This window comes from Cricetulus griseus (genome assembly GCF_003668045.3).
Source record: "Cricetulus griseus strain 17A/GY chromosome 1 unlocalized genomic scaffold, alternate assembly CriGri-PICRH-1.0 chr1_1, whole genome shotgun sequence".
In the NCBI taxonomy this organism is placed as follows: Eukaryota; Metazoa; Chordata; class Mammalia; order Rodentia; family Cricetidae; genus Cricetulus; species Cricetulus griseus.
In genome coordinates, this window is record NW_023276807.1 from 100,294,976 (window position 1) to 100,433,588 (window position 138,613).

Sequence of the window (138,613 nt, forward strand, 5' to 3'; positions counted from 1 at the left end):
TATATGGCATCTCCCTGATCTGCCTTTTTTCTCTCCGTATCTTTGTTTGGATTTCCCACCTGTCTCTATTCTAGCCTGGCCACTGGCCAAATCAACTTTATTCATAAAATAAAATAAAATAAAAGCAACATATTCAAAGCATACAGAAGGACATCCCACGTCACATCACTGTCCAGAGAGTTGTTGGGACAGGGCTATTCCTAGAGGTGCTGATGAAGCATTTGTCATAGTGAAAGAATGTAACTGTATGGAACCCAGCCTGCACTTTATGACTGATACCGCATTAAATCATAGGATTTCAGCATCATTCTCTTAGGACCATAGTAAGTCTCTTAAATAAGCCAATACCTGTTTCAATTCATTGCTTCAATGGCTCAATAGATAGATCAGCCATCTTTTTTTTTGCCTCTGGATCTTTGTGCTGTGTCCATTTTCTCTCCCCTCAAGTTTTATCCAGTGTACATCTGTTTTGTTTGCTTGTTTTTGTTCCTTTTGAGACAGGATCTCAGGTAGTCCAGAATGTTCTCAGACTTGTTATGTAGCAGGATGGCCTTGAGCTCCTGAATCTCCTGCCTTGACTTTCTCAATGCTGGTATCACAGATGTGAGCCACCATTCCTCCCTGCTCAGTGTATGTCTAGTTACCCTTTTAGTCTCTACATTGAGGTCATCTGGGCCTTTTCGAATCTAGGGTGGCTTCTTCCACATTTTCACTCTCTGTCTAAGCACTAATCTGGGCTGCTTTTTTGCTTTCTTGACTAGACTGTGAGTCTCAGTAGAGCAGGAGCCTCCCACCTGGCACCTTAGTTCAATCTAAGCACTGTGAAACAACCTGCCTAGCAAACTCCAGAGAGGCATATCTGGGCTGGAAATGGAATTAAGATTCCATTTGTAAAGTTGTAAAATTGTTTCATACCTCTGAAACATTTCTTAAATAGCTTAATTCCTGCCCAGCAGAACTCCCCTAGCCTCCTTCTCTCCTCTCTTGTCATCACTGCCGAGGTTAAAACTGTTTAGAGAATTATTTTATAACAGATGGGATCCTGGGGTAGAGAAAAACATATCTAGCTCTCAGGAGTAGGATAGATGTGTGCAGTTGGACCTTGGATTTAAATGAGCCAGCAAATTCTCTCCCCTTGCTGGACCGTCTGTTTCACATTCAGTAAAGGAGAAAGGCAGCCTGTGTTACCCATGATTTATGTCCTGCTGTTTGCTCTCTTCCCCTAGAACATTAAACACCCTGAGCAGAGCCGGAAGAAGAGGTGATCTCAGGATGCCTGGCTGCCAGACTTAGTGTCTGGAGCCCACAGACGTGGGTAGGCACTCTGAACTCTTTGCTCTGTTGAGGCCTAAAAGTTAAAAAACAAAACAAAACAAACAAAAAAAAAAACAAAAAACAAACAAACAAACAAAAAAAACAGACTCACGGGGTTTCCACATACAGGGGACAAGGAAGATTCTGTTTGCCTCAGCTCTGCAAAAACAACTGGCTTCTGAACCAAGAGACCTGTTTTTTATTTACTCACTAAGTGGCTGCTTTGAGAAGAGTCCTCTCTTTCTGTGTGCCTCAGTTTCTCTAGCTGTCAAAGATTGGCCAGATGATCTGAGCTCCCTTTGTAACTGTCATGTCTGCAAGAAATGGAGACTTTCTTAAACTGGTGCTGTATCTGACATTCTGGATAATTGAAACAAGACACCCCAAGGGATTGAAATCCCCACTCTCCCAGGACTTCTGGGAGAAGGAAGATGCTGAGTCTAGTGTCAATCAAAAGGGTGACTTAGAATGCTGACAACTCCAGACCACCTTTCTTGTAGGAGACTTGGAGCCTAAGACAATGAAGGGGTGGGGCCACCCCTTGACCAGCACTACTTAAATATTCATTTTTGTTTTGTTTTTTGAGTCAGGGTTCTCTGGGTAGCCTGTCATGGAACTTAATCTGTAGACCATACTGGCCTTGAACTCACAGAAATCTGCCTGCTTCTGCCTGGGTGTGCTGGGATTAAAGACATGAGCCACCCCACCCCCCACCCCTGGCAAATATCTGTATCTTTTGCCCTCTATTTAACCTGCCCTCATGCCAGAACCCTGAAGATGGACTTGGAGGTCATGGAATCTCTTTGTCTCTTTCCAATGAGATCACAGTAAATACATCTTTTTCATTATTAATTTCATATTTTAAATTTGCTTATTAAAGATGAGTGGTCTAGCCAGGCATGGGCCCTGACACTAATAATGCTAACATTTTCAGCCTCAAGGATCTGGAGCTAGCTGGCCTCGAAAGGAGATGAATGTACTACAGTGGTTCATCTAATCAAGGAGAGGATTCAGACTCCATCTCTACCTCCCCATTGGCTGTGTGACTTTGGGGAAAACTCCTCACCTCTGTGAGCTTCAAGTGCACTGTTGAGTCAAATCAATAGCCTGGACTTTCTTCTTTTCTTTTCTTTCCTTTTCTTCTCTTCTCTTTTCTTTTGTTTGTCAAGATAAGGTTTCTCTGTGTCACCCTGGCTATACTGGAACTCACTTTGTAGGACAGGCTGGCCATGAACTTACAGAGATCTGCCTGCTTCTGCCTTCAAAGTGAGGGAATTAAAGGCGTGCACCACTGCCCAGCTAGGGACCTTCTTTCTTGGCTTCTTGAGAACTATAGCCAGGAGGAGAATATAATGCTGTCTCTGAGCCAGCACTAAAGAGTCAGCTATTACTGGGGCTCCTGCTCCCAGGATGGTGGTCTATAACCCTGGGGGACTTGGTGCCCCTCTATCTGAGTTCCTGGCTTGTGGACTGCACAGTGGGGCAGGATGTCCTAATGAGCACTTGGAAGTCCTGGGCAGGAGCTATTTTCAGTGGGTTCTATTTGTAGCTGGTGAGTTGGCCCAGGGTACAGGGAAGCTTGCCGCAGAGTAAACTGGACGTCGAGAGGGGTGTGTTTTGTTACTTGAGTGAGAGGAGAAAAGGGAGAAACCGGCCCTATCAGCACCCCCAGCCCCAACTTCTTGCCAATTTCATTTCCTCGGCCTTTCCTGGAAGAATTTAGAGGAGACACCTGACCTTTTAAAGGTGGATTTAGTTAGTAACATGAAGCATCCATCAAGCTTGTTAACCTAGTGGAGGCCTTCCAGTATTGATTTTCTCAGGCTCAAGTGAGATTTGTATCCTCCCTGGAACTGCAAAGTGTTTGTGAAAGCGTGTGGGGCTAAATTGTCAAACCTGAGTCATTTCTCAAAGAATAGGCGATGCCCTCTCATTTCTTCACTGGGTCCTAGTAAGGACCTGGCATTTCCTCCCCACTCCTGGCAATGTGACTAAACAAACTGCTTAACTTCTCTCTGCCTCAGTTTATTAATTTGTGAAGTGGGTTGTGGGTGCCAGGGAGACATCTTGCTCCTGAGTCTTTTCCAGGCACAAATCTGTGATTCTCCGATGTAGTCATCAAACAAAGTAAGATCCTTTAATGAAGATGGTGGAAGGCCTGACAGGTTCCACAGGCCATGACATCCTACCCTGTCATTTTCTGGATGGGAAAACTGAGGCTCAACTGGTAAGGTTGAATTAGTCAGTGAGTCAGTGGCTCAGCTGAGTCAGTGACCCAGGCCTTCTACCTCCTGTGGTTGTCCGTCTACTCTGATGCTAGACTGCAGGTAGCTCTCCCAGAGTACATACACTAACTCATATAGACCACGTTTTCTTTATCAGCTGTTGAAATCTGCATTTGGATTTCTGCCATTGCTTGGCTATTGTGAATGATGCTGCAATGAACACAAGATGGTAGATATTTGTTGTACATATGACATCATTTCCTTTGGATATGTACCCAGTAGTCCGACTGCTGGATCTTATTCTGCCTCTGCTTTTAGTTTTTTTGGACATGGTCTTGTGTTGACCAGGTTGGTTTCAAACTCACTATGTAGCCAAGGACAATCTTGACCTTCTGATTTTGCTGTCTCCATGTTCCAAGTGTTGTAATTACAGACTTGTGCCACTGCTCCAGGTTTATGTAGTTGTGGGGGGTGCAGTCAAACCTAGGGTTTCATGTATGCCAGGTAGCAGTCTGCTAACTGGGCTACATCACAGCCCTACTTTTTTTTTTTTTTAAGTACTTTCATTTGTTTTCCCTAATGACTTTACTGATTGACATTCCAGCCAGCATTTATTTGCCTGTCTTATTGATAATAGTCATTCTAAAAGGCATTGTATTCTTTCTTTCTCTCCTTTTTGTTTTTTTTGAGACAGGTTTCTCTGTGGCTTTGGAGCCTATCCTGGCACTGGCTCTGGAGACCAGGCTGGTCTTGAACTCACAGAGATCCTCTTGCCTCTGCCTCCTGAGTGCCGGGATTAAAGGTGTGTGCCAGCACCGCCCCGCTTGTAGTCTTTCTTACTGTGTATTTATATTGGGCATCTGATGGGGCTGGGATTAGAGGTGAGCACCTTAAGTCTGGCCACATATTCAGTCTGTTTCTCAGTTGGGTTGTTTACTTTTTTGTTGTTGTTGTTCGTTTGTTTTTCAAAACAGGGGTTCTCTGTGTAGCCCTGGCTGTCCTAGAGACCAAGCTGCCCTTGAACCTGGAGATCTGCCTACCTTTGCCTCCCAAGTGTGGGGAATCAAAGGTGTGCACCAACATAGCCTATCTAAGGGGCCATATTTTTAAAAGTCAGGCTGGCTGTGTTGATGCACTTGGGAGGCAGAGGCAGGAGGATCTCTGTGAGTTCTAGCCTAGTCTGGTCTACATAGTGAGTTCCAGGACAGCCAGGGCTCTATAGATAGAAATAAAGTAAAATACAATAAAAAATACAATGCCTAGATCAATGTTACATAGGTTTTGTTACTCTGGTAGTGTTTGTTGTTGTTACTTCTTGTTTTATTTTACACTTATTTCTTTGTTTTCCTTTTTTATTATTTGAAAATTCATACTTGTATGCAATGGAACATGATCACTATCCATTTCTATTCCCCCTCCAACTTCTCCTAAGTCCCACTACACATCCTTCTCCCAACTTCCTTTCTTCTTCCTTTAAAAAATTAAGATTTATTTTTGTGTATGTGTATAAGTGTGTACCTGCTTGTCTGTATGAGAAACCTGCACTTTTGCATTTGCTTTTGCATTAGATTTTTGGCAATTTTCTATGGTGAAAGTAATGAAGAAAATCTTGTCTCATACAAATAAGATACTTGTGATTTTTCTTTTTCTTTTTTCTTTTTTTCTTGCTATACTAAAACTTGCCAGAGTCTGAAGTTTGGTTAGGTAATTTATACCAATGAACCTTTAGGACTTTCCTGCACTAGAATTCATGGGTCTATCTATTTGGAATGTGTACAATTTGTAACAAACTGAGTTGATCCTACAGAAAATGTTAGTTCACTGGGTTATGTGGTGTTTTTGGCTCATTTTCTGTTATCAAACATCCACCTTTGCTGGTATTACCACTCATCTCAGTAGAAAAGGTTTCTTTGCTTTGTTTTGAGACAGGGTTTCCCTTATTCTCCTGCTCTGTAGACCAGGCTGACCTTGAATTTAGAGATCCTCCTGCCTCTGCCTCCCAAGTTCTGCGATTAAAGGCCTTTTCTACCACTCCGACTTTCAGTAGAAAAGACTATGTATTGAGAAAAGTCAAACTTATGGTAGGAGATTCAAGTTTCCTAAAATCATAATTAGGCTTTAATTTTATCATTTATGGTTTTATTTTTGTAACAAAGCTCCAGCAATTAAATTTATTATTAAGGCAAATACAATAAGCTGTTTTATATGAAACCACAAACTCCACAGATGTTTTGAGACAATTAAGCCAAATAACCAACTATGACAAACTGTAGGTTGCATGATGTTAACCATTCTTTTTTTCCTTTTTTTAAAAAAAATTAAATTAGAAACAAGCTTCTTTTACATGTCAATCTCAGTTCCCTCTCCCTCCTCTCCTTCCCTGCCCCCCCACCACCGACCCCCATCCCATCCCCTGCTTCCCAGGGAGGGTGAGGCCTTCCATGGGGATCTTCAAAGTCTGTCATATCATTAAGAGCAGCACCTAGACCCTCCCCCATGTGCCTAGGCTGAGAGAGTTTCCCTTTATGTGGATTGGGCCCAAAGCCCATCCATGTACTAGGGATAAATACTGATCCACTGCTAGAGGCCCCATAGATTAACCAGACCTCCAAACTGACATTCTCGTTCAGGGAGGTCTGGAACAGTTCTATGCTGGTTTCCCAGCTATCAGTCTGGGGTCCATGAGCAACCCCTTTATCAGGTCAGCTGTTTCTGTGGGTTTCTCCAGCCTGATCTTGATCTCTTTGCTCATCACTCCTCCCTCTCTGCAACTGGGTTCCAGAGTTCAGCTCAGGGTTTAGCTGTGGGTGTCTGTCTCTGCTACCATAAGCTACTGGATGAAGATTTTAGGATGGCATAAAGGGTAGTCATCTATCTCATTATCGGGGAAGGGCATTTAAGGTTGCCTCTCCACAATTGCTTAGGTTGTTAGTTTGGGTCAACCTTGTAGATTTTTGGACATTTCCCTAGTGCCAGATTTCTCTTTTAATCTGTAATGGCTCCCTCTATTATGGTATCTCTTTTCTTGCTCTTCTCTATTCTTCCCTGACTTGATTTTCCTGCTCTCTCTTGTCCCCCTCTCCCCTCCTTTTCTCCCCTTCTCTTTTTTCTAACTCCCTCTCTCCTCCCCCCATGCTCCCAATTAGCTCAGGAGATTTTATCCCTTTCCCCTTCTCCTGGGGTCCATGTATGTCTCTCTTAGGGTCCTCCTTATTTCCTTGCTTCTCTGATGGTGTGGATTGTAGGCTGCTACTCCTTTGCTCTAGGTCTAAAATCCATATATGAGTGAGTACATACTATTTTTGTCTTTTTATGACTGGGTTACCTCACTCAGGATGGTTTCATCTAGTTCCATCCATTTGCCTTCGAATTTCAAGATTCCATTTTTTTTCCCCAAGGAGTAGTACTCCATTGTGTAAATGTACCACATTTTCTCCATCCATTCTTCAGTTGAGGGGCATCTAGGTTGCTTCTAGGTTCTGGCTGTTACAAATAATGCTGCTATGAACATTGTTGAACAGATGTCCTTGTTGTATGAATGTGCATCCTTTAGATATATGCCTAAGAGTGGAATTGCTGGGTCTTATGGTAGCCTGATTCCCATTTACCAGAGGAACCTAAACATTCTTTTATGTAAAATAGTGTTTCTTAAAATAAGAGACCAGTTCACCCATGACTCAGACAATCACAGAAGGATTTTCCTTGAGATAATGTAGGGAACAACTGCTTATAGTACACAGGATTTTATTTGAAGTGATGGAATGCACTGGGATGGGATAAAGGCAGTGGTTTCATTACACTGATGGTATTAAATGCTACTGATTTGTTTGCTTTAACTTGATTAACTGTTCTATGAATTCAGCTCAGTAAACTTTGAAAAAAGTGCTTTATACAGAGTTTCAATTTCATCACATGGAAAAGCAAAAGGCTTGTCATCAAAGACCTAGAGCCAATGAAATTCACTTTTTTTTTTTTTAAAAACTGCTTCATAAAGAACATTCTTAAGTGAAATGACATATTGTTTAGTACCAGCCGTTTTGTGATTAACACAATGGTTATTAGAACATAGTGTACCATTGCTTTGTGACAAAGCACCAGCAATTATACTGGAGCCCTTTTGTGCCATTGGTATAAGTATAAACATGTTAAAAAGGCAAGTAATTAAGGGGGGTCTGGAGAGATGGCTCAGCAGTTAAGAGCACTAGCTGCGCTTCCAGAGGACCTGGGTTCAATTCCCAGCACCCACATGGCAGCTTACAGTTGTCTGTAACTCTGGTTCCAGGGGATCTGACGCCTTTAAACCAATACACATAAAACTAAGCACTGATCGGAGCTCCAGTTGCATAGAGGGAGGAGTGTTGAACAAGATCACGCTGGAGAAACCCACAGAAACAAGTGACCTGATCAAGTGGGAGCTCATGGACCTCAATCTGACAGCTGGGGAACCAGCATAGAACGGAACCAGGCTCCCCCACTCCCCCTGCACGTGGGTGTAAGCTAGGAGGTTTGGGCAGTCTATAGGGCCTCTGGCAGTGGAATCAGTATTTATTTATTTATTTATTTATTTTGTAAAGATTTTATTTATTATGTATACAACATTCTGCTTCCATGTATATTTGCACACCATAAGAGGGCATCAGATCTCATAACGGATGGTTGTGAGCCACCATGTGGTTGCTGGGAATTGAACTCAGGGCCTCTGGAAGAGCAGTCAGTGCTCTTAACCTCTGAGCCATCTCTCCAGCCCCCGGAATCAGTATTTATTCCTATCGCACTTCGGGAGCCCATTCCCCATGGAGGAATGAATATTCTCTTAGTCTAGATACATGGGGGAGGGCCTAGACTCTGCCCCAAATGACTTGAAAGACTTTGATGATCCCTCAAAGGCCTCACCCTCTCTGGGGAGTGGATGGAGAATGAGATGGGGAGTATCGGTGGGGGGCATGGGAAGATGGGAGGGAGAGGGAACTGGGATTGATGTGTAAAATAAGATTGTTTCTAATTTAAATAAAATTTATTAAAAAAGAGACAAGTAATTAATTAGTATTATTATGAAAAGAGTTTTAACCCATATAGACCCTTGAGAATTTCAAGTTACCTAAATAACTTGTGGACCACATTTTGAAATACATTGTTCCACACTGAATTAGTACTGAAATTGAGCTGATCTACTTCAATCAGTAGGGGTATCATGTGCTGTCTGAAAAATTCTGGGAAATATTTTATGCTTACTGGAAATTTTAATTTAAGCATACATGCAGTGCTATCCTTGTCTTGTTTTAGAATCACGCTACTGGATTCAGAATAAAAGGAGAATTTCTAATAATGGCATATACTTTATATTATTTTTAAAAATTACCACTTTCATGATTTTGGATACAGTAATTATATTCTCATTAATATCATTAATGTCACTGTGATCTTTTCTTGAATGTAGAAAGCTTCCTTTCTTGCTTGTTAAAAATAGGCCCTGAAGCCGGGCGTTGGTGGTGCACACCTTTAATCCAGCACTCGGGAGGCAGAGGCAGGCAGATTTCTGAGTTCGAGGCCAGCCTGGTCTCCAGAGAGAGTGCCAGGATAGGCTCCAAAGCTACACAGAGAAACCCTGTCTTGAAAAACCAAAAAAAAAAAAAAAGTCCTGATATATATATATATATATATATATATATATATATATATATATTCATAACAATTAAAGAAAAAGAAACCATGAATTTGAAAGGGAGAATGGTGGTACATGGGAGGGTTTGGAGGGAGAAAAGGGAAGAGGAAATCATATAAATCATATATACTATGATAAGAGTGACTTATCATGTTACTTGGACTGGGAGCTATCTAAAATTAGTTGGATATGATGGGAAGCCCCAAAACTTTGCTGTCTGTCCTGAGTTCACATTAGGAAACATGACTTCATTTCAATTTCTGCCCCTGCTTTGGACAAGTTTTTTTTTTTTTTTGAGCAGCTAGAAACTTAATTGCTGGGTTGGTGAGCTGGATTGGCAGGTAGAGAGGATGCTACTGAGGTTTGTAAGGATCAGAGGCTATGTCACACAAAGCTTCACAGAAATGAATAGCTTTATCAGTAAGCAAATGGACCTAGTGTTGGGATGTCCACATTTTTAGGGGTTGATGGACTCCCAGGGACACCCAGGGACTCTTCCAGACTGTGGGAAGCCTCCACTCTCCTTCAGTCAGCCTTTCTATTTGGGCTAATTCAAAGAGTCTTCAAAAGGGCTAGGAGAGACTGAAGTGAAGAAAGCAGGAAGGGGGAGAGGAAGGTCAGGTGGGGAGAAGCCCCTTATTGAAAAATAGGGCTGTGAAAAGAGCTGACTTGCTTTTCCTCTCACCTGTGACTCTCCTTTGGGTTTTGTCTTCTGTTTGCAAGGATGTTATCTACTGGTTTAGTTTCTTTGTAAGATATAAAATGTCCTCAAATCTCGGGGTTGGAGAGATGGCTCAGCGGTTAAAAGCACTGGCTGCTCTTGCAGAGGACTGGGTTTGGTTCCCAGTATCTACATAGTGTCTCACAATCATTTGTCACTCCATTTCTAGGGGATCTGATGCACTCATCTGGTGCCTCCATGGGCACCAAACACACAGATGGTGCACAGACATACATGCAGGCAAAAATCCATGCACATAAAATAAACAAATCTAAAACTCCTTCAGATCCATTACATCAGAGAACTTTTACACACCTCTGTGTGATAAGCACAGTAGTGACAATGACCACATGGGTGACCAGCAAACTGGAACGCAGGAAAAGGAAATGAGAAACAAGCCTGTGGTAGTACCAGGATTCAAATTGAAATCATTACATTTAGCCTAGCTCTCTTTGTTTTGTCTTCTTAGGCCCTTGCCCTTGAAATTTGTTTTGAGGTAAGGGCCTGGTGCATGCTAAGCACACACTCTATATCCCTAGCCCCCTTGAAGTGAGTTTTCAAGGCCATGCAGCAGTTTGCCTTTTGTGTTTAGAGACAATTTACTAACATCTACCTTATAGGTTAGTAGTAGTGGAGATGAAGTGTAGTATGATGTTTACAGATGTTCCTCCAAGTCAGAATGCTTGAGTTTAAACTCCAGCCTTCGCATCTCTGGTACATCATAAGCTTGAGGTGAATTTGACATTAGATTTACGCAGAAAATGCTCACAATAGCTTAATACACATGGAAAGATTCAACGCATACTGTGAATTCATGGGTACAGGAAAATTCCTTCAAATGTTTCAAATACTGGTTGAGGATCCAGTCAAAGATTCCCTTCCTTACTCCAGATCAAAAAGCAAATTGTTATTCTTGATAAAAAGAGATGAAAATGACATGCCAACCTGTTTGCTCTTTCCATGTGGATTGTGGGGACTGTGAGACTGGTGGAGTGGTTGAGCTGTCTATCCAGAGCCACTTCATTAGCAGCTAGCTATCCAACAGGGCATTGTCCTGGCAGTTAAGTGCTAGTTCCAATTCAATCAGTGGCCACCCATTGGTGGCAGTCCATTTATTACTCTATATATCATGCCATTCATCTATTTTATGCCCTATTTCCTTTCCTGTCCCACAAAGGCCATGGTAATATACGGAAGAGGAAATCAGGACAATGGCATATAAATGAAAGTGTAGAGTTTATTCCTATCACTACCTTTTGTTAATTTTTAGGTTCAAGAGATACAATCATTGTGCTTCAAATTAGTCTTGTGCTTTTCTAGTGAAGGTGAAAACTGAGACACAACCAGCTGCATGGAAGAGGAAAAAGACATCAGTTTCTCAGAGAGTAGTGGGAAGTCTTTTCTAACTTTGAACTGAGATGTAATGCCTTCCTTGAGATTTTGTGATGTAGTTGGTATCACAACCTAGTGAGTGATAGTGTAGTTTTGTTGATGGGCTGGGTCTGGGTTTGAATTTTTAGTTAAGTTCAGTTTATTCTAGGTTTTATTTATTCATTTGTAAAAGTTGTGGCGATTCATCTAGTTAATTAGGAGATTTGTCTGGCTATTGTGTAGTGCAATTCTAGTTCCTGGAGACCCACTGACAAATAAGACAGCATCCTTTTTTCCCTAATTGTTCTTAAATTCCAGTGGGACAGAAGGCAATGATGTTGAATACAAAGAAACAAAGAATTGCAGAGTGCTGTGGAAAAAAACAATAACAGTGTAGCAAACACAGGGATAAATTTCATTTGTTTTCTGGAAAAGTCAAGGACTCATCTGAGAGAATGAGAGATTAGGACCTAAGGCGGTGGTTCTTAACTCTTAATGCTGCCATTTTTAAATACAATTCCACTTGTTGTGGTGACCCCCCCAGCCATAAAATTATCTTCCTTACTACTTCATAACTGTAATTTTGCTACTGTTATGAATCGTAATGTAAATATCTAATGTGCAGAATATCTGATATACGGCCCCTGTGAAAGGGTCGTTGGATCCCCAAGGGGTCGTTAGTACATTGTTGGACTATGGGATTCTTCTGCAGGCCAGTTTGAGCAGTTTTGTTGTTGTTGCTTTTTTTTTGGCTTTGTTTGAGCACTGAGATTTTTTTTTTTTTTTTTTTTTTTTTTTTTTTTTTTTGAGACAGGGTTTCTCTGTGAAATAGTCCTGGCTGTCCTGGAACTCACTCTGTAGACCAAGTTGACCTCGAACTTACGTATATCCATCTACCTGCCTCTGCTTCCCGAGTGCTGGGATTAAAGGGTGTGCCACCACCGCCCAGCAGCACTGATTTTTTTTTAAAGATTTTGTTTGTTTATTTATTTATTTATTTATTATGTATACAGTCTTATGCTTGCATGCAGGCAGACGGCATCAGATCTCATTCAAGGAGGTTGTGAGCCACCATGTGTTTGCTGGGAATTGAACTCAGGACCTCTGGAAGAACAGCCAGTGCTCTTAACCGCTGAGCCATCTCTCCAGCCCTGCACTGATATTTTTATTATGAGCTGAGGTTGAGGCAGTTTGAACTTGTATTCTGAGCATAACCTGAAGCACAGTATATTTACACGCACCGCATTAAGTTTGTTTTATATTGACTATGCTTGCTGGGGAAAGTAAAGTAAGCCAAAGTACTGTCTTGAGCTACTAAGCTAGCAATAGAAGCCTCCTGAAAAGTCTTTCCAGTCCTTAGTTTTCTTTTTCTTAATTTGCAACGGCTCATGTATTCATTTCCCATGTTTCTATTCTCTTTTCGCCTGACTCCTCCGGGTGCTTCTCGGCAGCCACTTTCTGCCACCCTGAAGCCCCGCCCACATCCTGGGGCGTGGCCAACTCGCCAGGTCCCGCCCTCGTCCATCCCGTGACAACCAGCCCACTTCTACCCACCCCCGACCGCCGACGGCGCGCCGGAGCGTGCGCGCGCGCCCCCGCTAGCAGCTCCGATCGGTCTCGGGGGCGCGCTCTGTGTGGCCGCTGCCGCCATGTTGTTGTGGTTGTGAGGAGGCGGCGGCGGCAGCGGAGTAGCCGGCGGAGACGCTCCAGCGGCTCAGGCGCTGCCCCACGCCGGCCCTGGCTGGCAGCCTCGTGGGGTGGCGGAGGAGGCCGTGCTGTGACGGGCCTCGCCATGTCCTGCCACCTGGTAAGAAGCCCACCCCCCGGCTCCGGTGGCGAGGAGGTGCTGGAGGAGGGGCGGGCCTCGGCCGGGCGCGGCGGCTGTCACCGGCGGAGGAGGTGGCGGCGGGCGGGGGGCCGTGGTGGCCGTGGTGGCCCGGGTGGCCCGGGTGGCCCGGGTGGCCGGGTGGCCGCTGTGGCCGGGGTGGGGGCAAGCTCGTGGAGTGGAGCTCAGAGGCCCCACCGGGAGACGCGGGGGAGGCGGGGTCGCCGAGCTGGGCGGCCATCCTGAACCTGGCTGCCGGTAGCACTCAGAATGTGGGACGCTACCCCTGGAGCGCCCTGGAAAATGCTTCCGGGCCCCCGGGAGGTGAGTGTGTGGCCTGAGGCCCTGGCCGAGTCTGTGGGAGAGGCTGGAAGTCGTGCTGTTGGGACCCACGGGCGAGCCGTGCGGGCCTCAGCCTGACTGCCCAGGGCATCCTCCTGACCTGGTAGTACTTGAAGGGGAATGAAGGTTCAGGGGTGGTTGAAAGAGCTCAGGGAGCATTGGCGAAATAGCTCTGCAAAAGATTAGTGTTATTTTTTGAGTTGAAATTGTGCTGCATATATTGCATTTCAGGACCTAAGATGATATTGTTGGTTGGGGGTCAGAAAACTTATTTCAAAAATTTGGAGTAGAGTTTGCGCACAGTAATAGGCACTATGGAGTCTGTTTATTTCACTTGTGAGTTTTATACAAGGGCTTCTGTTAGATCTTGATGTTCAGTCGTCTTCGGACTGAAGTTTACATTCTTACTTTTCTTACTATCTTGACATCTACTTGTTTTTTTTGACATTTAGTTTTTTGTATTAAACAGTGCATATACTCTTGTAGTGGAGGTTCAACTTCGTTTCTCATAATGAGAACAGTGAACCGTCAGAGGTTATTGAATTATACAAGGTGATTCTTATCAAATATTTGATTTTGTTTGTGGGGACGTGAAGGATTCCTTTCCCTTTGAGATTCTGCCATGTTTCAGTGTAGCAAAAGAAACATGTTTTTGTGTTTTTACTTGGAGACCAAATAACATGAGTTGGTGGCCAAAGACAGACTTCTTTTCAATGACTTCAGTGAGTACAAGAGTTTACAGAATGACACTGTTTTGGGTAAACGCTGTGCACTGTATTATTAGACTAAATTTGGAAGCTTCTAGAAGGTTAGTTTGATTGCCTATGAAAACATCTTTCAGCTCTACAATTTTAGATACATTTAGATAACTCTGAGCAGTTGTGAGCAGCATAGTGAATTTGTTTACAAGGTGATAGAACACATTTTATCAAATAAATTAGATGCTGTCTAACTCGAGGTATGTTCAGAGATACACGGAAGAACCTGGAAGAAAGTAGAGGAAGTGAGGCATGAAGTCAGCTTCCTGCCCACTGCAGGGTCCTGAAGGTGCTTTCTAACATACCGACATTGTAGTTACTCCTAAACCATCTGACTCGGGTTTCTAGTAAAGTGGAGGGTGGGAGGGTGCCTTACAGTCATTTGAGACCAGGGTTGCAAACCTGGAAGGTGTACCGTGGATTGTGAAAAGTTCTTGAAATTTGCCCCAGGCTTTGAGGTGTGGTAAAGTCAGTTTAAAACCCTGCTTACAGTCCTGGCTAATACTTTGTGTGGTAAAGTGGAATTCTGAGTTGTCAAGGGATGTATTCATACTTCAGAGGGGATGTGTTGAGGATTGTTACAATTTGGAAGAGGTGAAAGAAGGTGTTGTTATAGTTGCGTAGGGTCTCATCCTGTCATATCATAGAGAAATATTTTTAGAGAGGTACACGTAATTCAGTAAATACCAGAAGCCTTTTGTTTCCTGATATCCCTACTGCTTAGCACAGTTCTCAGCAGAATTTTCTTTACAGATTTTTTTTTAAGCCAGTGAACAGTATTGGTATGAGAAAAAAGCAGCATTAGTTATTAAAAGTTACTTGGTGTTTTACATTGAAGAGGGCGTTTTCATTCTTTGCAACTTTTGACTTTTCTGTTTTCTGTAGATTGTGAACCCTGTTTTTGAGTCTTTTTTAATTTTTTTTTTTTTTTTTCTGAGACAGGGTTTCTCTGTAGTTTTAGGAGCCTGTCCTGGAACTCGCTCTGTAGACCAGGTTGGTCTTGAACTCAGAGATCAGTCTGTCTCTGCCTCCCAAACACTGGGACTAAAGGCATGTGCAGCCACCACCCAGCTTTGTTTTTGAGTCTTAATGTATTTAAAACTTGAGGAGTTAATACATTTTGTTGAATTTATAGGTAGTATAGACTGATGGAAAATTCTTCACTGGCAGACAGATCATGGATCATGATTTCATTGTGTCATTAATTGCTGTTGGGATATTATTTCTCTGGACTTGAGTTTGCTTATCTAGATAATTTAGAGCTCATATTTAGACTAATTTTACACATTAAATTTTTTTAAATATAGGAAAGTGCATCTTTTATTTAAAAGAAATAATAATTTGGGCTAAAATTGCCAGGAGTTTGAGATCATTGCGGGCTACATAAGCAAGTGACACATCAGCCAGGGCTTCATAGTAAGACCTCGTCTTGAAAAATGAAAACAGAAGCAGGAGAGATGGGTCACTGGGTAAAGACACCTACTGCCAGGCCTAAGTTTGATCTCCTGGACCCATGTGGTGGAAGGAGAAAACAACTCCAAGTTGTCTTCAGACCACATGTGTGCAATGGCACACATATGAATAGACACACACAAAAAAATTTAAAAAATGTTAACAAAACCTTTGTCCTAAAATTCCAGAGATAAAAAAAAGCCTTTGCCCTAAAATTCCAGAAATAATAATCCGTCTTGGGTTTTGCTTTTAGCTTATGGATTTTATACATTTCCCAAAATTGCTCTGGAAATTGAATGCATGTTGCAAATATGCAGAAATAGCATACTTATGCTTTTGTAATTTCCTTAATGTTGAAATCAAGTTGGGTTTCAGAGGGAACATTATAATTTTGTGTGAAGACATAATACTAAGAATGTTTTGGGGAGAAGTTTGCAGTCTATATATATGGCTGGTTGTTTCTTTCTGTAATTTTAAATGGTGACTTTGTTTTTAAGTTTTAGGAATTACACTTATTTATTTGTGTGTATGAATGTGGGTGCATGCATGCCATGGTACACATGTGTAGGTCAGAGGACAGCTTGTAGGAGTTGATTTCTCTCCATCATGTGGGTTCTGGGAATGGAATTTAGGTTGTCAGTTTTGGCTGCAAGTGCTTCTATTTCCCGAGCTGTCTCCTTAGACCATCTATGGTGAATTTCTATGTAATTTCAAAATCAGTGAAACATCAATTTAGAATTAAGTATGATGTTACATCCATATTGGATTGAACTAGGGTTCCCAGTAATTCAAGGCAACTACTGTAGCTATTAACATGTCATTGCTATTTTTTTAATCTTAATTTTGTGATTTTGGTACTGATATGCTTTCATTTTAATTTTTGTACTGTAATTGTATTTTTAAGTTCATAATACACTAAAAATGCAAATTGTTTTTATCGTGATAGTCGATAGACCAGTTAAGTTTTGAATCTGCCTAGTGCTGCTTATTAGCTTTGTTTTGGGCAAGCTATATAAAATTCCCTCATATTAAAGGAAGAACAGTGTCTACTTACTTCACATGTTGTGAGGAAGATCAAGTGGAATGGTGCACATGAAAAACAACCTAAAAATGTAATGATGTTAGAATCCTATTGCATTAGAATTCTTTTTTAAAAATAATTTGCTCTAAGATGGGCGTTGGTGGCGCACACCTTTAATCCCAGCACACGGGAGGCAGAGGTAGTTGGATCTCTGAGTTCAAGGCCAGCCTGGTCACCAGAGCAAGTGCCAGGATAGGCTCCAAAGCTACACAGAGAAACCCTGTCTCGAAAAACAAAACAAAACAAAATAATAATAATTTGCTCACTTTTATTTTAGTATTTTGCCTGCATGTATGTCTGTGTAAGGGTATTCGGAGTTGGAGTTACACAGATAGTTGTGAGCCATTATGTGGGTGCTGGGAACTGAACCTGGGTCCTCTGGAAGAACAGCCAGTGCTCTTAACTTTTGAGCCATCTCTTCAGCCCCTACATTTTTTTTTTTTCTTTTTTCAAGATAGGGTTTCTCTGTTTTTTGGAGCCTGTCCTGGAACAAGCTCTTTAGACCAAGCTGTCTTCAAACCCACAGAGATCCGCCTGCCTCTGCCTCCCGAGTGCTGGGATTAAAGGTGTGCAGCACTACCACCTATCTAGATGAGCTAACTCTTTCGTGAAAACCTTTTTAAATAGAATTCTAGGGCGCCTGGGCAGTGTTGGTGCACACCTTTAATCCCAGCACCCAGGAGGCAGAGGCAGGTGGATTTCTGTGGTTTTGAGGACAGCCTGGTCTACAGTGTGAGTTACAGGACAGCCAGGGCTGCACAGAGAAACCTTGCCTCCTTATCCCCCAAATAAACAGAGTTGACTTGTGAACAGTGCTAAAACAGATGCATGTGGTTCAAATGTAGAATTTCCTAATGCCACTGATAAGGCAACAGAAGTGGAGAAACCATTCAATACTTGCATCTGTTAATAGTGTTGCAGGGGCTCCAGGAGAGAAGATCTCATCTTGCAGTGTGAGCCCTGGTTGGGCCTTGCTACTCAATCTGGAGTAAAGACCATCAATTCAAATGCCTATAATGATCATGAAGAATAGACTATATTTGATCCTCTCCCCTCCCCTCTCCTCCCCCCCCTTTCCCTCCCTTCTCTTCCCCTCCCCTCCCCTCACCTCCTTTTTTTGAGATAGGGTTTCTTTGTATAACAGTCCTGGCTATCCTGGAACTTTGTAGATCAGGTTTTGTAGACCAGGGTGGCTTTGAACTCACTGAGATCTGCCTGCCTCTGCCTCCCAAATGCTGGGATTATAGGCCTGAGCCATCATTGTCAGGCTTGATTTGTTTTCTTATTTTGGAGCTGTGGTAGAAAGTGGTTGGAGCAAAGAGCTTCACATATTCTGTGTAAAGTTTTAGAACTGTGTTTTAGTTCATTTTTAATTTTTTTTTAAACTTTTTGTGTATGTGTGTATACCATGTGTGTGCAGGAGCCTTTGGAGGTCATGGAGTTGTCAGAGCCCCTGGAGCTGGAGAGTTACTGGTGATTATGAGCTTCCATGTGGTTTCTAGGAACCAAACCAGGTCCTCTGCAATTTCTCCAGCCCCAGAACTGTGCTTTCTAAATGTTGAGTGGCATATTATAGGGTAATGCAATCAGTGCTGTTATTTTTAAAAAGCCTTAAAAAGATAAGTTAGTATATTGCTAATGGTAAAAATGTTGTTTTGAGAACTGCGTTTATTATCTAAATTTGTATAGGGTGTGGCATACACCTTTAATCCTAGCACTCTAGAAGCAGAGGCATGAGGATCTCTGAGTTTGAGGGCAGCCTGGGCTGCATAGTTATGTGCAGGTATGTATGTGTGTGCATGTGCATTTGAGCAGAGGCTAGATCTTAACTTTGGGTGCCAGTTTTTGAGAACTGCCTGTCTTGTATTTTGAGACAGTCTCTCATTGGTCCCTGGTGGTTTGTATTTGGATTTGTCTAAGCTGACCAGCTGGCTGACCTTCTGGCTCCAAAGATCTGCCTGTTTATGTTTGCTTCGTCTTCAGTGCTGGAATTACAAGCGTGTGTCACTAACACACAGTTTTAGGTGCTTTCTGGGGATTGAACTCAGGTCTTCATGACTATGTGGCAAGCACTTTACCTATTGTGTTGTCTCCCTAGCCTTGTAACTTTCTTTTTAGGTTTAAATTTTTTTACTTTATTTTTATTTTGTGTGTGTGTGTGTGTGTGTGTGTGTGTGTGTGTGTGTGTGTGTGTGTTCATGTTGTGGATGTAGGTGGGCACTTGAGATGTGTGCACAACATGTATGCAGAGTTCAGAGGTCAACTTGTGGGAGTCAGTTCTCTTCACTTTGCTTGTCCAAAGGATTCAAACTAAGGTTGTTACTTGGCAGCAGTAGGTGTCTTTATCTGCTGAACCATCTTGCTGGCTAATTTCTTTAAAAAGTTTGTCTTCTTAGTGTAAAAATAATTTCATTCATGTATAACATTGTACTTTGCATGTAAATTCTTTTGCCCTTTGCTCCTCGATTCCTGTGGCGGCCTTCTTTCTTCCACTTCATCTGATTTCATGTCATTCATATATATGTATGTGTATTGTTAAATTTAATTCCACATAGGATGGAAGACATATTATTTACTTTTCCTTCTACCTTTTATCTTTTCTTTTTCCCTCTACCCCTTCTTAGCTCTTTTCTTCTCATATAGTTCCCTTTTAAAATGAAATTACTTCTGATTATAAATGTTATAGTACATGTTCATTAAACAAACAAACAAAAAAACACAAGATGCTTGCTGTGGTGGTACACATATGTAATCTTAGCACTTGGGAGGGAGGTAAATGCAAGAGGATTGGTTTAAGGCTAACCTTATCCACATAGTGAGTTTGAAGCCAGTTTGAGCTACAGGAGATTCTGTCCAAAAAAGTCAATAAACAAAACACATTCCCAAACCCAGACAGCCATCCCAGTACCAAACCAGTCAAACCATCCCAGAAGAATACATAAAAATTGAGATGGTCTGTCCAACATGATTATAACTCTTAGATTATACAGTATCAATTGGAATACTTATAAGAAAAGCTTTGCATGTGAAATTTATATTCTCATAATGGATATTTAGTATTCTGTAATCTTTTTTTTAATTTTTATTTTATGAGTGCATTGGTATGAAGGTGTCAGATGTTGAGTTACAGACAGTTATGACCTACAATGTGGGTGCTGGGAATTGAACCTGGGTCCTCTGGAAGAGCAGCTAGTGTTCTTAACCACTGAGCCATCTCTCCAGCCCAGTATTCTGTAATCTTAGTTTACAACATTTTTTTTTTGTTGTTGTTGTTAATTTACAAAGTCTTTTTTTTTTTAAAATGTTTTTTCAAGACAGGGTTTCTCTATGTAACAGTCCTAGCTGTCCTGGAACTCACTTTGTAGACCAGACTGGCTTTGAATTCACTGAGATTTGCCTGCCTCTGCCTCCCAAGTGCTGGGATTAAAGGTGAAGGTGTGCATAGGATGAATGTCTTAATTTTTCATCAACTTGTTGGAACCTATTTTCAATAGTCATACTAGTAACTTTTTTTTTTTTTTTTTTTGGAGATGTTGTAACTTAGAGGGTTTGACATTAGGCTTAGAAATAGATGGAAATCTGCAGTAAGAACTGGCAGCTGTTTGTACCTGCACTCCCTACATTTCTTGGTGCAGAATAAATTTCAGTATTCATGGGCTGTTTAAACTCTCAACTTTATTTTGGAGACAGCATCTCATGGAGCCCAGGCTAGCCTTGAAGTAGTTCTGTAGCCAAGGCTGAAATTGAACAGTCTGATCCTGCCTCAACTTCCCAGGTATTGGGGATTATAGCCATATGTCATCATTGCTGACCAGCACATATTTACTTACTCATATGTAAGTAAATTAGATTGTTCTTTTAAAAGCATTTATGATTTTATTTATTGTCATGTATTTGTATGTGAGTATGCCATAGCATACATGTGAAGGTCAGAGGACAGCTTTAGGTAGTTGAGCCCTGGGTTCTTGGGATCAAGCTCAGGTAGCGTCAGGCTTGCATGGGAAGCACTTTTACCTGCTGAGTCATTTTGCCAGTTGAGATTATTCTTTTATGTAATGTTCAGAGAAACTTGGGATCTTTTGAAACTGGAGTTATGGAAGTTGTGAGCCACTTGTGAGTTTTGAGAATTGAACTCTGGTCCTGAGGAAGAGCAATATGTGCTTCTAACCTCTGAGCCATTTCTCCAGACCAGTGTTATTAATTTTAAACAGTCATATGTGGTTAATGGCAGCCATGTTGGGCAATTTTGATTATACATTTTTGTTTTGTTTGTGACATGGTCTCTCTACATAGTCCTGGCTGTCACTACAACCCTTACTACAAAGATCAGACTGGCCTCAAATTTATAGAGATTCACTTGTACTCTGCCTTCCCAGTGCTGGAATTAAAGGTGTGTGCCACCACACTGGGCTAACGATTATAGATTCTTAATGTGAAGCAGTTATATAGATAAACAGTTGGAATATATTATAGTATAAAGTAGAACCATTTGGCTATTTATAGTTTTTTGTTGTTGTTGTACAGCAGTGGTCGTCAACCTCCCTAATGCTGTGACCCTTTAATATAGTTCCTCATGTTGTGGTGACCTCAACCATAAAATTATTTCATCGCTACCGTATAACTGTAATTTTGCTATTGTTGTGAATTGTAATGTAAATATCTGATATGCAGAATATCTGATATGTGACCCCTGTGGAGGTCTTTACCCGTAAGTTGAAAACCACTATTGTAGAGACTGTGAGAAGGCTCAGCAGATAAAACTGCTTCCTATGCAAGTCTGATGACCTGAGTTTGATACTTGGAACCCAGAATAGAAAGAGAACTGACTCCTAAAAATTGTCCTCTGGCCTCCACATGTACACTATGGCATGCATGAATCTGCATTCACACATGCCATATACACATAATATTAAGTAAAATAAATTCGGAGCTAGTGAGATGACTCAGTGGATGGGGATGTTTACTACCAAGCCTGACAACCAGAGTTCAGTTTCTAGCATATCTTTGCATGAAAGATTTATTTACTTGTTTTTAACGTGTGAGTATGAGTGTTTTCTTTATATGTATGTCTATGCACCACATGTGTACCTGGTTCCTTTAGAGGTCAGGAGAGGGTGTTGGATTCCTAACACCTGGAGTTACAGACTCTTGTGAAATGCCTTGTGAGTGCTGGGAACCCAACCATTGATTCCTCTGGAAGAGCAGGAAAGGTTCTTAACCCCTGGACCATCTTTTTGGCCCTTGAATATCATTATTTTCTCCAACAGAGTTAAAAAAAAAATCTTAAGAGATCTGAGTGGAGAGGAGGAACAAATTGTCAAATTGTCTCCTCTGTGTGTGTGTGTGTGTGTGTGTGTGTGTGTGTGTGTGTGTGTCTGTCTGTCTGTCTGTCTGTCTGTCTGTCTGTCTGTCTGTGTCTATCAACTTACCTACCTACTTACCTGTTTTAACTGACTTTAAATGCTTATCAGGGTGCCACAGGAAAAAGCTGGGGTGAACTTGTTACATGTGTGTAGTTGGGGTATCCTGAGAGACAAAAAAGGTGACCCACATTACAAGGTCACTGGACTGCCCCACCCCTATCAAAAAACAGGGGAGTCTTAGAGGTATTTCTGGTAGCTAGGGTGACCTGAGACTGCTGCTCCTTTTTTTGGGGTTAGTGGCTGGGGCCTTCCAGGAATAGGGGTGCATTTCAGTACTGGCAAGTGATATTGCAACACCCTTAATGAGGGCCAACAGCATTCACTGAGTGCAGCCAGTACAGCCGACCGTGGTCAGTGTTCCTTTGGTGATGGAGTTCCTGGGGTCTTCTTTGACCCAAAGCTGCATCAGGTAGCAGTCGATGGTGGAAGACAGTCCCCTACACACTGTAAAGCTGTAAAGCTTACCTCCAATCAGAGGTGCTTGGATCCTCATAGCATTGATTTTACCTCTGAACTGGTATTGAATTCCATCAGAGGCATTTTGAAAGCCTCGAGATTCCACCAATGAAAACCATAGTAAAGGTTCCACCGAAATCATCAACTAGGGGCGTTTGGTCACACTGCCCTGTATTTATGTTTAAATATGCTGTTATTTTTGATTTTATTGCTTGAGATATAGTTTGCTTTGAGAATGATTTATGGTTTAAATCTGTGTCGTGTCCTCCCTGCCCCCACTCCCCCCATCACTGGCCTTGAACTCAGAGATCTGCCTGCCTCTGCCTCCTGGATGATTTGATGAATTATATTTATTATTATTATTATTATTATTATTTTATGGTTTTTCGAGACAGGGTTTCTCTGTGTAGCTTTGGAGCCTATCATAGCACTCCATCTGTAGACCAGGCTGACCTTGAACTCAGGGATCTGCCTGTCTCTGCCTCTTAAGTGCTAGGATTCAAGGCTTGTGACACCACACTGGGCTTTTGCTGTGTGCACTTTTGTGTGAACTGCTGTACTTGTTAAAAGCTTTACTCCTACTCTTTCTTTTTTAAAAATGTAATACAAGTTTAAAGCCATCTTATGGTTTGAAGGATTAGTTTTAAACTTTGAAGGATTAGTTTTAAACTTAAAAGTAATGCAAACTTGTGAATGGCTATTGACAATACTTTAACTCCATACTAGGATATACAGAAGAACCATGGGGCTACTTATCAGTTCATTGTTTTCTGTAAACTACTCTCCAATTCCTCAGCATGCTTGAGCACCTTTCTTCATATACATGCTGTCTTCAGCCCAAGACTGACTGACTAGAGTCCTTTTTCTTTCCTCATTTTTACACCATCAAAAAGTTTAAATGCCTGTTTTTCAGGATAAAGCTCTTCTTAAATGGTGGAGAGCACCCATCCATCCATCTGTCCGTCCATGCATCCATACATCCATGCATCCATCCATCTATCCATCCTTGAGATACTCTCATGTAACTCAGGCTTGGCCTAGAACTCTCTCCATGTGGCAGAGAATGATCTTCAGCTTCTGATTTTTTTTTTTTTAATTTCCAGACAGAATTTCTCTGTCTTGTTTTGGAGCCCGTCCTGGAACTGGTACTGTGGACCATGATGGCCTTGAACTTGTAGATCTGCTTGCCTCTGCCTCCCGAGTGCTGGAATTAAAGGTGTGCACCACCAACGCCTGGCCTAACTTCTGATTTTCTTGCCTCCACCTCCCTGGGATTAGAGGCATGCTCCAAGATAGGCTTTGAATTGATGGACTCAAGCAGTTTTGCTTCATCCTCATGAGTAGCTCGGAATGCAGAGCCTTATTCAGGGCCTTATTCATGCTGTGCACGCTTGCTATTTCAGGGTTAGACAATGCTACTAGGCCGCATTGCCAACCAAAAGAGCACATATTTCCCCTTTTATTTGTTGCTAGGGATTAAGCCAACTATATCTTTGGGCAAATCATATAATTTGTTAGGGTCTGTCTGATTTTTCTGCACAGTAGGGATAGTATTTAAACCTTCTTTTGTAAAGTGATTTAGGTAAAACGAGAGGATTTTGTTTTTTTGTGTTTTTGAGATAGTGTTTCTCTGTTGCCTTGGCTGTCCTGGAACTTGCTCTATAGACCAGGTTGGCCTTGAACTCACAGAGATTGGCCTGCTTCTGCCTCCTGAGTGCTAGAATTAAAGGCATGCTCCACACCTGCCACCTCTTAGGATTCTTTAATAGTATTTATAGATAGATTTTTGTTTGGGCCATTGAATATACTTAACAGAGCTGGATTGTAGTTTACAGTAAAATGCTTGTTCTAGGCCACACAACCAATAATTATTAATGTCACTCATTTACTTTAGTATAATACCTAGTGATGTTTATTTCAGCATACCAAGCACTGATGTAAACAATTAACATTTATTTACTCTTTTGATTATCTAGGATTGAAGTCCTAGGCTCCAGTAATCTTGCTTCATCCTCATAAGTAGTTGGGATTTCAGGATGTGTGCTTGTGAGCATGTGAGTGTGTGTGTAGAGGTGGTTACAATTATTCTAATTTTTTCTGAAGAAGAAATAGGGGAAAATGGGGTAATTGTCTTTGAGTTCTAGAGTCTGAGCTTTTAGCCATTTTCCTTTACCACCTAATTGAGTGAAAGTGCTTGAGGATTTTTAGGCAAATCAAAGGTCCTAAAATATCTTTATTTTGTTCTTAGTTTGTTTTAGATTTATTTTATTTTATGTATATCAGTGTTTTGCCCGAATATATGTGTGTGTACTATATGCATGTTTGGTGCCCATGGAGGTCAGGAGAAGGCATTGAATCCCCTAGAATTATAGGTGGTTGTGAGCCACTATGTAGGCACTGAGAACTTAGTCCTCTGTAAGAGCTGCCAGTCTCTTAACCACTGAGCCACCTCTCCAGCCTTTTGAAGATTTTTTAAAAATGCTTATTTATTTATGCTTTTCTTTTCAAGACAGGGTGTCTCTGGGTAGTGTGGCTGTCCTCGAACTCACTCTGTAGACCAGGCTGGCCTTGAATCCACAGAGATCTGCCTGCCTCCTGAGTGTGGGGATTAAAGGCATTCGACACCCCTTTAATATGAGTTGGGAGAGGAGCTTCATGATTTGGCCATCATGACTCTTGAAAATTAACATTAATATTTTATTCCTTTTTAGTTTTTAAAGAGTCTCACTGATATCCCTGGCTGGCCTGGAATTTATGTAGAACAGGCTGGCCTCAAACTCAGAGATTTGCCTGCCTCTGCCTGCTGAGTTTTGAGGATTAAAATTTTGAGCCACCATGCCCAGCTCTTACTCCATTTTTGACTAAACTAGTTTCCCTCTAAAACTACTAAGACTTGGATGTCTATGTAGTTTTAAGAAAATGTGTATTTATATTTAATCCTAAGGGAATTTCAAACATTCATTAGATATTTTTAGACAAAGTTTGGCATTGTTGGTGATACTCCCCTTCTCCCCCCAACATCTGGTTCTGGTGTCAGAAATAATTAAGATTCTGTTATATCTATGGTTTAAAGATTTACATACAGTAGTGTTGTATGTAAAAATCATTATGATCAAGAAAGAATAGCTTGTTTCATTATCTTAAAGAATTTTCTTATGGTCCTTTGAGCAGTTAGTCTGATCTGGCTATACTTGTTTTGTCTTTATGTTTTTTGTCTATTTTAGAACTCTATATAAATGAATCATGCAGGATGTAACCTCTTTTTATTTTTGATATGGTGTCTCACTATCTGTAGTCGTAGATGTCCTGAGCAGTATTTTGTTGTATGAATATGCCATAGTTTATTTATCCCTTGGCTTATTTGTTTTCAGGTTTAGATAATTACAGATAAAGGCACCAGAAAATGACTTACGTGTACATCTGCATGTATGCCATATATATATTGTTTTATGATTAAAAAAATAAAGTACCTGACACTGAGATGGGTCATTTGGCAGAGTACAAATAGAATGCAAGCCTGAGGATCTGAGCTTGGGTCCCTATCACCCACATAAATAGCCAGGTGTGGCACATGTCTGTAATCCCAGTGCTGGGTAAGGCAAGGGAGCTTACTGGCCAGCAAGCCTTGTGGAATCACTGGGTTCTGGAGTCAGTGAGAGAGTCTGTTTCAGGAAATAAAATGTTTTAGACACCTGATGTTGACCTCTGGCCTCCACATATATGGATGCAAATACAATACCTAGCCAATCCAACTTTTTGGTGTTCTGACATGACCTGATAGCTATAAATGTGTTGGAACACTCATAACTATTCTGGGACACATGTGTCAGCCTCAGGTTGGACACACCTGGATGCTAGACTTTATGTAATTTGACTGCAGAATCTGAAAAGACTGATAATTTTCATAGAATATTATCAGTTGTTTAGCAAACTTCACTCCTAGAAAAACCCAGTTAGAATAAGTGAGAATAAACTGTTTACATGAATATTCTTGTACTGTTAACTGTAAATCAAAATTTTTTATTTTACTTAAAAAGTTTATTGGAGCTGGAGAGATGGCTCAGTGGTTAACAGCACTTGCTGCTCTTCCCAAAGGACCCATGTTTGATTCCTAGCACCAACATGGTGGCACACAATCATCTGTAACTAGTTTCAGGGATCCAACACGCTTTTCTGGACTCCAAGAGACCAGGCATATGCGGTAGACAGATTTATGCAGGCATATACATATAAAATACTAGTTAAAAAAACAAAAATTTTTGTTTTGAGACAGGTTTTTTTTTTTTCTTGTTTGTTTGTTTGTCTTTTTGTATAACAGCCCTGGCTGTCCTGGAACTCACTCTTTAGACCAAGCTGGTCTTCAACTCAAAGAGATCCATCTGTCCTTTGTTTCTTGAATAATGGGATTAAAGGTGTGTGCTACCACACCTGACAACTAGTTTTTAAAATTTGTAGGAAACATTTGATGTCTTCTAAAGAGAACAGTACAATGTGCAAATATTTGTCTTCATTTTGTTTATTCTCAAAACATTAAAGATTCATTATAGTATTCAGAGTGAGGAGCTGTTTCAGTTTTTCTCTGTGGAACTAGAGTCTGCTTGTCTGTCTGTCCGTCCCTCTGTCCATCTGCCTGTCCATTGTTCACCTATCTGCCCATCTCAGTATTTTTATTTTATTTTTATTTTTTTGAGACAGGGTTTCTCTGTGTAACCTTGGCTGTCCTGGTCTTCATTTGTAGATCACACTGGCTGCTAACTCAGAGATCAAGTTGTGTACCACCATGTCTGGCTCAATATTTATTTTACTTGACTTTCTCTAAGAATTTGCCTCCCTCCCTCTTTAATAGTATTCTTTTATAAGGTACAGGGAAGTAGACTTTTCCTCCCTTCAGAGATATTCTTGTCTGATATGAAAAAGTTAATATGACCTTTTGGTCTTCAGGGTTATACAAAAAATTTTTTTCCTTTCAAAGATTTATGTATTTATTTATCATGTATACAGTGCGTGCCAGAAGAGGGCACCAGATTACATCACGGATGGCTGTGAGCCACCATGTGGTTGCTGAGAATTGAACTCAGAACCTCTGGAAGAACAGTCAGTGCTCTTAACCCCTGAGCCATCTCTCCAGCCCCAAGGGTTATACAAATTTAAATGTGCTTAATTGCATAAAATCTTCTCAAAGAAAATTATCAGGAAACTTTACAGGACAGTTTTGGACATTTGCATACAAGGAAATTTCCCACTCTCTGTATTACTTACTTGTCTTTTACCCCTCGAATCTTTTATTTGTGTATGTGGGGAGATTGTATGTTATTCAAACATTTGATATGTCTCTGATTCCCCTGCTTGGTAAGTACTTGAGGGAGTCTTGAAATGTGTTGTTTTAGTCACTGTTCTGTCTACAAAAATGTTCTCATATTAAATCCAGTAGAAAACATGTTGGCAATAGTCCAGAAGCTGACTCACTAAGGAGTAATGATAGACACTTTGAAGGGAATGACCTATCCCAAGATTCTGTTTCACAGCTGAGTGCTGTGATTACATCAGTAAAAGGCAGCCAAGAAATCAATGCAATCTTGTTTGTACCTCCTGGGAGTAATGCTCCACATAGGAAGGACCTTTCAGAGTAGTATACACTAGTATCCGGTTTAAAAAATGTATTTGTGTGTGTGTGTGTGTGTGTGTGTGTGTGTGTGTGTGTGTGTGTGTATTATTTTTTGCTATCAGTCATATTTTTGGGGTGAGCAGTAAATTGAGGATTCATTATGGTGGTAGTCATTGTGACACTGACATGCTTTTTTCCTTTTCTGGGCCTGGATGAGAATACCCGTATGGTGACTAAGGGTTAACCCAAGAAGCTTAATGCATATCAGCTTTCTAGAGCTAAAGGAATATACTTAGCTCAGTAGTAAGCACAAGTATCATGTTCATGCTAGACACTGTAACCACTGTCTCGTCTCTTAAATTAAACAAACTGGAAGAAACCAAAGCAAGACCAGTAACAGTTCAGTTATGAGGTACAGCCCCTTTGCTTATTTGCATTGCACATTTTAGGAGTAAAATGGTTAGAAAATGAGCTTGCTTAGTACTGGGAAATTGATACTAACTATGATGGTTTTGTGGATTGGAATGATTGCCGTTCCATTTCTAAATTCGATTTCATAGCTATAATTGGTTTTTGGTGGCCAACTCAACTTTTATAATTACTAGCAAAGTTGTTTTTATTGCTTGCTTGAATGGAAAGCACAGGAGTGTGCAGTTTTATGTTCAAAGGTGTCATAGAGATAAAACATTTAAATTACATCAAAGTATTTTTCAGAGATAAGCCTAAGTATACTTAGATTGACCCATTTGATTATGTAGAACTTTCTGCTTCTCAGTAAAATGTGCTAATCCTAATAAAAGTTTTAAACATGATAGTATTTTGCTGTAAGTAAGATGGAGGGTTGTGTTTAGCTGTTTGCTATATTTCAAGTGTATTTTTTAGGAGTAAAATGTTTTCAGCTGGGGCTGGAGAGATGGCTCAGAGGTTAAGAGCACTGGCTGCTCTTCCAGAGGTCCTAAATTCTATTCCCAGCAACCACATGGTGGCTCACAACCATCTGTAATGAGATCTGGTGCCCTCTTCTTGCCTACAGGTGGGTATTCATGCAGGCAGAATGCTGTATACATAGTAAATAAATATTTTTTTTAAAAAAGTTTTCAGCTGTTTTCTCAAGAGTGTGCTTTTTTTTTCCTTTTTCTTTTTTCTTTGGTTTTTCGAGACAGGGTTTCTCTGTATTGTTTTGGAGGCTGTCCTGGAACTCACTCTGTATACCAGGCTGGCCTCGAACTCACAGAGATCCACCTATCTCTGCCTCCCGAGTGCTGGGATTAAAGGGGTGAGCCACCAACTCTGAGCCACAGTGTGCTTCTTAAAAGTTACAAGTACTTTGCTTTACTTAAGAAATATGTTACTGTGGTTTTTTTTTGGGGGGGCATCTAATTTGCAAATAGATATTGTCATCTGTGATCTGGACCTGGCCATTGCATTGAAAGAAAATAAATTCTTAGTTTCTCTTCATCTGTGTTTTCTCAGCCTTTTCTATATGTATACTTTGTCAGTGGCCTTTAAAAAAAACTCTGTGGCTAGAGAGAAGGCTCAGTGGTTAAGAACACTTGTTCTTGTAGAGGACTTAGGTTTGGGTTCCTTGTGCCACATGGTGGCTCACAACCATCCGTGATTCCAGTTCCAGGGGAGCCAGTGCCTTCTGATTTCTGCAGGCATCAGGCTTACACAGGGTGCACATACATACACACAAGCAAAACATTTATATACATAAAATAAAATAAATCTAAAAAACAAAAAAAAAAACCCAAACCATCCATTCATTCATTCATTCATTCATTCACTCATTCAATTACAATAGTCAGGGGATTGAACCGTAGCACTATGTTACTGAACTTAGCCCTCAGCTGGTCTTTTGCTTTTGAATTGGCTCTTCATGTATTGGTCCCACTTAATTTCTTTTCTTTCTTCTTTCTTTTTTTCCTTTTTTTCCGAGACAGGATTTCTCTGTGTGGCCCTGGCTGTCCTGGAACTCCCTTTGTAGACCAGGCTAGCCTGAATTTCAGAGATCTGCCTGCCTCTTCCTCCTGAATGCTGGGATTAAAGATGTGCACCATCACCTCCTGCCCCCACTTAATTTCTTATATGGTTCACACCTGCATCTTTATTTATAGTTAAGTTTATGACTATAAACTTAAGTTTATAGAAAGTTATTTCTCTGTGCCTCATTTTTCCCTGTGTAAAAACAAGGGCAATTACCTGCCTGTAGAATCATGGTTAATAAATGAAGTACTTAGAAGAATGCTCTATATGTGTTGGCTGCTATAAGCTAAAAATCTTAACTTTATACAACACTTCATTTTTTGTTGATTCTGATTTTCAGAATTTAGCAGAACTTTGTGTTAAATAATAAACTTCACCTTGTATTTAATTCTTTTTTGTGTGTATTTAATTCTTTATCATAAATGACTACAATTTGCTGCTTATTAAAAATAGAATATTTTGTTGCCCTAGATTGGCCTTAAAGATAACATGTTAGTAGAAAGTTGTTCCTTTTTTGTAACTTATATACTTGCAAATGTATTGTTTGAATTTAATGTACATGTGAGTGTAGTACAGTTATGTAGAACAAACAGTCTGCATGGGACTGGAAGTACTGGAAAGGTACAAACTGTAGCAGGTAACTTCGTCAGTCGACCAGCAAAGAATTTGAGGTTGGCAGCTATTATTTAATACTCAATTTTTTGAAATGATTTATTTTGAAACAAAGTAATTTAAAACCTAGATAGATAAAACCTAGGGGTGACTTTAGATTTCTTTTTCCTTAAAAAATTTTTTTTAAAGGAAGAACCATTTCTCTTTAGATACTTAGATCCTTGAATGCTTTATGAATTTTAGTCACTGCCAGTGGTGATCACCAATAGTATGAATCTATACTATACTTTTAAATTTGGACCATTACTAAATATCTTGAAAGATGAGATTACTAAACTACCTTGTTGATTTTATGCATCTTTCCCTTGTTTCCCATGTAGTAGAACTTTTTCAGTGTTTTTTTTTTTTTTTTTGTAAAAGGGTTAGATATCCTTATTTTTGAAATTTAGTGGAGTTGTTAATTCCTAGATTTTATCCTTAAACCAGATTTTTTAAGCCCGTAGAAATTTTCTTACAATACTTAACTATAGTAAATAAAAGGAATATAGGATATTTGCTGGAGTTTTACATTTTTTGAGGTCTTTTCATTTAATTTATGTCATCAAAGTAAGAGGGTTCAACATTCAACATGGGGCTGAAGCGATGATTCAGTGGTTAAGAGTCCTTGCTGCTTTTACAGAGGACCTGGGTTTGATTTTAGCACCTCTGTTTTAGTTTCTATGTCCAGGTCCCTCACTTCATTTAGTGATGAATTTCATTTGGAACATATAAGCCAAATAAACCCTTCCCTCTGGTCATGGTGTTTTATCATATTAGTTTGCAATAGAAAACAAACTAATACAAATAGCAAAAAAGACAGAAGGTGGGAAATAGAGATTAAGTGCCATAGAGTTCTACTTTAACACAGCAAGTAATATAGTTTTATTTGAAGGCAGGTTGTGATAAGTTAAAAATGCCCACTAAAAACTACAGTAATCACAAAAAAAGCAATAAAAACAAGGCTAGAGATTTGCCTCAGGGGTGCAAGTGCTGGTTAGCATGCACAATACCCTGGGAATCATGATCTTTTTTTTTTCTTTTATTATTATTATTATTATTATTATTATTATTATTATTAATTCAAGTTAGGGAACAGGCTTGTTTCACATGTACTTCCCCTCTCCCTCCCCTCATCCCCATTCCTTCTCCCCCAGGGAATCATGATCTTAAAAACAAAAACAAAACTCAATGCCTTAGACACTGTTCTTATGCTGTGAAGAGACACCATGATCAAGGCAACTCTTATAAAAGAAAGCGTTTAGCTGGTAGCTTGCTTGTAGTTTTAGAGGCTAGTCCATTATGATCATGGCAGGGAACATGTAACCTTGAATGTCCTGGAGAAATAGAGAACATGTTATTAATATGCATGTCATTGGAGAAATAGTTAAGAGCTTTATATCCTGATCCACAGGGGGAGGAGAGAGAGAGAGAGACGGGCAGAGAGAGAGAGAGACGGGCAGAGAGAGAGAGACAGAGACAGAGACAGAGACAGACAGACAGACAGAGAGACAGACTGGGTTTGGCATGGACTTTTGAAACTTCAAAGCCCACCCCTAGTGGCTACACCTTTTAATCCTTTTAAATAGTGCCACTACTTGATGCCTAGCATAGAATAAAATATATCAGCCTATGAGGGATGTTCTTACTCAAACCACCACACTTGATTATAAGCTTATCACAAGATATGCAGTACAACCTGAATTCAATCCCTAGAACTCACATGGTGCGCGCACACGCACACGCACACACGAGAAGAGAAGGTATTCTCTTTATATGATCAGGAACTTCTTATATCTTTCTACAGGGACATTGTAATATAAAATAAAAAATCTGAAATTAATTGCTCAGTGTTTTTTTTTTTTGGGTTTTTCAAGACAGGGTTTCTCTGTGTAGCTTTGGAGCCTATCCTGACACTTGCTCTGGAGACCAGGCTGGCCTCGAACTCACAGAGATCCACCTGCCTCTGCCTCCCGAGTGCTGGGATTAAAGGCGTGCACCACCAACGCCCAGCTTGCTCACAGTGTTTTTGGGGACAGCTGTATAATGATGCAGTTTTGCTAGCAGTCATGAAGTCATTGTTATTTTATGTCATTGCTTCCTGTCATTTTACTGTTGATGGAGGTGTTTATAGGCCCTACTATATGCTTAATTTTTTTTTTTTTTTACTTTTTTTTGGTATGGCCACATTTTTTCTTTAAGTTTTTAATTTAAATTACATTTATTTATTTTTGTGTATGCATAGGCATGATATATCATGTGGAGGTCAGAGGACAACTGCTGGAATCAGTCATCTATTTCCTTTTACTGAGTGTGCATTCTGGGAATTCAAGTTGTCAGTCTTGGCAGTATTCTCCTTTACCCGATGAACAGTTTTTTTTTTTGTTTTTTTTTTTATCCAAAATGTGTTTATCAGGATGGTTCCTACTCATGTTTCATCAGGTGCTTTTCAGTGCTGCTTCCTCCTGCAGGAGCATCCTTCTGTCAGCCTTGCTTTTCCGCCTGTGAGTTGACAGAGAACAGTGGAGCAGCCAACACACAAAACTACCGTTTGTGTATAGCTAAAGATTGTGGTATTTTATAACATCCTGGGCATTTTACATCCATAAAGTAGGAACTGGGACTCTGCACGAGGTGTTTTTTTCTTGTGTTTCCTCTTTTCCTCTTCTGGAGAGGGATGAAGGAGATCCTTAGAGAGAGGCATGTTCTTGTAGAGAGATCATCACCACCGGGAAGGCCTGCTGAATAATCCTGCTGGTGCTCCCCCCCCCTTTTTTTTTTCTAGAGATAGAATCTTTCGGTGTAGCTTAGCCTGGTTTCTGAACTATTGATTGTTTTGCCTCTGCCTCCTGAATGCTGGGATTGCAGGTCTGAACCACCATGCTGGGCAGAATATTTTAATTAGTGCTTATATACTTAAGTTAAAAGTCATGTTTTGGAGCTGGACAGTGGTGGTGCATGCCTTAGAGGCTAGTACTTGGGAGGCAGAGGTAGAAGTTTGAGGACATCTAGGACTATATAGCCCTGTCTTGAAAAACAATCAAACAAATAACCCAAAACGAAAGAAGTGCTAATCTTGTATCCTGCCACTTTGCTAAAGGTGTTTATCAGCAGCTGTAGGAGTTCCCTGGTGGAGTTTTTTGGGTCACATATTTGGACTCTCGTATCATCTGCAAATAGTGAGAATTTGACTTCTTCGTTTCAGATTTGTATTCCCTTGATCTCCTTTTGTTGTCTTATTGCTCTAGCTAGAACTTCAAGGACAATATTGAAGAGGTATGGGGAGAGTGGACTGCCTTGTCCCTGATTTTAGAGGAATTGCATTGAGTTTCTCTCCATTTAATTTGATGTTGGCTGTTGGCTTGCTGTATATTGCTTTTATTATGTTGAGGTATGTTCCTGTTATCCCTGATTTCTCCAAGACCTTTATCATGAAGGGGTGTTGGATTTTGTCAAAGGCTTTTTCAGCATCTAGTGAGATGATCATGTGTTTTTTTTTTTTTTTTTTTTTTTTCCCTCAGCCTGCTTATATGGTGGATTACATTGATGGGTTTTCATATGTTGAACCATCCTTGCATCCCTGGGATGAAGCCTACTTGATCATGGTGGATGATTTCTCTGATATGTTCTTGGATTCAATTTCCCAGTATTTTATTGAGAATTTTTGCATCAATGTTCATGAGGGATGTTGGTCTGTAGTTCTCTTTCTTAGTTGTGTCTTTGTATGGCTTGGGTATCAAGGTTATTGAAGCCTCATAAAAAGAGTTTGGCAATGACCCTTCTGCTTCTGTTGTGTGGAATACTTTGAGGAGAATTGGTATTAGCTGTTCCTTGAATTTCTGGTAGAATTCTGCACTGAAGCCATTTGGTCCTGGACTTTTTTTGGTTGGGAGAATTCTGATGACTGCTTCTATTTAATTAGGGGTTATAGGTCTATTTAAGTTGCTTATCTGTTCTTGATTTAATTTTGGTAAGTAAAATCTGTCCAGAAAATTGTCCATTTCCTTTAGATTTTCGAATTTTGAGGAATATAGGTTTTCCAAATATGACCTGATGATTCTCTGGATTTCCTCTGTGTCTGTTGTTGTGTCCCCCTTTTCATTCCTGATTTTGTTAATTTGCATGTTCACTCTCTGCTGTTTGGTAAGTTTGGATAAAGGTTTGTCTATCTTGTTGATTTTCTCGAAGAACCAACTCTTCGTTATATTGATTTTTGTATTGTTCTCCTAGTTTCCATTTTATTGATTTCAGCCCTCAATTTGATTATTTCCTGGTGTCTGCTCCTCCGGGGTATATTGGCGTCTCTAAAGTTTTCAGTTGTGCTGTTAATTCTCTAGTGTGATTATTTTCCTGTTTCTTATGTGGGCACTTAGTGCTATGAACTTTCCTCTTAGCACTGCTTTCAAAGTGTCCCATAGGTTTGAGTATGTTGTGTCCACATTCTCATTGAATTCTAGGAAATCTTTAATTTCTTTTTTTATTTCTTCTTCAACCCAGGAATTGGGTGTTACTTAATTTCCATGGGTTTGTAGGTTTTCTGTAATTGTTGTTGTTGAATTCTAACTTTAAAGCATGGTGGTCTGATTAGATACAGGGGGTTATCTCAATTTTTTTTTACTTATTGAGGTTTGCTATGTTGCCAAGTATGTGTTTGATTTTAGAGAAGGTTCCATGTGGCACTGAGAAGAAGGTAAATTGTTTTGTATTTGGATGGAATGTTCTATAGATATCTGTTAAGTCCAATTGTGCCATAACTTCTATTAGTTCCTTCGGTTCTTTGTTAAGTTTCTGTCTGGTGTTCCTGTTTAGTGGTGAGAGTGGGGTGTTGAAGTTTCCCACTATAAGTGTGTGCGGTTTTATGTGTGATATGATTTTTAGTAATGTTTCTTTTACAAACGTGGATGCCTTTGTATTTGGGGCATAAATGTTCAGAATTGAGACTTCATCCTGATGGATTTCTCCTGTGATGAGTAGGAAGTGACCTTCTTCTCTTTTGATTGATTTTAGTTTAAAGTCCAATTTGTTGGATATTAGGATTGTTACCCCTGCTTGTTTCTTGGGTCCATTTGATTGGAAAATCTTTTCCCAATCTTTAATTCTTAGGCACCGTCTGTCTTTGAAGCTGAGGTGTGTTTCTTGTATGCAGCACAAGGATGGATTCTGTCTTATCCATTCTGCTAATCTGTGTCTTTTTATAGGTGAGTTAAGACCGTTAATATTGAGGAATATTAATGACCGTTGATTGCTCATTCTTGTTTGTTTTTGACTTGATGATGGCAAAATTATGTGTGGGATTCTAATCCTTTTTCCTTTTGGCTGTTGGTAAAGTGGGATTATCTATTGCCTGTATTTTTTCTCATTGTAGTTAACTTCTTTGGCTTCTGCCTTTTTTTTTTGAGATAGTCTTTTTGTTTTTATGCTGAATATAGCAGGCTAGCTGACCTATGGGCTTTAGGGGATTCTTCTGTTTCAGCCTCTTGTTTCTCCCATAGGAGCACTGGGATGTAATTGTAGACACTTGTACTGTATGTCTATTTTATGTGGGTTCTGGGGATCTGGACTCACGCCCTTATGATTGCCTGGTACAGCATATCCTCCCCCCCACCCCCAGACTGGATTTCTCTGTACTGGAACTCACTCTGTAGATCAGGCTGGCCTCTAGATCACCTGCCTCTGCCTCCTGAGTGCTGAGATTAAAGGTGTGTGGCACCACCTGCCAGCAACGGTACAGCATTTTTATCTATTGAGTCATGTTCCCAGTCTCAGATCAACTTTAAATTAAAAAAATTAGTATGTATGTATGCATGTTATGTGTGTGTGTACACTCAACTCATATGCTATAGCACATTTGTGGAGGTGGTTACAGTTTTGAAGTGTCATTTCTCTTCTGTCGTATGTGGGCTCTGGGGATCAAACTCAGATCATCAAACTTGTGTGGCAAACATATTAACCATTGAGCTGTCTCACTGACCCCCAGATCAACTGCAGAAACAAAAACAAAAACAAAAACAAAAAAAATGTGTTTTTAGATATGGTCTCCTGTGTAGACCAGGCTGGCCTCAAACCCAGAGAGTTTGAGTGATGGATTAAAGATGTGCTCCACTACCACCTGGACAGTTTTCTACTCTTAGAGAACCACAATGATTTAGTTATGTGAAAAGGCATTATTATCCTTTGACATATGAGCATCAAATTAATGTCTTTGTATTGTAGTGTATTAAAATGCTTGAATTTTTTTTCCCCACAGAGCAGGGTTTCCATTCTGTACCCCTGGCTGTCTTGGACCTCACTCCATGGACCAGGCTGGCCTCAAACTTACAGAAATATGCCTGCTTCTGCCTCCCAAGTGCTGGGATGAAAGCAATGTGCCATCACTGCGTGGCTTTTGTTTTGTTTTTTAAATCTCTATTTGAGACACTAACTTAAGCTATTCAATGAATTTTGGCTTCCCAACAGTTTCTGAAATGGTCCTAAATATCATTTAGCCATTTTTCACTGTGTATTTATGTAAACGTGTTCTCATATCAATCAACTCTAAAAAATGTTCAAGAGGCTCTATGTCTTGCTCTGGCAAATATTTGGCCAACATGTAATTCTTTATGTAAAAGTAATTAAGCACATCTCCCCATCTCATTTGTATGCAAATTGTTATATGTATTCCAGGTAAAGTTTTATGATAATGTTTCACTTATGCTTGCTGTCTATATGTAAATCCCTGGGCTCATATAACATTTCTTGGGTAAAAGGTAAAAAGGGTTGCAAGTAGAAAATCCTTAGGAAGCCCTGGTTTGGAAGACAAGGATGGCTCTCCACTTGTACATCCCATAGATAAGCAAGCATTTCTTTATCCTGTAGCCTGCAGGTGTGATGTGTACCAGGATTATTTAATATTTTTATAGTATTGACCATGACTTCATAATGAATTTTGGAGGAAAGTCAGGTTTTTGAATATGCTTGGGAACTTGTAGGAGGTTGTACATATACTGATCCTGTGGACCAAGCAGTCGCTGGTTAGCTCATCTCTTTCTTGCATTTTTTGTTTGCTCTGTGGCAGCTCACAGTGTTTCCTTCCTGCCCTGGAGCTGTTTCCTGAGTTGATGCCAGCTTTGAGGATGGTAAGCCTGGAAATTTAATGGAAAGCCAGATTTTCTGACTTTTCCCCCATTAGATTAGAGATTGTCTCAGTGTTGAGATAAGGGGTTGAGGGGAGCTCATGTTTGACTTTAGAATGAATGGGTTATTTGTTCTGTTAATTTCTGAAAATGCCATTAGGTTTTACACATCTAGAACAACATATAATGATGCCATTTTTTTTTTTTTTTTTTGAGACAGGGTTTCTCTGGCTTAGGGGATGTAGGTGTGTGAGGACCTGAGTTTAGTCCTTAGCATCTCTAGATAAGCATGTACCTGTATTCCAAATACTGGGGAGATGGAGACAAGAGTGTCCCAGGGGCTTTCTGGCCGGCCAGTATAGCTGAATTGACAAGCTCCAGGTTCAGTAAGAGACTCTTGTCTCAAAAGATAAGTTGAAGAGTGAGGAAGATACCCCAATGTCGACCTAACCTCTCATCTCCATGTGCACATGGGACCCCCCCCCATCCACCCACCCACCCACCCACCCACACACACACACACACACAGCCACAGGCACAGGCACAGGCACAGGCACAGGCACATACATACACACACTCACGCAGGATATGCTGTTTCTCCACTGAGCAAAATTGAAGATTGATTTCTGGAAGTAAAATGTTTTAATGAACTGTTTAGGGTTCGTAGGGCTAAAAATAAAATAAGAAATGTGCCTTAACTTTTCAAAATGGACATTACTATAAGGTAACTTTATATGTGTGATGATGTGACTAAGAACAGCAGTTAGCATGGACTTTCAGCTGTCAGCTGTAACTAAGAGTACTTCTGTATTTAACTTATAAGACATTTGATTGGAGATGAAACCTGAACAATTTTTCTTCTGACTAGGAAACTGGGAAGTAATCTGGCACCAAGCTTTCTTCTTTCTTTTCCCCTTTGGAAAGGTTGGTATTTGTTGCCAGAAGATGAGTAGTGTTTGCTTGACCAAAGGTGCTGGATGACCCAATTAATCCTAACAACCTAACCCCTAATCATCATCTTGTGTGGGAAGTTTGGTCCTTTTGAAGAGTTTGCTGGAAAACCGGTGGATTGCAGGGAATACTGGGAGTGTATAACCTTCTCTGAGACAGATTTGAAATAGATAGCCTGGTGACTTTTGGAGAAATGGTACACATGGTCTGGATATACAGCTTTTTGTAGTGATCATTATGGAGTATTGTCAACATTATGCTTTTGACTCATTTATTATTAGAATCAGTAGGATTTATTTGTTGTTGTTTTATAATGTTGGAGATAGAACTCAGGGTTTCACATGTGCCAGGTACCTTACCTCTTAGCTATATCCTCAAGTCCTTTTTTTATTTCTGAGTATGATAGTCCGCTGTAGAAATACACCACAGTTTATTCACCTAGTTTTCTGTTGTTGAATATTTTGGGTTTCTGGTTTAGGACAATTGTGAAAAAGTTACTGTGAACATTTGGGCTAAGGTATGTTTTTATTTTTTATTTTTATTTTTAAAATTGTAATTAGACCAATTTTAAATTATAAACAAGCTTCTTTTACATGTCAATCCCAGTTCCCTCTCCCTCCCCTAAAGTCTTTTTTGGCGTAAGTTTTCATATAATCATAATTATACTAAGCAGGTAATAAATAATGCTGCATTGAAAGTAAACATTTGTTTCAAGGGATAAACAAGTCAAAAAGTGGATGATACAGGAAAAATGCTTAAGGCTAACTATCTTCGGTATGGGCACATTCAGTGTGTATATTTGTGTGTGTGTGCACCCACATGTGAGTAATGTGGGAATGTGCATACCACAGTACACTTGGGGGTCAGAAAACAACTTTGGGTGTCAGTCTTTATCTTCCATCTTGTTTGAGACAAGGTCTCTTGTCATTGAGTCTGCCAGGCTAGCTGTCCTGACAGTTTCTGGGGATTCTTAGATCTTTTCATCCATCACCCCATAGACACACTGAGGTTACAGACTGAGGCTATAGTGTCCAGTTTGTACATGGGTCCTCAAGCTTGCATGGAAAGCACTTTTAGCTATTGAGTATCTCCCTAGCCTCCAACTTTGTTTGTTTGTTTTTTGGTGTGGACAAAGGATATGAACACACAGGGTGAAAATGAATGTGGATACACTAGATAAGGAAACAACAAGGGAAAGACTAACACAGAGTTGTGTTAGTCTTTAGAAAGTGTTAAGGAAGTGACATAGAACAGTTGATAGTTAAGGTTTTTTAGCTGGAGTGACTGAGAAGAATACTAGATAAGTAGAAAATTTCTGTCATACTTTTCACCCTGTTAAATTTTTATTTGCAGTAGATATGTAAAAACTCTTAGACTGTTTATATTCACATTTCCTTATTTTCTCTTTGTTCAGATAGTAACTGAGGGCCTTGTATATGTTGTTAGCATTCTGATCATTGAATCTCTTAATTTTATTTTCAATTGTTTTTTAAACAAGTGATAAATCATATATTTATAGAGTAAATAATACCAACAGTCAACATAAATCCAAAACCAAACGCTTATTCCTGGGACTGAAACATGTGGGTGACTTCCTTCAGGGTGTTTATCAGGAAGGGAATGGTGGCACATGTTCAGTATACATGGCAGTGGCCAGTGGCTTTATGGTATGTGCAGCAGGTAACAGGGACATGTGCTAGGTGGCCTGTGGGAAGAGGGAACCCAGTGGTTTTGGGGTAGGGACTCAGTCAGAAGGACTCTGATCTTCTGTGGCAGAATCACTGGCCTATTTTTTTAAATGTAGAATTATCTGAATGTTAGAAATGTTTATTGTTTATAATTATTAAACACATTTTTATTTCAATCATCAGTTACAAAGGGTGATCCATTACAATGAATGAACTATCTGTTGTATTTTGCTAGAATTGTCACTGTGTTATTTCTAAAACTGTAGTTCAATTATCCATATATTGAAGTAAAATGCAGTATCTATATTAATACATTTCTTGAGATGAATGTTTAAATAGTTAATAAACTATTTGATTGCTTCCTTAATATAAAACAATATAATTTTTTGTCCTTTAAAACTAATTTTTGAATATATTAAAATTCTGGATTGTTTAGAATATTTTTTATGTTCTTTTCTCCTCCTTCCTTACTCCATCTCTCCATAATCTTTTTCTTCTTTTGATGCTTGGAATCTAGTGCCTTGCATATGCTAGGTGGGTACCCTACTATTGAGCTATATTCTTAACTAATTTTTCATGTTAGCATGAATGAGAAGTTACAAAGAATGAACTCAAATGAGTACTTTTGTCAACAAACTATGATAAGACTTTAAAAACTAAGTTTTGCTAGATATTTAGTATCTCATGAGTATTATCTAACAGTTACTAGGAAAAGCATTTTGTGTTCAGTTGACAGGAAATAGTGAACAGAATGATTTCTTATTGAGGTTGCAGTAATTCTTTCTCTTTGTTAATTTTTAAACTTGATACAACTTACTTAAGTATGATTTGTTTTTCAGGACTCTTTGTTTCAGGACTCAGTGACACAGAAACTCATTTAAAGCTTAAATAAACAAGAGGAAGATATGGAGTCTTTGGCAGAATACTGAAGTGTCTTACATAATTGGAGGAAGAACTTAGCAGGCAAATTGGGGATCTTGAGGAGTAGAAGCTGGAGTGAAGTTCAGCAGGAAGGAAAACTCTAGTTTTAAAAGATCTCTGGGCATTGGTATAATTCTTGGGATTTCCCTGACTCTAGTCTCCATGATTTATACTCTTTTTTCCTCCTGATTCTCTCTAAATTACTTCCATAGCCCTTGCTAGGTCAAAAGAAGTAGCTAAGAATTCTGTTTAAGTAATGAGGTGGATCAAATATTTCTTTTCTAATAATTTGACTATTTGAACAATTAATGCAAGGGATTGGTTATTTTGACTACCAGCTCAGCAACAGCAAAGGGAAAAAACAAAAAGCAGCAGACCTGTTGAAGGCAACTTGAGTATATGTTTCTCCAAAAAACAGTATTACCAAGAAACATGAAAAGGCCTTGTGACATCACTGGTCATTAGGAAAATGCAAGTCAAAGGAAGAAGATGCTACATTACACTCACTAGGATGGCTATTAGCCAAAAAGTGAAGGAGAAGGCTGGAAAGATGGCTCATTATTATAAATGTACCCACATTAAGGCTCACAACTTGCAACTTCAGTTTTAGGGAATCCAGTGCCCTCTTCTAACCTCCTCAATCTGCCGCCTCCTCCTCCTCCTCCTCTTCTTCCCACCTCCCTCCCTCCCCCCCTCAACAAATAAATATTTTAAAAGGTGAAACTATTGATTAGGGCATAAAAAATTAGAGCGATGGTGCCTTGTTAAGCACCATGCAAGATTGGTCTGGTAGCCTCAGAGATTGGTTAAAATGCATGACCTTGACCCAGCAGTTCCACATCTGGCTATATACTACAAAGAGAAGTAGAAGGGCTCACCAAACTTTTTCTATAAATGAAGTTTCAGTATATATTTTCAGGTTGGCTTGGAACTCTGTGTGTAGTCCTGTCTGGCCTGGAATCCCATCCTTTTGCTTTAACTTTCCAAGCACTGGAATTACAGGAGTGAGCCTCTGTGCTTGACTCACAGTTTTATGTACCATTGTTCATAGTATTCAGTCTAAATGGCTGTTAGCAGATAAATTTATCAACAAAGAATATATAGACAGTGAAATGGTATTCAGCCTTAAAGAGAAATAATTCTTCATATGCTTCACATGAACAAACCTAGAAATACTGTGTTAACCAAACAAACCAGATACAAAATAATAAATACTTGATGAGTTCATTTATTTGAGCTATCTAGAGTAAGCAAATCCATAAAAAACAAAGTGATAGTGAATACAGGGACTGAAGGGAGGAAATAATGAATTACAGGAGCATCGAGAAAGGTGCAGTAGGATGAAAAAATTCTGGAATATCAGAGTGATTTTTCTAGATACTGATTGTACAGCAGTGTGAATGTCCATTAAACTGTACTTAAAATTAATATGTATTTAAAATTATAACATATTTTTCTTAATAAAGCACTGAAAAAGTACACTTTAAATGTATGTCAGTTATATGAACTTTTCTCTTTTTTAAATGGGTCTCCCTGGGCATTGGTGGTGCACGCCTTTAATCCCAGCACTTGGGAGGCAGAGGCAGGAGGATCTCTGTGAGTTCGAGGCCAGCATGGTCTACAGAGTGAGTTTCAGGACAGTATCCAAAGATACACAGAGAAACCCTGTCTTGAAAAAAACAAACAAAAAACCCAACCAAACCAAAAAAAATAAAAAGCAGCTTGGTAGGCATAAAACCTTACTGTTTGTGAATGACGTGTGTGTGTGTGTGTGTGTGTGTGTGTGTGTGTGTGTGTGTGTCTGTGTGTGTCTGTGTCTGTGTGTCTGTGTCTGTGTCTGTGTCTGTGTGTGTGTGTGTGTGTGTGTGTGTGTGTGTCTGTGTGTGTCTGTGTGTGTCTGTGTGTGTCTGTGTGTCTGTGTGTCTGTGTGTATCTTTCTAAGTTTTGGGGACTGCTGTCTACAGTTATTTCACACACTCTATGCCCATTGGACAGGTACTTGAAATGGTTTTCTTAATTGAATGGTTTATTTAATTATGTATTTTTCTTTTTTTTCAGAATTGAGTAGTAATTTATTTATTTAGAGGTGGAAGTCTTTATTGCCTAGGTTTGCCTCAACCTGAAATCTTCCTGCATTAGCCTCACCACCACATCTGGCTAGTCACTGTTTTTGATGTATAAGCATTATCTTTGGATTACTCTATAATGTATGTAGAATAAATTTCTGTTGGACTGTGTTTTCATCTTGAGACTATTTCACCAATATTTGTATGAATATAAGTGTATCTTTGAAAAAGCTACCTCTGATGTCCCAACTGAGTTAAGAGTAAAAGCTGAAGAAGTTCTGAATTTTGTCTTCTGTGTGAACTTAGGATTGTTTAAACTTTTTCTAAATTACTGATTTAAATGTAGTCATTTAAAGCACAAGGGAGAATTCCTTTTACTTAACTTTTATTTAACTTGATACTTTTTCCTTTTCCTAAATAAAATATAGTGATGAACTCTTTTGGTTCTAGTTGAAAAATTCTGTTTTATTTTCCCCTCTGTACATATTTGGGATTGCAGTCATAATACGTACCCCCTTCTGTTTACACGAGATAAATATTGCCAGTGTAAAGGGTGTTTTTTCTTTTTTTCTCCTGAGTATGTGTTGAAGATGCTGACTTCTGGTCTCTTGGCTTTAAATATCCTAAGGACTGCTTAGAAAGGCTATTTGAGTTTGCCACATAAACAGAGCTCTCATTGTGGTATGTGGTTATTGGAGGTTATTTGGGTTTTTATTGGCTTGCTTTCAGAAATATGAGTAGCCCCCTACCTAATTGCCAGAATATAAATTTTAACTAGACTAGTAGAAGAGTAGGCTCTTTTTATTTCACACAGCCTTTACCTTGTGAGTTTTATTTCTGAGCATACTCTTTCCTGAACGTACTTACAGGCAGGAGAGATGGACAGTTGTTTGTTTTGTATGTGCTAGGTAAGTAGAGCAGATTTGAGAATGCTTTTTTTTAGATTTATTTACTTTTATTTTATGTGTGTGCTGGTTTGCATACATTTCCGTCTGTGCACTATATGCATGCTTAGTGCCATCCAAAGTTAGAAGAGGGCATCCGATCCCCGGAACTGGAGTTACAGATGGTTGTGAGCTGCCACATGGGGGCTGACAGTTGAATTCAGGTCATCTGCAAGAGCAAGAAGTGCTTTTAACCATTGAACTGTCTTTTCTTCAGCCTTAAGCGTAACATTTTTAATTGTGAAGATGTCAGTTCAAGGTGAATTTTTATTTATTCATTTATTTATTTATTTATTTATTTATTTATTTTATTTTTTTGAGCAAGGTTTCTTTGTGTAGCCCTAGGTGTCATTGAACTAGCTCTGTAGACCAGGCTGGCCTTAAACTCAGAGATCTACCTGCCTCTGCCTCCTGAGTGCTGGGTTTAGAGGTATGTGCTACCACAAAGTTTGTTTTTAATTTTTATTGTTAAATTGTATGATAAAAGCATAGTTATACATTTTTATTCAGCTTTCTGGTTCTTACCCATTTACAGTTAATGCAGATAGAACCTATGGCTTCATGCATGAAAGGCAAGCACTCTACCAGCAAAGCTTACGTCCCCTTCTTGATCATTTTGATCAATTTATAGTACAGGAGAGACACTTTATCATTCATAATAAAATATTCATACATGATAAGCAGTATGCACATCAGCTTGGTTTGGGGTACTGGCATCTATTTTTGGGGATGTGGTTTACGTTCATACTTATCCTAGAATTGATGTTAATATGTGAAGTGTTTAGAGAAGATAAGAAAATAAGTCATGCTTGTTTATGGGTTCCTTTAGCAAGCTGACCTTTAGATTAGTCTGGGGTTTTTTGTTTGTTTGGTTTTGAAAAGAAATCTGTTAGGCAAATGCTTGATGAGAGGCTTAGAGTGTAGTGTTCAAGTGGGTCTGGAGATTCTGCTTTGTGGGAAGATTGAGAGGCAGACTGTATTGACACATGCAGTGTCAATTTGAGTTCAAAATTACACTGATATTTTTATAAATTTTCTCTAGGGCTTTGCTGCATAACTTACAGATTGATTTTCTTTTTCTGCTGAGTACATAAGAAAGAGTTCTTAGCTGGGTGTTGGTGGCACATGCCTTTAATTCTAGCACTAGAAAGGCAGAGGTAGTTTCATCTCTTGAGTTCAAGACCACCCTGCTCTAAAGAACGAATTTCAGGGCAGCCAGGGCTATAAGAGAAACCCTTTCTTGAAAAACTAAAATAAAATAAAAAAGAAATAGGAGTTTTTATTATGTAAATATAGTACTCATATATGAAATTCTCTTAAAAAATATGAAAAAAGAAATAGGAGTTACTAATTTAAACATTACTATAGAATCCTTTTGAGAACCTCTTTGTAAAATTACTCCATCTCTATAGGGACAGGTATTTTAAGTTTTTATTTATTTTTTATTTTTTTATTTTTTTGAGACAGGGTTTCTCTGTGGCTTTGGAGGCTGTCCTGGAACTAGCTCTTGTAGACCAGGCTGGTCTCGAACTCACAGAGATCCAACTGACTCTGCCTCCCAAGTGCCGGGATTAAAGGCGTGCGTGCCACCAACACCTGGCTTAAGTTTTTTCTCTAAGAAAATCCACCTGAACTTTTTCTGAATATTAGGAAGTAGAAGAGATAGGCTTTTGTGGTTTAGTGTTAAATAAATGTTAAGAAACCATTGTAAACTTATGATTATCAGAATTTAAATTTCTGGAATTTGAATCATCGTACTGTTTTAATAGAATATGTGATTGCAAGGTAGGGTGAAAAGAATATGGACAACTGCCCCAGTTCTTTCCATTTTACCAGAAGTTAACTGAGAGCAAGTGCAAGACGTTAACAGGTGTTTATAGGAAATTTGCCTTCCTATATATGTATAGAGGTACACCTTGGAGCTAGTCAAAGGAACAAAAGTCAGGAAACTTTTTTTCTGGTGATATAGCTAGTGTTTCCATGGTAATTATAAATAATAAGCTATCTCTGATACTTGGACAAATTGATCTTACTTGGCTTTTAATTAATTTTTAGTGATTTCATGCTGGATTTCCTATCATCGTTTCTTAATAATTGAGATTCAGATAGTCTTAAAAAAATAACTTTAGGGTTTCCAGAGATGACCCAGTAAGTGAAGAACACTTGCTCTTCCCAACAGCCATATGGCAGCTCAAAACCATCTGTAACTCCAGTCCCAAAGGATCTGAAGCCTCTTCTGGCCTCCATGGACTCTGTACATGAACATGAAATGAAAAAATTTAAAGGACTTTATTTACTTTGTGTGTGTATGTGCATGTGTGTCCACATGTGTGTGTGCCTGTCTTCAGATGCTGTAAGAGGGCTTGGGTCCTTTGGAGCTGGAATTTGTTAGCTGCCTTAAATGGGCACTGGGAGCTGAAGTTGGTCCTGCAATTGAGAAGCAGTGCTGTTAACTTCTGAGCTCTTTCTCAAGACCTTTTTATTCTCAGTAAATTATGCCTCTCCCCTCTTAGGAAATAGGGAACATTTCTTCCTTTTTAGATAGTAAGTCTACCTAAAGCCTGTCTTATAGTGTGTGTGGGTGTGTACACTTGCTAGTACAAAATGTATTGGGAAGCCTAAGTATGACATCAAGTGTCTTTATTTCCATAGTTACTGAACTTGGGCCTTGTTGCTACCTCCCCAGCACAGGTGTGTGCTGTCATGCTGGCTTGGTAGCTGGGGATCCAAATTGAGTTCTTTATTTAACCAGTTGAACTATCTTCCTGACTCCAAAATTAGATTATTAATTTTTTTTGGGGGGGGTTGGTTTTTCTAGACAGAGTTTCTCTGTGTAACAGCCCTGGCTGACCAGGCTGGCCTTGAATTCACAGAGATCCGCCTGCCTCTTATTTCCCAAGTGCTGGGATTAAAGGCGTGCGCCACCAATGCCTGGCTATTTTTGAAGTTTTAAATGTTAACTTTCAAAAAGTAAGTTATAGATGATCTTTGGTTTTAATCTCTTCTGATAATAGATATCATATATGACTGGCTCTCCATTCCCCTTTAAAAGGTTAAAATTAAAAAACCTTGTAAAATAAGTTGTTAAGGTTACCAGTTAATTTGCTGTTGGTTTGAATATAATTCATTTTTTTTCTGAATATGTGGTTTCCTTGTGCTTGGTTCCTTGAGACAGGGAAGTAGTGAGGTACTTGTGAAATGTAATCAATCTTAATGTCTAAAAGTGGGAAAGCACAGTTACTTTGGTGTAGACTTGTCACATTTTGAGGTCCACAGTTGGAAAAGTAGTTGCCAGCAATTCAGCTACTCATTGAAGACAAATAACCGTCAGCATTGATCACCAACTGAAATTCTATTGCAGAGCTCCCATGTTAGAACAAGCTATGTATAACTAATGAGCTATACACTCTATATCACTTGTCTAATTTCAGAATTGTACCACATTGGTCCTTCGGTTATTTTCTTTTGAAACTGAACAAATCTTTTGGCAGCGACATTTGAGTATTACTGTTTGAAGCAACTTGTTTCCAGAGTATGTTCTTTGATATGGAAGTGTAAAAATATGGAGTCTGTCTGTTTCTGACAATTTACAATTTTTTTCCTCTGGAGGAGGTTGGTTGTTTTTGTGTAGGGGATGATAATATTTTAGCTGCTTATCTGTGCCCCACAGCTGGCAGTGAAATTTATAAAACTAATCATGAAGTTGCATTCAGGGCTCTGACTATTAGTCTTTAGTGTTTCCAGAAAGGTAAAAGAGACATAGGTTCTAGTTTTGATTTTCAACATGTTGCTTGGTGGTCTCACTGCATCAGGGCACTGACCCCTTCTGTATGTACTATTGTTTGTCTTTACAAAGCATGCTCATAAATGAGAAAATATCAAAATTTGAGAAAGTCACACTTAGACCAGATGGCAGCTGCACAAGGGTGGGAACTTCATTCATTGCTGCATCACCCTTCCTACCCACAAGTACTGTTAGATGAGTGGCCCTCTATTACTTACCGTAGGGAGTGAATGCAGTCACTCTTTTTTAAAACTGCATCCTTGTTTCTGTTTTCATTTATTCTTGATTTCAGCAGCAAAGGCTTCAAAGAGAACTTTAGGTTCAGGGAATAAGCTTTAGTTATAGTCATTTCATTCAGCTGTTAAATGCTTGTCTTTAGGTTAGTTCTTGTGATTAAATCATTTCTCTACCACTGAATAATCCTACTAAACATGCTACAGAAGTCTAGTTTTGGATAGCAGAAACTATAATAGCTTAGAGGAAGCACTAAGATTCAGCGAGGAAAATCAATCAAAGTATACTTCTTAACATTTAACAACACCGAGGCTTTTTTTGTGTGTGTGTGTGGGAGGGGTGGCGGGTGTGGGGGGCAGGATCTCATGTAGCACAGGCCTTCTTTGAACCCTTCTGATCTTTCTGCTTCTACTTCTGAATGCTAGACTTATACATGAGCCACCATGCTGAGTTTTATGCATTCTGGTTGTTGAACTAAGGTCTTTGCTCATGCTAGGCAGGCACTCTATCAACTAAGCCACTCTGAAGCCCTGAATTTCTCCCCTCTCCCAGAAAATGTTTCTCTATGGCTTTGGAGGCTGTCTGGAACTAGCTGTTTTGTAGACTAGGCTGGTCTTGAACTCACAGAGATCCGCCTGCCTCTGCCTCCCAAGTGCTGGGATTAAAGGTGCACCACCACTGCCCGGCTGCAGCCCTGAATTTTTAAATGTTGCCTTTGTACTCAATTATGTCTGAACCTGTTTCTTTACTATTTATAAGCAAGAAAGTCCTTTTGTTTTCATTTCAGTGAAAAACAAGAGATTATTTTAAAATAAAGATTTAATATTGTCTTCTTAAAGTTTAGAACTCTTACTCTCCATTGGGAAAGTGAGACAGGATTACCTAAACAACACTCATTTTTTTTACCCCTGAATCATAGCAAAGCCAACAAGATCTACTTACCTTTTCCCCACCTCCAAATATTTTAGGAGGCCCAGCTTCTCTTTAGATTTTTCTTGTTTATTTGGCTTAACTTGATTTGTTTTCATATTAAGTTATAAAAATTGTAAATGTTATACAAATTGACGTGTCACTTTGCTTTTGTTGAAGCCAGTGTATCAGGTTGCATGCAGCTAATTACATAAACTAGTTTGTATAGGAATTGCGTGTGGGTTTTCCTTCTTGGTCTCAGAGCCTTCAAGTCCTTAAGTTGTTAACTTAAGCATCTTGCAGTGAAGCTACACAGTAATATACATTATCATGGTATTTAAAATCAGGTATATTGATTTTTACATTTGTTAGAATTCTCTCATGCCTAGGTGTGGGTGGAGGTGAGTGGACATGAAGGGGGCCAGAGGTTGTCCTTGGGTATTTCCTTGATTGCTTCTCCATTTTATTTTTTGAGACGGTATCTCACTAAACCTGGAGCTCAGTGATTGGGTAGACTGGCAGGCCAGCAAGCCCCAGGTATTCTCCTGTCTCCACCTTCTCAGTGCTGGGATTATAGGCATATGCTGCCACACCTGTCATTTTATATGGATGTTGGTGCTCTAGCTACAGGTCCTGAACTATATCATTAGCCTCCAGGGCTATTTCCAATAATAATAAAATACATCCACATGACATTATATATATATATATATCATATGATATGTATATATACATATATATATATATTGTATATATTGTAATAGAAATTTGTGCCTTGCTGAGATTCAGAAAGATTTAATATTTTGCTCCTCTAGCTCTTAGTGATAGAATTTAGGGTAACCCTAATGCTTAAGAATTAGCTTAAAAAAAAAAGGATTAGCTTAAACTTTATTCCTGTTCTATTCTCTGCTTTAATTTGTGCCTTATGTATTAAACAAACATCCATTATAGTTAGCTCTTTATTGTTTGGATTTAACATAGCCATATTACATATTATCTTAGTGAAGAGAAGGACATAACTCTTATTCTCTGCAGTAATTATGACCTCATGGTGCCAGAGAGCCTTTGAGACTTACCTTTACATAACCCTATCTGGCACATTGTCCTTAGAGGAATGGATTTGTTGGCACCATCACAGTGGTGATATATTTACTGACTAAGCACTAAGGAGTCATTGCTGGCACAGAGCTAATCTGCTTCAGTCTTTTTGTTGAGTTTCCTGTTGTCTGATTTATCTAGTGCTGTAAACTAGTTGCCCTTTTTTACTTTTGAGACAGAGTCTTGGTATGTAGCTTAGGTTAGACTTGAACCCACAGCAGTCCTGCTGCTTCAGTCTCTTAAATGCTAGGATTACAGGTATATATACTGCCTGGCTCATAAATTCATACTTATTCTTAGATTTGGTCTTGAGTTTAATTCTATACTTGCCTAGTTACCAGCTAGACCTAATCTACTTGAGAAGGCACCAGCATATCATTGTCTTGCTTCTTGAACTTTGCTCTTCATTTTCTAATTCTTTAGGATTTTGGTACTCTATATGGCCTTACTCATTTATGTTACTTCATATAATTTAAATAATAATCTTGTACTGGATATGGTATCTCATACCTGTAATCCCAGCTCTCAGGAGGCCGAGGTAGGTAGATTGTCATGAATACTAGGTTAGTCTGGGCTACATGGTAAATACCAGGTTAGCAAAATCTACAGAGTAAGATTTTGTTACAAAAACAAAAACAAAAACAAAACAAAAAAACCCAAACAAACAAAACAGGAATGCCCCCAAACAAATAAAAATGCAAAAATAAAACCAACCCCAAAACAAGTTGAAAATGATGTGTCTACAAATACTAAGAGAATTTGCCACAAAGAAATTGGGTATATAGCGCTCGCTCTCTCTCGCTCTCCTCTCTCGCTCGCTCTCGCTCGCTCTCTCTCGCTCTCTGTTTTTCGAGATAGGGTTTCTCTGTGTAGCTTTGGAGCCTATCCTGGCACTCGCTCTGGAGACCAGGCTGGCCTCGAACTCACAGAGATCCGCCTGCCTCTGCCTCCTGAGTGCTAGGATTAAAGGCATGCGCCACCAACGCCTGGCCTAGTTCTCTTATTTCTTTGAAGCTCAGATTGTTGCCTACTGGCAGGAATTCTTTATATTTGTAGGTATCTACCCATTACTTTATTTCTCTAAAAAAATGTTAGATCCTTTGGTAGAAGTCAGTTTTATGCACAAAAGACCTTGAACTAGTTGTCCAAGGTAGGGTAGAATGGGTGTGACAAGCAGCAAAGATTTCTCTGACTAGCTGTGGGAGGTGACATTTGTTCAACTGAGGGAAACTCAGATAGGAGCATCTTAGGTTTCTGATTCATGTAAAGAATGAATCTGAGCATCCACCAGCAGTCCATACAGCAATTAAAGATGTTAGTGTAGAGAGAAAAGACCAGGCTCTCAATTGGCATAATTTGATGGTAGGACATTTGTTTGTTTTGCAGATTTCCTTGTGAAACCTTGTAGAAGAGAAAGTTCTCAAGACAATCTTCATTTGGTAAGTTTGTTTTCCTCCTTTGAGCACTCTGCTGATTTGAAGCAGGGAAAATGTGCACACAAATTAGTTTTGTGACATTGTTTGTCCCTGTCCATTTTCATTGGGACCCATTCCAGGTTACTTATTCTGTATATATTTGTGAAATATTGCAGATTCTTTGTCTGAAAATCTGTTGAATAGTTAATAGTTATCATTCTGTAGCTTTTTAAAGTTGTGTGTGTGTGAGTGCACACGCACTCACATGTGTCTGCTGAGACCAGAAGAATGTGTTAGATCCTATGGAGCTGGAGTTACGGATGGTGTGGAGTTACGGGTGGTGTGTAAGGTGCCTCATGAGTTCTGGAGTAGTAGGCACTCTTAACCACTTAGCCATCTCTCCAGCCACCATTCTAGAGCTTTTAAAATTGAAACTGGGTTCACATTTTTGAATTTTCTTAAACAGATATTTATGTGAACATCAAGGTCTTATTACTAGAATTAGTAGTATAAATGTGAGATATATGTGTATGTGTTTATTTATTTTAAGGCAATCTGGCCTCAGGACCCCTGAAAGAACAGCCAGTGCTCTTAACGTCTGAGATGTCTCTCTAGCCCCAAATGAAACCTTTTATATAATAGTTGTTTTCAATCTCCTTTTAATAACTTTTTGTAGTTGGCATGGTGGTTTGTTTCTGTAATCCTAACACTTGGGAAGTTGATGCAAAAGGCTCTTTGCCTGTTCTGGGTTACAGTTTTGAGTTCCAGGCCAGCCTGGGCCATAGTATAAAGGGGGGCGGGGGAAGCAAAACCAAAAAGGCCAACAAACTTTATGTAGAAAAATCCATTTTCTAGCCTGATGTGGTAGTGTATACCTATAATTCCATCACTGGGGAAGTTGATGATCACAAGTTTAAGGCCAGTCTGGATTAATACAACAAGACTGTGTCTTAGAACCAACCAGACTAAACCAAACCAAAACCAAACCCATCTAATTAAAAATATAATGTAAGTATAGTTCACATACTGTCTAGTCACCTGTGCCTCATAATCTCAGAAAGACATTTTCCATCGTTAGCTATCATCACCCTTTACTTTTCATCTCCATGAGCACTAAACAACTACTAATTTATTTTCTGTCCCCTATCATCAATTTTACCACTGTTCTGGAACCCTGTCATGTCTTTTGTGACTATTCACTTAATGTAATTTGTGTTCAAGGTTATCCATTCCTTTAAATACAACTGTGTAGTCCACTGTTCTAGTATGAGGCATCCTGTTCATTCATTCATCCATAGTGGTCATTTGGATTGCTTTCCACCCTTTGGTTATTTTGAATAACTGACGTAAACACATAGATAGAAATTTTCATGTAGATGTATGTTTTGTTTTCTTTGTTAGATATGTAGGAGTGGACTTGTAGCACCACACAGTAATTGTTTTATCATTTGAGGGTGAACCTAACAGTTTTCAAGAGGCATTGCACTGTTGTACACTCCTGCTAACATTGTGAAAGAATAGTTGTCTAGTTTTCACATATGTTTTTTAACAATTTCTTACAAGGAACATGTAATACTAGTACAACTAAAACATGAAGATGTTTTAAGGTGTTTACCAGACTAACTGTAATGACTCAATTTCTTCCTTTTGTGCTGAGAGTATAACTACCATGCTGGGTTTCATGCCTTTTAGCTGAGGTGCTGCATTCACCACTGTTTTCTGAGGATTGGTCCTATTTTGTCTTTGTAGCTTTAAAGGGAACTGTTAGCAATTACTTAGTTCCTACTGGTTGATCTTGGCTTATGAATTTGGAATTCATTAAGTATCATCCTATAGCAACATAGTGTTTTCTTGATTGATTAAAACAGCACCTCTTATTTGGGGACCCATCTCCTAGTGGTAGAGATTGAACTGGTGCCTCATGCATGCTAGGCAAGTTATTCTACCACAGAGCTACATCCTGCCTCCTATTTTGAACTGTTTTATTATTTTCCCTCCTGAATTATAAATTCTCTAATCTTGCTTAACTATCATAGCCAGTTTTTTTTTTTCCCTTAAATTTTACGTGCATCCATGTTTTACCTGCATGTGTGTCTGTGTGAGGGTGTCAGATTACCTAAATCTGTAGTTGCAGACAGTTGTGAGCTCCATGTGGGTGCTGGGAATTGAACCTGGATCCTCTGGAAGAGCAACCAATGCTCGTACCCTCTGAGCCATCTCTCTAGCCATGTAGCCAAGCTCTTAATATAAACTCATGTTAACATTTCCAAATACTGTTCAGAAATTTTATGTTTTTCTTGTCTATACTGTCCTGCCTCTGTTCTAAATAGAAATAACATCCTTTTCCTGGAATTGTTTCCTGATTGTTTTTATTGCTTTCCTCCTCTAATTCATTTACCACACACCAATCAGAGTGATCTTAAAATCAGATCTTGTCAATCTACAGTTTGAAACCACTTAGTGGAGTGCTTGGAGTGGAGTTTTTACCCTATGGTTACATGATCTTTTCTCTGTGCAAGTCTCCACCTTCAAGTTTTATAACTTTCTGATCCAGTCAGCACATTTTAGCCTTAGTTTTTTTTAAAATATGTAAGGTCTTTGCTGGGTCAAGAACACATGATGTCCCTATGCCTTTTCAGATTGGTCACCTTTAATTAAAGTAGGCCTTTTGCAATCTTATAACTACTGTGTCTTATCCTGTTGGTTTCCTTCATTGTATAGATTACAATTTGTAATTACCATTTCTGTCTTTTGTGTTGGAATAAAAATTGCCTGGATGATGGAGCCAACACACTGGCATTCTGTTAGACGTGAAGGGGTGTGTGTGTGTGTGTGTGTGTGTGTGTGTTACTAGGGATTGAACCTGGGGCTTTATGTGTGCTAGGCAGGCACTCTGCTATTGAGCCGTGTTCCAAGCTAATTTTTATTGGCTGATTTTCTTTTTTTCCAGTGTGAGGGTCATTATTTGTTATAGTAGTAGAAGACATCATCTTGGAGTGAATACTTTAAATTGAGTACTACTTTCATAGGATTTCTGTATTTATTAAAAAGCTAGGCCAGGTATGATAGTGTACACCTTCAGTTCTAGCACTTGGGAGTCAGAGGCAGGAGATTTCTATGAGTTTGGAGCCAGCCTGGACTACATAGCAATTTCCAGAAGGACCCTGTCTTAAAATTTTTTTTTGTGTTGGGAAATTTAGCTTATGTGTGTATGACATGCTGACTCATCAAGAGTTTACTTTGTAGCTGAGTCTTGATTTATAGTTATTGATGTTGACTACTTTTTATTTGCTATATCTAGTTCTATGATACTTGTGTGCTTTCTTTAAATTTCTCTGGAAATTTGGAAAAATGTTAATCTGGCAACACTACTTGTATCACTGCTCCCTTGAGGGTCTAATGTATGTTGTTGGATTGTCACTTGCAGCAGCTCTCAACATCTCTTTTGCCCCTTGTCTCCAACAGCAGCTAGTCCCCTAGCCCCTTCCAAAGCACTCTGTTAAAGTAAGCCTCTTCTCACAGCCCAGCAGAGCCACAGGCACACAGCCTTGACTTTTGTTCTTTTGATGTTCTCTTTCACTACTTAATGCTCCCCTTACAGCTCTTATGTTGAGTATTGTGGTTTAGACTCCCCCAAATACTATCTATTTTTGTAATCAAATTTCAGCATACCAAAGTATTGCCTTTCTGTGATGGTAATCTATTTAGAGACAGGGACTCTTAGGGAAGGTGATAGCATTTTCATTAGCCCACCTTTGCATTTCTAGTTGGGTGTTCTTTTGTTCTTAGAAACAAAGGTGAAAGTATTATAAGTAGTACAAAATTTTTCATGTAAGCACAGAATGTCATGATAATAAGGCAATTGATTTATATTTTACCTACTAAGTCAGTTTGTTTCCTTAGATGAGGAGATCCATTTTTAGTAAGATAAGCTACACAAACATGTTGAAATATTAGTAGAATATTGTGTTTGCAGATTGATTTTAATTATTGCTTTTTTACCTTTCTGTAAGATTTATAACATTTGAAAATTACTGTTAACACAGGAATGTTAATGTCTTCCACTTTTCTTATAGAACTAGTTAAAGTTAAGAGTATTTTCACAAAGGTATTATTCAGTTTAGAACTAATGGTGAAGATTTAGCTGGCTGATATTCAACTTTTTCTGGGCTAACTCTGGTTGAATTTCAGGACTGTATATTCAGTCACTTTAATTAGGGTATGGCCAATTAGGGGAAAAACTATTGCCAATTTTGCCTCTCTTTTTTTCTTTCTAAAATAAAAGGTCTCAAGCAGAAGAGAAAGAAGAGCCGTGTTAGAGACTGGAGAAGGACAGGGTCTCTCCTGCCCTGGCAAGGTCATGGTAAGCACAGAAATAAGAAAATTAGGGTTGGAATCTTGTCTTGATGCTACACAAATACTGTTTCTGTTTCATAAGAAATAATTTTATTTTTTCCTATTTCCTAATTATCTCTATCTCCTTTGTCAGTTAATAGAAGAGCTACATTTATGGTAGCTGAATTCTGAGAGCCAGATATGTAGCACACCTTGTCAGTCAGTAAATGGAGGCAAGATTGAAATATATAATTCTTGGACTCTAGGATTTTCTTTCATTTCTTCCTTTACTAGGAAGCTGGCTTGGAGGTTGTAGCTGAGTACTAAACCACATGCTGTTACATACATGAGGCCCCAAGTTCACCTCTTCCCTCTCCCTAAAAAAATTCCAGGATACGACATGTGAAAATGATTTTTGTATGCTTGTTTGGTGTGTGTAGAGAATTTTGAGTTAGTCATTCACAATTTTTTTTTATTTGATTAACAGAATTGTGAAATATTGTGAAATGTGTTACAAAATAGGCATATATGTATGGAATGGTCAAATTGAGCTAATTAACATAGTACACATTCTATATGAGTTTGTTTTCAGGATGGAAGCAATTCCCTGTCTTTCCTCATGTATCTTTAAGACTCTTAACCCCATAGCAGATGGGCAGCTGTGCACACCCAGCCCATACCTTTCCCTGAAGAACACAACGAGCATTTCAGTGGCATGTGGGCCATTTAGGCAGAAAAGATGGAACACAGCCGGCTACATGTCATCAGTCCTAAGGATATGTAAGCAATGCAAGGATTGAGGACTAGAGGAATTATTCTTTATGACATTGTCTGATTTGTTTGTTTCTGTGGTTTACCATGTAGTAGTTCCTAGACCCAAAGCATTTAATTGGGGGCTTGCTAACAGTTCCAGAGGGTTAGTCCATAAGAGCATAGTGGCAAGTGGCACACATGGTGCTGGATTGGTAGCTGAGAGCTTTTGAAACCTCAAAGCCCACCCCTAGTGACTCATCTCCTCCAACAAGGCCATACTTCCTAATCCTTCCCAGACAGTTCCACCACTTGGAACTAAGCATTCAAATATATGAGCCAATTGGGGTCTTCTCATTCAGACTACATGATCATTATAGCAAATTAAAAAAAAATAGGATTTAGAATTTTGCCATTTGAACTCATGGTTATGTGTATTGTTTTCTGACTGGTACATGTCATTCTTTCACATGTATGTGCAAGTAATTAATCTTGTAACACAAGCTTCAATTTTGCTATTCCATAAAATGATTTAAACATTTTCTCATTTGTTTATTGGATCTCTTATAATCATTTTGTTAGCTGTGTAGTTTCTTGAAATTGAGTCATTGATTCGATTTACTATAAATAGTATTATTTTATCATTTAGATTTTTGTTCTTAATCCTTAGTTTTTATAGAAAATTCTGGAACACTGAATTTTGTTGTGTATTTTGTTTTTCGAGACAGGGTTTCTCTGTGTAGCTTTGGAGGCTATCCTGGAACTCGCCCTGTAGACCAAGCTGGCCTCAAACTCACTGAGATCCTCCTGCCTCTGCCTCCTGAGTGCTAGGATCATAACATAAGTGTGTGCCACCACTACCAGCGAATTTTGTTTTTTAAAAGATTGGTTTCATTTATTCTTTGACATTTTCATACACGTACATTGTTTTTGATGATATCCAATTCCACTTCACCCCTACCCCTCCCAACACTATCTGGACCCTCTCCAATACTCCCCCTTCCACCTTCATCATCTCCTCCTAGATACCTCTGTTTTTCAAAGGAATTTAAATGAGACTTGAGTGTGCTTTTGAGAGACTGGTGATTAGGCATATGTTTCCAGGGTGGCTGTTTGTCCCAATAGGACTTTAGCCTATGTAAGAAGAAAGACTTGCACACAGCTGTGAATTTGAGGAGTGTATACTGAATTCCAGGCCAGCCTAAGCTACAGTGTGAGACCCTGTCTATAAAGAGAATAGAGCCGGGTGGTGGTGGTGGTGGTGGTGGTGGTGGTGGTGTACACCTTTAATCTCAGCACTCGGGAGGCTGAGGCAGGCGGATCTCTGTGAGTTCAAGACCAGCCTGGTCTACAGATTGAGTTCCAGGATAGCCTCCAAAGCTACAGAGAAACCCTGTCTTGAAACCCCCCCCCCAAAAAAAAAGAGAGAATAGAAAACCAAAAAAACCTTTTTTGTGTAATATTGTCTAACATGTTTGGGGCCCTAGTTTGATCTCCAGTAAAGTGGAAATGAAGGGGTTATTTACTGTGTGAACAGTGTTATCATAATCTAGAGCTAGGCTTTCGCATAGACTGTATGTTTCTTGGGTCTCCCTGTACTGTCACAGCCAGAGTGTAAAGGATCTATTTTTGAGAGTGCTTAACTTCCTAATTTGAAATTGCCTTAACTGGAAGAGATCTGCTTGGTTAGTATAAGGCAGAATGAACTAGGGATAGTAGTTTACACTATTTTAAATTTTGGAAATTTAGTTCTTAGATGTGTGTGTGTGTGTGTGTGTGTGTGTGTGTGTGTGTGTGTGTGTGTGTGTGTGTGTTTTATTAAAGCACACCTTTTTTTTTTGTTTTTTGTTTTTAGAAACAGGGTTTCTCTGTGTAGCTTTGGAGCCTATCCTGGCACTCGCTCTGGAGACCAGACTGGCCTGGAACTCACAGAGATCCGCCTGCCTCTGCCTCCCGAGTGCTGGGATTAAAGACATTCGCCACCAATGCCTGGCAAAGCACACCATTTTTGAAGCTTTCTGTTGTGCAGATTTCACACAAAGAATAAACAATGTAGCAAACTTCCTTCAACACTTAACAGTTTCATGAATTATCAAGTCAAAAATACTCCTATTTCATTTATTCCTCACCCACTCCTTTCTTACACCCCTTAATTATGTTGAAGTGAATTCCAAATATCTTTTAAGTAATTAAGTATGTATTTCTCAAAAAGAAAGATATAAGATTATATAACATACAGAGCAAAATTACTGCTTCTTGGTTTTTTTATTTTGTTTTGTTTTGTTTTTTTTGTTTGTTTGTTTTTTCCAAAAGCCACAGAGCCTCTTGGTGCCCACAGAAACGGTAATGCCTGATACTTTTTGCATCAGTCTGTCCTCAGATTAGGGATACTTGTAATAGTCAGACTTCTGTTCCTATTACAAACTCCTGAGAGAATTCAAATAGCAAGGAGAAAAGATTTGTTGGGCTGACAGTCTTGATCAGTTGGCCTTGGTGTATATCAAGATGGGAACATGTGATGGAAGCCCACTTACCTAATGGAGCCCAAGAAACAGAGAAGGGGCTAGGTCTCCCTATTGGCCTACCCTCCTCCTACTGCCTCTTAGAATGTTTAACTCCCTGCTGACATTGCTATGTATTAGCACCAAAGCTTTTAACATGTGGGCCTTTGGGGAACCCTTATACAAACCATAGCAATGTCTAATATATCAGATGAAACACTTTGGGGGCTAGTTTTCTGAGTTTTTCTGCTTGTTTCAGAATGTTCATTGGATTATTATTGTGATTATGTAAATAAACATGGCAGAAAAATCAAATATGGGTGATAAGTAGAAGTTTTAAAATTATTTAAACGTTGTGGGGTTTTCTAGGATGAAGAGATGCGGCATAGCCTGGAGTGCATCCAAGCCAATCAGATCTTTCCCAGGAAGCAGCTGATTCGGGAGGATGAGAATCTTCAGGTAATTATAGGTCATTTTTGACTGTGTAATATGTGTTTAGCTGACTGTGTAATATGTGTTTAGCGTTATAGAAATGATGGAGCAAAGTTAGTAGATTGAAGTAATATATAATAGATACATTCCCTAAGCTGTATATATAGAAATGCAGTCTGGAAAACAATGTTCCTTCTTGCAAGAGTTGTTTCCTAAAAGTTCATTATTTGAGATGATCATTTATCTCATCATAAAAGTCCCTAATTTGGGTAAATATATTGGGATTAAGTGAGTATAAACCATCTTTCAGTTTCTTGCTTTAAATTTGTATGGCAGTGGGTTTATTGTCCATTTGTTCACCTGGCTGTCTATTCACCTGGCTTACTTTTGAAGACTTGACTTTTCTACTCTGGAAGTCTGAAAAGTTTCTTGTGTTTTTCAGGTTCCTTTCCTTGAACTTCATGGAGAGAGCACAGAGTATGTGGGCCGTGCTGAGGATGCCATCATTGCCCTTTCTAATTACAGACTTCACATCAAGTTTAAGGAGTCTCTTGTTAATGTAAGTGATTATCCCTGTAAGGTGGATAGGAAAAGGAAGAGATAAGAGTTGTAGAGGCTTGGGTGTGTGAAAGCATTGTGTGCTATGCTTTTCTCTAGGAATATTCTGTTAATAAGGTACACATAAGCTTTATTAAAACAATGCACCTTGTCTGCTGAGGTATCCATTATTAGTTAATACTAAACAGCTTGTACCAGGTACTGGTGTACTGTTAAGCTTTATAAAGGTACAAAGACCTTCTCTACCTCTCTTAGTCTTTAGTATTTTCCAGCTGCTTAGGTTGAGATCACTCCTTGGGTCTTTATGTCAAACAAGAAGTTGTTCTTTGACTTCACTTCAGACTGCCATATTAGGTAAAGTTACTCCAGTGGCTCCTACGAAGGAGAAGGAAGCTTGAAGTTGTTATGAGTACATTTCCTCTTTTTCTGTTATGAGGATCCACTCAGTAGAACTGGTTCCTCCAGTGCATTGCTGTCCTTAGTAGTCTTCAGTGAACCAACCCAGAAAGATCCACAAGTTCAATAATTTCTACCAGTTGAGAACATTCTTTCCCCTTTACTTGCCAGTGTTGTGGCTTTCTGCATTTGAGTGCCAGTGCAGAGAAGTGTGCTGTGATGTCTTTAAGAGCTCAGGCCTACATTCAGATTATGTGATTTGGTGAATTCTTTGAAATCTGTTGCTTGCATTCATTATATTTACCTTTCTAGAAGTTATCTAACTACTCAAGTTGTGATCCTTGATTTATGACAAGATCAGTGGCTGTCATTTTTGAGTTGGCATTTATTATTTATTTATTATAGTTAAATATTTATGTTATCCAGCCATTTTGACCTGAATTCTTCTGCCTGCCTTGTAGATTTGGGTTATTTCTGTATTCTGTCCAATAGCTAAAATTGCATACCAGAGTCATCAAGGAAGAAGAAAATGTACTGTGTTCATAGTGTTCGAGTGTGCTTTTGGTTGTTGTCATAAACACCATGACCAAAGACAACTTGGGGAAGAAAAGGTTTATTTCATCTTACAATTTACAGTCTACCATTGAGGAAAGTCAAGGCAGGAACTGAAGTGGAACCTAGGGGTGGTACTGTCCACCGTGGACTGTGCACTCCAAAATCATTAATCAAGAATATGCCCCACAGACATGCCCACAGGCGAATCTGATGGAAATAATTCCTCAGTTGAGGGGCCACCTTCCCAGGTGACTCTCGTTTGTGTCAAGTTAACACAACTAACCAGCACAAGGGTTCATTTGGGTTTGAAATTCATGATCAGTGGGTAAAGAGTAGAAGTGATAAGATAGCAGCATTTATAATTTCCTACCATGTTCTGTAGGAATGAGTAAAATTACTGCTCAACTTAAACTTAATTTTTTTTGTTCATTAAATGGTTGGAATCTATGAACTTGTAATTAAATTGCCTGTGAGAATGTTAAGATTTCATCCCATTGCATTTCCCATATCATCTCATTTATCAGTTTACTAGATTTGGCTAAGTATTTAAAAGTCTATTTTTAGATTTGCTTGGGAATAGGGTCCCAAACAAATTCTTAATCACATCGTCTACCATCTTAAAGCTGTTTTTCTTTATTTCTATGAAAGTCAAATTAGCCTGCATGACGTGAGGCTGTGGTCCTTGACCCTGCCAGCTTTTCTGTCTCCTTTCTACTAATAAAACTAGCTTCCCTGGACCATTCTGGCAGACCTCATACTTTTGCAGATTTTACCTTCTCTATGCCTGGGGACTTTCTCTTTATCTCTCAGAACTTGGTTCAGGTAATAACTTCCTCTCTGAAGCTTTGCTCAATCCTGTTCCTTTCCTGGCAGTAATTGCACTCAGTGGCCTGCTTTTGTATGTTAACATACTTCCATAGCATTTACTAGACATGTTGTAACTCTTTGTTCATCTGTCTTTGTGTCTTCAGGATCCAGTGTTTCCTGATGCCATGCAACTCAGTAAATAATGCAGTGATTTGAAATTAGTATGGATTTGAAGTGGATATTCCCCTTTTGGATTTTAAGTTCATTTTAAAAGAGTGTGTTTCTGTGAATAGGCCTGTATCATTCATCATATATCTCTGATAGTAGCTGTATGAGTGGGTTGTCGGTGACATTTTTTCTATAGTGTGATTTTAATCTTTAAGAAACTGACTACTAGCCGGGCGGTGGTGGCGTACGCCTTTAATCCCAGCACTCGGGAGGCAGAGGCAGGCGGATCGAGGATCTCTATGAGTTCGAGACCAACCTGGTCTACAAGAGCTAGTTCCAGGACAGCCTCCAAAGCCACAGAGAAACCCTGTCTCGAAAAAAAAAAAAAAAAAAAAAAAAAAAAAGAAACTGACTACTTCTCATACTTTTAATCCATTTCCTCAGATGAAACATTTCCTCTAGAATTATAACTCCCTAAGACTTAGAGCCTAGTGTCACCTACAAAACCCTAAATACTGTATTTGCACAGCAACGTGATTATGCAAAATTATCTTGTAGGGACTATGAACATTTCCTATTGAGAAACACCACAGTGCTAGGGTTCCTGAAGCCTGAGGTTACTCCAGGAATATGACGACTGGTTTCTCCTGGGGCAGATCCTAGATGGAGACCAAAGGATTAATAGTGGTTGCCTCTTTCCCTCTGTGTCCCTCTAATCTTTCCTTAGCAGATAAATATTACAGCAAAACACAGGAGGTCAAGAAACCCTATTAAAAGTTACTTTATCTAAATCATGTACATTTAAGACATTAGAACCCAAAAGTGCTATCTCTATTATGGCATGCCCAGCTTTGCATTATTTAGTACTTCAGAAAATGACTATTAAGTTTTAAATAACTACCCAATATCAACTTTTTTTGTTTTGTTTTGTTTTTCGAGATAGGGTTTCTCTGTGTAGCTTTGGAGCCTATCCTGGCACTCTTTCTGGAGACCAGGCTGGCCTCGAACTCACAGAGACCCACCTGCCTCTGCCTCCCGAGTGCTGGGATTAAAGGTGTGTGCCACCAATGTCCGGGATCAAATATTTTCTTAATTTCACAGCATGTTGAATGTTTATAAGCTTGGATACTATAAGCACTATTTCTTTAATCTACACACCCTCAGTAAACATCAAGCTTACAGTTCCTAGGGTGAAGTACCTCTGTGGTAGAGTCTATTCATAGCATTCCTGGTATGAGCAATCTTTTATTCTTTATTTTTTATAACTATATTTCTATAACTATATTGAAGTTTAGATAATTTATTAAACAACTAAGTGTTCCAAGTGGGATTTATGAAAGTTTAAAACAGTTTTTGTTGTGTAATTCAGTAGACTGATCTCAGTGTTTCACTGTTTCTAAAACCCCAGTAGGTGGCATGAGACTCTCAGGTATGGCTGCCTCACCGGTTAGAAAAAAAATTGGTCTTGAGTGTTGAATATTCATCTTGCAGTAATCAAAATGTGTCTCCTCTGCATGAGTCTGTTCTCTTTTGTCAGTGCTCTAGTTTGTGCTCTTATGAGAATATTCTGTGGGGTGAAAATAAAGCCCCAGTTTATGCATAAGCAATGTAATTATGACCTTTAGAAATGTAGACTAAGCTGTTGTAAGTTGGGGATCAGATCACTGGCTGCTTTCTGGTTCTGAGTTCAATTCCCAGCATCCACATGATAGCTCATAACCATCTGCAATGGGATCCAATTGCCTCTTCTGGTGTGCAGACATTTGTGTAGGCAAAGCACCCATATACATAAAATACATACATACATACATACATACATACATACATATATATATATATTTTTTTTTTAAATGTAGACCAAGGGTGGAAGGGATGGCTTAACAACTAAAGGCAATTGCTGGGCAAGCCTGAGTTCAATCTCTTGGAGCCACATAAAGGTGGAAGGAGAGAGCCAATTCCCTGTAGTTGGCTTCTGACCCTTGTGTGCTTACTGTGGTGTGTGTGTACAATTTAGAAAAAAAATTAAACAGAGTTTTAAGCAGAAATGATTTATAAAAGTTTGTTTCTTGGTCAGTCTGTCAGTTCCTAAGGTGGCAGTCTAATAGCTGGATACACCTTTCCTTGGCATTCTCATTTGTTTAATAGTCACGTTTGTTTACCATACACCAGAAAGATGTTTTTGTTATTTTGTTCATTTATTTTTTTTGAGACAGGGTCTTTATGTATAGCCATAGTAGACCTGGTGCTAACTATGGCGCCCAGGCAGGCCTTGAACTCTGTCAGTCCTCCTGCCTGAGCCTATATAGTGCAAGGATTATAGGAATGAGCTATTACACCAGGCTTCAAATATTAGTTTTGCTAATGCCTAATCCCTTTTGGCTTATGGTTCTACCATTAGGGGCCTCTGAAAGCAGAGATGGAGGGGTAAACTTGTTTATATCCAAAATGAACAGTAGACATTGTGGCTCTTAAATCAATGGCAGTCTCTTTTTCTGGTCAGTTTTTAAAAGAAACATTTTGGCTCCTTAAATATTCTCTTGTTTATTGCAGATTGTAGGCTTGATTCTTGCTGGCATTATTTTCACTGTGTTATGCCATTACTGCTTCTGATGTATATACAAAATTAGTCCTCCCACTGAGGTTATGAAAAGAATGATGGGGGGGGGATGGTGTTCAAGACAGGGTTTCTCTGTGTAGCCTTGGCTGTCCTGGAACCCGCTCTGTAACCCCAGCTGTCTTCTGCCTCCTGAGTGCTGGGGTTAAAGAATGCCCCACTCTGATTCTTAAATATAATGGACACACATGCAGATGGACACACATGCAGAATGAACTGAGGCAGTACAATAACAGAGGATGCTGCCATCAGAGCCTCTGAGAATGAAAGTCCTGTGTACTGTTACTGTTTTAAACTCGTGCTTTTTTGTTTCCTTGGACTGATGACCTTAGGGGTTTGGTGCCTCTGATACAACTTTTGGCCTTTTGAATGTTTAATTAACAGCAGTTAGTGTTCAATTAATTGCTTGAGTATGAATTTGGTTGAAAAGTACTGTTGAGAGAGAATTAACCTGGCAAATAGAAGATGGAAGAAAAAGAAGCAAGAGGAGGAGTGGCTGTAGAACCACTCATGGGTGATGGAAGATGGAAATTCTTCTAGATTTCCTAGCCTCCAAGGAATCTTGATTTCAGTTGTTTTTCCTGTCTTGAAAATCTCTGCAGAAAGGCCACCTATTTGTGAAAGAAAACTCTAGTAGAGCTCAGTAAGAAGTGAAGGGTAGTCTTAGAGGGAGGAAGGGAGGCAGACAAAAGTGTATGGTGAAAGAAGCCTCGGCTACAGAGCAGACATGGTTGTGTTCACAGTACAGCAGCAGTTTGACCTTCCTGAGCCTTTGAATTTTTCATTCTTTGTTTATAAGGTTGTATACTGGGTATGGGAAGTGTTAAGAAACTGTGAGGTTTTTTGGTGTTTTTTTTTTTTTTTTTTTTTTTTTTTTTTTGTGTGTGTGTGTGTGTGGGTGGGATGGTTCAGGGAAGTTGGGAAAGCTAGAGCAGTAGTGTAAGCCTTAAGAAAGGAGAGAAACTTTGATGCACGGGAGGAAGTGGTGGCCAAATCTCTCTCTTAAGGGAGGTGGAGGAGAGCCTGGAGAAGGGGTGGGGAAGGAGATGCCATTGATACAAAACTAGGTGTCTCTTGTATTCTTTTTTTTTTTTTTTTTTTTATTGCCCCTACTGTTACATTTGACAATCGGTGTATTAAAATTTTCTGCTTTGCAGAGTTGGGGAGGTAGCTTAGTGGTTAAAAGCATTTGTTGCACTAGCAGAGAACCTGGGTTTGGTTCCCAGTACCCACATAGGCCATCTGTAACTCTAGTTTCAGGGAATTGGATGCTTTTATGGCCCTTGTGTTACACAGACAAAACATGCAGGCAGAATACCCATACACACAAATAAATAAATCTTTAAAAAAGTCTGCATTTCTCCACATCTGTGACTCAAATTGAACATTTTTCCCCTTCTTCTTCCTTAAGAATAAAGATTAAGGGCTAGAAAGGTGGCCAAGTGGTTAAGATCACAAACTTGCCTTTGTAGATGACCTGAATTCATCTCCCAGGACACACTTTGGTTGGCTCACAGTCACATGTTACTCCAGCTCCAGAGGATCCAACACCTCTGGCCTCTGAGGGCAACCACATGTACACATACATGCCCCCATATAGACACACATGCATACACATAATTGCAAATGAAAATAAAGCTTTACAGGCTTCTCATTTGCCAAACTGGCAGATAACCCCACCATGTTTTGAGAGATTGAGGAAAGGTAGCTTGCAGGAACATATTTAAAATACTCCTTTAATCCCAGCACTTGGGAAGTAGAGGCAGGCAGATCTCTGTGAGTTTGAGGCCAGCCTGGTCTACAGAGTAAGTTCCAGGACAGCTAGGACTGTTACACAGCGAAAGCCTGTCTCAAAAACAAAACAAAACAAAAAAACAGCAACAACAAAAACAAAGGGAGAAAATACATTAAAAAACAAAGAAAATCTATTTACAGGGAACCTGTAGGACTGCTTGAGAACAAGTCAGTGGTATAGACTAATCTGTCTTTTTAAAAAAAGGTTTGTTTTTTTGTTTGTTTTTGGTTTTTTGTTGTTGTTGTTTGAAACAGAGTTTTCTGTGTAGCCCTGATTGTCCAGGAATTTGCTCTGTAGACCAGGCTGACCTCGAACTCACAGAGATCTCTACCCCCCAAGTGCTGGGATTAAAAGTGTGCGCCACCATTCCCTGGCATTAAAATATATTTCTTTATTGTGTGTGAAGCTTGAACTCAAGTTGGCAGAAAGCACTTTTACCTGCCGTAATCTTTTCCCTCTTGATCTCCATATTCTCTCTTGATAATTCTGTCCCTCCTCTCCCTGCTCCAGATTTACAGGCTCTTGAAAGAGTTTTTAGCTACATCAGCTGCAGTTTCTTATGTAGCACCTTGGGGTTAAGGGTTTAAAGAAGCAGAGAGCCAAAAACTTTCTTGGAATATAAGCAAGGATGCATAGTATTCCTCTTAAACTCGAAATCTATTACAATTGTAAGGGAATTTTTATAGATTATATATTTAGAAACAAGGCTTTCACCCCAAGGGAAAAACTCCCAGGCACTTTATCTGCATAATATTATTTGGTTTTCTGTTCTTTTTAAATCTGTGCCCCAGTTTCTGTTTCTGTGTTTCAGCCTTCTAGCAGTGGACTTCTTGTTAACCCACAGCTTTGTTCTGAGGGGTCTCTACTGATTCAGGAAGCCGAATGGTAGGTCAGAGTTTGTAGTAAACCAGCTGTGACACTAGCAGGGCTGACATGGGGCACTCCTTGGAGGCAGCATGATTGGTGAACAAACTAAACAAATTGTTGGGAGTGCTACTTGCAGTTCCTATAGCCACATTTGACTGGATTTGATACAGTGTTAGGTACAAGTAAACTACTTTTTTTCCCCCCAAGGCCTTAAGAGTGTGCACAGTCTGGGTGGTGGTGGTACATGCCATTAATCCCAGCATTTGAGAGGCAGAGAGGCAGGTTTATCTCTCTGAGTTAGAGGCCAGCCTGGTCTACAGAGTGGATGAGTTTCAGGATAGCCAGGACTACACAGAGAAACCCTGTTTCAAGGAGAGAGGGGGAAGAATGTACTCAGGGCTGGTTGAAACTCAGCTGGTAGAGTGCTTGCCTAGCATGTATCAAGCCCTGGACACCAAGCACCATATAAACAAGACATAGTGGTATAGGCCTGTAATCCTAGCACTTGGGAAGGCAAGAGAGTCAGAATTCAAGGTAGTCTTCAGTGACATAGGGAGTTTAAGGCCAGCCTGGGATGCATATGACCCTGTCTTTTTTTTTTTAAAAAAAAATGAATTTAGTATTTTATCACAAGTTATTTGTAAATTGCTTTTGTAGTTGGAGGTTAAGTCAGGGGGAATGTCCTTGGGTCAGCCTATGGGTCATTTTCATACTTCACAGGCGTTTCTTCTGTCTCACTGGATATTTACTCTGTCCACTATTGTTAACTAGGGTCTGCTGACCCAATTGCTGGGGAGGGGCACCATTCCATTTCACTTAAACCTTGATTCCTACTTGGCAAACAAGGCATTTCAGCTGTTTTTTTTTTTTTTTTTTTTTTTTGAGCAAGTTGGATCTAGCCCATTTTAGGTTCTTTGACTACTGTATAACTTCTTGTTATCTGAATCTAGTTTACTGAGCAGGGACCCTGACCAGTGGCTACTGGTTTGGCATCTTTTTTTGTAACCTGCAGGCAGTTAGGCCTCCAGATTTTTCCAGAAGCTTCCTTTGTTAAGAGGAATAAATCTACTCTGGCATCTGGAATAGTGAATACAGTCTGTTTGCACTTTGCCTGTAGTGCTCTTCAACTTTTGTGTAACTGTGAATCATAGCTTCTTAAAGTAGTACTTTGAGAGATAAGCTTGCGAGTTTGATACTCAAGGATCTATTTCCTCTTCTCTTCCAGAGTCATACCTTTTGATGGTCATCATGCTGTGACTTGAAGTCACTGATTTAGGGAAATGGAAACTCTAATCCACTCTTTAGTAAATCACTCCTGGTCCAGCTAAACGTTAGGCAATGTTTGCTTCTTTCCTTGCCAATCAGTTGGGCTAAATGTTCCTGCAAAGTCATTGCCTTTTTGACTAAGAGGACTTTATCCTTTTTAATTGCAGGTTCCATTACAGCTTATAGAAAGTGTTGAATGCCGTGATATATTTCAGCTTCATTTGACATGCAAAGACTGCAAAGTTATCAGGTAGGTGGTGTGTTTGTGAGGCTGTGAGGTATTGGTAAAAATAGTCTTTAAAAGTTGTTACATAGTTTGTTAGCAAAATGTCTTTTGAAGGTCCACTTTGTTAGAATAATTTCCAAGTAGTTAGTGCCTGAAATATTTTATCTTTAGTGCATATCGCTATACAAACAGATACTTCTTATTTGGAAAGAATTTTAAATATATAAAAAAGTATAAAAATTTTAAAAAATACAGTTGTGCACCATTTACACCTGTTAATACTTTATGTAACATGAATAATAAAAGAACCCAGAGACTAATACTGGGTTCAGACTTCAAGCTACATATCAGAAAAGCAAAGCGGCTGGCCACTAGCTTTTCACCTCTACTTCAGACTGAATGTGTTGGTCCTGTCTCCACAAGCTCTCACCAATCCTTAGACTGTAACCTCTCTTCAGCGTGGCTGGAGAATGAATGTCTCCACTGAGACCTTGCTTCTGTCTTATATACTTCTCTAATGTTGGGATTAAAGGTGTGAGCTATAATTCTCTTTTAGACTGATTTACTCTCGTGTAGATCTGGGTGGCCTTGAACTCAGAGAGATCCGTCTACCTACCACCACCTCCTAGCTTCTGGCTGCTGGTATTAAAGGTGTGTGCCTGGCTTCTATGGCTTATGGCTGACTTTGCTTTTCTGAATCCTCAGTCAAGCTTTAATAAATCATAAATAGTATATCACTACAACTTTACTTTATCATTTGCAGTGTGTGTGTGTGTGTGTGTGTGTGTGTGTGTGTGTGTATTCTGTATGTGTGTGAGAGAGAAACAGATTCTTTTCTGAAAAATTAAAGTAAGTTGCTTCACTTGGCTTTTCAGCCTTAAACCCTCTAAGTGTGCTTTTCTAACAATAGAATATTTTTTCATATAACCTGTACATCATTGTCAACTTTACAGTGATAATACTTTTGCCAAATCTACCATCCCTGCTCCAGAGATGTCTTTATAGCATTCATCTTCACCCGTCTCATTCAGCACATTCAGTAAAGAATTCATTCAGAGTCAGATAATGCATTTAGTTGCAGTGACTGTAATCTTTTTTAATATCGAATCTTTCTGTAGCCTTTCTCTGTCTTTTATAACAACGACATTTTGAATAATATAGTTTTCTGTTTTAATAGATTGTTTTTCATCTTAGGCTTGTCTAGAGTTTCCTCAAGATTAAATTGAAGTTATGTGTCTGCAACTACTGGAAAACACACACACACGCACACTCCTTTTCAAGATACTGTGTTATATCTAGAGACAATTGATCCATTTGTCCCCTATTGATGACTTTTGATTAGTCCAGTCAAAGTGTTACCTAATTGTTATAAGTCTTTACTCCATCTGCCTGAGCCCCTCCGCTATGTGGGCGCCCAGAATAACGCACAGAGTCTTATATTAGTTTACAGTGCTGCTGGCCAATTGACTAGGATTTCTTATATGCTAGCTCAGTCTTAATTATCATAAACCTATATATTTTATAAGACTTATCGAGAATGCCTTCCACTGGCGTCCTCTTTCCGGTATCACATGGCAGCTACATAGAGAAGAGAGCAGGAGGAAGAGCAAGAGGACGATTTCCTTCTTGTCCTTGCTGATATTCTGAGTCTGCCTGCTATGTCACTTCCTGCCTGGATCTCTACTTCATTTCCCAGAATCCTCCTCACTCCTAGTCCCACCTATCTTTCTGCTTCATTGGCTGAACAGTGCTTTATTCAACAACCAGTAAGATAAACATACCCAGAAGGACCCCCCATCATCTAATTTTTGTAATAGTAGTGAATTTCTACATTTTTTCCTTATCACTAATAAATAATCTATGAGAAGTAATTTGAGAAAATGCAGGTGTCTTGTCTCTCAAAATTTCTCTAAGTGTAGCATTCATTCATGATTTTGTCAGATCTAATTTTAACTCTAATTGTTGCAAAATAATTCCATGAAATAAGTTTTTGATTTAATAACTCTAGATATGCTCTGTTCTTGACATTTTTACTTTACTCCTTTAATCTGTTTTGGGGTACCAGTAAACACTGTGTTGCCATGTTGGTGAGCAGTATTGGTTGGGACAAGGGAAGGCTGTAAGTGATCTCCTTGTTAAGGAAAACATTAATGTGCCTTTTTAGCTACTCACATTAGTCTTAACTTCCTGAAACACTCTGTATAGCCCAAGGTGGCCTGAGACTTGTAATACTCCTGCTTCAACTTTCCAAGTGCTGTAGTTATACAGGAATGAGCCACTATACCCAGATTACTTTTGATAGGTAACTGACAGCCACTCAGATTTTAAACAGGTTTTCAGCACTACATTTAAAAATGCAAATTATATAAATCCTCAAAAACTCAATTTACATTTATTATTTTAACCTTTTAATTGTATATACTGAAAAATTGCTGTTTATAATAGAACTGTTTTGTTCTTTGTATGGTTGCAGCTGAAAGTTTACATGTCCTCTGCTTTAATGTCGATTTGATTGTCCTAATTGCTAAGTAGACAAATTTTGAAACCATCTCCCAACTAGCTATGGATGGTGTTGTGGTCTGTTTTTTAGGTTGGCTTATTATGTCATAACAAAAGAAAAACCACTTTTCTGAACATACTTCTTGAGAGAGATAACTTTAAAATTAGTTGAAGAAGTAGAGTGAGGCCTGATTTACTTTGATAATCACCATTAATCACTTTCAGAAGAGATTCATTAGGTTAAAATAATAGATTTTCCACGTGTCCACACCCCTCTCCACCTCCCCACCCCCCAACCCCCGTTTTTTTAAATTTTGCACCACTGGCTATAATTTGTTGCATCTGTTTTTATTGTGGGTAGTAGTAAATGACTGTCTGTGATGCTTTCTTCACTCTTAGTTGTCCCTTTATTAGGAACAGGCACTCTTGAAATGGTGGCTTTTCTTAGACTTCATTATCACCTGTCACCTGATTGTATTCATACTTGTTTTGTTTTGCAAAGGTGTCAGTTCCCAACCTTTGAGCAGTGTCAAGATTGGCTTAAGAGATTGAACAATGCAATCCGACCACCTGGTAAAATAGAAGATCTCTTCTCATTTGCATACCATGCTTGGTGCATGGAGGTCTACGCCAGTGAAAAAGAACAACATGGAGACTTGTGCAGACCAGGTAGGCCAGACTTCTTATGGAGCTTTGCTTGAAGGTGCCTTTATCATGAAATGGGAACCTATAGGAGTCATGTCTTCAATCTCTATTTTATAAAGCACCATTTTTCCATTATTCTCAGTTTAGTAAGAGACATTTTCTCTTTTCCAGGGGAAGGGAAGAAATCTGTGTATGACACTTTAGTTTCCTAGGCCTAAAACAACTATAAGAAGGTTCTGGGGATTATGGGACCCTAATGAAAGGAAGCTGTGAATTTTGTGTATGTGTTTGGTTACGTTCATGTTATCCTGATGTTTTATTAAAGTGATATGTATGTGTGTGTAAGGTGTGTCTGATATGCTAGGGATTGAACTCTAGATCTTGCATATGCTAAAGCAATTATTTGTAGTGTCAACTAGTGTGTGTGTGTGTGTGTGTGTGTGTGTGTGTGTGTGTGTGTATGGTGCGCGCGCGCTCACTTCTTTTGCTGGGTGTGGTGATGTACACCTTTAGTCCCAGCACTCAGGAGGCAGAAAGGCAGGCAGATTTCTGCTGAGTCCAAGGCCAGCCTAGTCTACATAGCAAGTTCTTGGCCTACTGTGAGGCCAATTAGCCAGCCCTACATAGTGACATCCTGTTTCAATTTTTCTTTTAAAAATGTGGCTCTGTTTTCAAGTTTTTTAATGGTAAAGTTACAATGAAGTACACAAATCTTATATTTACATTTGCTGAGTTTTAACTATTGCATATTATCCAGTTTTTATTTCTCTGTTGTCTCTGTTTGTGACAGTAACTCTAAGAGTCTTTGTCTGGCTTGGAGTTACCTGCCTTTTGCCAGTAAGGCTTTCTTGCCTCTATTTTGTTACTTCATAATTAGTCCCTTGGTAATTCTAGTTGTTTCTTTTGGATATGAGCTGGCTTTTAGGATATTCCTAAGATGGGTGCTTTGTCTTGAGGGAGAGTCCTCAGGCTCTTTCCTTCCTTGTAATGTATGGTATTCTTCGGCTACCAAAACAGTTACCAGTGTTCTCTGCCTTCCTACAGCCTCTGAAACATGGGGGCATGTATTGGGTAGAGAATTGATTTTAGAATTCATAAGGTTGAATTTAAGACCATATTCTGTGTTTAATTGAAATAATACTCTGTAAGCCACTTAAACTTTCTGAACTTCACTTTCCTTTGCTATAGAGTTCTATTCAGTAAATGCTCACGCGCCTCCTATACTATACACCAGGCTTGTGAAAGCCCTGTGGAAGTTATGCAGATTCAGGACAATGCCATCCTAACCGAGCAGTTAGAAATCGTCTGGATTGGAGACTATATTTTGTTTCTTCTCAAGATGCACAGTTCACACTGATGTTAACCTGCTGCCACTTACATGGAATTTTACTGACACTATTAGAGAAACAGAGGAGTGGGGAGAGAATGTGTTTGGATTTTTCCTTTTTATGTAGTTTTATGTTGTAATACAGAGAGAAAACTTGTATTTGATTAAATAAAATACTCGGATAGCAATTTTTATTCCAGCTATCCTGGTTCTGATATCTCCCCAATAGTGTTGCATGTTGTTGGCCACAGCTTACTTACAAAACAGGAACATACCAGACAACCTGTTGTGCCCAAATTCTGAACCCCAAAATTACCAAGAGGCCCATTTCGATGCAAAAGCAAAGCTACACAGTCTTTTATTACAGTTGTTTAATTAGCTAATCCCATTAGCTTGGGCCTTTCGTCCATCCACCATGGCAGATGGCTGGAGAAAAGACCCCTAGAAACGAGACAGGGATCTTATAGGGCAGCATAAGGGGAGTGTCTAGGGGTACGCACAGGCTCAGGATTGGTGTGCCTTCAGGCTTGGACAACCTGCCCTGTGCTGATTGTTCAACTGGTTGTTATGGCCCATAGGCCCTCCCAGGGTGGTTGCTATGTTCTGCATGTCACTGTTATACACTTGCCCGTAAAGCACACCCAGAGCTGTAAAGCATAGCACCACCAGCTAACTTCTGATTGGTTCCTTGCCACAAGGAGGCCTTCTGACCTCCAAGTGACCAGGACAGGCCCAGCAAGGTCAGGTGAGCACGTGTTATCCTGTCATGGCTGCCAAAACCGGGTGTGTGGGTGTGTGGGTGTGTTGGTCCCTTCAAACCACATTCTTTTTGTTTGTTTGTTTGTTTTTTGTTTTTTGTTTTTCGAGACAGGGTTTCTCTGTGTAGCTTTGGAGCTTATCCTGGCACTCTCTCTGGAGACCAGGCTGGCCTGGAACTCACAGAGATCCGCCTGCCTCTGCCTCCCGAGTGCTGGGATTAAAGTCCTGCGCCACCAATGCCCGGCTTCAAACCACATTCTTATGTCTGAAAAGCTTATACACCCTGATAAGCCTCTCTGCTGATGCAACAATCCAAATCCGACCAAATCAAACTGAATTAGAAGAAACCCATGTTTAATGGATATAGCGCTTCCAGATGGTCTTCCCATCCCCTAGGGAGAATATGAGAAAGGGAGACCAGAAAAACCAGTAGTCTTTGTTGGGGGGGTTTAAATACCATGTTGGAGTGGTCTTGAGCATCTCTGGGGAAGGGGTCATCATTTGGTGGGCTTTCTGAGATGCAGCAGGGTTTGGAGGGAGATAGGGGAGGGGGCTGGGGTGAAGCTTCCACCATAACAATGTCCTCTGAAGGAGGAAACAACATGTGAGGTATTTCAGAGTGATGCCTTTGTATAGTCTGTCCTAGAACATGAGACTCTGAGATGCATAGACGCTGAGGTGCAGAAGTTAGTTCAGTCTTTCAGCTACACCTAGAGCCATTCACGGCTTATCTCCTGCTAAGCACTGAGTAGTATATCAGCAGGCAGGGAACTGGGATGATTCTATCATTGTCTTGGTATTCATGTAAATTTTGGTATTTGGCTGTTGAGCCTGTCATAGTGGAACCAGCCACATTGCAGCTGCAGCTTTAGGATTTACTCAGGCTTGGAAGAGGTCTCGGTGTTGTTATAGATTCATTTGCATAACTGGGAAGTCTTGTTAAATCTTGACTCTACTTTTTTAACATCATCTCAAATTCAGGCAAGCAATGGACTCAGAACTGCCACCTTCATTCTCATGTCCTCAGCTTCAATAATAGCTACATTTTTCATTGCTGTGACATAATTCCTGACAAAAGCAGCTTAATGATTGAAAGGTTTATTTATCCCTGCTCTTGGTTCATGATGATGAAGTCATCATATCTTAGTCACTGTTATTTTACTGTGAAGAGACAATATGACCAAGGTAGTTCTTATAAAAGAAAGCATTTGACTGGGGGCTTGCTTACCCAGAGGTTAGTCCATTATCATCATGGCGAGGAGCATGACAGCAGGCAGGCAGGAATGGTGCTAGAGAAGTGACTGAGAGCTACATCCTGATCTGGCATGGACTTTTAAACCTCACAGCCCACCCCCATTGCCACACTTCCTTCAAGAAGGGTACACTTCCTAATCCTTCTAATCTTTTCAAAGAGTTCTACTTCTGGCAACTAATCATTCAAATATATGAGCCTATGGGGGCCGTTCTTGTTCAAACTACCACACATGGCAACAGGAACTTGAGCCAGCTGTATATATTGTATCTATGGTCAGAAAGCAGAGAACAGTGAGTGCTCAGCTTATTTTCTCCTTTTTTATTTAATTCAGGATTCTTGCCCATGGAATGTACTGCTCAGAATAGGCATGTCTTTCTATTTCACTTAACCTAGTGTATGTAATTCCTTACAGGTATACTTACAGATCTTGTCAGATTGACAGTTGATATTACCCACCATAGGTTCCATTCTCTGGCATAGTCAGCTTGTCTGTGCTGTCTGTGTATTAAAAACCAGGCTTGAATCAAAGCTAGAGTGACAGATGACTGGACATTCAACTATTAGGTTAATAGTACCATGCCTATTCTCTGACCTCTCTAGTAAGAAGTGCCCATCAAGTACACTACATTACATCTTGTTTATCTGCAGGTAACATAGGCTTGGGTACTACACTGCTATTGGGTTAGCTGTCTTCTGGCCTTGGATGGAGTCCAAGAAGTATGTACTTAAAGGACTTTTTAGAACCTTGATACACAGAAAAAAAGTTTATTCCCTGTCACTTGGAAATCTGGAAGGGGTATTTCTTAACCTCTGGCTCTGGTGCTTTTCTGTGTCCTCGCTTGTGCTTTGTGGGTTTGCATACTCAGAATCATCCAAGGATCTAGACTTTTGTTAAAATTGCAGATTGACACTGTGGCCTATGAAAGGAATTGTTCATTTGTTTTAAAAATTTGTTTCCAATAAAATGAAAATGCTTGGATTGTGTAATTGTTGTGCAAGAAATATTAAATGTTGGAAAGGTAGATTAGGGAGTAGAGGAGGAAAACAGGAAGAGTCAAAAAGAAATAAAAAGTCACTCAAAAACCTAGTGAGATAGCTCAGTAGGTAGAGCACTTGCCACACACGGTTGACAATCTGAATTTGATTTCTGGAACCCAAGGAACCCAAATAAAAATGGAAGGAGAGAACTGGTTCCACAAAGTTATGGGTATGCATTGCTATGGTACATATGTGAGCTCATACATATACATCATATTCACAGTAATGAATAAATAAATAAAAACTAAAAGTAAAGTAATTTGGGATATTAAAATATGCCTAATGGTTTATCCATATAGAATAGACATTGGAATTCTTAGATAGAAATTCAAGGAGGAGCCTAATTACTGTGCAGCCTAATGATCTTTTATTGATTTATCTGTTGTTAGACATCTAATGTTGTTCTTATTTCTTAGCTATTATTAGCAGGTAACTGTGGTATGTTGACTTAAGAGTCCTTTGGGTTGCCAGGCAGTAGTGGCACATGCCTTTAATCCCAGTACTCAGAAGGCAAAAGCAGGCAGATCTCTTTGAGTTTGAGACTATCCTGGTCTCTAGGACAACCAGGGCTATTAACACAGAGAAACCCTGTTTCAAAAAATAAAAAATCCTTTGGGTATATATGGTAGTTAGTTTTTTGAGAAACCTCCCTATTACTTTCCATAGTGTGTTTACCAGTTTATATCCCCACCAGAAGTATATAAGGGCTCTTCTTCTTTCTCCACATTCTTGGCCAACATTTGTTGTCATTGGTTTCCTTGATGATAGCCATTCTAATTAGGGTGAGATGAAAGCCCAAAGCAGTTTTAATTAGCATTTCTCTGAAAGCTAATGAGGTTGAACACTTTTTCATATATTTATTGGCTATTTGTATTTCTTCATTTGAGAACTACTTGTTCACTTCATTAGCCCATTTATTGATTGGGTGATTTGCTTTTTGTTTTTGTTCTTTGTGTGTGTGTGTGTTTTAATTTTTGTAATTATGTATGTATGTATGTATGTATGTATGTGAGTATGTATCCTTTGTCTAATGTGTAAATGACAAAGATGATTTTCAGTTCTGTGGGCTGTCTCTTCACAATAGGGATAGTTTTCTTCGCTGTGTGTAAGCTTTCACTTTTCATAAGAACACATTTGCTAATTCTTACTTTTTTTTTTTTTTGAGTTATTGAGGTCTTGTCCAGGAAATAGTTTCCTATATCTTGAAGGTGTGGTACACACTTGTAATACAGCACTTGGGGGGGGGGTGGTATAGCTACACATCTATGGCTGGATTTCCTTGGAATTTCCATTATTGTTTTCTTTCTCCAGCACTTCAAAGATCCAGGTCTTACAGTAAGGGCTTTGGCCCATTTTTTTTTTTTTTACCCATTTTTTACTTTATTTTTTACTTTTATTTTTACTTTATTTTTTTATTTTTACCTTTTGTATGTGGTAGGAGATAGGGTTCTGTTTCTCCAAGTAGGATTTTGATACCTTAGTCAAAAGGCTGTATCTGTGTAAATTTATTTCTGAGTCCTCTATTCTATCTTTTTGGTTCACATGTCTTGTTTTATGTGTCAGTACATACAAGTTTTGTTACTGTAGCTCTGTAGTATAATCAGGTTTGGGAGACTGACAGCATTTCTTTCAGCTTGGGGTTGTTTTTGGCTACTTGGGGTCTTATGCTACACACAAAGGTTAGGTTGGTTTTTGTAGTTCTATGAATAATGTAATTGAAAATTTGATGTAGAGGCATTGAAACTAGCCAGTTTTACAATATTAATTATATTAGTGAACATGGGAAGTTTTTTTCATCTTCTAATGGCTTCTTTGATTTCTCCGTGTCATAAAGTTTTCATTGTAGAGGTCTTTACCTTTCTGGTAAGGTTTATTTATTTATTTTTTGAATTGTGAATGGAATTTTTTTCTTGATTTCTTTTCTTTTCAAGTGTGTTATTGGCATATAGAAATGTTACAGATTTTTTATGTTGATTTTTTTCGTGTGTGTGTTTTCTGCTCTTCTGCTGAAAGAGTTTATTGGGTCCAAGACATTTCTGGTGATTGTTCATTCATTCGTTCATTCATTCATTCATTCATTCATTCATTCATTCATTCGGAGGCAGGGTCTCATGTAGCTCAGACTGGCCTCAAACTCATTGTGTAGGAAGGATACCTTGATTTGAACTCCTGCTTTTCCTGTCTCTACCTCCCTAGTACTGGTATTACAAGTGCATACCACACACCTTGCTTTGAGGTGTTTTCTAAAGTATGAGATCAGTAAACTCCTTCCTTTCTTACTTGTATTTCTTTTTTGTTGTTGTTTTTTTTTAAATTTTAAATGCATTGGTATTTTGCCTGCGTGTGTGTGTGTGTGTGTGTCTGGGTGAGGTGTCAGATCTCCAGGAACTGGAGTAACAGACAAATGTGAGCCACCATGTGGGTGCTGGGAATTGGACTCAGGTCCACTCGAAGAACAGCAGTGCTCTTAACCACTCAGTCATCTCTCCAGCCCCAACTTGTATCTTTTTTATTAGTTTCTCTTATCTTCCTCTTTTTTTGAGACAGGGTTTCTCTGTGTAGCTTTGTAGACCAGTCTGGCCTCGAATTCACAGAGATCCACCTGTCTCTGCCTCCTGAGTGCTGGTATTAAAGGTGTACACCTCCACCTCCCAGCTCTATCTTGTTCTTGTAGCTAAGTTTTGAGATACTATATTGAATAAGAGCCTCATTCCTCGTGTTAGAGGAAATATTATCATTTTCATACTATTTGATCTGATATATTAAAATTAGGCATAAAGAGCCAGTGAGATGGCTCACCAGGTAAAGGAGCTTGCTGCCAAGTATAATGACCTTAGCCAGATCTTTAGTACTAGTGGTTTATCAGTATATCATTAAATTATGATATATTGAGATTTTTTGCATCTATTGAAATGGTTGTGTGATCTATGTATTCTGTTACATTTAGTATGTATGTATGTATGTATGTATGTATGAGCCTTGCTTCACTGGAATGAAATCAATTGGGTCATGGCATATGATCCTTTTAATGTGTTCTTAAATTTGATTTGCATATTTATTAAGAAAATTTTAGACATTTTCACCAGGGAAATTGGCCTATACTTGACTGTTCTTCTGTCCATATCTGGTTTTGGTATCAGGATAATACTGGCTTTATATAGAATGAGTTTTGTAGTATTTTTTTCACTTTGATTTTGTGGAACAGCTTAAAGAATATTGAAGATTGAAGGTGTGATGAGACTTTTATTATCACTTTAGTCTTGTTGCTTGCTATGGATGTGTTTAAGTTGTTCTATCTTCTTAATTTAATGTTAGGAGGGCATACATATCCAAGAATTTATCCATTTCTTCTAGGTTCTCCTGTTATTTTGGAATGTAAATTTTCAAAGTATCTTCTAATGATCTTCTGAGTTTATTGAAGTTTGTTATAAACTTTCCCCTTTCATCTCTAATTTTAAAAATTACATTTACGGATTTATTTGTGTAAGTGGCTATTGGGTGCATGTAGAGGTCAGAGGACGACTGGTGGAAGTCAGTTCTCTTCCTTGTACCATGTGGGTCCTGTGGATGGAGATCAGATCATCAGCTTGGTGGCAGCTCTTTACCTGTAAGTCAACTGTCTCATGGGCCTTTCATTTCTAATTTTTTTTTTTTTTTTTGAGACAGGGTTTCTCTGTGTAGCTTTGGAGCCTATTCTGGCACTCTGTAGACCAAGCTGGCCTTGAACTCACAGATATCCGCCTGCCTCTGCCTCCCAAGTGCTGGGATTAAAGGTGTGTGCCACCAATGTCCGGCATCTTTGTTTTTATAAGTCCTTGGAGGAGCATCTGGTTTTTAGGTTTTTACTGATTTTCTTATGCATATATGTATCTACATACCTGTGAGTGAGCATGCATGTGGTGGTTGGAGAACTAAGTGTTGGTCCTTACCTTCTACCATGCTGTTTGCTGCTGTGCTGTGTACTCCAAGCTAGCTGGCTCATATGTTTCTGGGTGATTCTTTATCTACCTCCCAACTCTCTCTATGAATGCTGGGATTCCTGTATGTGTAACTGTGTCTGGCTTTTTACATGGTTCCTAGAATCTGAACTAAGTGTTGCATAGTTTTTTACTATGCAACACTTTTACTACCACTGAACCATCTCGCCACCCCTTAAAACTGTTTCAGTTATTTTTTTTAAAAATTTGTATTGGACCATCAAGTTGGTTCAGTAGGTAAAGGTGCATGCTGCCGAGCCTGATGACTTTCGTTCAATCCCCAGGACTTTCGTTCAATCTCTACTGTGGGAGTAGAGAACAGATGGATTCTTGAAAGTTATCCTCTGACTTCTATGCATGTATTGTTGTGTGCATCACCAACCCCCATAAGTAAATGTAATAACATTTAAAAAAATGTAAAACATTTATTTTTATGTTTGTATTGTCTACAGTGTGTGTGTGTGTGACATGATTGTGATTTTTTAAAATGTCTACAAATAGGACTTTTTTTAATGTATTTTTTTAAAAAAGTATTTCTCATAGCTCTAAACTTTCCTCTTAGAATTATATTAGATGTATCCCAAATGTTCTGTTAAATTGTGTTGTCATTTTCATTTGATTCTAGGAATTTTAAAATTTCCTGCCTAGTTTAAAATTTCACTTCCTACATAGTTGTACAGTTTCTATGGCTTCTCTTGCTATCAATTTCTAGTTTTATTCCATGGTGATCTGAAAAGATACCAGAATTTATTTCAGTTATTAGGTTAAGATGTAACTTTATGGCTAGAACGTGATCTATTTCAGAAGTGGTTCCAGAGACTGCTGAAAGAATATAAATTCTATATATTTTGTAGAAGTTTGTTACATTCATTTGATCTGTGGTACAGTTTAACTCTTTGTGGATTTTAATTTGGATATGTCTAAAGATTGAGAGTGGGGTATTGAAGTCACCAATAATTATTGTATCAGGAACTATGTGACCTTTTGTGTTCATTAATGTCTGTTTTACAAAATTGGAAGCCCCAATATTTGGTGCATATCTTTTATATCTTCTGGATAAATTGTTCTTTTCATTAATAAATATATGGACTTTCTAAGCCGGGTGGTGGTGGCGCACTTGGGAGGTAGAGACAGGTGGATCTCTGTGAGTTTGAGACCAGCCTGGTCTACAAGAGCTAGTTCCAGGACAGCCTCCAAAGCTATAGAGAAACCCTGTCTCAAAAAACAAACAAACAAATACATATATGGACTTTCTTTATCTGTCTTAGGTTTGATTGTCTCCCAGTGTTTATCAACATTATATGTGTTTGTTTGATTTTGTGATAGGATGTTACTGTATAGCTCTGGCTGGTCTGGAACTCTCTAGACTAGGTTGAATAGATTCACTTGCTTCTGCCTCTTGATGACTGGGGTTAAGGTTTGTACCACCATACCTGGCTATTTATTTTTATTTATGCTTTAATGTGGTCTTTCCTTGACCTGGACCTCCACCCATGAGATTCTTCTGCATCGGTGGTCTGTTGGTGATGTTTTCCACTGTTTGTTTTTTGAGTTACCAAGTTCTTTATTTCCAACATTTTTTAAAAAATAAAATACCTTTTTTTTGCTGAATTTTTCTTCCATGTTGTTTTACTGTACATATTGCTGATTATCTCTCTCTCTCTCTCTCTCTCTCTCTCTCTCTCTCTCTCTCTCTCTCTCTCTCTCTCTCTCTCTCTGTCTCTCTGCTGACTTGGTCTGTGTTTCTTGCTGACTTTTCTCCTTAGCTTCTGGATTTAGTTCATCTTCTGGATGTACATTGTTTGAGACCACTGATTACTTCACCAGGAAACTTGATTTTTCATCAGGCAGTGTCTTTGGATGCAGCAGTTGGGGAGTTAAAATACTCTGACCTTTCATGTTTCTTCTGTTCCTAGTTTGTGATTTGTGAGTCTGCTCGTTTGGGTATTGCTTCTGGTTTTATTTGTAAGTTTGTTAGTGAGAAGCTTAATCTTGGGACTTTACTCCCACTGAGAAACGGGGTGGGGGGAGTGACCTTCTGATGGCAATGTTAGAGCATACAAGACAAAGAATCCACTTGAACCTGATAAAAGTTTACTCCTACATTAGCAATGACTGTGGAACAGAAAGTGAAAAAATTAATATAGACTGTGCTGTGAGGTTAAAACTACTCAGGACTAACGGGAAACAGTGACTAGATGAGAGGCAGGGAAAGGAGAGATGATTTGGTATTTAAAGACTTGTTGCTCTTGTAGAGGACCCAGGTTCAGTTTCTAGTACTCACATGAGTTCCTCGGCTCACAATCCTCTGTAACTCCAGTTCCAGGGGATCTGACTCCTCCTCCTGTCTTCTGAGGGCACCAGGCAAATATGTGATGCACATGCATACTCGCAGAAAAATACCATATATATAAAATAAAACATACAAATCTAAAATTCTTTAATTAGATAAATGTAAAAACAGTAATAAAAATTAAAACATGGGCCAGTGAGATGGTTCAGCAGGTAAAAGTACTTGCTGCTTAAGATCTAAGTTTGATTCCCAGAACTCAAGGTAGGAGAACTGATACCCACACGTCCTCTGATTTTTACATGCATACATGCATAAACCTGAATTTATGCACATAGAATAAAAATAAGAATAACACATAAATTTAAAAATACCGTTTTTTGAGCCGGCGTTGGTGGCGCACGCCTTTAATCCTAGCACTCGGGAGGCAGAGGCAGGCGGATCTCTGTGAGTTTGAGGCCAGCCTGGTCTCCAGAGTGAGTGCCAGGATAGGCTCCAAAGCTACACAGAGAAACCCTGTCTCAAAAAACCAAAAAAAAAAAAAAAAAAAAAAAAACAAAAACCGTTTTTTGTTTTTTTAATTAAAAGCTAATAAGATAGCTGGACATGGTAGAGCATGCTTCTTGTAGTTCTAGTTACTAGGGAAGCAGAAGTAGGAGGATCAGCCTTAGGACCTCCTGAGACTTTGTGATACCCTGTCTCCAAAAACCATTAAAATAAAGTCAAAATACTATTAAAAATATCATAGGAAGAAAAGTAATGAGAAATATAAGAGGAAAGGAGATGCTATACTAGATTAACTTAAGAAGAATAATAAGAATTGAAGATATAAAAGTTGGAGCTTCAGTGATGGCTCAGCAGTTAAGATAAAAGCAATGGCTGCTCTTCCTGAGGATCAGGGTCCAATTCTCAGCTCCTACATGGCAGCTCACAACCCTCTGTGACTCTGGTTCCAGAGGATTCTATGCCTTCTAGTCTCCATGGCACCAGCATGCAAGTGATACACAGATACACACGCAGATAAAACAATTTTTTTTTTTAGAGTGTCGTAAGTGAAAATACTGCCACAAACATAGTATAAAGGATATGGAGGAACAAAGAAAGCTGACTTGATAGCAGCTTCAGATGGCAAACTGCCAGTCATATGCTTGGTGAGGAAGGGGAAGGTAGGCTATACCTGTAGATTCTGATCTTTCAGAGTTATGCTGATGTGAGCCTGTGTTGGGTGAGTCTCTAATGTCTGCCATAACTGTCTTCATTTTTTATAGCTTCTTTTCTCTGTGTACCAGAGGTTTCTGATGGTCACACTTACTAACCTTTTTGTTTGGTGGGCTAGACAGAATGCTCCCGCCTTGTAGACTTGGATCCTAGCTAGAAAGTGAAAAGTAGAAGCATCCACAGCACTGACATCCGCATGGATGAAGGACCTGTTTCCACACTTTAACCCCCTGAGTATTGATCATTGGAGCCTCAGAGTTTCCAGACTCCAGTGTACACCAGAGAGGTTGCTCCAGAGCCTGGTCTACCTACAGACCTCAAGCCCAGAGCTGTCTAACTCTAGAGTTACTGCCAGTTAATGAGAGCTACTCCTGGCCATAACTGCCTCTCAAGACATCTATCCACCTGGCTGTGGCAGGTTAAACAGGCTCCTTGACCAATGGTTGTTTCCTATTCCAGGTCTCTAGGATAGCTCAGTTTTAAACAATAGATTTTGTTTAAATCTATTTTGTTTAAGATGATGCCAGTGTTTATTTTTTAAATCACAGGGTCCTTTTAGGACAACTGTTTATCCTAAAATCAAGGTGTTAATATAAAAGACCACTAATAAAAATGCATTCTACTTTTGTAAAACCTAAAAGTATGTCAGAAGTGACAACATCTTTCTCTTTGAAGATGTATGTATGAATTTATGTATTTTATTATATGGATGCTTTGTTTGCATGTAGGTCTGCACACCAGAAGAGGGCATCATATAGACAGTTGAGCTACCATGTGGGTCCCGGAAATTGAATTCAGGACCTCTGGAAGAACAGCTAGTATTCTTAACCACCGAGCCATATCTGTAGCCCCATGGGATATCTTCTTTTAATAAACTTGAAAGATGTCACAATTTTACAGCTTTATATTTTAAATGAAAGGCTCCCTGTTTAGTCTTCTGAAGCACCAATAATACTCCTTACAATTTGTAGACAGATGGCACCTCAGTTCAGATAGCTTTTTATCCTATTTGAGAGCCTGTTAACATTGCTTCTAAAACTTTTCCAAATGGACTAGATTTAACTGTTATTTCTTCCTGTTGCTCTGAACATCATCTTTTTATAGCTCATCTTCCGGAAGCATGTGATACCTAGCTTAAACTCAAGAAAAGTAGTTTTAAATGGGACATGGTTTTACAGGGTTGGCCTTCATCCAAGTAATTGGTGTTTCCTGCTCCAAGGCTCATTCCTGAGGGAGAACAAAGCTTTCCCCTTCTCTCCAAAGCAGTCTGTTGTGTATGCTGTTTGTTGTGCTTTCTTCTAGTCCTGCCAGCATTTGTTTTATAGCTTGTAACATGATTACACACAGTAGGAGCCTGCTTGGTGGTTTTGTTTAGTAAGTTATGCTCCAGGACAATGTACTTCTTTTTTTGTTTGTGTGTTTTTTTGTTTTGTTTTGTTTTTCAAGACAGGGTTTCTCTGTGGCTTTGGAGGCTGTCCTGGAACTAGCCCTTGTAGACCAGGCTGGTCTTGAACTCACAGAGATCCGCCTGCCTCTGCCTCCCGAGTGCTGGGATTAAAGGCGTGTGCCACCAACGCCCGGCTGGACCGTGTACTTCTTTAAGGGGGAAAGCTTTTTAGATGTAGGTCTGGCTCTACCTTTATTGTGGTCTTACCGGAGAAAGAGCCACATTTATGAGAACTGTGACCAGGTTATATATAGCTAGGAGATAGGGATGTGTTCTTATAGATGCCCAGAGTTTCTTTTTCAGGTCACTATCAGTTAGGATCCTGTGACCACTAGCCTGATTACTTGCAGTCTCTGAAAACCAGAAGATATTTCTTAACCTATTTGCTGTTTGGCCTTATCTGAGCTGACACAGTTATCTCACTTGGTGTGAAGTACTCATGTGTTCCCCCGAGGAACTAGGGATGCCTAAATAGCCCCTATTGAAATTGTGACTGTAGTGTTATAATGCATGGCTTTCTAAAAGCCAGAAAACTCCCAGGTTCTGAAATGTGACCCAGAAGGTTTCAAATGAAGAATTTTAGATCTATGTTACTAATTTTGGTGGGTCTTTTTAAGGATGGATTTTATGGATTTTATTTCTTTTTATGTATACTGTCAGTCTGAGCATGGACATAAGAAAGTAGTCTGTATGGTTACAAGAAAGAACCTGGGCTTTGGGACCAGAGAGATGTTTCATACTAATCTCCACCAGACTGTTTGCCCTCTGAAAAAATGAGTGCAGTGAATGAATGCAATACCCACAGAGACTTTAAGCAGACAAGGTCTTAGTTATATAACCCCGGCTGGTTTCAAATTCTCTTAGAGATATGCCTGCCTCTGTCTCCTGAGTGCTGGGATTAAAGGTACACAGTGGCTAAAATGATATAATTCTTAATCTAAATTAGTCCTCTTTTCTTTCTGCCTATTTTTTGCAGCTAAAGTTAATGTTATCTATTTATGCATTCCTGCCTTTAAAACAATTTAAATAGAGCAGAGCAAAGTAGTAATGGTTTTGTTTTTCATTTTGCAAAATTGTATTTATTTCTTTGTTTCTGCTGTCTGTCTCTGTCCCTAGGGGAGCATGTAACGTCAAGGTTTAAGAATGAAGTGGAGCGGATGGGTTTTGATATGAACAATGCCTGGAGGATTTCCAACATCAATGAGAAATACAAGTGAGTTATATGGATACTTGTAGACTGAAGTTCACAGCCAGTCCCTTTAACAGAAGCCCCAATTCTCAGATGGCAGAGCATTGAATTTAGGTACTTTGAAACAGAATTTTGTTTATTAGCACTAAATTCATGCTCTTCAAAGTTCCTTTTGAACCTTTGTTCAATATTTCTGGATCTGAAAATGATTCTTGCTTACTAAGATCCTGAAACCTTCCTTTTAACCTCCACAGGCCTCCGTTCTTCCTTCCACATGTGTGTCTGGATGATACTGTGCTTATATGGTGGGCAGCAGGGTTTTCATCACCACTTGGCATTATTTAAGAGACAGGGTCAGTCATCTTAAAAAGAAGGACAAACATACTAAGAAGTGTGTGTGTACATGTGTGCACACATGTACATGCACCTGTGTAGGTGTGGGTGGAAGCCAGAGGTTAGCCAATGTGTCTTCTTTTATCACTTGTCACCTTATTTTTGGAGACAGGGTCTCTCACTGAACCTGGGGCTTGTCAGTTCAGCAAGACTAGCTGACCAACAAACTCTAAAGAACTTCCTGTCTCCACCTCCCCAACGTTAGGATTACAGGCATATGCTACCACACCCAGTCTTTTACATGAGCAGTGGGGATCTGACCTTGCAAGGCAAGCACTTTTCTCATTACAAATATCCCCAATCCTCATTGCTAGTCTTTTTTTTTTTTTTCTATTTAGTTTCATTGTTAGTCTTAGTGACAAATTTTCACAGCTATGATCATTTAACCATTAGATATTAAATAACGGTTATTAAATATTCATTCATTACCTATTTCCTTAAAACATGTAAGTGCTTTGGTGAGAAAAGATGGTTAGGTTAAATACTATTATTTTGTTAATCTAAGTTTCTGTAAAACATTGTACAGGAGACTGAAATGAATCTATTCTCTTTCGTTTCTTTGCAGCACTAATAATGCTTTGCTTTTTTTAGTTACCTCAAATTCTAATAGTCATTTTCTTGGTCTATTTGTGGTTAGCCATTTTTCACTGGAAAATCTACCACTTATTGCAGCTCTTCCTTCACATGGGCTTAGCCAAAAGAAGTTAAGAACCAGGGGTTACAGAGGTACAAGAGCTTTACATGGAGCTGTTCTCAGAGGCAGGTTGGAGGAGACAAAAGCCATAGGAATCTGATGCTACATAGGCTTTGCTGAGTGGAACCACCTTTCTGTACACTGGAGTTGCTTACCCACAGTGAGCAGAGCTGACTTTTGAGTAGAAGAGAGAGGTGTGGAGTCTGCTAGACAGTGAGCACAAAACCACCAATTTATGTGAGTAAGTCAGTCTCCAGGACTGTGAAACAGTCATCCCACTCCTAAAGAATGAGATTCATCTAGGTCTAGTTTGTTGTTGTTGTTGTTTGGTTTTTGGTTTTTGGTTTTTTCGAGACAGGGTTTCTCTTTGGCTTTGGAGGCTGTCCTGGAACTAGCTCTTGTAGACCAGGCTGGTCTCAAACTCACAGAGATCCTCTTGCCTTTGCCTCCCAAGTGCTGGGATTAAAGGCGTGCGCCACCACTGCCCGGTCTAGTCTTGAACTTAAAACAAAATAAAAAGAACAAGATGAGTGATTAGAGTAATTGCCATGGTCACTGGCAAAAACTTGAACAGATCCAGGCAGTTGTAACAAACACTTTTAATCCCACTTGAGAGTCAAAGGCCGAGTGGATCTCTTGAGTTTGAGGACAGACTGTACAGAGAAACTTTGTTTAGGAAAACAAAACAACAACAAAGAACTTGAATAGGTGTTAGGAAGTTTGTGTAGCTATTCTCAATCACAGCCATCCGCTTTTAAATATCTGATTGTTTATCTTCTGGGAATTGAGAGCAGAAAAGAAACAGATGTAGTGAAGAGTGATCAAAACTCTTAAATCCTAGCTGGGCATTGATGGCACAGGCCTTTAATTCCAGCACTTGGAAGGTAGAGACAGCTGAATCTCTGTGAGTTCGAGGTCAGCCTGGTCTACAGAGCACGTTCCAGGATAGGCTCCAAAGCCACAGAGAAACCCTGTCTTGAAAAACCAAAAAAAAAAAAAAAAAAAAAAAAAAAAAAAAAAAAAAAAAAAAGCCTCCTAAGTCCCAGTCGCCTTCTAAGGAAGTAGAATACAGTAATGAAGGTGCTGGTGTCTTAGTTAACTTCAAGAGGGAAGGGTTTGTTTTGCTTACACTTCCACATCACAGTCATCATCAAAGAAAGTCAGGGGATAAACTCATGATAGGATCCTGAGGGTAGGAACAGAAGCAGAGGCCATGGAGAAGTACTGCTCGCTTACTGGTTTACTCTTCATGGCTTGCTCAACTGATTTCTCTGCCATTCAGGACCACCTTCCCAGGGATGACACCACCCATAGTTTGCTGGGCCTTCCCAAATGGAATTTCCTTTTTCCCACATGACTCTAGCTTGTGCCATTTTGACATGAAAACTAGCCAGCACAGATGGTTTATGAGTTTTAGGATTAATTTCCATATTGTTCCCACTGTTCAAAAGAAGGATTACCCAGTGATACAGTCCTGTAAATAAAACCTGTCAGAAGTACTGTGCCCCAGGTCACCAACTTAACTTTAAAATGTATCTACCACCTTCTGTTTTAAAATGAGAGAGAAAGAGTGAGACAGAGAAGGGGAGGTGGGGAGGAAAGAAGAAGCAAGAGACAGCATGTTTCTCAGTATATAGTTCCTTTTGTAGTGTGTTTTATAGAAATTACGACATAACTTATTCACATTACTAATTTGGCTCACTGGGATTATTAGTGTATTATATCTGTTTAATTCCTGGCTGCAGTTGTTACTTATAATTAGGACATCCTGGTTCAAATTAGAGAATGAGTAAGTTAATCTGAAGAGGTCTCTGAAGATCTGAAATGGTGGGTTTGTCCTTTCCTTGCTTCCTTTGACAAGAGCCTGGAAGACTGAAGCTAAGAGAGGCGACATGGGTGCTTTTTTCCTGTAATTTAACTGGCCATTCCAGTAGTTTAAAATGAAATATATATGTATATATTAACTACAGAGAACTATCATGGAGGGTGAGAATGTCCCTCAACTCACATTGTTTCATTGCTAGATTATCAGATTCCAAAAGGTAGCATCAGATTGCACCATTAAAGATAATGTGTATAAAACAACAAAATTATGGCTTCCATTCTGTTAGGGAGACCAAAAACTCAATGTCCCCTCTGTTTCTCTTCTGCTATTTTTTCCTCCTGTGCTAGAGAATGAATACAGGTCCTTGAACATGCTAGACAAGCATCCTCATTGCTCTTTTAGCTGGCTTTGTGGTGGCATGAACAGTGTCCCTGTGCTGGCTCATATAGTATCCTCCTGCATCTCTCCTCCCTCTTACTCCCTTTTCTTCCTCCTTTCTTCTCACCACCATTCTCTTCTTTCCAACAGATTATGTGGTAGTTATCCTCAAGAGCTCATAGTACCTGCCTGGATCACTGACAAAGAACTAGAAAGTGTGGCAGGCTTCCGATCCTGGAAGCGCATCCCTGCTGTCATCTACAGGTAAGTAAGCCAAACTAGCCCCAGGTTAGGCTGGTACTACTGCCCCACTGCTTGTTGCTTGCTATCTCTGTGGCTGCTAACCTGGCAAGTGCTGGGTGGGCTTGGGTTCAGAGACAGTCCTTGGCCAGTCCTTGCTTCCTTATTGCTGAAGCTGTCTCTGCAGAAAGAAATATACCAGCACTCACTGTGTCCAGAACACCAAGTTGTTGGTATGCATGGATCCTGATGAGAACATTTTAATAGAAAAGTGTCAGGGCAGGGGTGGCAGTGTACATCTTTAATCCTAGCACTCAGGAGTTAGAGACAGGTGGATCTCTGTGAGTTCAAGACTAACCTGGTCTATATAAGGACTTTCAGGCTAGACAGGGCTACTACACAGAAAGACCTTGTCTTTTTTTTTTTTTTTTTTTTAAATGTTGCTTTAGGATAGCATTGTTAAGCTGGGTGGTGGTGGTGGTGGTGGTAGCACACCTTTAATCCCAGCATTCAGGAGGCAGAGGTAGGTGGATCTCTGAGTTTGAGGCCAGGCAGGGCTACAAAGAGAAATCCTATTTCAAGAAATAAGCAAACAAACAGCCTTCTTTCTTGTGCTTGCTCAGATGTTTAACAGGGCTTTTTGTGTTGAAAGATTGGTGAAACTTAGAATAGAGCTGAATGAACTATAATGGTGTTTGTGATTGTCACTTTGACATGTGGAAGGAAGGACTCTTGTTTTGAGAAAGAATTAGAAACATCTGGGGCTGGGTAGAAAACTTCAGAGATCCAAGGCATGAGAGCTGTGGGGAGACATGAAGGAACCTCTATTAATCCCAGATAGGACACGGACTATAGACCTAAGAAGTGGTTTCATCTGATTTAGCTTACTAACCAATTGCAGCTTTTAAGGTTGCTTATAGGAGCATGGATGAGAGGGACAGATGATTGAGAGATAGGTAGCTATCTGAAAGGGTTCCCCATCATGGTGACTCAAGAAAGCTGCATTACTGCTATTCTCTACAGAACTGCAGGCAGTCCCACCAGAGTTTTCTTTTCCAGCGATTGTTTACTGCTGCTATACCCTTGGAGAGGTACATATTCTTGTGCTATGAGCTTCTTAGAAGCTTTTCCATGCAAGAGGGGTATATTTCAATTTTGAGAAAATAGCTATGAATATAAGGGCTAAGAGGTGCAAGTTTTGGAAGGGGTGGGTAAGAAGAGACAGACTTAACTAACTTACTGTCCATTCTGATTATGACCCCCTAATTGACTCCAGTCTGCCTCTGATGAGTAGAATGGGCAAGATAATTCTTACCTTTCAGTGTTCTGTGGCATGCTGATGAGGGCCTCTTAGCACTTTAATGCCTTTAAGTGACATTTGGGAAAAAGTATATTCTTGAGTGCTTACTTTATAAGTCAGTGACCTGTTTGCTCTTACACAGCCATGTTACATTTTTAGGAAGTCATTATTGTGTCTTGTAATGTTAACTGTCTCCATTTAATTTTTGTGGTGTGTAGACTTTTTATTCTGCCCAAGGTGAGCCAAAACAATGGCTTAGTTAAAAATTGTCCACCAGTAGCCACTACGCTCAAATATTGAGACTCTAGGAAAGTGTATTTCTTGTGACATTCCTATATGTTGAAGGCACATTCTAATGTCCACCTGAATACAGAAATTGAACAATATTTGCTATGCTCAGTGGAACCCATTAAGCCTTCATCTTCCATGTTCATTGCTTTTGTTTTCAGACACTACTGGAAAAGTAGGTCACTAAATTTACCTATCACTCAAGTGGTGGGAATGGCATGAGAGTTAGCAGTGAAAGCTGAAGGGATTTATGAGAATGGGAAAAGCAGCTGGCTGCTGTTGTGACCGACAACTGTGTTAGATCAGCTGCCTGGCACTTGTGAGACTTGCTGACTTGGAGCAGAAGGGGGATTGCTCTCTTTTTCTGAGTAACAGGCTTCAATGAATTCTCCCCTTAGGCAGATAAGTGTGCTAGGTAAGAAAGGCTCCTTAGGATATGACAAAACATTTAGCTTTTTTTCTTTCCTTTTCTAAAATGTTATTCTAGAAGGCATGAGTTCTAGGATTCCCCATTCTATAGACCCTAGAATATATACATAAATGGAAATTTTCATTTTCAGTCTTTGAGAGAAAAATCAAGATTACAGTTGAAAATTCTTAATGTAGCCTATGTAAATCAAGCATGCTTCCTGGAGCTGCTCTATCCCAGAACATGTATTTATGTCTCTGTTCTCCAAATTGGATTCCTTTGTTGTTTAGTTTTGTGAGGTGTGTGTTGAAGAATGTTGGGGACACTACAGCACTCATCAATGCCAGCAGAGGTGATGTCTTAGTCACTGTTCTATTGCTGTGAAGAGACACTATGACCAAAACAACTCTTATGAAAGAAACCATTTAATTGAGGGCTTACTTACAGTCTCAGAGGTTTAGCCCATTTTCATGATGGTAGAGAACATGGCAAACCTCATGATACTGGAGTAATAGCTGAGAGCTACATCCTGGTCCACAGGCATGGGGTTTTTGAAACCTTAGAGCACACCCCCAGTGACATACTTCCTCCAATAAGGCCACACCAACTCCCACAAGGCCACACCTCCTTAGTCCTTTTTGATGACTAAGCATTTAAATATATGAGCCTATGGGGCCCATTCTCATTCAACCATCACATTCTGTTCATACTACCACAGGTGGCAAGATGCCTCTAAATCCAACATTTCCTGGTTTAGTTATTTGTGGTCTCCTGCAGTGATTTCTGAGGTCACTTGTTAGCGCTGAGCTGAACCAGTACCTGATTAGAACTCTGGAGCTGCTCTAACATAGCAAGATCTTGGGAGGTCCCCATCTATAGTGCAGTTCATTGCACCTCTGTCTGTACACTTGGTGATCTGTCAAAGCATCCTATGGGGAGCTTGCCTGACCATTAGCTTAGAGGCAATTAAAACCATTGCATTTTCATGTAGAATGGAAGCATTCCATGTTTTGGTAGGTGGGTTCATTCACTAGACCTTTTGTATTTTTCCAAATTCTGTTTGTTAAAGTGGTAAAATGTCTATTTTACCTTATTTTCTTTTAAATTTTCCTTTTAAAGTTATTGTAACTGTCCTGCTTGAGCTATCTTTAATGCAATATTAAAGCATTTTGGGAAATTAAGAGACTATTGCTTGTAGTGACCCAGTTGACCCTGAAAAACCTAAGCCCCAAGAGTGAAGAGTGCCATCTGCTGTTCCTGGCTCAGTGCTAAGAAGCCTTGCAGAGACAGAGAACACTCAGGAAGGCCTCTGTCCTCTTCTGGGAAGTTTGCAGTCATTCAGCTCAGTGCTTCCCCAGCCTACTAGGGAGGCACAGCAAGAATCCATTGAATTTCATGTCGTTTGTTTGATTTGTGTGTGAGCCAATGAGGTGTTGGTAGTAATGTGTGCTGTTAGCTACTTGCTGCTCACAGTGAGGGAGGATTGAAAACCTATAAGCAAACTGTTCTAGTGAGGTTTGATTACCACCAAATTTAATTTATTACTTGTGGATTTAAGAATTGAAAACAAACTTTTCTCAGATTGTTCTCCAAAGAAGGAGGAGGAATGAAGTACTGTGTTCACACATTTGTACTCTTTGTGTGTAGATTTGCATGTGCATGTTCAAGAGCATTTTCACAAACATGGGCATAGAATACAGAATTGGTGGACCTTTGGGATTATACTTACCAATTTTTTTTTAAAGTATTTATTGGAGCTGAAGAGTTGACTAAGTGGTAAAGAGCTGTTCTTTCAGATGAATGGAGTTTAGTTACCAGCACCCATATTGAGCACTCACAACTGCCTGTAATTGCAGCTCCTAGAGATCTGTTGTCCTTTTTTGGCCTCTCTCCTTCCACACATAGACTCACCACATACACAGCAATACAATAGAGAACAAAAACTTTTTTAAATGCTTTATAAAAGTTTATTTATTCATTGATTTATTATGTGTGTGTGTGTGTGTGTGTGTGTGTGTGTGATGTATATGGGCACACAAGGCACAGCACATGTGATATAATTTTGTGGAGTCTGTTGCCTTTTTCCACCTTTGCATAAGTTCAGGGATGGAGTGCAGGTACCAGGCTTGCTCAGGCGTGTGCTTCACTCACTGAGTCCTCCATCTTTATATTTATAGCCAGGTGATTGATTACTTTTATAACTTAAAAAAGCTTTAAGTATGTCAATACAATTGAGCAACTTTTAGTATATTACATTTAGAGTTGCATAACCCACCTCTACAATCAATCTCAGTGTATTTTCGCTACCCTGAAAGAAACCTCATACTTATTAGCAGTCAGTCATTCTTCTCCAACTGCTCTAATCTAAAGTATGGCCAGTAATGCATTGTTTTTCTAGATTTACCTATTCTGAATATGTCATCTGAGTAGAATCTTACAATTTATGTCCTCGGTGATGGGCTTATTTCACTTTATGTAACACATTCCAATTTAGTGATGATATAGCTTGTCTTTATTCCTTTTTTTACTAGTATTATATTTCCCCAGCTTTTTAGTCAACATACTGAAAAGTACCTGAGATCTTTATAGCATCTCAGAGTAGAATGTGAATAATTTCTGCCTTTGGAAAAGGATGTGTGAGAGTATGGTTTACTGGATTGTGATTTTTTTCTTTTTACAATTCCAAGAAAGGAAGCATGTCTGGGTCATTGAGTGTTGTGCCTCTAGTAAGAATAACTTGTGATTCATGACACCTCAGGAGAGTTTTATAAAGGATTCCTCTGTGGGCCAGGTGAATGTTCCAGTTACAAAGATGGAAAATGTTTGAAAAGAATCCTCAAGCCATGTGTAATGAGTATGGGTACTGTAGTGGACCCTCAGAAGCGAGACAAAGCAATCTGTTTTGTATTTTAGCATCTAATGTTTTGGATTTAGTATCAGAAATGAGTTATTTGTGCTTAATTATTACATAGTAGAATTAGAGTAGTATTCATAATTTTTTTTAAAAAAAGCATATTTCCCAAACATAAAGACCCAGAATATCTAAATTGTGAGTGTCAGTTCATTTTCTCTAAGAACATTCATTTGTCATTTGTTGGTAACTTTATATGATGGTAGCTATAAAGGGATGATAATTGAGAAAGTTATGTAGGTTTTGTTACTCATTTCTGTCCCTATTAAAACTGCAAGGATTTGAAACCAATTTAGTATTTACCTAGTGCCAGGCTATTCAATAAAGAGCTTACAATCAACTACCATACTTTTTATGTGAGTTCAGAGCATCAGATTGGGGGCCTTGAAATGGTAGTACAGTTGTTGTCTTTTGTCTCCACACAGGCACCAGAGCAATGGAGCTGTTATTGCCCGCTGTGGACAACCAGAGGTTAGCTGGTGGGGCTGGCGAAATGCTGATGATGAACATCTGGTGCAGTCAGTGGCCAAAGCTTGTGCTTCTGACTCTCAATCAAGTGTCAGCAAGGTTTCCACTAGGAACAGTTGTCGAGACTTTCCCAATGGCGGAGATCTCTCTGATGTGGAGTTCGGTAAGGTGCTCTCTAGCCCATGGCAGCAGTTTTTAAAAGCACCTGGGAAGCTTTTCTTAAAGTGGCTTTTCCTTTAAAAACATGATTTTACTTTGGGTTTTTTGAGATCGGTCTCTGTCCTGGAACTCACTACGTGGACTAGGCTGGCCTCAAACTCACAGAGAACTGCCTGTTTCTGCTTTCTGATTGCTGGGGCTAAAGGTATATGCCACCACACTTGGCCGTAGAGTTATTTTTGTAAAAAGAAATTCAGTGAGATTGTTTGAGGAGTGACAGGTCTTGACAAATCACCGGAAGACCCTTTGTTTCAAGCTTGATTTAAGAGCTTAGTGTTGTCTTCATCATGACAAAAATGAAGTGTTAGTAATAAGGACTTGGGTTGTCTCCAGTCTACAGAGAGAAATATCACCTTCTGTGAAATGACTACAGGGGGTAGAAACGGGGGTAAGAGATTGATTGGGCACTGTGGGTCTTCATGTGATGTGATAATTGGTTTTGGAAAATAAATTCTTACCAATTTCTAATCAGAAGGCAAGACAGGGTAAACTGAAGCCAAATCTGTGTACCAGGGGCTAGTTACAAAGCTTTGTTGATTTGAGTTTCATTTTGTTTTGTTTTTACTGTAATATGTGCCTCTGGTTTTAATTTTTCACAGTTCTAAGAACGCTAGGTTATTTAGTTTTTAACCTTCTTCTTGGTGTCTGCAGATTCCTCTCTGTCAAATGCTTCAGGAGCAGAAAGTTTAGCTCTCCAGCCACAGAAACTTTTGATATTGGATGCACGTTCCTATGCAGCAGCTGTGGCAAATCGAGCCAAAGGAGGAGGCTGTGAATGCCCAGGTGAGTGCATGATCTATCCCTTGATAATCTGTCCTTGTCAGTGCCGCTCACTTACAACTTAGACTTAATTTAAAATAAATGACAAGGCACATTCTCATTGTACATCTAGAAAGCCAAAGCAGCTCTTCGGATCCTTGACATTCTTGTGCTTTGTTCAAGGTGCAAATCTACTTTCTTCTCTGTTCCAACCGGAGATAGGAAAGCTGGTCTTTCCCCAGGTCTGTTAGTGCTGCTATAGAGGCTGTTTCTCAGTCTGTTCTAAAAGCATTGTTGTCTCTCACAGTACATATGTGAATCACTAGCTTCCTAAAGCACCTGCCATGGACTTCTTAGAAAAGCAGAAGTTGGACCAGGGAGATGGCTTAGAGGTGGGAGCACTGGCTGTTCTTCCAGAGGTACTGAGTTCCAATTCCCAGAAACCACATGGTGGCTCACAGCCATCTGTAATGAGATCTGGTGCCCTCTTCTGGCCTGTAGGCTTATATGCAGACAGAACACCGTATTCATAGTACAGATGTTGTTACTGGGAATTGAACTCAGGACCTCTGGAAGAGTATCCGGTAGCCAGTGTTCTTAATCTCTTAGCCATCTCATCAGTCCCCTAAATAAATAGATCTTTTTAAAAAGGAAAGAAAGAAAAGCAGGGGTGAAAATTGAGGTAGTAAACACAGAATTCTAGTAAGATGCCCTTTCTGAGTCTGTCATTCCCTGCTGTTTGAGTGTTGCCACTCTGTGCAATCCTTACATTGAACGTGCTTGTGTTTTCTTTATTGTTTTTCTCTCCAGAGTATTACCCAAACTGTGAAGTTGTATTTATGGGAATGGCAAACATCCATTCTATCCGGAGGAGTTTCCAGTCTCTGCGACTGCTGTGCACACAGATGCCAGATCCTGGAAAGTAAGGTTCTTTTGTTGTTACTGCTTTTCTTTTCTTCCTCTTTTTTTTTTTATTTTTTTTAAAAAAACAAAGCAACAACAACAACAAAAAATTATTTTGGCCGTATTCTTCAGGGTTGTGTGTGTGTGCGTGCATGCATGCGTGAACCTGTTATACTTTCAGTCTCTAGATATTCTTCCTGGCTTAGGAAATATGCATGATAGAACATGTTGAAAAGACAGTCCAGCTCTTCTGCAGGTTTCTTTAAAATTTATTTTTGAAATTAAATTATAATTACCTCATTTTCCCCAATTCTTTCCTACCAACTCCTCCCATGTACCCCTACTTGTTCTCTCTTCTGGTCATTGTTGTGGTTTATAGGCATCATGGCTGGGTAGGACTGTAGGTAGCTTCCTTCCTTTTGAAGCTTGCATAGCCACTTTAGGTACTGTGAAAGCTAGTTTAAAGGAGGACTATTGCTTATTTAAACTGAATGGCTGGGTGAGACCCTTTTCCTCCTACTGGGTTGCCTTATCCAGCCTTGATGTGATGGTCTTATTGTAGTATGTTATGCTGTTTTGGTTGCTGTCCCTGGGAAGCCTGCTGGGGGGGGGGTGGGGATAACTGCTATTTGTATATAATTTATGAGAGAATTAAAAAAAAGAAAAAGAAAGAAAAGAATGACTGGAATTTGCAGTGAAGAAGGGAAAGTAATACCCCCTGCAAGGGGGTTGTTTGAATACAAGATAAATTAGAATCAGTGCTCTGTAAAATAAATGTGAACAGATAAATATTTAAAAACAGATAAATATAAAAATCTTTCTCTATTATTTCAGGAAGCCAGAGATGTGCCAGTGAAAATAGGATTTTTCTTTTTTTGTGTGTTTGTGCTGAAGCCCATAGTTGTTTCTTTGGGTCCCATCAGTGGATCCATAATCACATCAAATATGTTTGTTGTTCTGTGTTCTTAAATGGATTTATAACATCAGGTGCTGCCTGAAACTGCTTGTGCTGACTCTTAATAAAAAAGTAATTAAATTGCTGGGTGGTGGTGGTGAACACCTTTAATTCCAGCACTTGGGAGGTAGAGGCAGGCAGATCTCTGTGAGTTCAAGACCAGCCTGATCTACAGAGCAAGTTCCAGGACAGCCAGGCTACACAGAGAATCCCAATCTTGAAAAACCAAAACCAACCAAACAACCAAAAAAGTGATTAGATTTATCACAGTGGCAATCAGCCCTGAGGATGAAGCAGTGTCCTTTGGAGAGATGACTGTTTTAGGATTTCTATTCCTGTGAAGAGTCACCATGACCATGGCAGCTCTTACAAAATAAAACATTTAATTGAGGGGCTTGCTCATAGTTCCATTATCATCATGGTAGGAAGCAAGGAAGCATGCAGGCAGACACTGGAGCAGAAACTGAGAACTACATCCTGATCTGTAGGCAGAGAGACTCAGCTTGACGTGGGCTTTTGAAACCTCAAAGCCCACCCCCAGTGACACACTTCCTCCAACAAGGCCATAACTTCTAATCCTTTTACCCGTCCAAATAGTTCTGTTTCCTAGTGATTAAGCAATAAAACATGTGAGCCAATGGGGCCATTCTTATTCAGACCATTATGGTGACTAAAGAACAGCTGGCTTTTCCCTTTGAGGATTATCCATTTGCATCTGTTACTTAGCTCCAGGGCTAGCTAGTTCTGTCCCCTCAGGTTGGTGTGAGAACTCTAGAGAGGTGTCTTACTATTTAGCTTAATTGCTCAGGATCCCTTTTCATGTAAAATAAAAACATCAGATCAGTACTGAGTAGTGTTAGATTTTTGTTTAAATTAGAAGTAAAGAAAAAGAGAGGCGGATGAGACAGAAGACTAAGAGACTTATTAGACATATTAACCAGTTTATTATAGGCCCAACAGAGTAGGGAGACTAAGAGAGACAAGAAACAGGGTAAATGCCTGACCACCATGGTCGAGAGAGAGAGAAAGAGAGAGGGGGGGAGAGGGAGAGGGAGAGAGAGAGAGGAGGGGGGAGGGGGGGTGAATCAGAAGCAGACAGAGAAGAGGAGAAGAGTAGAGAGTGTAGAGAGAGAGTAGAGAGCGAGTGTAGAGAGAGCGTAAATGGGCAGGGATCTGTCTTTTAAAGGGGTCCTCTGCACCTGCGTGCAGACTTAATTCCCATGGAACCCTGGACTGACCAGGGTACTGCCTGTTCCACCAGGTAACAGGGCCAGGCCAGCATAATACCTGAACCTTTCAAGTAGTCTCTAATGCCTCCCACATTTTAAATTATTTCTTTAAAAACCTGATTTTGAGGCCAGAAAGATGGCTCAGTGGTTAAGAACACTTGCTGTTCTGATATAGTACCTTCTTCTGCACACACACACGCACGCACGCATGCACAATGTAAAAAGTAAATATTTAAAAACAAAACTTTATTTTGAATGCAAAAAAATATTAATTAGCCTCTTTCCAGTCCAAATGAGTGGAGGACGTGTTAAGTAATGCTTTGTATTTGGGTATTTGAATCTCTCTTATGTATAAAAAGAAGCTATGTGAGTCCAAAAGAATTGTGGACACTGTGAGTAAGCCATTCATCCTGGGCTGTGGCAGGTTGGAGATGATGTGTTTCTGGTTCAATTTGACATTAGCACAGAAGAGTGCCATGGCATCCCCTATGGTGGCATGCTCTACAGCACAGCTTCTCTCAGGCACAGACACCACTGGCTGCTAGTTGATAACCATTCAGTCAGGTTTAAAAGAACCCTCTGCTGGCGTCTTGTTTACTGCTTCTTCAGCAGCAGGGAGATAGTTTAATTATTCATCTTTTTTTGGTTTTTTGAGACAGGGTTTCTCTGTGTAGCTTTTGGAGCCTATCCTGGCACTCACTCTGGAGACCAGGCTGGCCTCGAACTCACAGAGATCCACCTGCCTCTGCCTCCTGAGTGCTGGGATTAAAGGTGTGCGCCACCAACGCCCGGCTTAATTACTCATCTCTTAAGCCTTTTGATTTATTTTAAGGCAAATGAGAATAAACAACTGACCCATCAGGAAAGTATTTTTAAGTATATCTAACATACACTTAATTTTGAGTTAGAAAGTCTCGAAATTGGATTTTGAGAATTGACAAATTTATAATTCATTAAGTGGAAGGACTCTTCCCTTATACTGGGGGCAAAGCTTGGGGTACAGCAATGATGGAGACAGTGTCAGCCCCTGAGCCCTAGTCTAGTTGTAAAGAGCACTTATACACTGTTCTGTTGCTTGCTGGCTTGGCAAGAAAGATGTCCCTTTTTTACTTAGACTTTTAACAAAAATTCACATACATTCTCCAGGTTGTAGTAGACCAGTTTGTCCTAGAGGCCTCATCTAGACTCTACCTTGACAAAGCCATCTCAAGGGCTAGACTTGTAGCCTTAAACCACAAATCCGGCCATATTTGGGAAAAAACAGAACTTGTTTGGGGAATGAGGGATAAAGGAAGAAACAAAATGTCATCATGGTTGTGGGATTTATTCTTTTTATTTGATAACCCTAAAGGATTTTTTTAAAGGGAGGGGTCCTTTCTAAAGTCAACCTGAATTAACTCAACAATATCATGTAGCCATTTTACCTCTTTGCGTGACTCTAATCATCTTATTGAACCTATCCAGTTTTAATCAATATGTAGTCTAGACTTAACAGTGGTTGGTATTCGACAAGTGTGATGGGTAATGTTTGTATCATTCTTGTGTGTGGTATCCAGCTTACATTTTATCATAGATATATTTGTATATACGTGTTTTCTTTATTCAGTTGTAAGGTCAGCGTTGTTAATCTTTAAATAGTTTCTGTAAAATCTTATTGGGTTTCAGAAGTGTCCATAAGATCTGTTTCTTATAGTATATGTACCTGTCTAGGATTTCTCTCCCCACCCCATCCCACTTTTCGAAAATTATCTGTGAAGAGCTAGTGTGGTGGTATATACCTGTAATTCCAGCACTTGGAGGCTAAATTAAGAGAACTGAGTTCCAGATCAGCCTGGGCTATATAACAGTAATGTCTCAAGTTAATAAATGTGTGTGTGTGTGTGTGTGTGTGTGTGTGTGTGTGTGTGTGTGTGTGTGTGTTCGCGCGCGCGCATTGGGAATTGGGGATATAGCTCAATGGTAGAACACTTAACTAACAAACACAAGACCCTGGGTTTCATTCCCACTGCTGCAGGAAAAAAAGGGGGGGAGTGGCTAGGGAACTAGAGAGATGGTTCAGTGATTAAGAGCACATACTGCTCTTGCAGAAGACCCAAGTTTGGTTCCTAGCAATCAAGACCATATTATAACTCTAGCTCCAGGGGCCTCCTCAGGTATCTGCACTCACATGCACACACCACCTCCCATACACATAGTTAAAAATTAAGAATAAGTATTTTTTTTTTAAGATCTAGGTGCAATGTGGCATTGTTAATTACAGTCCTTTTTCTAAAGTTGTCACCTCTTGATTGTGGAGCTTGACTCTCTCATTTGGGCATGCTTTATAAATAGAATTTTTTTTAGTCAGGCATTAGGGGCGCACACCTTTAATCCTAGCACTCAGGAGGCAGAGGCAGGTGGATCTCTGTGAGTTCGAGGTCAGCCTGGTCTACAGAGTGAGTGCCAGGATAGGCTCCAAAGCTACACAGAGAAACCCAGTCTAAAAACAAAACAAAAACAAAAAACAAACAAACCTTTTATCACTATAATTAGAGACAAAGGTCTTGGGGAGTTGCATTTTAATTTGATAGGCATTGGACATGATACTATAAAAACATAAAAATCAGTATTTCCTTATCTCCCCCCTTTTTATAGTTGGCTTTCAGCTCTTGAAAGCACAAAATGGCTCCATCACCTATCTGTGCTCTTGAAGTCGGCACTTCTTGTAGTGCATGCTGTGGACCGTGATCAGCGACCAGTGTTAGTGCACTGCTCAGATGGCTGGGATCGTACTCCCCAGATTGTGGCGTTGGCTAAACTCCTGCTCGACCCTTACTACAGAACAGTAGAGGTGAGTGTGTCTGAGGGAGGGAGAGAGCATTTCAAGATCGGTTGAGGAAACCTTTAAGAGGTTTTGGGACTGGAAGTTAGGTCTGTAGATATTACCAATTTGTTGTGATTATGCCTCCGATACTTAGAGCAGTGTGGCTAGGTGTCTCTTGCTAATTCTTTTTTTGTTTTTGTTTTTTTGTTTTTTTTTGTTTTTCGAGACAGGGTTTCTCTGTGTAGCTTTGGAGCCTATCCTGGCACTCTGTCTGGAGACCAGGCTGACCTCAAATTTACAGAGATCCGCCTGCCTCTGCCTCCCGAGTGCTGGGATTAAAGGCATGTGCCACCAACGCCCGGCCTGGGGAAGGATTTTTACAAATGTAACATCAAAGGCAAAAATAAAAGAGAAATTTGGGTAGGCAGGTAGCATTTATGTAGTACATGAGAGAGACTTTGTCAGTGTCCTTTAAATAACTACTGAATGGAATTGGTGAATTGAGATATTGGTGTAAATGGATGTGCCATTAGGGAGAGAGCCTTTGGCTCTGAGCCTGGGCCAGATGGACATATCAGGAGGCTGTTAAAGGAGATTGCCATTGGTGCCATGAAACTCAGGATGTCACAGGTGCTAGTACTACATAAGTGATCTCTCCTTGGTTCCTCCCTGCAGGGTTTCCAAGTCCTTGTGGAGATGGAATGGCTGGATTTTGGCCATAAGTTTGCTGACCGGTGTGGTCATGGAGAGAACTCAGATGATCTGAATGAGCGTTGCCCAGTGTTTCTTCAGTGGCTTGATTGCGTTCATCAGCTTCAGAGGCAATTTCCTTGCTCTTTTGAGTTCAATGAAGCATTCCTTGTGAGTTTGGACTTAATGATGCTACATTTTGGGAGCCACCTACACTTAGGGAATGTTGATACAAATGTTAGTGGGCCATTTTCACCCAAAATCACACATTTTTCACATTTAATTGGGAGCCATTGCTTTCTTTAAAAGCAGTGCAGTTAACAGGCATTTTATTTTTCACTCAGTGAATCTAGGTACTTTTCCTCTGTAAACATAGAGTTTGTTTTAAACTTGGCTTCTAGAGTGTATGGTCTAAAAAGTAGTTAGAAATAGAAACAATCTGAATGTGCCATGATCCCTTCCAGTCCTTCCACCAATGTGCTTTCTGCTCCCTCTTCTTTGGTGGAAGATGTACTCTCCCTGTCTCAGCCCCTTGTTGCCCTGCCCTTCACTCTGCCTCCTGCATTAGAATGTCTTTGACAGAGAAGCGCTGGTGGTTGGGGTCAGGCCCTGCAATTGGTAATTGTGAAGAGGAAGCCATCTATTAACTGCTTGTGCACACACACCCCATATCCTGAGTAAGCTGAAGTGTTCTCAGGGATGTCATGGTGAGTTGTTGTTCAGTTGGGCTGTACCACACTGTGTGATTTTTTGCCTGGTTGGATTTCGCAGGTGAAACTGGTACAGCATACCTATTCCTGCCTCTTTGGAACATTCCTGTGCAACAACGCTAAGGAGAGAGGGGAAAAGCAGACTCAGGAGCGGACATGCTCTGTGTGGTCACTTCTTCGGGCAGGCAACAAGGCTTTCAAAAACCTACTGTATTCATCTCAGTCAGAAGCCGTATGTACCTGTCAGCCTGCCTCTGTGATCAGCAGAAGGGATTTGGGGGTGGGGTTGCATGTGAGAGCAGTTTGAGTAGTGCCTGTTTTTGTGAAAATATGCCTACTGTCTCAAAGTCCTGGTTCCATTTCCCATTTTCTGCCGTTCTGCCTGAGGAAAGCCTGTTTCCTGTTTATGTTCTGGCCTGCCCATGTCCAAGCTGGGTACAAGGTGGTTTGGTGTAGTACACATCTCTACTTTGCCATCGTAGACATGAATCATTGAGGATTCCTCCTCCAGAGCTTACTGTATTCCTAGCATGTTTCAGCTCAGCAGAGGGAGGGCACCAAGTTCTTTCTCAGATACCTTTTATGGCTACGAAGGGTCAGCTACCAGGTTCCTGCTATTGTCCCCATAAGCCAGGCAGTAGGAGCCACTGCAGCTTCCACCTCAACACAGAGCTCTTTCTGAGGTCAGCATATGTCTGTCTGTGATTCTTCCCACATGGTAGGCCTTTTAAGACTTTGTTCCCCCAAAAGAATACCTCCTGCTAGGCAGGAAAAAAAAAGGTGCATATGTCTGTATATTAAAATGTATTAATGTTGTTAGCATTCAGGCATTTACACATCTTAGTAACTTGCATTTGCACACCTTAGAACACTTTCTTAGGCCCTAAAATACTCTTAAGAGCCTCACATCTTTTTCTTTTCTTTTCTTTTTTTTCTTTTTTTGATTTTTCGAGACAGGGTTTCTCTGTGGCTTTGGAGGCTGTCCTGGAACTAGCTCTTGTAGACCAGGCTGGTCTCGACCTCACAGAGATCCACCTGCCTCTGCCTCCCAAGTGCTGGGATTAAAGGCGTGCGCCACCTAGCCCGGCGAGCCTCACATCTTAAGCTTTCATATCTTCACATAAACTTTATACCTTAAAGTACCTTCTTTCTATGTAATTTTCCACGAGACATAGGTGGCTGATTACTGAGAACAGTCACAGTAAAGTCGGTTCCTTTAGATAAAGGAATAGTAAAAAGTTACATTGAAATCTGTTCTGTGAGTTTGTCTCTTTCTCTGAGTCTGGTAACAAGGTAAACGGTGCCTAGACCTAGTAGTAGCTCTAGGAGAGAGAGGCCTGTGGCCTGAATTTCACACACAAAGAAAACTGAAAAGGCAGCTCGGTAGGATATGCTGAGGAGGCAGAGGCAGGAGGATCTGAGTTTGCGGCCAGCGTGGGCTACACTTTGAAGCTGTCCTGGGTTAAGGATACCTGAACCTGGCAACATGGTGGTAGAGCAGAAAATAAAGTTAGTTAGGGGGAAATATTTTCTTACGTCCTGGAAACTGAGGGTGGGGAGTCCCAAGACCAGGGAAATGTAGGAGAGCTCACCCTCAGGAACAGGCAGCAGGTTGGGAAACTTAAGCTGTTGATTGACAGTACTTATCTAGAGTACATCTGACCTATTCAAGGTGGATCCACATCAACTCCCTGGAGCTAACAAGAAGTTTTTGAGTTTAGAAAAAGAGATTAAGTTTTAGACACATTAGCAAATGTTCCCTTTGTCAGATGCATTGTAAACCCTTAGAAATAAGCAGAGGTAGGTAGTGGTAGCACACACCTTTAATCCCAGCGCCTGGGAGTCAGAGGCAGGTGGATCTCTATGAGTTCAAGGCCACCCTGGTCTACAGAGCAAGTTTCAGGATAGCTAGGGCTGTTTATACAGAGAAACCCTGTCTCAAAAACCCAGGAAAAAAAAATCAAAGCAGGCTAATCAGAGGTTATATTACTTTGCTGGGTAATTAATACACTTCTCATTACAGTTGAAAGGTATGTGCTGCTTCTCTCCTTCACTGTGCCTCCTGGGGAAGTGACAATAAGGGAGGGAATGTCTTTATTTTCACATGACTAATTTAAGTGATTCTATAAAACAGATTTTACAGTTTCTGTTGAAGCTGAGCTTTGAGGAAACACATTCACCATCTAATGGAATGATTCTTATGTAGTAAATCATTCATTTGGTAAAGATCACCTGAGATAATTAGTAAGTTAGTCTTTAAAGGATTCATTAGATTTTCATGCTCACAAGAGGCTCTTAAGTGAAAATTACTGCCAAACAGACCCCATGGTTCTATACCTGTCCTCTTGGGGGAGACACCTTTCTTTACTGATGCCACCTCCTTGTTGATCTGTGACCCAGCTGTGTTGAGTGGTCCACCTGGGTGTGTTTGTTCTTGCTCCTTATTTCTAGACATTTCTAAGAGACTTTGGGGACCTGCATAAACCTGTGTCCTCCCCCTTTCCTCAGGTGCTATACCCCGTGTGCCATGTGCGGAATCTGATGCTATGGAGTGCAGTATACCTTCCCTGCCCTTCTCCATCTACTCCCACAGATGACAGCTGTGCACCATACCCAGCCCCAGGCACCAGTCCTGATGATCCACCCCTGAGCCGGTAAGCCCAAGGCTCAAGTCCTGTGTGTTGGTATTCTCTCTCCCTCCTTCTCCTCCCCCCCTCTCCCTCCCTCCGAAGCTGACCTCAGACTTCCATTGGTGTGATTTACTGGTATGAACCACCACATCTGGCTGAAGTTTAGCTTCTTTTTTAGGAGGGTGGGTGGTTTTTGTTTGATTTTTTGAGACAGGGTTTCTCTGTGTAGCCATGGCTGTCCTAGAACTAGCTCTGTAGACCAAGCTGGCCTTGAAGTCACAGAGATCCAGCTGTCTCTGCTCCCAAGTGCTGGGATTAAAGGTGTGAACAACCACTGGTGAATTTCTTAAGGAAGATAGTAAGGTCTTACTTCTGGAAGTGAGTTGGGCCTGTTACTGTATTATTCTACCACATGCACTGAGAAATTTCTCAGTGATGGCATATCCATTGAGTCTATGACTCTGGTTTGTTTACCCACTACTCTCTGCTTCTTTTTCTGTGCCCTGATTGGTCTTCTGAGGCTTAAAAGTTGGATGCTGTGAAATGAGAGAAATTTTGGTTTTGCCACTTGTGAATTATCTTTATTAAGATCAGAGTGATAGATAATAAGTGAATTTAAAATGTATAATATAAAGAACCAGCAGACTACTTTGCCGCTACCTGAGAGATACAGAGCATCATGAGGAATACCTGTTGAAGGCTGCAGGTATAGCTCAGTTGGTAGAATACTTGCATGAGGCCCTGGATTTGAGCCCCAGTGCTTTATAAACCTGGCTTGATAGCACATTCCTGTACTGTCAGCACATTGGTGGTAGAGGAAGAAGATCAGGAGTTCAGGGTCATTCCTGGACTACATAGAGAGTGTGAAGCCAATCTAGAATACATGTGTCCCTGTCTCAACAATCAAAAAAAAGAAAGGGAGGGGGAAAAATAAAAGAGTGACTTTTAGAAATAGTATATACGCTGGGGAGTGATGGCACAGTGATGGGGGAATGTCCTTCTGTGTATATGTTTGTCTTATTGGTTGATAAATAAAGCACTGATAGCCAATAGGGAAGCAAGATAGGTGGAGCTAGGAGTCGAGGAGGATTCTGGGAAATGTAGTAAAGAGGGGAGTCGCCATGTGATCTGGGGAAGAGAGGATGAATGCCACTGGTGTCTTCGATAAGTCTTTATAAAATGTATGGATTAATGGTTATGGTTGATACTTAAAACAGAGCTAGCAAATGGGAAGTCCTAGTCATTGGCCAGCAGCATTGTAACTAATATTAATCTCTCTGTTTGTTATTTGGGGGCCCTAATGTTTTGGCGGAACTCAGGCAGCTGACAGAAAGAGTTATTGTTACAGCACAGGCCTTTAATCCCTTTAATCCCAGCACTCGGGAGGCAGAGGCAGGCTACTCTCTGTGAGTTCAAGGCCAGCCTGGTCTACAGCATGAGTTCCAGGACAGCCAGAGCTGTTACAACCAGAGCTGTCTGGAGGGGAATGGGGGGAGTATATGCTTTTAACTTATTTGGGGGTGGAGACTGACAATGGGGCAGTGCAAACCGTGCTGGTGGAAAGCCCTGCCACTCTAGGAGTCTGAGCCTCATTTCAGGGATGTTGTTGTAATGGTCTAGTTGTTAAACAGTATTATTATTAAAAATCTGCTGTCCTTACTGCTCTCTAAATAGCCTCTAAGAGTCTCATTTTCCCCTACAAACCTTTTTCTTTTAGGCTACCCAAGACTAGATCATATGACAATCTGACCACAGCCTGTGACAACATGGTGCCTCTGGCCAGCCGGCGCAGCAGTGATCCCAGCCTGAATGAGAAGTGGCAGGAGCATGGGCGCTCACTGGAGCTGAGCAGCTTTGCTGGCTCTGGGGAAGAAACACCTGCTGTGGAGAGCCTACGGAAGCCCAGCAGGCTACTCGGAGGTGCTGAGCTATCTGTAGCAGCTGGTGTGGCTGAAGGGCAGATGGAGAACATTTTGCAAGAGGCCACTAAAGAGGAGAGTGGGGCAGAAGAGCCTGCCCATAGGGAGCATACTGAGGTGCCAGAGGTCAAAGAGGAGGCACTCCAAGCAAAGGAGAGCAGGATGGCGGCTGAGGGCTCAGATGTACTTTGCCAAGAACCAGAGGTGGATGATGCTACTCTAAGAAACCATTTAGACCCCAGCCTGTCTTTGTTCTCACAGGATATTCCTGAACAGCAAGATGGGCACAATGTTCTCTCTAGTTCACTCCAGGATCCCCTCAGGGGTGAGGACTCCCAGGAAGTCCCTGTGGAGCAGCCTCAAATAGAAAATATTGCAGAGGACAGGGAGAATATAGCTCCTGTTGTCCCAGTAGATGCAAAAGTTGGCCTTGGTACCTCACAGTCTAGTTCCCTGCTGCCTTCCCAAGTCCCATTCGAGACAAGAGGACCACGCACAAACAGCTCCATACACATGTTACTAGAAGATAAGGTGAAGGCAGAGAGTGGGTCCCAGCTCCATCACAGACCTTGCCTGGCAAGCAGTGTTAGGTTCAGTGGTAAGGACATGCTTCCCATGGCTCCAGAGCCCAGGTCTGGTGAGAGGCCCCAGTGGGACTCTGTGCTATATAGGACTTCATCCCCTGGCAACACCCTCAGCCTGATGCGGGCTTCTTGTGCCTTGCCATTAGACAAATGTAGACAGGGAATTGTGTGCAACGGTGCCCTAGAGACTGAAAACAAGGCCTCAGAACAGCATTCAGGGTTTGGCACCCTTCAGAAGTACCCCACACCCAATGGGCACTGTGCCAATGGGGAGGCTGGGAGGAATAAGGACTCACTGAGCCACCAGCTATCTGCCACAAGCTGCAACTCTACTCACTTGTACTCAAGGAACTTGCACCACAAGTGGCTGAATAGCCACTCAGGGAGGCCATCCACTACCAGCAGTCCTGACCAGCCTTCCCGAAGCCACCTGGATGATGATGGCATGCCTGTGTACACAGACACGATCCAACAGCGCCTTCGTCAGATAGAGTCTGGCCACCAGCAGGAAGTGGAGACCTTGAAGAAACAAGTCCAGGAGCTGAAGAGTCGCCTGGAGAGCCAGTACCTGACCAGCTCTCTGCGCTTCAATGGGGACTTTGGAGATGAAGTGGTAAGTTAGGCCATGATTCCTTTGAAACTGTCCAGAGAGATGACACACAGAGGCCAAGTGCCCTTTCCACCCAGTGCATGGTTATTGGAACAGATTTTGAAAGGACTAGAAAGTCTTAATTTGCCATGTTGAGAGAGCTTGTTTGCCAATTAGCTTTGGCCATGGAGACAGCAGTCTGCCTCTTCTGTGCTGTATTGGCATTCCATTCCCTTCTAGGCAGTTAAGAGAAAGGAAGGAGTTAATGCATGATGTGGGGATCAAATCTCTTCAGAAAGGGTCCTGTGTCAGCCAGACTCTGTGGCTCACGCCTGTAATCAAGCACTTGAGAGGCTGAGGCAGATCATTTCCATAGGTTTGAGGCTAGCCTGAGCTGTATAGTGAGTTCTAGGCTACCCTGGGCTACAGAGCAAGACCCTGTTTCAGTTCACTCCACCCCCAAATAAAAATACTGTATATTTAGAAGGGCTTGCACTCCTGTTTACAATGGTATTTGTAGAGCAGTCCTGCCTTACTCACTAATAAGCTGCCTGCTTTCCCAGACTTTGGGAGCTTTGAGAGTTTGCTCTTTTTGAACAAGTGTTTGTATTCACTCTGTGGCAGGTGCTGGCAGGAGAAATGGAGAGAAGAGATTGATACTTTTATTTTTTTAAGCATTGCCAAGGGCTTAGCACTGATGAGGCTTGGTGGCTAGAAATGAGGGTGCCAGGATTCTTGGGTTCCCAGAGGGGCTTTCTTCTTTGATGGGTAAGAGATTACAAATATAAGGCAAGTTCTGGAGTAATCATCCCAGATCCAATGACCTTACAACCAAAGGAACTTTCAGCTTTTTCTTCATACTAATTAATAATGGTATCTCAGTGTCCCAAAGAGTTCAGATAAAAGAGGGCACACCCAAATCACTGTTTTCATTAAGTGCTGGACTGGATCTCGAGGCCCACCAGAATAGCTGACATAGGAACTTCTCCTCGGTCACTTCACTTGCTTCCCTAAGGCCCATCTTTCCACTCAGTGTCACTTGACAAAATCCATATGGCCTTCTGAGCTCAGCCCTTCTTTGCACCTGGTCAGCCCAAGTCTGGATGGCTGGTGTGACTGCACATTTGGCACCTTAGCACTCATAGGTCCCTGTGCTCTGTTCTTCCTTTGGGAGGAGACAGGTCCATTCTGTTCAGCTGTGTTTGTTTACCAACAGACTTCAATCCCCGACTCGGAAAGCAATCTGGATCAGAACTGTTTGTCTCGCTGCAGCACAGAGATTTTCTCTGAAGCCAGCTGGGAGCAGGTGGATAAACAGGACACAGAGGTACAGGCTCAGCCCCTGCTCTGCGTGCCATCCATGCAGGTGTCCTACAGTTCTTCTCCACTCCAGTCCCTGCCCCATGCCCCTCACCAAGGAAGAAAGTCACATTAGAATTGAGCCTCTGTATCTCAGTGTCTGGGAACCCATATCCATCAATTCTAAGCCAGGGACACTCAGTGAGCTGGCCCTCTCTCTCCATTGCCTCTGCCAGCTCTTATGGCAGCCCAGGGGGCCACTGCTACCACGTTGCCTCAGGGAAAATGAGAGTCCCCTCCAGGCAAATAATTTGGACACCTTCCTTGAACTGTTGTCAGCAGGTCTGCTGCACTGATACCACTGGAGCCCATGTAGTCCTTGTGACTCATGCTCCCCCTGGTGTGACTCTGTTGACTTCAGATGACTGGCCCATGTCTGTCACTAACCTGGTCCCATGTGTTTTACAGATGACCCGTTGGCTACCTGACCACTTGGCTGCCCACTGTTATGCCTGTGACAGTGCCTTCTGGCTGGCCAGCAGGAAGCACCACTGCAGGTGCCATTGGGGTGACTTTTAGGGTGGGATGGGTTATGGAGTCTGAACTTTGACATCTTACCAGCAAGTGTTCTGTTGAGCTGCCCTTGAGGTCACATTTCTGTGCCTCTGAAATTGGTCCTTCTAGAACTGCATTTGGGAACTCTGTTCCAATTCAATGATCACTATTAAATTTTGAAACTCGGACACACTTTGTTTCGTTTCCCAGATTGGCAAGGTAACAACTACCGTGCAGATCATCATTTCTTGTTTCCAACATACAATTGATCATGGCTACTTTGAGCAAAAACAGCTTTCTAGATGTGGGCAGGGAGCCTAGTTTTCCTACTTCTTTCTGCTCCCTGATCCCAATGCTACTGCTGAGCAGCTGTATCTAGGGAATAGTAGACACAGCTGAGGGCAGTCTCCAATCCTTGCTGCTCCCAACTTCTTTCTCCTAGGTTGAGCAGTGAGTTACTAAGGCTACTTTGCTCTGGCAAGGGTGGCAACTGTCTGGTAGATGTTTAATGTTCTTAGGATAGGAAGTTTATCAGAATCGTGTAGTGGCCACATGAAGAAGTGAGCCTGGATTGAAAGTGATGGAAAAACTTCTTTGTAGACAGATAACACTCTTAGGACCATGGGTCTCCCCCACCCTGCATCCCTAGACCAAAAGGCTTTTCCTCTGAGTTCTTTCTCCCCTCCTTTCAGGGACACTGACCGTGTTGATCAAACGTGGTGAGCATTTGCAACAACTTGTCTGTGATGTCTGCACACCCACAATAACTTCTCCACACTAATGCTGCCATTCCCTTCTTTGCACTCATTGGGCTGAAGTCTCATAAGGGAGAACACAGGCAGGCAGGTGGGCATGGGGATCCATAGCAGCTGATGAAAGAGACTGCCAGGGGTGTGTCTGCTGCAGCCTTGTGCTCCCCTCTGGACTGTGCAGGCCAGCTGGGCTGTTACACTCTTGATGAGAAGTGGTACTTCTGCAAGGCTGATCTTTCGGGGGAAGCCAGTGGGCTTCGGGACGTTTTTGGTGGGGAGAGGAGACAATCATTCCTTGATGCCAGGATGATACCGGTAACTTTCAAGTCAAATGGCATTGCTTCCTTGTTTTGTTTTTATAGACAGAAATGAACAGATACCATCTTTCCAGAGAATTCATTAGCATGGAAGACTCCACTTAGGTCTTTCAGGGTCTCCCAAAGGAAGTCAGATAAAAAAGCTTAATTGATCAGATTTGTGTCAGGCTTGTTAAAAAAGCTGAACTTCAGCAGTATGTCAAACAAGTACAGACATTGAGAAGATTTCCTGTTCTGTTTTCAAGCATCACAAGTTATTGGTGATTCATGCTTCTTAGAAAGTTGTAAAGTGCTTTTTACATTCTAGAAACAAAGAGCTTTGTGTTCTGGTTCCTTGTCCTATTGCCCTGTGTCCCACCTTCCCTTCTACAGTGTTGCTTTGTCTCATGTGGTCGTTAGTGTCCACTGCTGTGCTCAGGTGGTCCTTATCCCGTGTGGTCTGCATTCTGAGGAGCATGGCTGGGAAGTTAACGTAGAGGAAGCTTTCCTATTAACTTCCTCTTCTCATCTCTGGAGAGCTGTGTCAGGTACCTTGGAGTTTCCTGTGTTTAACTGATCAGTATTGGTTTATACTTTAGGGCTCAGCAAATGTAGGATTGTAAGGTAGGCAGAACTCATCCTGTGTTGTTAGCTTTCCTGTGTGTGTGTGATGGGCATCAGTCCGGGTGTGCAGATCCATGCAGCACAGACGCAAGGAAGTAGGGGTATTGGTGGAAAGGACAGGGGAGCCTGGAGATGCATGGGGCAGAGCAGTGAACCATAGCTGACTGACCACTGTCTAATAGGGATATATATATATATGCATATATTTCTTCATGGTCTGTCCTTCCACCTCCCTTCCACGCTGAGCATGTGTCAAGTAACTGCTTTGGCATTTGGCTTTGCATGCTGCTGGCAGCCGTCTGCATTTAACTTGCCTCTAAGGCAGTGGCCTTCAGACAGGGTTCTTCATCTCCAGGTGGGCAGCATAGTTATTTGTCTTCTTTGAGGGACCCACAGGCTAACTCCTTTTGACTTTGAATTCCCTGTGACCTCAAGCTACCCAGATGGCCAGTACCAAGGTTGGTGCAGCCACTGGGTATGTCCCCAAGTCAGCACTGAGTGCTGAGCTGGCAGCTGCTTCAGTGCTGGACTCATTTAACCACAGAGAGCTCTCTGGAGCAACTTCCTATGTATCTGACAGCCATGTGTGGAAATGGTGAGGCAGCCACTTGTCATCGTTGACCTGAAGTGAAAATGACTCCACTAGGTAGACTTGTCTCATCTTCTTCCTGGCCTGGAGAAATGAACATGTTTCTAGCACATCTATCGAGACTATACACATCAAATGCTGCTTTGTGAAGTTGTTTTTTTTTTTTTTTTCCTCACAAAAACCTACTAGCTGAAACTAATGTTGTTTTATTTCTTCTTATCTCAAGGAATTGTGGGAACGTATTCTGCTCCAGTTGTTGTAACCAGAAGGTTCCAGTTCCTAGCCAGCAGCTATTTGAACCCAGTCGAGTATGCAAGTCTTGCTATAGCAGCCTCCATCCCACAAGCTCCAGCATTGACCTTGAACTGGATAAGCCTATTGCTGCCACTTCAAACTGAAGTTCAGTGACCTGGGGTGGCAGAGGCCATGCTGCTGTTCCTTTAACAGGCTCATACACAGCCTGGGCAGTCCGAGAGGCCCATACACTTTGGAATGGGGGCATGGAACAACCTGTACAGAGATTGGGATGTACCACTGGATTGTAAATTGATTTTTGTTTCATCTTCCCTTCCCTTTCCATGCTTCCTCTTTGCCTTCTAAAAAGAAAAATGTCCCCAGTTGTCTTAATTTTTTTTTAATGGAAGCCTACAGGTTACCAGGCCCCTATAACTGCTGACTGCTGAGTTGTTTATTCTCAGGTATGATGGGGGATGGCTCAGTGCTTCCCAGTAGAAGGAGCCAGAATGAAGGTCTGAGACAGCAGGACAGAAAGTCAGCCTAACATTAGTGACCATTCCTCACATCACAGCTCTGTCAGAGCTGACTGGTAAACCTTTGCTGCCGGGGAGGCTAGAATTACCTTTCTGGAGAGTGCTGCTCCTAAGAGGGATAGAGCCATCCCACCTCATAGATAAAAACAGGATGGCATTGGGAGGAAGGGCCCACAGTGAGGTACTCCACAGAGAGGTGTGTGCTTCTTTTGAGTTAAGGGGCTGGGTGGTTGACATGTTGGCCCATGTGGATTCCATCTTTAACTTGACCAGATTGTGTAGGGCTCCCTTTGCCTCCTTGGGCTTCCAGACCTAAAGGTGCAGACTGGCCAGAATGTAGTGCCCTGCCGATGTGGTCAAGGCCTGCCCTGAACTAGGCACCTGGGAGCTCTCTCTGGGGCCTGGCCCCACAAACAATCTCTTCCTCGGCCAACACAGGGAAATCCAGACTCAGGGTTCCACAAGTCCCCCATTCCCAAAGCAAACCAATCATGCATCTCTCCCCTTAAGGGACAGAGTCCCGCAGTTACAAAGCTCTCCACACAATCAGCCCTCCTCTTCCCCTACCTTTGGGGGCTGCAGGAAGGACCCAGGCGTCCCTGTCCTGCTTTTGGCTGCCTGTTTGGGCACGTGTCTGGCTCCTGCTATCAGTGAAGAACCACTTGGTGATTGCAGGGTTCCTAGAAAATGACAGGAGGAGATGTGGGGTACCTTTCCTCAGTGAGCTTTGATGTGGTCCAAAAGAGCCTTAAACCAGTGGCTACCTGTGGTGGAAGTGGGTATAGGAAGAGTGGAGAGTAGTTTCGGTTTGTGCTTTGAATTGTTGGTATCTGTGTTTGTGCCCCCACTCCCCACCCCCAGGGCCATGCTTGGCTCTGCTAAAAGCCGCTAAACTGCTAACAAAGCAGATTGTAGTGTGAGGGCTGGATGAGGTTGGGGGGACACCTCAGTTCTAGTCTGGCCTATGTCCATGCCCCTCTCCTTTGGAAGCTGTTACCTGGCCATGGGCATTCTGTTTCAGGAAGGTGGTTCTGCATGTTCCTGAGTGTGTAAAAGAAGCCCAGAAGCCTTCCCTAGTACTGTCTGCTGAAACGAAGCCCAGGGTATCAGAGCATTGCTCATTCCTCCAGCAGCAAGTCACACAGAGGCAAAGTCTAGTGAAACAGGGTGAAGTTCTCCTCCATGCTTGCTGTGGTTTGGAGGTGTGGGTGGAGAAAGGTTGGCATAATTGAAGATTGTGCAGTTCCTAGTGACAGGTGCCAAGAGGTTATGATACGGGTTTCTTGGGTCTGTTGTACAGTGTGAATAAATGCTTGCAGCTCTTAGCCCTTTTTGATCAATGAAGCACTTTTTTATTAATATTTTCTTTGTATGTAAAGGAGGAACCATAACTCTCCGTAGCTGTACATATAACCCTTTTCTCCTAAAGAGGAGTCAATGCTCCTATATTTTTCATTTCTTTTTTGTCAAAGCAAGAAGTAAATACTTTAGAATTGTTAAATATATAGATAAAGTGAATAAAGTTGAGTGTCCGCACGGTGACATCTGCTAACGAGTTCTAATTTTTTGCCCTGTAGTTTAATCTCTCTTTGTCCTTTTCTCCCCCTCACATAGAAGTGGTTTTAGGAGCTGCTGGGAGTTTGACCTTCGGCAAAGGAAAATGACACATTTCAACTTTAGACCTTGGCAAAGGGACTTCCCAACATGCCCAAACACTCTAAACCATTTCCTTAATGATTTTGCCCCTGAGGTCTTCCACACTAAAAGAGGGCAGAGCACTTGAACATCATGAGGAAACAACTGCACATCTGTGGTAGTTAACACTACCCCTGGCCTCTAGAGTCTCTGCCCTCCTTCTCTTTTTAGACAGGAACTTGTCATTTATCACAGGCTGGCACATGTGTTAGGGGGAGCCTCTGTAAAGCTGCTGACTGAGGATACTGGTCCAAGACTGTTCACAGGGCCTAGCAGCAGCTGCATACCAGAGGCTTTCTCAGAACCACTTCAGTACTTAGGATTTTTGATGTTTCATACCTGGTACATAGCAGATAATTTGTTGGAAAGCAGTCATTGAATTTTATTTTTAAGCACCTACTTGTTTTCCAGAGACAAAAGAGCAGCAAGCACTCTTAACCGTGGAGCCATCTTTCCAGTCTCTGGGCTGTGGTTACCTTTTTTAATTTATTCATTATGTACCTAAGTACACGTGTACATATGGTGCATGTGCCATGGCATACATGTGGAGACTAGGGGACAATCTATAGCAGTTATTGTCTTTTTCCACCACACTGTGTGGGATCTGGGGGTCGAGATCAAGCCACCTTTACCAGCTGTGCCGTTCTGTCAGCCCAGTCTTTTAAAACATGGTGTCACAAAAGCCTCATTGCCAAGCCTTGGTACCAGCTTTTCTATTGGAAACCTTACCACTGTAAGGGTAGGGCACAGAAATAGTTAACTAAGTGATAGATAACATCAACTGGGTGGCATGGACCTCTTTCAGCTTGACTTGTTCCTCCCTTCCCTTCCCTTCCCTAAGGCATGAAAAGCAAGTTCTTGGAGTGTCTGCTTCCAGAAGGGCTGTGTCTTCCTGCCCTTCCTTTTCCTAGAAAAGGGCTAGCTCCATGCCTGCCTTCACTGTTCCTGATGCCGTGGACTCTGTGCTTGTGTTCCCAGGGACCACCCATCTGACTGCCTTTTTGATTTGAGACAAGGTTTCTCTGTGTAACCGTGGCTGTCCTGGAACTCGATCCACCCGCCACTAGCACCCAGCCCATCTGGCCTTCTTAATCTCCTCACAGTGTGCCTCTGCTGGTACTTCTGCTTCCACAGCTGCCCCACCCCACCCCCGTGTCCCTTACTGAACAACTGGGCTGTGAGTAGTTCAATGTTAGGACACTTGTTAACATTGGTAAGGTTCAGTCTCCAGCCTTCATGCTTCAAAAGAAGAATTTTCAAGATGGGAGCCACACTTCCCTACGAATCTGTGCCAGTGCTTCACTGAAGGCTCCTTCCTCCACTGCAGTGGCTGTGCCCGATCCCTTACGTGCTTGCCCTCGGCTTCACCCCTGCCCTAGCCCATATAGAATAAAGCAATAGAGTTTCCTCTGACCTCTGTGCTCCTCGCCTGCAGGATCTGGTGAACTGGCCAATACTGGTGCCAGTTTGCACGCTTCCTACTGCAAGTAGGAAGTTGGCCTTCCAGGTGTATTGTGGTTATATGCCCCACCTGCCTTTCCTGGACTGGGGAGATGCCTCCATTTGATCTGTTTGTGAGGCTTGGTTGCAGTTCTGACCATCGCAGTGAATCCCAGAAGCTGAAACTGCTACACAATCACTTTGTGTGTTGCCAAGGGAATGGTGCAGGAGTAGTTAGGAGGGCATCTCCAGTACCTTCTCCATTCTGTGCCTTCCAGGTAGACTGGCCAATCAGAGCAAGCCTCAGATCCCCACCCGGGCTGAAAGCAAGAACCTGTATTTGCTGAAGCCACCACTATCCTTCACCCTGATGGTGTTACCCCTCCCCCCATTATAGGGACTCTGGCCAAGGCCCCAGCCATGGGACTTTGCATCCCTCAGCTATGAATATACCCTGTAAGCGATTCATTTAACATGTCATTGAAGGCTGAGGCTCTGCCCAGACTTCCTTGGTGACTCAGGTGCATCTCGTCTCTATGTTCCATGAGACGGTATGTTGTCTTTATCATTATTTGTCCTCAAAAAGATGTCACCTTTTATGAAAAATCAGGTAAGTCAATGTATTCAGGACCTACAAAGCTTCTCAGAGTTAACCAAAAGGGAGACCAGAATTACACACACACACAAAGGTGCAGGGACAAACAAAATGGTCATCTGTTGCTAATTCTGAGTTTGGTTCGAGAACTAACTACTCTGCCTCCACATGCATGCATGGCAGGAGGACCATTTCCATGTAAACATACAAAATAGATGTAAAAAAAAATGAACATTGCGAATTCTGTCTTGGAACTATTACTAAAACAGTCACTTCCAGCTTAGCTGAGCTGTTGACAGTTGATGGCTGTTAGGGGAGGGAGAGGCCGTTTCTCCAGGCTGTGTCCTTGGTAGACTGACCATGATCCAGTGTGTGGCACTGCACCGCTGCATATATGAGCAGCACAAGTTGAACTCAGCAGGTTATAAAGAGCAGGATTGTTGAGGTTAGGTAGGGGAATAGAGAATTGAGATGAATCTGGGAGGAGTTAGGAGAAAAGGAAGGGAAATGTGATCAAAACACATTGTGTGCATGTATCAAATTCTCAAAGGATTAAAAACTACATTTAAAAACAAGAATTAGGGGGCTGGAGAGATGACTGGAGGAGTTAGTTCCCAGCACCCACATGGTGTCTCATAGCTACCCGTAACTCCAGTCCCAGGGATCGAGTGCCCTCTTCTGGTCCCCCTTGGATACTGCACAAACGTGGTGTACTTACATACACTCAAGCATATAAAATATAAAAGCAAGTATCCTAAACTTTATGGTTTTTCTTGATAATTTTATGTGTATGATCATTTTGCCTACATGTCTGACCTGTACCACATGCATGCCTGATGCCTGCCTTAGTCAGAAAGGGGCTTCAAAACTCCTGCGACTATAGTTAACAGATAGTTGTGAACCGCCATGTGGGTACTGGGAATCAAACATAGGTCCTCTGGAAGCTCTAAACCACTGAGCCAGTTTTCTGGCTCCCTAGACTTATTTTTTACTTTATTATTTAACATGTATAAATGTTTAACTGTGTGTATGTCAGTGTACCATGTGCATGCCTGGTGCCTACAGAAACCAGGAAAAGGCATTAGATCTCTTGAAACTGAAGTTAACAGTTGTGAGCTGCCGTGTGGGTACAGGACTTGAACCTGGGTCCTTTGGAAGAATACAGTGCTCTTCAATTGAACCATTTCTTCAGCCTCAAACTCATTTTTTAAAAGAACTTTCTCTTCTTTTTTTTTTTTTAAAGATTTTATTTATTATGTATACAACATTCTGCTTCCATGTATATCTGCACACCAGAAGAGGGCACCAGATCTCATAACGGATGGTTGTGAGCCACCATGTGGTTGCTGGGAATTGAACTCAGGACCTCTGGAAGAGCAGTCGGTGCTCTTAACCTCTGAGCCATCTCTCCAGCCCCTCAAACTCATTTTTAACTGACAAATTTTTTTAATTGACTTTAAAAATAAATCTTGTTTTGCAGTACTGGAGGTGGAGCTCAGGGCATGAGCTAGGCTGGTGCTCTGCTACTGAGTTGTATCCCTGGCACGTATATTAAGTTTTAGCTGATGAAGAAAATTGCATTTATCATGTGCATGGTTTGGAGGAATGTATGTACATTGTAATATGCTAAACTGAGTTAATTATCACTTTTCATAATGAGGAAACTTAAAATCTGAGTGATTTTCAGTAACAACAGTCCATCAGATCTCAGGGACAGAAGAGACTCTGGCCATCTCCAAGCTGCAATACCAGAGTGAGATGTTGCCCAAGTGCTTTCTGGTAATGGTGGGGATTTCTGCCCTGGCTTTGGGATGTCCTCATGGGATAGACTTCACAAGAGACCTCATATGCCAGTCCAGTGAGATCGGGGGATACCCAGTAATTGTAAGAACTGTGGCAACCTCACCTCCAAGCCAGCCAACCAGCATGCCCCCATGCTGTTGGCCAGCTTGTGTCTCCTCTATCTCCTATAGGCAATATTCTGCAGTGAACTGTTGCCTGCTCTTCTTAGGCACACAGAGCTGAACTGGAGCCCCAAAAGAAGTAAAGAAATAGGGTGTGATCCCTGGTAACATCACAGTGATATTACACTTGTCCAACTTACAGCTGTGGTTTAGGAGGAAGTACACCCCTCCAGCCTTAAAAAGCAATTGTCAACTGGGGGGGGGGGGGTGGCACACGCCTTTAATCCCAGCACTTGGAAGGCAGAGGCAGGGGACCTCTGTGAGTTTGAGGCCAGCCTGGTCTACAAAAGCTACCCAGAGGAAACCCTGTCTCCAAAAAAAAAAAAAAAAAAAAAAATTGTCAAGTGAGTTCTCACTTCCTCCAAGCCCACTCTGCATTTCTGTGGCACCACCCAAGCTACTTCAGGTTCTTCCCTCTCTCCTTCCCTCCAAATTCTTGCTGTCTCTGTAAGCAAGGTGGGATGCTAGCTTCACACCAAGGCACAGAGAATATACAAGCTACACACAGAAAAGTCCTCCATTGGCAAGGCCGTGGCTACATGAGTGGGTCTTGAAAAATAGTATTTGAAATCATGCACTGTACCATCTCATCCTTGAGAAATTTGAAACTAGGAAGGAAAAAGAGTGTTCTGTAGAGGACACAAGGACATGACAACAGACATCACCAAGACCAAGGTTGTCTAGTGAGGACGAGCAGATTGTGGAGGGCAGATGGAGTTTCTGGAGAGCAGAAGATGCTCCAAGTACTATAATGCGAGGTGAACATCATCAGTACACCTAGTACCATTCATCAGCCTCTGTATATCTGTCTCATGTACTTTCCTTCATACATATTATTTCACAAAGATCACAAAAAGAACACCTTTCTACAGCCCTGCCTTGGACACTTCTCAGGGCACTGGTGCTTCCCTCCAGAAAGCCTTAGTATATAAAATGGGATGGGGAATGTCTTAGGGTTACTACAGCTGTGATGAAACACCATGACCAAAGCAGGTTGGGGAGGAAAGGGTTTATTCAGCTTATGCTTCCACATCACAGTTCATTATCAAAGGAAGTCAGGACAGGAACCTGGAGGCAGGAGCTGATGCAGAGGCCATGGGGAGTACTCAGCCTGCTCTCTTGTAGAACCCAGGACCATAAGCCCATGGGCTGAGCCCTCTCTCATCAATCACTAACTAGGAAAATGCCCTACAGGCTTGCTTATAGCCCTTAATGGAGGCATTTTTTACAGCTGAGGCTCCTTCCTCTCTGATGACTCTAGCTTGTGTTGAGTTGACAGCACTGGCCAGCATAGGGATCTACCAGTTCAAGGTTGGCCTAAGTATTCAGATGACTGGATCAGTGAACCAGGAATCACACCTTCATTTCTTCCCTGGTGAGTTTAGCTCTTCTGATTGGAGCACCCAATTTCTTCTGGCTCTGAGAAGTCTTCCGGGAGTGACCACACCTAACCTACATGTGGGATTTCTGGGACAGTTTGTGGTTTGTTTAAGACAAGGTATTACTCTGTAGCCCAGGGTAACCTTGAACTTTATATAGACCAGGCTGGCCTTAAACTCACTTCTGAATACTGGCATTACAAGCATGAGCTACCAGCCCGTTTCCTAAGAAAAGAGTTAGTGCCACACTTCAGGAATGCAACCTCTGTTGTGAGTTTACCCTCAGCTGCTTATCTATATGTGATCATCTAGCAGTTACTAGAACCTTTGATATCTCTGAGGTTGCCAGTCACAGAGCAATATGAGTGCAGGCTCCTGTCAGACCTGTATTAGGCTAGCAAGCCTGGATCCCTGCCCTCCTAAGGGACTTCTGAGAGAAGACACATGAGAAAGATGCTGCAGAACAGTCTAGAGACTACATAGAGACAATCAAGAAAGAAGTCTCCAAGAAAGTTAGTCATGCTCAGACCTGTGGCTGAAGAGAGAGAGGGATGGTGCAAAGCCATTGTCTCACAGAAACCCTTTAAGAGACATTGTTCCTCCTTGAGATGAAGAATGAAGTCTCAAGGAGGTTGCCTGGATCACATACGGCAGAGTCAGGATTTTAACTCCATTCTGCTGGATTCAAAGGTTAGTATGTCATCATCAATAGACAGGGAGCCAAGAGCACATGGAAGCTCGCCAGAGACCAATGGTGGGAGTCAGGAGATGAAGGGAGATGTCAGTAGAAGATGACAGACAGCTAAAGATACAGTGACAGTGAGATGGACAGTAGGTGAAAAGATGCCCAGGTAGGGAAAAAGGAAGAATGGGTTTGGAGGGGAGGGGAAAAGTAGTCATCCAAACTTAGTAAAAGAACCAACCCCATCTCATTTTTATTTAATCCACCAATTTTATTTATTGAAGTAGAATTTAACAAGTTTAGATAAATAAGTGCCTCAATAAATAAAATTGGCGGATTAAATAAAAATGAAATGGTGTTAGTTCTCTGCCTAGAACCTCTGCTCCAAGGCCACACATTTAGATCCCTACATTCTCACATACCCTCCATCACCTCTCTTCCTTCTAGGGTCCTCACATACTGGCTTTTGACTGACTCTCAGCCCTGGATTTTCAGGCCCATAGAGACAGTATCTCTAGTCACCCTATCGATCTAGAATCACCCTGGAGACAGAGCTCTGGGAGTGTCTGTGAGGAAGTTTGTAGATTGGGTAAATTGAGATGTGAAGTCCACCCTAAATGCGGGCAGGTGTTGCAGATTGGATAAAAAAGGAGAAAGCAGGCTGAGCGCCAGTGTTCCTCGCTCAGCTCCTGACCTCCTGACTGCAGATGCCAGGCCTCACACCACTGTTCCGCAATGGACTGTACCCTCAAACTTCGAGAAAATAAACTTCCTTAAGTTGCTGCTGTCAAGTATTTGCCACACAGAAAATAACTAGCTTCCTCAGAAGCAGTGCCCCTGGCCAGCTCCTCCTCCTCCTCTTCCTCCTCTTCCTCCTCCTTGTCCTCCTCCTCCTTCTCGTCTCCTCATCCCAGGCTCCCCCCTCCTTGTCTGCAGAGTCACTGCAGAGAGAGGAGCCACTGCCAGGCTTTGTTCTTTCTGCATGAGCAACATTGGCTTTACCAGTGCAGATTCTTCTGTGTTAGGACCCTACACTGAGGAGGGTCTCACCCTGGGCTTAACGTGTCTGTGCTCCAGACCTAATATGTTTAACAGGAGGCCCCTATGTGTTTGTTTTGCACTGGGCCCACAAATTTTGTGGCTGTCTCTATACATATGTCTGCATTGCAGTTGTGTGAGCCAGTGGGTGACAGTCTCTCCCATGTGTAAGGAGCTGCATCATTTCCAACTGGGAAGAAGCACAGATTTTAATCACAGGGACACATAGGGAAAACTGCTCCCTTTGTTTCTATGAAATACACAGATTTATGTGCAGTTTTATGTTTTTTCCTGGGTAATAACTTAGAGTGAACCCTTGGGAAGAGAACACAGGGATCGCAAATGATGGGTCATTAACTGTGCCTAATTGTTTCTTTATGGCTTAGAGTGGAGGCTTGTCTCAGTTGCTGTGGCACACAGTTACAGGTAATGAAGGAGGGTTGCTTAAATAAGAATTGAAGCTCCTGGAGAGGCAGAGGGAGCAGCCATAGGGAAATCCCATACTGGCTCCAGAGACCACGGCTACTACCCAGGCCTCACCAACGTGGGCAATTGGGACCCCTTACCTTAGCTCCCAGCTCCTTCCAATGATGTGGAAGTGACTGACAGGCTGACCCCAGCATCCCTCTGAGTAGGACTCACACTTGGGCTCCAAATCTCTGCAAATCCCTGCTCAGCTCACTAAACATTGTTGAAAGGTTAACCTAGGCTAGGGTGTGTCTCAGTGGCAGTGCACTAGTTTAATACTCACAGTTCAACTCACCCTCCCAGAAGGAAATTACCCCTCCCCCACCTTAAAACATTTCTTGTTTTAAAAAAATGTAGACATGTTATAAAACATTCATTGTGTCACAGTCCTTCGCGTGCTCAGCAAAGCAGTATAAGGCCAGGAATACTGTCCCCCGGAAGTACCTGAGCATCGAATGCTCAGTGAGCATGGAATACAGAAAATACACCAATCCCCACGTTCCCATTTCCAAAGACAGCCAATTGTTAATCCAGACTGACAGTTGAAGGCTTTGAGAGACTCGTCAGTCCGTTCTGTTTCTTCCCACTGGGCTATTGTTTAATTGGTTGATTTTGAATCTCTGCAGCTCACCTTCCCAGCGCTCTCCCCACATCAGGTTGTTCTTTATTGGGCATTTTACCCCCTTGCATCTTCCCTAGGCTGCTCCCCACAACTTGCTTGTTCTATGCATCCAGACACCTCTTTGCTAGACCCGGAGGATCCAGAGGAGCAGACAGACATCCTCAAGAAAACAGGCATTCTGTCAGGTGGAAAACCTCCCACAGGAGTGTCTGACTGAAGTTGAACAGGGTCTCCAGAGGCCCCATCAGGGCTTTGGTTTTCTTGGAGATTACAAAGGTGGTAGCTGCCTCGTACCTATGATTCCAGCACTTGGAGGCTAAGGCAGGAGAGCTGCTATGGGTTCCAGGCCATTCTGAGTTGCTGAGTGAGATGTTATGTCAAGAGACGAAAACCAAGAAGCGGGTAGGAGAGAGAAAAGGAAAAACAAGGCAACTAGGCAGTGGATGCTTCAAGCCACACAGCAGAAGGGCATCTGAGCCCAGAGCAGATGAGCTTGCCTGAACATGGTCTTGTCCAAGCAACAGGCAGCATAGAGAGGGTGGATCCAGAGCAGCTCCACCCAGAGGAGTGCTCCATGCAGGGAGTGCTCCACACATAGCTTCCAGGAGGCACTGGACACTCACAGGGGATCCTATGAAGTGTTTGGGCAACAGAGGGGGAAAGCCAGGCCTCTGTCCTGCGTACTGGCCAACAGAGGGGTTACTGTCCCTAGGGGTAGAGATGTCCTGGAAAGAGAAGGAGGAGGAGAATGGAGGGAGGGAGGGAGGGAGGGAGGGGGGAGGGGGAGGGAGGGTGGGAGGGGGGAAAATGTATATTTGCCACATAGCACAAGACAACATGTGAACCAGGTGGTATGTATTTAACTGTGCACCTTTAATCCCAGGCAGAATTTGAGGCCAGCTTGGCAGCTTGGTCTACAAAGTGAGTTCTAGGGCAGCCAGGACTGTTATACAAAGAAATCCTGTCTTGAAAAACAACAACAACAAAAGCCATGGACAACATGTGATTCATTTCTCTCCATCTAGAATGTGGGTTCCGGGTCCTAGGACTCAAACTCAGGTGCAAGTGCCTTTACCAAATGAGGAATCCTCTCCAGCCCTAGGGAGCCCATTTTTAAGAAGGCTCTTTCCAGCTGGCTCTGAGGACTGTCTGGAGTCAAGGGGAACCAGGTCAAGGCAGGGAGTAAATGGGAGGAAGCCCAGAGAGATAGTGAGTAGGGCCAAGCACAAAGCTAAATAAAGGCCAGAGGGAGGAACTATGAGCTCATAAAATGATATGTGGCCTCAGAAGCAAAGTTCTCCCTCTCCCACGCAAGCCATGGAAATGGAAGTCATTCTTCCTCCAGGCAGGATAAAAATCAGAACCTCTTTGCCCAAAGTCTACTTAAAACTAAAACCTTCTTCTAGTCTTCCCTGCCTTTCTAAGAACTGGCTGCAAAGTCATTCCCTGTGGTGTTTGGCTATAGGTGCTATAAAGGGTGCTGCCTCACCCTGGAGCAGATACACTATAGCTGGGTGGCCAAGAAGAACAGGCACAGAAGACCTAGCTATGGCCCCTGACCACAGTTTGCTTCTGCCAACTCACAAACACGCTGTCCAGCCATGCTTCTACATGGCTGCCCATGCCTTGGAGAACCTAAGCAGAAAAACAGAGCCTTCACCCCGGGTCTGCGGGTCATCTAAAGCCTTCCTGACATGTGAAACTGATCAAATAAATATGCTACCTATGGCCTTTTTCCTTTAACCTGTCCATTGCCATTTTTACTTTGTAAGATTCAAATATCAAGCCTTCAGAGGGAAGTTTGAAGTCCCTGCAAAAAACAAGCTGGAAAAGGGGACAGAGAAAGAGAAGGAAAATCAGGAAACTACAGTGTCAAAAGGGACAGGGAGGGACTGGGTATGTACAGCAGTAGAGCACTTGCCCCAGAATGCTTTGGGGGTCAGTCCCTAGCACTGGAAAAAACCACCAAGTAAGACCATATTACAAGACACAAGACACAGCAGCTCTGCCTCATCTGGACATGGCGTAGCCATTGCACTCTGAGCTCACAGAAGGTATCTAGTGACACCACCCTTTCCCACTCCCATCCCCGTGCATCTAAAGTCATCTGTGGAGTCCTGGCATGAGGTTTAGGTTTAAATAGAGGGCTAGAAGTATGTACAATTAGGTAGTTCTAGTCAAGCTGTGATCCCACCATCATCATGGTCCAGGCACCAGGCTCTCTTATTAGGAGGTCTGACACAGCGTCAGAACTTACGAATCTCTTCCTGGGAGACAAGTCCCTTCTCCAGCTGCCTCAGGCTTCAGCCTTTCCTTCCCTATCTTGAGACTCTTGAGGAAATTGTTGCCCGGGATCCATTGTTTTAACAATCTGGTAGCTAGAGGGAGGGCACAGTGTTTCTGTGGGCTGTCTCCTTCCACCCAGGATGGCACACAGGGTTCTTTGGGTGGCTGGACTCTGCAGTGCCGTCCTTTTCCTTCAGAGACAGTATGAAGGCATCTCCCTCATGGCAAATGCCACTGTCACCTAAAAATCCAATTTTGAATCAGCTAATCCTTGTGTCAGTGCTTTCAAAGGGTATGCTGGGTGTGGTAGCTTGAATGTAATTGGCCCCCACAACCCCATAATCTCATAGGGAGTAGCACTATTAGGAGGTGTGGCTTTGGTGGAGTGTGTATGGCCTTGTTAGAGGAAGTGTGAAACTGTGGGGGTGGGCTTTGAGGTTTCCTATGCTTAGGACACCATCCAGTGAGACAGTTGACTTCCTGTTACCAGTAAGATGTAGCAGTCTCATCTCCATCACCACATTGCCTGCATGACGCCATGCTCCTGCCGTGATGATAATTGACCAAATCTTTGAACTGTAAGTGAGGCCTCTCAATTAAATGTTTTCTTTATGAGAGTTGCCATGATCATGGCATCTCTTCACAGCAATAGAAACACTAACGAAAACACTGGGGTCAGATTAATTGCTTTGGTGGGGGAATTTTCTTGTTTTGTTTATGAAAAGTGTGTATTTTATTTTTAACTAAATTACAAACCAACTGGGCGTGGTGGTGCACACATTTAATCCCAGCACTTGGGAGGCAAAGGCAGTCAGATTTCTGTGAGTTCAAGACCTGCCAGATCTGCAGGGAAAGTTCCAGGATAGCAGGGGTGACACAATGAGCTCTTGTCTCAAAACAAATAAAATAATGGAATTACAAACCATGGGCTGAATATATCTCAGTCATAGAATACTTGTCTATCATATATAAGACTAGATAGATTTACTCTCAGCCCCAAGGGAGTAAAAGACAAAAATACAGACCAAATTAAACTAAGCCTGTGTCATCTCTGCTGGCCTGTGTAACACAGCTACCTGGTAAAATCTGAGCATTCGAAAGGCCTGCCCTCACCTCAGGAAGGTCATGCATGGGCCACCAGGAGAGTGCTGCTCCCAGGACAGGGCTCAAGCATATAGGCAGGTAATCTATTACTATCATATTCTTTAACATTCTTCTGCATGTTCCAGGACTATTTTAATTAGAAGTTAGAAAAATGGTGGTTCTGGACAATAATCACATTTTAATTGTTTTCAAATATGCACAGCTTTAAAAAAAAAAAAAAGAAAGTCTCGGGTGGTCTAATGTCTCTTTGAACTTCCCAGGCTTGGCAGGTGGCTTAGAGATAGAGCATTAGCCAGGTGCTCAGTTCAAGACCTAGTACCTAAAAAAGAAACTTTGAACTGTGAATAATTTTCTACAGACTTGGGGTGGGGAAGCTAGGAACCAAACTCATGGCCTCAAATGAGCATGCTCAGCAAGCACTCTACCACTGAGCCATGTTCCTAGCCTGCATTGTTCCCTTCGGAAGCCCACTCTTTTTTTTTTTTAAAGCTTTTATTTATTTATTATGTATACAACATTCTGCTTCCATGTATATCTGCACACCAGAAGAGGGCACCAGATCTCATAATGGTTGGTTGTGAGCCACCATGTGGTTGCTGGGAATTGAACTCAGGACCTCTGGAAGAGCAGTCAGTGCTCTTAACCACTCTCCAGCCCCAGATTAAGTGCATTTTTGACTTAGGGTATTTTCAACTTAAAATAGATTTACTGAGACAGCCCCACTGTAAGTTGAGGTTCATCTGTAATGCAATTCTAAAAACCAGTGTCTTTGTTGGTTACAAAGTTATGTCATTCCCTCTCACCTGCCACTCTGCTTTGCTACACAAAACTCCTTTATCCAGCTGGCTTCTTAATCAGTCTTAAAAACTGGGAGCACTAGACAGACTAGAAGACAGGAGGTGGGTAGGAGTGCTCATCCCTGTTTTCCTTGGTGCTCCAGCCAATTCCCATGAAGACAGTACTTGGTGGCAGTTTTCAACCCCTTGCAGCCATCCCAGAAGGAACAATGTCTTAGGGTTTCTTTTGCTATGAAGAGACACATGACCATGGCAATACTTAACATTTAACTGGGGCTGGCTACGGTTTCAGAGGTTTAGTCCACTATCATCATGGAAGGAAGCATGGTGGCATGCAGGCAGACATGGTGCTGGCAAGGTAACTGAGAGTCTACATCTTGATCTGCAGGCAGCAGAAGCAGACTGTGTGCCACACTGGGCATAGCTTGAGCATATGAAACCTCAAAGCCTGCCCCCACAGTGACATACTTCCTCCAACAAGTCCATACCTACTCCAACAAGGCCACACCTCCTAATAGTGCCACTCTCTATGGGCCAAACATTCAAACACATGAGTCTGTGGAGGTTGTACCACTCAAACTACCACAAACAACATTGCCACCCATGATAATACCAGTCAGGCCTTCCAAAGGTGATCAGTTCCTAGTCCTCAGCAACCACTAAATATACTGTTTTACAGTGCAGAAGAGACTGTAGAGATGATTAAGGCAAGGGGCTGGAGATAGGTAACTGTTTGACCAATTTCACTGCGTCCTTAACAGAGATTATGATGTAGTGGGCCCAGAGAGCTGCTCCATGCAGGGACTCTGTGGGACATCTCTGGAGATAGGGAGGAGAGCAGGCCAGGAAATGGAAGCCTTGGGGACAGGAATGGTCCTCTGGGAGCTTCTACAAAAGAACACAGCCTGGCCAGACATTTGGGCTTTACTTTAATGAGTTAAACTGGGAATGGCTACTGGGGTATAAGGGAGCAGAATTAAGAAACCGGAACTGAGTTTTAGTTAGACACTGCCATTAGCTCATTGGTTTAGGAGCTATAACCCCTTTCTGGGCTTTAATTCCTCACTCACTGTGTGGGCAACATTATCTCAAAGTAGGCATAAGACACTCCACCCCTTAGGGTTTTATGCAAGACAATGGAATCACTGCTGGGCTGCCATGTAGAACAGGGGTGAGCTCTTGCTTCTTATCTGCATCTTTCCAAAAATTAGCTGGTATTTTAAGGCTGAGGTCACATTTTCCCTTTCCACAAGTGCTCTCCCCACCCTGCTTATCTCTTAGTCTGAATCTTTCTATGCTTGGCATCCTCCAGAAGACACAGCTATAGATGTTGCAAACTCTGGAACTGGGAAGCACGTTTCTCACCCACGTGCTCCACAGGGAGAGGTCTACACAAGGACGTCACAGACGTGCCCAGAATGACTCTCAGCACTAAAAAGCCACTTTAGTGGGACAGTAAGTGGGCCACTCGAAATTCATCCAACACTTGAGCCTTCTCTTGATAATAGTTTATCTATCAGCCTGGAGATATGTATGATTAAGCACCGTGGGTCGTATTTTCCCTGGCTCTGAACGGCTCTGAGCTACCTGAAGTGCAGATGTTGGGTGGAGCTGCCTGAGAAACAGACCTTGTCTTGGGCCTGCAACTTGGAAGCCCCCCAGCTTCCTTCTCTCTGTATAGAATTCCTTAAACACCTGCACTTGCTGAGCTGCTGTGGAAATGAGAAATGGCAGCCTGCTTTTCCTTCTCTCCTCAAAGTTTTGCCATTAAATATATTCTTCCTTAGGAAGATGCAATTAAGTGTTATGGAAATAAAAGGTTTTTATTGTGTTCCATGGGTTGAAGATCTGTTCCTGTTTCATAGTTTAAAATAATTTATGAGGAAAAAACTACACTGTATCTGTTATCATTTAGGGAGAAAAATTGGAGAGTGTTCCTGGTTTTGATAGACTCAAACCAGTGCATCTAAGTAGTACAGAGATTTCCCAAATCATTTAAAGACAAGCTTCAGTGGCTGGCTGGAGAGATGCGTTGGCGGTTCAGACTTGCTGCTCCTGCAGCTGTTCAGCCCCCAATACTATAGTGGGCAGCTTAGGACACCCTGTGACTCCATCTCCCAGAAATTGATGGTGCATGTGTGATATAAACACACAGATACACGGCCGGGCGTTGGTGGCGCACGCCTTTAATCCCAGCACTTGGGAGGCAGAGGCAGGCGGAGTTCTGTGAGTTCGAGGCCAGCCTGGTCTCCAGAGCGAGTGCCAGGACAGACTCCAAAGCCACAGAGAAACCCTGTCTCGAAAAACAAAACAAACAAACAAAACAAAACACACACACAAATAAAAAACACAAAACACACAGATACACAAATAAAAATAATTAAAATCTTCAAAAATAGTTCACAGGGCTTTAGGTTAAAAAAAATGTTGAGACATCCTGAGTACCTGTGGGAATGTGGTGGGGATAATGTTTGAGACAGGACACAAGTGACCTTTCTACACTTTATTTTATAGTTGGATCCTGAACACGTATGGGAATACACAGTGCCGTCAGGTGATCATCATGTCTAGGAAAGGAGAGACAGAGGTCACCTAGAGACCGACTCTGCCATGCTGTTCTTTCATCTACCTGCTGGTTAGAATATGGTCTCCAACTGAAGAAAAGACGACAGGAAAAGATGTCCTGTGCATCAAAGCCACCAAACCTGGAAAATGTCATAGAGGGAAGAGTGGAACAGTAGAAAATCCGGATCATACTAGAAATGCAAACTCCACCCTGAAAAGGCATTTAATTTCTTTTCTAGTCACGCACTAAAGCAGCAGCCAAGGGAAGGGAGTCAGTCAGAGCCGGGGTCAACATGCCACCAGGGGAGAGAGCTGCACTTCTCTGACTCGGGGAGGTCACGAGGTCCAAGCTGTTTTCCTAATGACTCTAACCTGCTATTTGTCTTTTCATTTGCTTTCCCCCTAGGTATACACTGGAGTTTCCAAAGGCTGAGTAATAGGAGGTTGTAACAAATTAAATGCAGATGCAGGTTTTTGAACTCAGCTGTCTTCTTTCAAGCCTGACATTAAAGAAATTTTAAAGAAGTACAATAATGTCACCCTTCTCACCAAGGAAAATCTGAATATCAGTTTTCTCATAAATGCTTTTGGTTTTGTTTTTGGAGACTGTTTTGCGACTGCCTTAGAATGCAATTCTTCTTCCTTTGCTTCTCAAATGCTGGGATTACAGGCATGCCCACTGAGGCTTGGTGGGTTTTACAATCATTATTAAGAAAATAGTTATTTTTAAGAAAATAGTTATTTTTCATAAAGGCATTATTTACATAATATGCAATGATTTTAATAGTATTTTAATGAGCTAATATTTTAAAATTTCTCTTTCAATTTCTTTCTTTTTTTTTTTCAAGACAGGGTTTCTCTGTCGCTTTGGAGGCTGTCCTGGAACTCACTCTGTAGACCAGGTTGGCCTCGAACTCACAGAGATCCACCTGCCTCTGCCTCCCAAGTGCTGGGATTAAAGGGGTGTGCCACCACCACCCGGCTTCTCTTTCAATTTCTAACATACTAAAATTCAATAGACAGAAATAAAAAACATAAGCTTTTGGGGATCCTCAGTGATTTGTTTTACTTAAAGTTTTAAAAATTGAGGCTGGGTATGGTGGCAAATGCCTCTAGTCGCAGTGCTTAGGAGGCACAGGCAGGTGGATCTCTATGAGTTCAAGGACAGCCTGGTCTACATAGCCAATTCAAGGAAGCAGACATAGTGATACCTTGTCTCAAAAAGCTTGATGCACAGTTTATATATAGTAAAGTACACAACTATTAAACATATGCCTTATTTTTAACATATACACATATGATATAACCTGGGTCCAAGGAACAGATGATTGCTGCCACCTTGGAAGGCGCCTGTGTCTCCCTGGGTCAATGCCCAGTCTACCAGAGGTGACTAGTCTGGCATGTATCACTACATATTAATTTGGCTTGGTTTTTAATGGCTTATGAATGAAACTGTATAGTATATATTTCAGGGCTTCCAGTCAAACCCCCATCCACTTTTGAGACAGGGTCTTGCTAAGTGTCCTAGGCTGGCCTTGAACTTGTGATTCTCCTGACCCAATCTCCTGCATTGGTGGAGCTACAGGTGTGTGCCAGTACACCCAGGGGTTTTGGTAGGGGATTGACTCCAAAGAGTGGTGTGTGTTAAGGAAGGATGTGCTCTGCCAATGAGCCATGACTCCCATGCCTGGTTCTTTTCCCAGCATGCTTCTGAGATTCATCTGTGCTCTGTATATTAGTAGTCCATTTCTTTTATTATACTAATCATATTACATTATATGGCTATATCACAAATTGTTTTATTTTCCTCTTGATGAATATTGGATTTTGTCTAATTTTAGTCAATTATAGAGCTGCCATGAACATTCTTGTAGGAGTCTCTTGGTGGGTAATACATTAATTTTTACTTACTGATTTGAAGGAAGTTTTTTTTTTTTAATTTGGATATGAATTCTTTAACAATCCATAGCTGGTCTCCTTTTATTTTCTTTCTTTGAGCCAAGATGTCATAATGTAGCCTGTGGCTGACCTGCAACTCAGAGATGCCCTGCTTCCACCTCTAAGTGGCGGAATTAAAGATGTGTGTCACTATGCCTGACTCTACTTCTTTTCTTTTTAGTTTACCTTTTATTTATGTGTGTGTCTGTGAACCTGTGTGACTTTACGTGTACCACATGGGCGCAGGAGCCTGCAGAGGCCAGAAGAGGGTGTTAAATCCCCTAGAACTGGCATTACAGATAGTTGTGAGTCTCCACGTGGGCACTGGGAACCAAACCCCGGTTCTCTGCAAGGGCAGTAAGAACTCTCGACTGCTGAGTCATCCCTCCAACCCCTATACTTAACTTCTTTAAATAGTATCTTTTGAGGGGCTGGAGAGATAAAACATCAGTTAAGAGCATTTGCTGTCCTTCTAGAGGGGACCTAAGTTCAGCTCCCAACACGCTAGTCAGATGGCAAACAACCACCTGTAACTCCAGTTCCAGGGCATCTGTCACTTTCTTCCAGACTCTGTCTGGACTGTGTGCACATGGCATATATCCACACACACACATAAAATAAAAATACATTTAAAAATGGTATGTTTTGATAGTCAGCTATTGTTAATTTTATTTACTTTGTGTGTGTGTGGGGGGGGGGCATGTTCATGCCACAGTGTATGTGTGCGTGGGTCAGAGGACAACTATTGAGAGCTGGTTTTCTTGCATGCTAAGTTCTAGCCAGCCATTTCACTGCCTTAATTTTCATTAGGCATCATTTATCAATGTTTAGTTTTCAGTTTAGTACACTTTGTGTTATGACAAAATCTTTACCTACCTCAGTCTAGTATCATAAAAATATTTTCCTGTGATCTCTACCTGTTTATTTAGAAGTTTTAAAACTTTTGAATATAGGTAAATTATATCTGAAAACATCATTTGAGTACAGTTTGAGGCAAGGAAAGAGTTCTTTATTTTCTATCCTATGTCATTGTTCCCATACCCTCAATCCATGGAATTACTGAGGCTGTGATGTAAATTGAGAAAGCACACACAGACACACACACACACACACACAGACACACACACACACACACACACACACACACACACACACCCCACAGCTAACTCCAGTTCAGTACTATTAAATGCAAAATCCAAAATAAACAATAGCTTTTTTTTTGAGACAGAGTTTCTATATAGCTATGGAACCTGTCCTGGAACTTGATCTACAGACCAGACTGGCCTCAAACTCAAAAAGATCTGCCTGCCTCTGCCTCCCAAGTGCTGGGATTACAGGCGTGCACCAGCATTTCTCAGCCATACAGTCTCTCTTCATGCACACTTTGGATCAGTCATTGTTAAGACTATGAAGGTGTCCAAACAACAAGAGGTTTGAGGACTTCTGACGTAGAGCATGGGCTCTAAGACAAATGTTAGAGTCAATTCCCAGGCCCAGCCATGTATTATCTGTGGGACTTTGGTAATTGATTCATTGTTCTATTCTCTTTTCTCATCTCTAAATTGAGCTAATAACTACCTATAACATGGGGCTTTTGCTTGTCAAATATTAAGCATTATATGACATCTTTGTGTTTGTTAAATAGGACAGACACATATGTTTAAAAGAATATGAAACTGAAGGAACATAGAATCCAAAGAAAGGAAACAAGAAACCTTTTGGTAATTTCAACATATTCAGAGTTCATTTGTCTCCATTTCATTTAAAAATAAAAACATACAAAGTACACAAATAAAAAAAATTCACAGGACTTCTCTACACTACAAAGAATGATTGCAAGTTGAAATGAAACAAATAATAGTGATAGCAGTACTAGCTAACATAAACATCTAGGGGTTAATTAAACAAACAATGCCAAAGATTTACACAATGAAAATTACAAAACACTGCTGAGCGAAATTGAAGACGACCTAAATACATGGAGAGATAATCCATGTTCTTGGATTAAAAGACTTGAATTGTTAAGATGCTAAACGGCCCCGATTGATCTAAAGATTTAATGCAAACCCAGTCAAAATCCTAGCAGGTAATTTTGTAGAGACTGACAAGTTGATTCTAAAATTATTGTGGAAAAACAAAGCCAAAGCAATCTGAAAAAAAAAAAAAAAAAAAGAATGAAATCCGAGAAGCTAAATTACACATTTTCAAGACTTACTGCAAAACCATGGGAATCAAAATCAGAAAAAGCATAAAGATAGACATATAGATTAATAGAACTGCAGAGGCCAAAATGACTCACACATTCAGGGACAATTAGTTTACTACAAAGCTGCCAATTTAAGTAAGTGGGAAAAAGGAAAGTCTCTTTTGTTTTGTTTTGTTTTGTTTTCCAAGACAGAGTTTCTCTGTGTAACCCTGATTGTCCTGGAACTTGCTCTGTAGATCTTGAACTGTAGGCCTTGAACTCACAGAGATCCCCTGCCTCCGCCTCCCGAGTGCTAGGATTAAAGGCGTGCATGGAAAGGAAAATCTTTTAAATGGATGATGCTGGAAAAACAACACATCCATTTGCAGAAGTTGTGCCCAGGCTCTGGCCCTTACCTTGGATCAAAGTGACCAAAATGCAAATATTACAAGTGTAAAATGGGGGCTAGAGAGATGGCTCAGCGGTTAAGAGAACTGGCTGCTCTTTCAGAAGTCCTGAGTTCTGAGTTCAATTCCCAGAAACCACAAGGTGGCTCACAACCATCTGTGATGAGATCTGGCGCCCTCTTCTGGCCTGCAGGCATACATGTAGACAGAATATATACAATCAATAAATAGAGACATTGGCAGAAAAATGAAAACACAAGGCACACACTGGGAAGAAGCAACTGCAAAGAGCAGGGCACAAATCAACATATGAAAAGATGCTCAGAGGGTCAGTGAGATGGCTTGGTGGGCAAAGGGGATTGCTGCCAGGCCTGCGGACCTGAGTTCAATCCCTGGAACCCGCATGGTTGGAGGAGAGAATCAGCTTCCAAAAGTTGTCTTCTGACCTCCATATGAGTCCTGTGGTACACCTCCACTCCTACACACACACACACACACACACACACACACACACACACACACACACACAAACACACACACACACGTAATCTTATTTATTTTATGTTATGTGTATGAGAGTTTTGCCTGTATGTTTGTGCACCACATGAGTGGATGGTGACCGCAGAGTCCAGAAAAGGGTGTCAGATCTGTTGGAACTGAAGTTACAGACGGTTGTGACCCACCAATAAATGTAATTTTAAAAGAAGCTTAGCATGATTAATCACTAGACAAATGCCATTTAGAACCACGTTACCACTGTACACTTAGTAAGCGGCTAAAGTAAGAAAAGACTAACAGTACCAAATGGTGGTGAAAGTGTGGGACTCTTTCCCATAATGCTAGTTGGAATACAGAATTGGAAAGCCATCTGAAAAAATATTAGGCAATCCCTTACAAACATGCTCATCCATATGACTTGGTAATCATCTTTTTCAGCATTTACTCAAAAGAAATAAAATTATATTCACATAAACAACTAAATGTAAATATGGTTAGAAGCTTAGTTCACAAGAACTCCAAACTGGAAATAACTAAATAACTGGAAATAATTAAAACAAACTGTGGCACATCCAACAGAATACTCAGCAATGAGAGGGGAAGACCACCACACATGTAACATCACAGAGGGATCTCACAAAAACAACAGTAGCAAGCTACAGAAACAAAAAAGCCAGACACAAAAAAGCTCATACCATATAATTCCAAAATCATAGTGGCAGAAACAAGACAGTGGTGCCAGGGGCTACTGATAACTGTTGAGAAGAGTAGGGAGAGAGAAGCTGAGAGATAGGTGTTGAGAAAGAGGTTAATGGGGTGGGGATAAACAACTTCCTATAGGTGAAAGGTGAAGGCTCTTGAGGTAGCAAGTAAAGAAAAATAAATCAATTGTATGCTCAAAGCCACAAGAAGGCTAAGAATCCAACACTAGCACTTTGATCTGGAAAGCTGGGGAGGTCGATGCCGAGGTCTGAACCTAGTCACCTTGGAATCCTTAGACTTCTATAGCATGTCGACAATGACATTCTATTGGGACCAACTTATACATGCTGTGAGGGCTGAGTGACAGGAGGTCACACACTGTAGCAGGCCTGGCAGATTGGCCACCTCAGCATAAACGGCTTAGAGCAGAAATGGTCCCCAAGATAAGGTTAATTTGTTAGTAGGGCTCAGAAAATGTTGCTATGCTCACAGTTAAACTATATAACAATGAAAGGATGGAGATAAGGCCATAAAGGGAAAAGGCACATGGGACAAAGTCCAGAAAAAATCAGACTCGAGCATCCAACTGACCTCTGATGTTTGCAGAGACAGTATTTATTTCTCTTAGCAATGATATACAAAGTGTCATTAAGTAGGAGACTTTCGTAAGCCTTGGGGTCCAGGATTTTTATTGCAGTTCAGTCACATAGTCAGGCAGACCCTTTATTAAATGAGTGATGTTCACAGAAATCAAACTGATATAAAGAGGCCTATGATTGCAAGCACATAAAAACAGATTGTCACTGTAGGTCTCAATGTTACTGTAACTCCTGGGGCCAAATGCTCACTGTGTGATCCAAGGCTTCATGCAGATAAAGGACTCTGGGCAGGCTATTCAAAGCTGCAATGCCCATCTCCCAGCACTGGTCAAGGGATAGTCTGAGTAGCCCAAAGCTGCTTATCTAACTCTTCATTGAAGACTATCAAGGTTTTTAAATTAGGGTACATGCATAGGAATACAGTCATGCGTATATGAACCTAAGATTCTCCAAATGTGTGCCTCTACCTCTCTGTCTCCTCTTTCTTTCCCTCTCTCTGTTCCTCTGTCTCTGTCTCTCTGTCTCTGTCTCTGTCTCTCTCTTTCTCTCTCTGTCTGTCTCTCTCTCTGTCTCTGTCTCTGTCTCTGTCTCTGTCTCTCTCTCTCACACACACACACACAGTTGCAGGCGTATCTCAAGTACTCCAAGCTGACCTTCAACTCACTATATAGCTGAGGCTGGCCTTCACATCCTGATCCTCCTGCCCGTCTTGCATGTACCATCATACCTGGCTTATATCTCACATTATGTCTATGTATTCTTTTCTAGGTAGGAGTTTCACAGCTCTCGTCATATTATCAGTGTACTAAAATTCCAAAAAGTTAAGAATTTAGATTGAGGTTGGGAAGACATGAGATAGAAAGTCATAGGCCAAAGACCATAGACACCGACTTTATCACAATATACGGTTCTTAAAGCTTTAACAAAGCTCCAGAAAGTAACTGGAAGTCACATATGCAAGAA

The 138,613-nt window shown here is 41.0% G+C and overlaps 1 protein-coding gene and 1 pseudogene across 7 annotated transcripts; one reads left to right on the forward strand and one right to left on the reverse strand.

Moving 5' to 3' along the window:
* Positions 1 to 12,870: 12,870 nt before the first annotated feature.
* Mtmr3 (myotubularin related protein 3) lies at positions 12,871 to 116,228 on the forward strand. Of its 7 annotated transcripts, XM_027387331.2 has the most exons (22): positions 12,872 to 13,100; positions 37,924 to 37,984; positions 51,963 to 52,015; positions 56,277 to 56,354; positions 59,947 to 60,036; positions 60,452 to 60,568; positions 69,203 to 69,285; positions 72,263 to 72,429; positions 86,833 to 86,929; positions 90,346 to 90,459; positions 95,769 to 95,974; positions 96,682 to 96,813; positions 97,600 to 97,711; positions 102,511 to 102,706; positions 103,355 to 103,540; positions 104,141 to 104,311; positions 106,588 to 106,733; positions 108,427 to 109,825; positions 111,018 to 111,128; positions 111,569 to 111,657; positions 112,348 to 112,374; positions 114,143 to 116,228. In XM_027387331.2, exons 4-22 carry the CDS (start codon positions 56,352 to 56,354, stop codon positions 114,312 to 114,314), a joined length of 3,618 nt encoding a protein of 1,205 aa, XP_027243132.1. In that variant the 5' UTR covers positions 12,872 to 13,100; positions 37,924 to 37,984; positions 51,963 to 52,015; positions 56,277 to 56,351; the 3' UTR covers positions 114,315 to 116,228. The 7 variants fall into 7 exon arrangements, with proteins under 7 accessions (XP_035307986.1, XP_027243132.1, XP_027243131.1 ...); XM_035452095.1 differs by lacking the exons at positions 37,924 to 37,984; positions 114,143 to 116,228 and adding an exon at positions 113,124 to 114,101 and having other exon boundaries at positions 12,871 to 13,100; XM_027387330.2 differs by lacking the exon at positions 37,924 to 37,984.
* On the reverse strand, positions 33,319 to 33,573 carry LOC113832282 (annotated as a pseudogene).
* Positions 116,229 to 138,613: the final 22,385 nt, after the last annotated feature.

Coding starts and splice junctions, on each gene's coding strand:
- Mtmr3 (XM_027387331.2), top strand. Junction 104,312..106,587: donor ATTCATCTCAGTCAGAAGCC/GTATGTACCTGT, acceptor CCCTTTCCTCAG/GTGCTATACCCCGTGTGCCA. Junction 111,658..112,347: donor AGCAGGAAGCACCACTGCAG/GTGCCATTGGGG, acceptor CCCTCCTTTCAG/GGACACTGACCGTGTTGATC.